This window comes from Triturus cristatus, chromosome 9 (assembly GCF_964204655.1).
Source record: "Triturus cristatus chromosome 9, aTriCri1.1, whole genome shotgun sequence".
In the NCBI taxonomy this organism is placed as follows: domain Eukaryota; kingdom Metazoa; phylum Chordata; class Amphibia; order Caudata; family Salamandridae; genus Triturus; species Triturus cristatus.
Window position 1 is genome coordinate 702,533,118 of NC_140592.1, and position 144,179 is coordinate 702,677,296.

At 45.6% G+C, this 144,179-nt stretch overlaps 1 protein-coding gene across 1 annotated transcript; it reads left to right on the top strand.

Annotated features, from left to right (window-relative positions):
• Positions 1-6,344: 6,344 nt before the first annotated feature.
• On the top strand, positions 6,345-54,861 carry LOC146798548 (cofilin-1-like). The gene is made up of 4 exons (XM_085625841.1): positions 6,345-6,525; positions 23,232-23,530; positions 52,026-52,102; positions 53,972-54,861. The coding sequence occupies exons 1-4, from the start codon at positions 6,523-6,525 to the stop codon at positions 54,082-54,084; spliced, it is 492 nt and encodes a 163-aa protein (XP_085481967.1). The 5' UTR covers positions 6,345-6,522; the 3' UTR covers positions 54,085-54,861.
• The last annotated feature ends 89,318 nt before the right edge of the window (positions 54,862-144,179 follow it).

Here is a 144,179-nt window from a genome sequence, read left to right on the forward strand (position 1 = left end):
ATATTGACATTAACAAACTTGGTAACAGTAACTTTATTGAAAGCATTTCAGAACATAACTTTACATTACTACAATACAATATAATGGCAACCAATCAACAAATTGTGCTTCTTGAACAATTTCTTCCTGTCCCTGGCAAACCCAAAGAAATATGGAAAACTTGGTTTCGTAGTTTTGAGAGTTATTTGGTTGCAATTGACGCTGATGATTATTCTGCAAAAAGAAAGTTGGCAATTTTGTATAGTCACTTAGGCAAAGGGGGACGTGAAATATTTGATAATCTTCCTCCTGGTATTCCTCCGCCTGGAGATGGAGATGGATGGAATGTTTTCACTGATGCAGTTCAAAGACTGAATAAAAAATTTCTAGAACAACCAAATGTTATGCTTGAACGATATAATTTCGTGAAAAGAAAACAAGAGCCAAATGAAACAGTGGAAGAGTTTATTTCTGCCCTCAGAAATGTAGTGGCGGAATGCAACTTTGGTGTTTATCTTGACATAGTCATCAGGGATCAATTTGTATACAAGTGTTTTCATAAAAAAATACAAGAAAGAATTTTAAGTTGCTGTGATCCAACATTATCAGAAGTAATATATATGGCTAAAAGCATTGAGCGATCTATTATTTCATCACAATGTATTTCACAAGAAACAGTTCCCTCACTAAACTTACAAAACAACTCACAGGTTAATGCTATTACTGCAAAAAACAAATTTGTGAAACCTTTTATAAAACCTTTTCAAAGGAGAGTACCTTCTTCATGCTATAGATGTGGTTCAAGAACACATCTTGGGAACAGTCCTATTTGCGAGGCCCTTGGAAAGAGATGCTCAAATTGTCAAAAGATTGGACATTTTTACACAGTTTGTAGGAGCAAGAGATTTGTTCAAGTCAGTGCTGTTTCTTCAACAGAACACCCAGACATAAATATTGCTTCTGTTGAATCGTCCCTGCAAAACTTGGATATTAATACTCTTGACGTTTCATCGCAGACTTTAAAAAAAAAGATAATACTTTCAATTGATACTGATGGAGAGTCATCCTTGACTAATCGTGCAAAAGAACCTACGTGTGAAGTTATAATTAATAACATTTCTTTCAGCATGATGGCGGACTCTGGTGCACCTGTAACCATCATTTCTTACGTTTTATTTGATTTTCATTGGCCATCTCATTCCATGCAATTACATCCTTTAGATATTGTTCCAAAGGGTTATGGTGGCAAAGACATTGATATGTTGGGTTACTTTATGGGGGATGTGTCATGTTTGGGAAGGTGCATTTGTACAAAAATCTATTTTGCAATCAAAGGAAAGTGTATTATAGGTTGGCAAGATCTTGCAAAAATGGGCCTCAAGCTAGTTCCGGGTTCTGATTGTCCAGTGCAAATTAATGATGTCTCCATTTCATTAATTTCTGAAAACTTACATGATCTAGTTAGTAATATTACCTCAGAATTTCCAGAAGTTTTCAGAGAATCAGTTGGTAAAATTAAGAACTACGAGCATTTAATCAAGCGTAAACCTGGTGCAATCACTGTCATGCACAAATTAAGAACAATACCGTTAAATGTTAAAGATTATCTTAAAAAATTGTTAGATAAAATGGTATCTGAAGGCATAATTGAAACAACCAATTCCTCACAATGGGTCAGTCCAATAGTCATCGTTAAAAAGAAGGATTCTAGCATTCGTTTGTGTGCTGACCTTCGCTCACTAAATCAAAATATAATCATTGACTGTCATCCACTTCCAAAAATTCAAGATTTACTCACTGGCATCTCCGGTTCAAAATTTTTCACTTTACTTGATTTACGGAGTGCATATCACCAAATCCCTTTGTCCCCATCATCATCTGAGCTTACTACATTTAGCACTCCTTTTGGAGCATATAAATATTTAAGACTTCCTTTTGGCTTGGCTTCTGCAGCCAGTGTTTTTCAGAAATTTATGGATGACCTACTTAGAGATATTCCATCTGTACAAGCGTACCAAGATGACGTTCTTATTTTTTCAAAAAATAAGATTGATCATATTCACACTTTGAAGGCAGTTTTGTCCCGTTTTAAGGAGGTTGGGGTAACTCTAGGAAAAGACGAATGTAGATTTTTTGCAACGAAAGTAGATTATTTAGGACATTCAGTTTCAGAAAATGGAATAAAACCAAAATTCTCACTTACTCAGGCAATATCAAATGTTCCAATTCCCTCTGATAAAGATTCTTTGAAATCTTTTTTAGGATTGACAGGATATTATTCAAGGTTTATCCAGGGTTACTCCCAGATTGTTCATCCTTTACGTGTACTTCTTTAAAAAAAATGAGAAATTTAATTGGTCAAATGAGGTTGAATATGCGTTTAACCTAGTTAAAAAAGTTATAATTGAGGCACCTGCATTGTCATCTTTTAATCCAGGATTAAAATGTACAATTTCTGTTGACGCCAGTCAACATGGATTGGGTGGAGTTCTTTGTCAATGGATAGGTTCAAAAGAGCACACCATCGGGTTTGCTTCCAGATCCCCAAGTAGTGCTGAAAAAAATTATAGCACTATTGAGAGAGAAGCTTTAGCCTGCTCATGGGCAGTTGAAAAATGTAAAACGTATATTTGGGGTTCACACTTCATTCTTCTTAGTGATCATAAATCCTTGTTGCACCTCCTCAATGGCAATGGCACTGGAAAAGCTTCAGCAAGGTTAGTCAGAATTCTGTCAAGATTACATGAATACAATTTCACCATACAACACATTTCTGGAGGACATAATTTGAGAGCAGATTGTCTTTCTAGACTACCTTTAAAAGAAAACCCATCTGATTCAAGATTTGATGACGTAGAATGTGTTGTTGCTTCAATTGAGGACTTAGTTCTGTCTCCTTTCAGTATTTCGCAATCGGATTGGGTCAAAGCCTATTGTGATGATTCCACACTCTCTGCTGTTAAGAATATGATTATATCAGGTTGGCCGAAAGAACGTTCCCTTCCTGCCCCCTTAAAATCATTTGCTCAAGTTTCTAATGATTTATCCATTGTCAATGATGTGATTTTTCGTGGGGATCAATGTGTCCCTCCAACCGTTTTTAAAAACAAACTTTTTCATGCAGCTCATGAAGGACATTTAGGCATAGGTGCCACTTCAAGAAAACTTAAAGAACACTTTTGGTGGCCAGGTCTAGATGGGGATATAACTAATTGATTTAACAATTGTAATACGTGCCTGGTTTCAGATAAACATTGGAAGACATCTCATCTTCCTTTACATTGTGTTCCTTTGCCTGAGGAGCCTTGGTCCAAAATTGCAATTGATTTTGCTGGTCCTTTTGTTGTTTTACCTCAGCATAGACAGTACATTATTGCACTCATTGATTATCATTCAAAATGGGTTGATTTTGATTTTTGTGAAACTCCAAATTCTCATGCTGTCATCAAATTTCTTAACAGAGTTTTTCTAGCAGAAGGTTCACCAAGAGAAATTGTTACGGATAATGGTTCACATTTCTGTTCTTCCTTAATGCAGGAATATTTTAATATACATGACATTAAACATCTTAGGGTTGCATTGTACTCCCCTTCCTCGAATGGTCTCATTGAAAGAATGAATAGATTCATCAAGGAAGGCATTCAGTCTGCGATTTCCACCAATGTTGATGTTGAAGACTTTCTAAGAAAGAAGATTTGGTCATACATTGTTACTCCTCATTCCACTACTAGCATATCTCCCTTTAGATTACTCAAAAAAAAGAAATCCAAATGGGAATATCTGTCCATCTTGGATAAAAAGTCTTTCTAGTAAAGATAATGATTGTTTAGCTTGTAATGATAAGCATATTCTTAAAAGAAATATCCTTGCACAACAGGAAGTTCAAAGGAGAAGCTTTGATTCTGTTGTTAAACCTGTCGTGCATACATTTCAAATTGGTGATTGGGTCATGATCAAAAATCCATGTAGAGTCACTAAAGGCGTTTCGAAATTTTCTCTACCTACACAAATTATAAAAGTTGCAAAGGGCTCAGTTTTTTGGGATAAAAAGGGGTGGTGGAATAAAAGAGCTATAGTTAAAATTTCCCCCGAACAAGCCAATAAAATTCGGATGACTAAACACTCTTTTGACATATCTTCTTGTTCTCATTTTTCCATTGGCTCACCTTCTGATAATTCTCACACAGAATCCTCTCAACCTGCTCCTAACAGCCCTTCTCAATGCACTTCTCAAGACTCAAATTCACAGATCAATTACACTTCTCCTACACCCACAACATCAGTATCAACCAGACCTTCTAGGAACTGTTCATTCCCTGTAAAATTTAAGGACTTTTATTTGTCTTAATTTTTCTTACTGTAACAGTCTGTTTTTCCTTTATTAAAAAAGGGAGATGATGTAGAGTATGTTAATGTGTCTTTAAACATTGTCCCTCTTTTATGTCACATATTTATTGCGCATATTGTATTCCATAGCGTGCGCTTCTTGAGGGCATGTTTACCTTCAAGGAGGGCTCGCGTCTTGCCTCTGCTGCGGTTAGAAGTACTAACTGATGAATGCCATTCAGCAGTTGGACGTCTTCCACAACAGACGTGCTCCAGTGATTTCCTTCGTCTTTAAGAGGAATAAATCTACTTTGATCTACATATATTTTTCTTGTGACTTTATTCAAATTTACTTTGATGTGCCCGGATTCCCTCTTCACACCCTCCCTGCGGTGTCCCCCTTAACCGGTTGGGCAACGCAGACAACAAACAAAGTCTGGAAGCTTCTCCCCCGAGGGGCGCAGAGAATTGGGCCAAAACCCGCAAACGGATTTAATGTTCTCCTAAAAAGTGGCTGTTTTAGTCCCGCGTGTTGGTCATCCTCTGCCGTCACCCCCTGGGGAGCACCAGTGAGACAGGCGGTCGGGAGTCAGCAGGGGGCGGTGACTCTGTCAGAGGCAACTCTGTTTCTGGACAAACCAGCTTGCGCTCTCCTCCCCCGCTGTTCCCCTCCTCTCTCTCTCAATTGCTCGCGCCTGTAAAACGAAGGCAGTGAGAAAAAAAAACGAGAAAGCTACCAGCAGAACCCCCAGGAGCTAGAGTCACAGATGCAGCTAATTACAATATCGAACTTTAGGAGAATGAAGTGCTGCCACGCCTCGCAGTTTTTCCACAAAAAGTTACTATTGCGCAGAGTCGGGTCATAGAAAGACACGAAGCCTGGAGAGAAGGACCCGGTGTAAACACACATCATGCCAGGTTTATTTATCCTAAATGGGCAAGTTCATGTTTTCAATCCCCCCCCCCCATCACAGCGATGGTATTTCCTTTCCCTCGCAACTGAACCCATCACGGAAGTACTGAACTCTGCGCCCTGACAGGATTCTGTCTGCCTGACACATGGCCCCATAAAGATAAGAAAAGCTTTTACCACAAACGTAGAGGATCCGAGCCAGTCCAACTGGGACGGCTCTAAAAGAGAAAAGTGTACGTCACTAGACGCTCTTTTCCAATGGCTGGCCACCGTTTAGCATAAACGGTGATGCCAGCCAATGGAAAAGAGGGTCGGGGCTTAAAGCCCACTAGAGAAATCTCCTCTAACTCATTAAATCTCGCCAGCGAGACTGCGCAGACATGCACAGTCTACGCCAGGCGAGACCTAAAAAATGGTGGAACATGAATATTGATTTATGAATAATTTTAATTTTGCTAATAAACCTTCAAGGATTGCAAATGTACTACTCTCTGTCGTCCCTTTTTCCATCTTCAGTCCTATTTCCTATGTATTGTTCTTTAAATGTGTCCATAATTTGTCCCATCATTACCTCTCCTCTCTCGTTCATTTCTACTGTCAACTGCCTTCCCCAGACCCGTCAACCGGTTCCTCCGCCCTCGCGTACACTGTCTAGTTTTAAATAATTTGCCCAGCTAACCTCTGGGTCACGCCCCCACCCACATTCCTTCTGAGTTTTTCTTCCTTTGCACATCTTTGGTCCCTATTTGAACGCTAGGCTTCTAGAAACGAGCTCCCCTCCAATAATTATTCAAGCATAGCTGAACTGTCCTTTTTTACCTTCATGCACATATATTTATATGAACCACTTGCATAGTTGTTATTGTTCTCGTAGTAGAGTTTTGTAAATACAATAACATGAAATGTATAAGAAGGAATAAAATCTTGTTGATATTAATTATTAATTAAATTTTAGTAAAACATGGGCAAACAATTGCTCCAAAATCTAATTAAAACTCAAAAGTATCCAGCATTTCAGCAGAAATAGCACGCGCCCTATATGGTTGAATCCTGAGAACTGGCGATGCCCTCCGTGGTTACGTTCCGCCGCTTTTCCACAAAGGCCAGCCTTCCCTGGAATGATGCCGCGGATCTCTGGATGCTAGTCACCCTCCTCTCTGCCGGGATTGGTGAAGCAGCTCCCAGCGTGCTTCGCGCCAGCCCCTCCTCACATTCTGAGAAAGCTGAAGGGGGTCTCACCATTACTGTCTTTACTCGCCGTCGGAGTGAAGCGGGGATCGTCGGTTTTACCTCCTTATCCAGCCATGGTAAGTGGGCACTGCAGCGGCTCGTGCATATTCCACCCGCGACAGTTGAATAAGAAGCCGCCCACCCTCCACAAACCAGCGCGTGAAGACCCCGCATGAGGATTTGTGTTGCCGGGTTAAACCCCTGCTAGTCGAAAAGACGGATTCGCTCTATCTAACCTTTTTGGCGCTTCGGAAATAGTGGCTTTTAACATATAATTATTGTTGGTAGGTAAGGTACCGTTATCCTAACGGTCCGACTAGCGTAGCTCCACCCCCTCCTCGCATACACCTGGCGCGAGCGGCCATTTGATGGTGGCTTGACTGAAGCGGACGTCGTGTGTTTTTTTTTTTTTTTTTGAATTCTCTGGATAAGTGTTAGACATTCTAGCAATAGTGTCGCGAGTGCAACATTCCCAAAGGCGCAGCCACACCCAGTCAATGACCGAGTTCGTCAACGATGGTTACGGAGGAAATCCAGATCGCAGTACGCGCGCGCGTCCGGCGTCACAGGCATTGTGTCGGACTGAGCCACCACCTTAAGTCCTGAAAGGGGTGTTTTGAATGCCGTGCACCCTTTTATCAGTCTATATTTTCGTCACAAGAGACGTTTTCACTTAAATAATGTCGTTTACTTGCACTCGTTCACCTGCTGCGTTCGTAACCTCTGTAGATAAATTGGTCATATTGTTAAGTCTACCGGGTTTGTTCTCGAAGGGCTGCGGGGGCCTTGATTCGAGTAGTGAACGGCGCGTCGGTTCTGCAGTAAGGGATGCCAGGGTCGCTACTGCACTGCAGAGGGGTGTCGACCAGCCCTGCAGCTGATGTGTGTTGAGGACTCGCCGGAGAATGGATTAAGTCATGTTGTCGATAATGTTGTGCAGTTTAATTGCTTATTAGCAAAGCTGCACACCAACTTGTTAAGTACAGTGCCGCAGGGAAGAGTCGGGATGCTTCCTAAACAAGAAAATAAGATTGTTGTGAAAGATCAGGCCTGTAAACTGTCGGTGATGGTTTCAAGTGGCGGCGGCGGCCACTCGGGACAGAGAGCCTTGTGAATATGTATGGACCAAGGGAAACCAGTTGTTTACGCACGCGCTACGCCTTAGAGGGGCTCTAACCCAGGGATGGAGAGGACAAAGAGAGTATGTCACCGAGTGGTAGACGCGGAATCGGGGAACAGGGTTCAGATACAGAGTGGCGTTCATCACAAATAGTGTAAGGCTGAATCTTCACCCCCCAGTACCTTTTCCAGGCCAACCCATGATGTAATTTAACGGTTGAGTTAGATGCTCTCATTAAAAGTCTATCCTCTTGGGAAAGATCACTCTGGAGAAAACCCTCTTCTTGCAAGGCATTGTACCCACACTCGAGGACGGGGAGGACCATCTCCCTCCGCACTGACTCGCTATGCGGGAAAGCCATGACTCGCGAGATCCTAAAGGTCAGAAATATGAAGAAAAAGCGCTCTAAAATGACAGCGTGTTTGTCGTGTGGTTGGCGTTGAAAGTACTACCGGATACATCCTTGTCGACTTTAATCGGGACCCAGTCGGTCCGCAATGAAAAAGATTCTGCGGGTGCTCTGCTGTTTTCTCAGTTTCGGGTCAAGGTACTGCAATACACCAAGTTCCCCATAGTCATCTTTAGTTTTGAATCCTTGTTATTGTCTTTGTTGAATTTAAGTAGTGAAAAGAAGAAACTTTTGACCGTAATTCCGTCTTAACATTAACCCAACTTACCCATCCTTCATAGCCCTGCTCCCTCCACCAGTCATTGATCACGGAGTCATTTTGAAGTGAACAGATGATACACTAGTGGTTATGGGTTACCATTTCACATCATAATCTTTATTGCTCTCTATATCTGACGTCGCGAACTCATAGAAAACCATGCGGAATGAATGAGCACCAGTTCTCTGGATCAGTTGAGAGATGGTGACCTAGATGGAGATGAATAGTATTTATATGCAAAATAAGTAACAGCCACGCAGTTATTGCGAAATAAACCTACCAGTTTCCAGATGCTAATATATTCTGATAATCTGATCCACGATGCTCGTGTGATGTTTCCTTTTAAGGATTTTTATTAGACTCAACCTGACTGTATTTCTCATCTCCTGTGCGAGTGGTTTGCAGTACCAAGTGTATTCGTGAAGGTTAGGAGCAGAAAACTAACATAATATTCAGTGTTCCCGTAAAACAATTCCTTTCTTCTTCTTTTTTTATATATATATTTTTTTTTATTCCCGTTTCTTTGGTATACGTGGTTTAATTGTCGGGTTTGTTGCATATTCCGTTACACCAACGTAGTCTTCCCCCCCCCCCCCCCCCCCGTAATGCATATGTAACTTGTGGCTCATTTACTCAGTTGTAACCCCATTTCACAAGCGATGCAAATGGGAGCAGCCCTGATTGCAGTGACTATATGATCGGCTTACCCATCTGTGTACATGGTAGGCTTTATGTAAAAACTCGCAGGCGCATGGAAAATGGGATGAAGATTACGGTTTTTTTTTTGTTTTTTTTTTAAATCTGCTGACGCTTGTCGTGGTAACCTTTACATCTCTGTGATTCTGAAGACCTGAACGGTTGCACCATCAGAGAGGCATCACCAACACTGGTCACGTTTTGTGACCAGAATTAGGAACGTAGTTCAGATTGATATGAAAGCACTTGATATTGAAAGCACTACGAGTCCATTCCCCATCAGCTATAGTCGGGCCACTAGAATTATGCAGCTGCAGCAATTTTTGCATAATTGACGCATTTTGCACACAATTCATTTGCCACATAATTTGTATGTTTTTAGCAAATACAATTTTGTTTCTAGCTCCAACAGTTCAAAAGTTGGAAAAATGCAGACATGTGTTGCTGTGCAGTGGAAGGCCCTTTGCAAAGGTTGACTGCCACCTTTCTGTAGCTTATTGCTATACTTGGCGTTAAACTCGTAATAATGAGGTACAACTAAGGCGTGTTAATCTTAAAAATGAGGTAATACTATGACAATGTGCTGCATAATTCGCCTTTTCTTGCAGCATAATTTGTGCAACCCTACCACATCATTTGACCCTCCCCTGCCGCATAATTCCTGTGGCCCTGGCTATAGTTGAGAAATAGACCTCCTTTTTTTGTTTTTAATAGTTAACTGGGTAAAACAAATCTCAGTATTTTATTTGGCATCTGAAAACTGCATGGCTGACTTGGAGGGCATTTTGTGAAACTGGAAAATGTTTCATCATCTGTCCAAACACCTAAATCGCTCCACTGTATCTCAAACTTACTGGAAATTAGTTTTACTGGCACCTTTTGTAAATCTTACTTTGACTTGAGTATTTATAGGGATATGTTCTTTGATTTAGTGATTTACAGTTTCGCGGTCATAATTGTGCTGCTTCAGTGTGGTACTTTCTGTTCCCTTTTTGTTTTGCTGGTGTAGGAGGCAGCAGTTTGTGTGCTGTGGCATAAGTTACAAGCAAACTTTCAGTCTTTGTGGTGTCCATTACCTGTATGCTGCAACCCATGACACGGCAGAGATGGTCTCTTGTAATTGCGGGATTCACCTGCAACAGGACAATCAATCCATTGCCTCTTGGAACTGAAATTACCTCCTTATCAGCTGAAATTGCCTCCTTATCAGTCCTCCTTGTCCCAGTCCAAACTGAGCATCTGCTCCCTTCACAGCACAATGTACTAAAATGCAGGCAGACCTGGCTTGGCAGTTCGGGCTGGACTGTTCCCATGAGGCACAGGGTCAAGACTGATTTGCATATGGCCAGGTCTAAACTGGTGTGGCATGGTGAGCAAAAGAATGATGGTTTTAACCCAGTTCTCTTGACTGGGGGTGAATGTTTTGATTTGTTCTACATTCCGTCCATCAATTGTGTCTTTTGCTCCCATAGCGAATCAGCAGAGCTATCCTGCCCAGTTACTGTCTGCAACTACATTTTGCAAAGCAGCACTTGTCACTATTCATGTTCATTTTAATGAAAGTGTTTGCGTTGTATGGAGTACCTGCTACATCATTTTCCCTTTTTAGGTGGAGCCTAGCGGCAGCGCGAGTATGCTTTAGGAAGCCTCACTTACTCATCTCCCATATTTTTCATTGGCAGGTGTCATTGTCCGTGGTAAATGCTGGCCTCCAATTCGATATGAGGCTTCTAGGTACCGCCCTGTCTCCATTTGTTGCTGTCCGTAAGGACCGGACCTTTTACTTAGCTCCTAACACTGCATGCTTTATCTAGTGGGTGAGCACTATTTATTTTATTGACAATGGCAGCTGTTGTATGTTCGTTTTGAGCGCATTATTTTTGCTTTAATACGAAGTGCGGCTTCAGGGTTGGTCCTTCCTTTAACTCACAATTGTGGCGCCTATAGCATTGTAAATGCTTGCATTCTCTCTCCAGCTGTGGTGCCCTTGAGCACAGTGCTCCGGCATCAAACAAAATCACTATCAAAAAGACACCTACGAACAAGAAGAGTGGTGGGTGCAAGTGAAGACGTTTCTTGCAGAAAGGTGGAGGGTGTGTGCAGACTTGTTTAAGGGGCCCCTGAGAGGCGGCACAACAGGGAGGGCAAACAAACCCTTTTGTACGGGCCTCCAAGTCTGCATGCATAATGAGTCATCTGCTGCCATTGTACGCCTAGGCCCCGCAGCTGGACAGCTGCTGGGGGCGCGCTCAGAACCAACCCTCGCTGTGGGCCGCTCACGGGTTGACCTCTCCCGCTTTCTGGGTTTTGACCCCTCTTGTTCGCCCTGGTCCCTGCAGGATCCTTGGCAGTGATTGTGGCCTCGGATTGCTCCGGCCTCCGAGGGGCGCGGGCCCCTCGCAGCTCGTGCGCCAGTGTCCTCAGTAGAACATGGTCTGGACCTGAGTAACAGCGATAAACTTGCATCACGCGCAGCGGCCTCCTGCTCATTTGGAAAGATGCGGATGTCGCCTCATTAGCACTTGGGACGGTACTTGTGTCATTTATTCCTCGCTGAGAGAAATGCCTTCTGTCGAATTCTTTGATTTCTGTCTCAGTACCTCATGCAACAACTAATTCCTTGGAGGGCAGCGCTTTGCAGTTATCTCCAGGTTCACAGAGTCCTGAAACCAACATGTGGTGCAAGATGAAACTTTTGATTCTTTGTAGCTCCAGCTCTTGCAAGAGAAGCTAGGAGGCAAAGGTGCAGTGGGCTCCTCAGGACACAGCACTGCAGCTTCCAGACACCTTGGTAATCTACCAGAACTGCACACTGACCTCGAGATGCTCCAACTGAGGACGACGCCCTAAGAGCTGACCACTGCTCCAGCGCAAAACATGCTATAGACGAGGGGGCTCTTAGCACTAAAAAAACAGACTGATTTCAAATTCCACAGGAACTCGCAAGCAGACCATGACACAAGTCTGGTAGGTGGGCACAACACTAAGGTTTGAGTTTATGGAAGAGACTAGTTCCGGCTGCTTCGGTCAGGGTCCCACTGAGTAATCTTCGAATAGCCTCTCCTGAAGATGTGGGTTCAAGAAACCCCCTTGAGAACTCTAAGTTTATGGTCTGGTGGGGCAATGCAACTCATTCAGATGGCATATTTCATGCACATTTTAAAACGTCTTTCTGCTTGGAGGGAAGCAATCGGAGCTTAGTATGAATCGGTGGCTAGTTGGGGCCCACCGGCACTCTTTTTGGGGACAAAGACTTATTTTTAATAATCAGGCTTTGACCCAGAACAAGAGAGAAAAACACTAAAGCAGGAGACTAGGAGCAAGAGAAATGAAGGAAAACTGATGAGAGAAAATGGGGATGAAAAAGAAGCTGGGATAATGAGATGGGCAAGAGTGTGTGGCGGTGGATGAATGAGAACTCAAGTGGAATCAAGATTAGACAGCCTTGGTATTCTGTAACCTCGATATTGGGGAGAGCTGGTGTCAGGCTTCTGAGGACTGGGTGATCCATTTCCACCCACCTTATATTGGCATCTTGGTAGTGAGGCAGACCTGAAATGAAGTTTAGATGTAAGAGTACAGGGATACGTTTTACCCGGGCCGGACTGGCCGTAGCGAGCACCGGGCATTTCCCCGGTGGGCCGCAGGCTGGGGGCTGATTTTGGGCCCCTGGGGGCCGTTTCTGTTACAGGGCGGTTTTTGCAGCATATCTGCAAAATCTGCCCCTGTAACAAAACCGGCCCTGGCAAACAGCTCGGCGGCTCCCAGGTGGGCCAGCCGAGCTCTTTGCCAGGGCCAGTTTTGGTTCCCAGTCCGGCCCTGCTTTTTACTACAGGAGCTGAACCTGGCACACAAATATTTTCATTGCTTCACGGGAGTGATTCTTTGTAAGTCGAGCCTAGCGCAGCGCGCATGCGCTGCTGTAGAAGATGACCTTTTGGATCAGTCTGCACTTTTCTAACACGTGTGTGTGTGTGGCGGCATCCACCTTAATTGAGCGGGCAGCTGTGCGCAGGTGCCATCTGTTTCTAATTAGCGTGGCTGCGCTTGTTTACATTTGCCTGTCTCGCGGCGCTTTCACTTTTGTGCCGTGCTTATTCCTGTAGTAGGCTACCAAGGTGACGTTTGCGTGCATATATTTCTAAAGAATTACTTGGGGAACCTTGCGCTGACCCGTTGTGTACCTGCAGTACTGGCCTCACCCTTTATCTTTACCAGGTCAATCTAATGAGCGCTATTTAGGTGTAGGAAAACTCCTATAGACGTGCCATTTTATGCTGAGAGGCGAGTAATTCTACAAGTGCTTGCCGAACTTTTTCCTCTTTATTTCCTACCCATCACCTGTATTTCTAAAAGAAAAAAGATCGTCTCTCCTCTAGATTTATTCACAGTAGTCCGTGTTGATGTTCCGGCACTTGCCCGCAATTTGTCTTTCAAACTCACGGAATGTGTCATCTACTCTGCTTCTGAGTAGGCCTGGGTGAAAATTTCATTCCGTTCGCGGAAATTGCGATAATTTGACATTTTCGCGTTCCGCGGAGAGCGCGAAAATGTCAATTTCCGCTTTCCGCAGCTTGGAGATAATTTGTTTCTTGCTCGCGCTGTAAAATAATACATTCTCGCGCGATCGCCTTACCTGAATACCTGCGTTCGCCGACAAGTTTTCTTGATCCGGTCGCGTTCTCCATGAGATGTTGTGTTGTTTTTAGCCATTTGCGCTGTCTCGCGACAGTTCGCGCCCGCAGTGACGTCATGCGTCGCGCGATCACGTCTTTCTTCTCGCGATCATGCACCGCGAGACAACTCAAAACAAGATGGCCGCGCCCGCGAGCAACCACATGGGTAAGTTGGCGACCCGCGAACATGCTGGAAAAAAACTTCCGCATCGCATCTTCGCGATATTTCCGCTTGTTTGCGATAATTTTAAACATTTTCGCGATAATTTGCGGAAGTTGATTTCGCAATTTCCGCCCACCCCTACTTCTGAGGGGGGGGCTTGTGTTCTATCCGTTTTTAGATCCAGACTTGGCTTACTTGGTATACTGTTCTGAATTCTCAAACCCACTTTAACAAATTTTGGTTATGCTTATTAATTCACTCCGAGTGGCCCCACATGCATCCAGCGAAACCAGCATATTAGTTAAACTGTAGTTTAAATGTGACTAAGTGCAAGCATTATCCAGGACTCGCCACTTGATCGTATATGTACCTCAAAAGCGTAAACAACGAGCGCTCCGATTAAGTTTTTTTTTTTTTTTTTAAATTATGAAGCATTAATCAGTGTGACAGTAGTCCGTTTCCATTTACTCCCAGTTAAAAGCAAGAGTTAACTGAATGCAGTGCTGCTTGCCTGTGGGAACAGTTGAGTCAGAGAACACTTATAATGATGATATCCCTGTCAAAGGGCAATGCAAAGTCAGGCAGCAGGGCAGGAACTGCCCATATGGACGCAGTTATGTCACAGGCCCTTGTGACTGGGTGTAAAGAACTAAATCGTTTCCGCCTAGTTTATCTTGAAAACCACATGAGGAGCTTTCATGTCTTGTCCTAAAAACAGATTAAAAAAAACATTCGGCAGCCCCAATTAAGTTCTACAAAATTAAGCCCCCCCCCCAATTCCGCCGGCAGGATGTCATGAAGGCCCCTGAGTCACCCGTATCTCCAATATTCAATGGCTTCGGGCTGAATGGGAGTCCCCTGAGGGGTTGCAGCCAACTTACTCTGCAAGGGCCTGCTTTATGCTTGCATAACTTTACCGCCTAAGCTAAAAATCTGTAGCTTCAGTCTGTGTATTTTGCATACTGGAGTGTGCTGATCTCATACTCGCTAGACATTGTACCTGGATTTTGCAGTACGCACATACAGAACTAAACACCTTCACTACAGCTTTAATGGAATAGAACCAAATCCCCTATCCAAACTCATCTCTGCATACCAATTTGTGCTATTCGGACCCTCTACATGCTCTTTATGCAGTCCTGTACACAATCTCCGCTTCCTGCAATCACTTTGTAACCTCCTTCTCTCCAAAAAGTGAACCTTGAGCATTCTTTCCAATTCTTGCTGCTTGCCATCTCCCATCCTTGTATCCCTCTTCCTTACCCTAACCACCATCACGTCACAAGTGCAAATGTTAATGTTAAGCACCCAGAATGTGCTGCATGGCTAAAAACGTATAAGGTCCCAAAGGTAAGACCTATTTGCTATGCCAATGCTTATTTTAAAGTATATTGCACCCTTCCTGGCCCACAGCCATAAAAACATTCTTTTCATTCCAAAGCCTAAATCTTTCTCCTTGTAAGAGGAAGCGTACGTTGAGTTACAATATAGGTCTGGATTGGAGTGTAAACAGGGCTGCGAGGAAATGCAGAGGGACTGATTGTCTGTTCTGACAACTATATATTTGCCCATCAAGTGTTGATGGAACTGTAGTGCTTTCCACTCCACCAACAGTTATCTCCAATTGTACTACCAAGTTTTCTCCACTTTGGATCAAGAACCCTTAACTTCCTCATCCTCCAGAGTTGCACCCCACCCCCAGATGCTGACATTTATTGTTATCAGAACTGAGCATCGATATTGAAAAGAAACTCGCCGTATTACGTTGTCCTTTAACAACCATCAACTTAGATCTTGTGATATCTGTGGTGTAACTGGAATCAACTGCGTAATTGAGGGGGTTTGGGGCCCAGTGATCCAAGAGATGATATACTGTCAGTTTGGGGTGGTATTGTGACAAGGGAACTACAGCTGTTGATGCCGACTTGACCCCTTGCACTTTAAACTACATCAGTGTATACACTTGGGTCTAGGGTAAGAGTAAAAAATTTGGATTGAAGTCAAGATCGTGATCCAAGGAAGGTATACCTCAGGTCCACTGGAATTGTGTGGTTGTGCGGCTGCAGCATGCTTTGCATAATTATAGATTTGCCACCTAATCCATAATCTGCTGCATAAACTACAGATTTTTACCCTAAAAAATGTTTCTAGCTCAAACGGTTCAATAGTTACTAAAACTGTAGGAAATATGGTTGCCACCCAGAGCAAGGCCCTTTCAAAAGGTTCACTGGTCGCCTGTCTGTTGCTCATTGCTATATGTGGGTGTTAAAATTAGGTGTAATCAATCCTCAAACAGTGTTAAATGTAAAAATGACAAAAGAATGAAGTACTATTACAATTGTGCTTCATTACACTGCATTATTTGCATTGTCTTGTGGGGTAATTTACTCAATCCTTCAGCATAATTTGGGCCTGTACAGCCGCATAATTCCAATGACCCTGGCACACGTATCACATCTGAATATCGAAAAGAGCTGATATCAGTTGAAATTTTTGTAGATCCAGGATGAATCCCAACTCCTATAGTATGCTGGTTGTCATCGCCACACAATCCTGCCCCTTTGTAAACAAGGAAGCACACAACAAAATTCCTCTTAATAGTAGAACAGCTGGTACCTTTGTGAAGACCCATGGTGATATTCAAAAACTGAGTAGCGGCACTTGAAACTGGAAGTACATGTCCTCTGCTGCAAATGCCATGAAAGATGGACTTTTGAAAGTATGCATTGTGCAAAATCCAATGTTGCCAAATTTCCTTTGGATGTGAAAGGTATGATTGTTTGCAGAGATGCCATCCCAAATGATTCCGCCAGAACAAGCATTGTTGAACCCTTTAAAGCTATCATATGCCTATTTGTTTTAAAAAACAAAAATGGGCATTGTCATTTACAATGCCAATAGCATAAACTTGTGTAAATGCAAGACCTATTGCATTGCAAATGCTTGTTTGTGTGACATTTTGCACACATGGGTGTCCTGCTCTAGTAGACCCATATGGAACACATGAAATGATTTTGTAGCGTAGCAGTTTTGCCCCAGTATTGTGTTCAGACCCCATTGTTTGGATGGAAAACGGTCAAACACTAGTAACTAATAACCAGTGGCTGACGTTTAATGTTTTGGTAGTCTCATGGATTACATGTGCCCTGAGTTAATAGCTGCTGGTAGTCTCAAGGTTTATCTGAACTGCGGGTACTTTGTTAGCAAGGACACATTGTGTTATCTTTGTCTCCTGTAAGCTTGGGCAATTGCTGATGGCTGGCATGGATCCCCACAAGAAGAGTGCTACCAAGAGGCACCATACGGAGGTGCCAAGTGTCCCAGAAGACATGAAGTAACAGCACTCATAAGCTCAAATTCCCACGGGAGGTTGTAGGGGGTGATTAGGTGTATCTTTAGCCTTTAAAGCAATGGAGGCACCAGCTTCTCCCTAGAGACCCTAGATGAGTTCCCAAAATTAAGATCTAGTGGAGGATGAAGTCGGCGAAGATTGGTCCAACTGGCAGAGTTGACAGTGCTGCAGCACTTAAGGGAACATTTAGGGTTCCTTGAGACTTCGCTCCAGGAGAATGATTATTTTTTTCTCCTTTCTCTCCAGTACAAGAGAAAAGAACCATGGCATTTACCTCCACATGCAGCTATAAGACAAGTAATGACAGACAAATGGAAGGAGGTGGATAATTCACCTTTTGTTTGTTCTGGTCATTAGATAATTTCTACCAGGGTTTGCGGAGAAGTTTTCATCACAGGCTAAGGTGGACTTGATGATGGGGCAAGTTTGTTCTTTCAGGATGTTGATATCAGAAAAGTCCTCACTGTCGGACCCTGTGGATAAGAAGATAGAATTGGCAGTGAAGAGGGCATATTCAACCTCTAATTTTGCAGTCTGGGCCTCCACATACGCCAATTATGCATTATAGGCATTACTAAAGGCCTTTTAGGAAATGTCAAAACGGATTGAAAATGGTCCATATTTTACATCCACCTTTTTAGGGCTCGCCTGGTGTTAGCAGCGCGCATGCGCTGTCTTCCCATGCGAGGGCTTTTTGGAATCAATACGGGTTCCATGTGCACGCGTATGGGCAGGAGATGTACACGCGTACGGGTTGCTGGGTTTAAGCACAGTGCGCGCATGGAACGCTTTCCTTCCCTCCCCCGTCCTTTGTGTTGCCGTCATGTCTGGGAACAAAGTCCCGCCCCTCTCGATCATCTCTACTCTCGTCATTTTTATCCTCTTACGCCTCTCGTTTTGGATGCTTTTGCCACATTCGCCAAGGAATTCTGCCAAAGAATGCAGAGGTTTCTCTCTCGTGTCTTGAGTTGGAGGCAGATTGAGGCGTTTTGGGTAAAATGGTTGATTATCAGGCGGGTGGGTGCCTCTGAAATAACAGGCGAGGTGAAGAAGTCACAAACTCGCGTGTCCATCGTTCTCCATCAGCACACACCGCTTGTAAGGATCTGGCCTATTGGGGAAAAAACCCAGTTTCCCCTTGGATGAGTACATCTTTACTTGGAAAGTTTGCTGTCCAGAATGTTCCACGGTTTACGGAATTTGCAGGGCTTGAAAAGCTAGCATTTTCATTTGTTGGCGTCATTTGTGCATTGTTGTCCAAGTTTGTTTTTCCCTCCGCTTTGTGCGAGTGAAGTGATTTTTCGTGTGAGATCTGGAAACGTGTGCACTTTCCCGAGGCAGGCTAGGTGGAACGGAAGGACAGAGGGTTAGGCCTGTCTTGGGAAAGCTCCAGAGAGGCTGCAGCACGCGCTGCAGAATAGAGAAGCCAGGGGTGACGTGCATATGGCTGCAGGGCCATGATACCCACACGTGCCAGTGCGACCAGCTCGTCTATCCCATGGGGCCTCCTTTGCCCTCCCCAATATATCAGTTAATATTATAAAACTGCTTGTGGCAGCGCATGCACGGCAGCGATTGCAGTGGTGCTAACCTAGATGGAATTTGCTCGGATCCTCCACAGTTAAGTCACTGTCATAACAAGCATTGAAAATGCAATGGGTCTTGCCTTTGATTACGTTAAAGCCATTTGCTTTAACGTAAGTTAAAATGGCTTTAACTTAATGAAAGGCGAGACCTATTGCATTTTTAATGCTTGTTGATGATGTAGCTGCATGTCTGGTTTCTGTCAGACGACTTTTGATTCAGTAGGGGCAGGGGGCAGAAGCCGCAAGGTCCCCTATAGCTGCAAGAAGGGAAATACAGATCGTCCTGGAAGGTGGACTCTGAGCTCAAAGCTCTTCGGTAGATAGTTGGCGACATGGGTTAAAAGAATCTGTAGAGGGTAGGAAATTGATGCCTGCAAAGCTTTCTGCGAGAGGGGAATTCTGCACCTTAAAATGGCATTTGGGTCATATTTCCAGCCTTAAGCTGTTAATTGGCCCTTTTGCTGGAGTGGATGGGCAGTCTCTCCATCAGTAAAGTTCTCGCGTACAGCCTGCAGAGACTTCAAATACGCCTCTGCTTGCCCCAAAATCATGACTGTTTGGCATCTCCAGTTAGTAGTGGGAGCAGGTTGATGCTTTTTCAGGGCTGTTAAAAGGCGTCCATTGCAGACCAATTGATTCTGGACAGTGTGCTGCAGGGTTATCTCATCCCTTTTCAGGGAGAGCCTGTTCCAAGTCCTCTCCTTTGGGCTGCCCTCTCTGAGCATCTTTACCAAGGTGTAAGCACTTTTGGTTGGGTTGATCCATGGGAAATGAATTCGATCTTCCCTTATTTGGAAAGCTGGTTCATTTTGCTCTTCTGTTTTTAAAGCTTGTCAGGAAGTGGAAGAGGTCTCCAGAATATTGGAAAATCATTGTTTTTTGATAAAGCTCAAGAAGTCCCATTTGTCACGGACTCTGGATCTTCAGTACATAGAGGTGCACTTCATTATGGATCAAATAAAGGTGTTATCGCCTCTGTCCGAAAGGCAAAAATTGGTGGTGGTGTGTTTTAAAAAAAAATTTTTTTACTAGTCTGACTGGGATTCTGCCGATCAGTATCCCAGTCACTATGCTTCCTCCCTAAATTGACAATGCAATGTACTGTTTTACATCCACAATTGGCTACAGGTGTACCCTTGTAAGTCCCTAGTATATTGTATTGCGGTACCCAGGGCATAGGTGGACCAGGGGTATCCCATGGGCTGTAGCATGTATTGTGCCACTCATGAGAGACCACTCAAACTGACTACAGGCCTACCATTGCAGCCTTTGTGAGTTGGTGCATGCACCTCTCACAACAGATATAGGTTTTAAGTGGAGTGACCTCAGATAGAAGGAAACAATTCACCCCATGGCAAGCCTTTCCGTCCTGAAAGCAGGGTGCTTGGTTAAAAGTGTGAGGGTGCCCCTGCATGAGCAGGACACCCCTACAAACCCCAAAGTTGATTCTCCAGGCTTTGTAAGTGTGGTCAGCTATTTTAATACATATAGTGGACATCAATCGTTACAAGATGTCTAACTATATAGTGGCTGCACCGAACCCGGTCATGTTTGGTATCAAACAAGTTGGAATCATATCCCAACACCGATTCCAGTGTTGGAAGTATGATCCCATGCACTTGGGAGCTCACTTGGGGTACCCCCCCCCCCCTCTACTTCTGGTTAAATCAGTTCAGGGTTTGACTAAAAGACTGGGGTGTAGGTACTTGCCAGTGCCACCAGACTGCTTTAAAGATACATTTGGTGCCCTTCTTGCATACTCCAGTTTAGGGGAGCCCTTGGCTCCTGCTCTGGCGTAACCCTGGAGTATACTACTCTCTGTCCAGCCCCTCCTTTGGGAGGGACCCATGAGCTGTTCCAACCCGTTCCCTAGGGTACTTACGAACTTACCTGTGCGTGGTTTATTAGATTTGTTGTGGGATAAGATTCAAGCCTGCAACCACGTCACTCTTCAACCGTCTGGACCCTCTGACTTCGCCTGCAACCGAGACTGCATCATGGAAGCCTCCTGCTGGTCTAGCTGTAATGCAAGTTTTCTTCGTCATCTGTGCTTCAGCCAGGATCTTCAAAAGACCTGTGGGCATCAAGAACAACCAAAGTAATCTCCCTTGGAGTGAAGGAGTCCATCCCCCTGCATCTGCAGGCACCGCAACGAAGCTGACCAGTCTGCTGCTCCTTGCGTCCCACGGACTCCGAAAGGTTCATCCACATAGGTGGTAGTTCTGCAACTCCCTCGAGGCCTGACCTGTCCTCTCTGCAACTTTGAGACCAGTAGCCTTCGTCTGAACCGCCGGGACTAAACCCCTGTGCACCTCGTCGACTTGCTGTTGCCAAGGCTTGTTGGCTCTGCACTCCAGAGATCTTCAGGCTACAAGAAGCTCCACTATTTACTGTCAAGTACAGCATCCTCTGGTCCGTAGGCCTTCTTTCTCGGTGAGCTGCTTGAGGTCCTCTAGTGAAAATGGCTCCTGTGCCTCCACCCTGTGGGTCCTCTTGAGGGCCGTCTTCTGCTCCAGTGGGCTCCCCTGCTTGCTCGGGGCCTGCTCTAGACTCCCCTGCTTGTGGCAAGTCCCTAGGCCCTTGTTGGTCACAACATTGATCCTTCTTCGCCAGTTTCAGCTGCCATGGTTGTTGGTGTTCCTGCCAGACACTGACACCCCCCCCCCCCCCCACCACCACCAACCAAGTTCTCGACTTCCAACGTGGGGCAGCTTGTGCATGGCTCCTAGTCTTCTTCAGCGTCACCAGGTCCTCACCATCAACACTTCTGAACCATCCAATATCGGTGAGCGTTGCCTTACTGTGCCTTCTGGTCACCTAATAGTGGCATAGACTCTGTCCTCTCTGCTTACAGGTTCTAAACATTGAGAATCCACCCTTGAATTCCACTGGACTCTTGCACAGTTTTCTCCAGCTGCATCTTTCCTGAAGTCTTCCATTGTGGTCTACGGCGGGTTCCGACGTCCCTTTGCACCTACCTGTGCTCTTGGCTTCCCTGGTGTAGGTATCCTGGTCTATCCACGAGCAGGGTGACTCCCCAATTTTCTGTTTTCCACTGGGTTTCTTCAGATTTCTCAGGGCCCACTGGGAAGGGTCCTTCTCCAAAACTGCAATTGCGACTTCCTGTTGACTTCTATTGGACACACAGCTGTGTTTCCACTCTGCTGACAGCCTCCGTGGGCTTCCTGAGTACTTAACTTGGGTCGTTTCTTATTCCCCCAGCTCCTCTGAGTCTCCTGGTCCAAGTCCTGTTTTCGGTCACATTTCACTTATTTAGTATATGGTTTTGTCTCCCCCTGGAGACCACTGTATTTTGTGCTAATCATACCTATCTGCAAGTGAAGTATTGTGTATTTGTGTTTATCTCTGGGGAAGAGATACCAATGTGTCAGTGAGTGTTGTGTAATAGACAAGTTTTCTTTGTCTAGAGGCTTGAAGAATGAATGACCTGTTCTTTCTGTGGCCCAAGGTGCTATTTTGTGACTTCCCTCAGCCGAAAGGGTGCTACAGAACGTGTAGGAGGACCAGACTGAAATGCTTCTGGTGATGCCATGTTGGTAATGTCGATTATGGTTTCCTCTCCAGTGTTTCAGGCACACAGGATGATTACATTGGGGCACTATCCTCGGAAGGTTACAATTGGAGTTTTAAGGAGGGCTGGTAACACTCAGTTTTTACATATAGAAAGTAGTTTAAGTAAGCCCTTTTAACATTTTATGAAAGTCTAGTGTAATCCATGCCCACTCAAGTCCAGGAGAGGTCAGTGAGATGGTTGGCTGCTTCCTTGGAGGCTTTGAAGTAGGCTTTGACTTCTGATATTTGCAATGATACCAGGTGGTCTATACCATACACTGTTAAGACACCATAGACTGCAGTTGAGGGTGGAGGGGATGCATCATCCTCTTTTTTGTTTTTTTGTTTTGCTGTTCTAGATGCAGATTTGTAATGAGGATTACGGGATTAAAATTCCTTATGAAAAGGATTTCAGAGGTAGATTTTTCTTAATCGGATGGGGTGAAGCCGAACAGCTAGATTTGTCATTGGCTCACTGGTAGGGTTGGGATGAGGAGATAATGAAGATTACCCATAAGTGACCAGGCCAGTAGTTTCCACCATTAAATGGGTGCACTTAAAAGCAATTTATATCCACGACATATCCTCTGAGGTGACATTTTTTTGTCTGCTTCTCATTTGAGGTGGTATACTCCTTTTTCCACCTCTTAAACTGTAAAGGTTGTGCTGTACAATTTTTTTGTTTTCTTGTAAGATTCTTCGGCCTCTACGTTTTAGAACAAGGAGGGCAACCTCTGTAGCAGACGTCCATGAAAGTCCATCTAAATGAAAATCACTTTACTGTGGTTCTGAAAATCTGGCTACCTTGGCCTACGATGGTCCCTCTTGCTTTAGATCACTTCCACATGACTTATGGTTTCTTTAAAAAATAAATAAAAATAGTCCAGGGAATAGTACGTCACTAACTTAACCTTAAATGTACCTTTTTTTTTTTCTTTCTTTTTTGCAGGCTTCCGGAGTAACTGTATCGGATGATGTCATCAAGGTGTTTAATGAAATGAAGGTGAGAAAATGTGCTTCACAAGAAGATATCAAGAAGAGAAAGAAGGCTGTTGTGTTTCGCCTGAGTGATGACAAAAAAAACATAATCATTGAAGAAGGAAAAGAGATCTTGGTTGGTGATGAGGTGGAAGATGTGTACAAGTGCTTTATCGAAATGCTTCCAAAAGACGATTGCCGCTATGCGCTTTACGATGCTACATATGAGACCAAGGAAACAAGGAAGGAGGACCTAGTCTTCCTCTTCTGGTAAGCCAATTTATTTGTTGAGCTACAGCTGCTGTGCGCAAAATAGTAGTGCACCCACTTGTACTAAATGTTGAGTAAAGAAATGGGCTATGAAAGGCAAATTCTGCAGCGCGTTCTGTGGCCTTGTTTTCTGTTGAAGCACCGATCAATGGGGATACCAATACAGGGTTCTTAACCCCTTCGGTGCTCATGACGGAATGGTTCCGTCATGACCCACGGTTGAGCTGTGCTCATGACGGAACCATTCCGTCATGACCCCGCCCGCGCAAGATTCCGCCAGCACAGCGGCGGAATCTGCGCAGCATCGAAGGGGTTAAAGAGGACACTAGATAAATATTAGTAGGAAAAGAACGAAATATTAGCTCAAGTACTAGTTATTAACTCTTACAGGGTAAAAGTGGATAAAACAAAAAGGCTTCAGAGAAACACTAGGGGGTACATACTTTGTGCAGTCTGCACATAGTCATTTTAAAAGTTGTCTTTTGTTTTAACCTCGTTACTCAGTTTTACTCTGTAGGGCTTCTTTAAGTACATCTTTTCAGTAAGAACCAATCCTCCTAATTAGACTTGTACCTTTCACGTTTATTGTGTACACTTTTCACTAGGGGGAGCACTTCAGGATTTATCAACACCGATCTTAAAATGCGATGCATTAGTCTTTTCTGAATCTTTCTAAACCCAGAGTGCCCACTTGAAGTAAATTGGCTCTGACCAGTGTCTGCGATGTAAACATGACTTTGCATACATTATATAAATGAAGCCCCCTCTCCCCCCCACACAAATAAGGAAACCTTCCACCCTGCTTTGCTCGCTGCTGCAGACAAAAATCCAGCCAAGTATTAATCCGTAGTCCGTTTCAAAACAACCACACAATTGAGGTGGCTCTTACCTATTAGAACATCAAAAGGTATATTCATCATGCTGAGGCCCTCCCAGAAAGACTGTTATAGAACATGCACTTAGTGGGGCTGCTGCAGCAAATGGAGGAGTCAGTCACCCTGCAAACATTACTAACACGTTCTGGATACCGGTTCCTTTTTATTTTAAATCCACTGAATAGCCTTTAAACCAGAGACCTATTTTTAATTCTTATTGATTGAAATCATCTGACTTCAACAACCAGTCCTCCTTCAAAGTTACGGGTGTTTGGAAGTTTCCCTTAATGGTGGCATTGGTATAAGAGAAGACATTAGAGGACCCTTTAAGTGTAGTTTATTTAAGCTTGTATTAATTGCACTGTGTGAGAAAGTGGTTGTTTAGAGAGGACATAAAGTCTGATCAGTGATCTTGTAGTTACGCAAAATGGATCTCAGCTAAACTAGGAAGTCACCAGGCACATACACCAATACAGAAGCAAATTTTCTTCTCCTGAAATGTTGGACATGTATGCGTCGGTGAACAAGGGTTACCACCATCCTTCCAGAAGCTAGCTGGACTTGCTCAATTCTGAAGTATTTAGGAGGCTTGACAGTACCCAGGACATGGTGGTAGGACTTTTTTGCCATGCATGTCTTAGCCACCATTTAGAAGTTTCTGGAGAAAGTTGCTCACAATAAAAATTAAAAAAAAATAAAAATTGTTCCCAGGGTGTTAGAAAATGGATATTCAAGATCCTGGGACAGGACCGACCAATGAGAGAAGCTTGCAGCATTGGGTTTATATAATTTAGAAGTGAGCAGATCTCTTCTTTGGCCACTCTTCATTGGCTCCTGATAAAAGAATGTATCCTGTTCAAATCTCTGCTTCATGCATAAAGCAGTTTCCACTCCCAGTCTTTTTCCACTACTACAGCTTTTTACGTAGTATTGTCCAGACTTCGAGATCTAGGGTCAAATTTCTTGAAGCTGCAAGGTTTAATCGGAAAACCTTTGGTGTGCATTATTTCTCTGTGGCCACAGCAACTATATAGAACCCTTTACAACTCTGTCTGCAACAGGAGCCAGATTGCTGTAGACATGGCAATGCATTATGAATATCTTGCTTTTTCACAGCAGCCCTTACTACCCCGCACCACCATCTGTTTGTGTTTTTTTTTTGGGGGGGGGGGGGGTTGCAGTAGGCTACCTCTTTGAGTTCTGTGGAGTTTTGTGTAAGATGTTTTCTGTATGAGACCGAATCCATGGACAGATCAGCTAATCTGAGCTTCAGAAACGCATAGGAAGGGTTTGACAATCCACACACAAGAATTGCAAAACGATCCAGAGGTGCTTTGTGCTTCTCTTCATTCTCGGCGAATGGTTATGAATGGCTCGATGTGCTTCATAAGTACAAAACCTAATCTAACTTCACTCTAACCTTGCTTTACCACAATTATACCACGCCTGGGCGTGATCTGGGTGTCCTACATTATTGTAGCAATTGAGATTTAAGGATGTAATAAGACTTTGGAGAGGGCTGTGGTATGCTTTAATGAGGGGAGTGGGTGGCCCCTCGTGGCACTTCAAATTTGAACAGAAGGAAGATGGGGAAGTGAGTCTGTATTGATTTGATGATGTAATGAAATCCAGTCCAGTGTGGTTCACTAAATTCTGGTTGTGGTCAGCCTTTGTAATAGGATAGGGAGATGCACTTTGACAAAGACTGATGCTTCCAGTAGGAGGGTGGGTGGCTACATTGTTGTCAATTGGTCTTGCGATCGTCCCAGATGGCGACTGCTGTTAATTTAGGGCCTCTGGGTGGATGAAATTCTATGTGGGTATTAGAAAGGCTTCTGGTTATAGGCTGATCTTCCTATGAATTTACCTTCAGTTGGTCTGTTGGAGAATGTTTTGCTGCTAAACAGAACTGCTGGGTGGAGGCCGGATTGTTTTTTCGATGGGTTTGATAAGTGATCTTGAGATTGTTATTGAACTTTTAGTGATTTCTTTGATGGGTTTAGGAAGTGGTCCCGAGATTGTTGTGGAACTTTTAGTTGACATAGGCGTGTACGGGTGTTTGTAGGGCCACTGGTCTTGTGGGTGTTTGGACTGACGGGGCAGAGTCTTCATCTCTTGATGTGGTTCGTGGGATGAAGTAGAGGGGCGCAGGCATGTGAGTGGCTGGGGAGATTTAAGGGCGGTGATAAGAGACATGCATAGAGATCAAGTGTCAAAGAAGGGGGTGAAGTGCGTATTCTGGAAGGTGTTGGGTAGCAAGAGAAATTGGAGGAAAAAGGTTTGTCAGTTTTATGTGGATGGTCGGTGGGTAAGAGGAGGTGGGGCAAAGGGAGTGGAGTACAGAATTAAGCTGGGCCGGAGGATGGTATTGGGGTATTACCGGAGCTGATGAGGTGATGAATGCAGTATTGGCAGAAGTGGGGTTGTGGATAGAGAGCAAGGGAAATGTTTTATTTGTAAACTTGAAAGCGTTTAAGTATATTTTGGAGAAATTAGTCACTTCGTCTGCAGAGGGATATCATTTAGCAGTAGGAAATCATCAGCTAATGCAATGTTTTTTTTAAGAATCAACAGGTGGAAGGTATTGTGTTCAAAATCCCTACATACCCCCTGAAGGAGTCTTTTTCAAATCTCAAAATGATTAGGTGTCAACCCACCAAAAGGCTCCAGTTTCCCAATTATGCGAGGACCGAGGCTTTGGCTTCACCCACATGTTCGGAGCCAGGAGAACATGTTTTGATTGTGCAGAAGTTGTGTGCTTCCACGAAAAAAACGCTTGCCCTCCATAGCTGTGATCATTTTGGTAATTTATCCAGATGGCTGAGCATGAACTTTTGGGGTCACACACATGACGATGATGCTATTTAAGTGGTGTTGATAACTAGATAATTTGTTGTTTTCCTGTGGCAGCAGCACAGATGGGAGGAAGGGCCGTCATTATCCTAAAAAGATGTTTAGGTCTAACATAAAGTCCTAACTGTCACCTGGAGTTTTAACCTACACCAATATTCTACTGTTCTTTGGTCCCACAAGATACAATTCTATTCCCCTGCAATTTACTTTTAATTCTTTAAATTGCGATACAACCAACATTCCTTTAAAGCTAGTCCTATTGGCATTGCCAATGCTTGTTGGGTCTGGCTTGACAGCACACATTATGCCTGGCGAAAGCTGATCAACCTAAAGAGCTTTCAAGAGTACTGCAGAGTACCACGTGTTGGTAGCCAGGAGCACTGTTTCTTTGGTTTAGGCAGAAGTTGATTGCTTCCACAGGAAAAAGTGCTTCCCTCGCCATATAGTTGTGATTTATTATGTTATGTTAAGTTTCCCATGCTAGCAGCGGAATAGCTGGCAGAGCTTGAACTTTCAGTGGCATACATGCATGACACTGCGAAGCTGTTGAAACTTTCTTAGGAAATTAAACCATTTACTGTATTTGTCTGGCAGCAGCACAGACCCCACCTCCAACCCCCGCCACTCATTCATTTTAGACTTAAGAATGCACTCCAGTTTTGGAAAGCCCTTGGCATGCGCAGGGCTAGGTCTGGCTTGTCAGTGCAAGTTGCATGATTTTATGTGGTCAGTGAAAATAGTTTTCAAAGTACTAATGAAAGGGGGGCTAGGTTCTCCAGGTTTGATTGTTGCAAATGTGTGTACTTCCGCTAAAAGGATTACTAGTATTGCCCTTTTTGGCTTGGGAAAAGCTTATACGATACATCTGAACTAAGTTAGATGTGTTGGAAAGCCAAATTGTGCCTGTAGGCCTTATCTTTTTATTATGAAATGTTATGATAAAGTGTTAGTCTGACATTATTGTGAAAAGTATGTTAAAGTAAGTATGCATTTAAGTTTGAATGTTTTATTACGCTGTCATAAAGCCTACAGATAGCTATTTTGTCACACTGAATAGCACAGAATACCGTAGTAGGCAAGTGGTTTCGTTGTTAGTTACCCCATGTGACAAACCTTGGATATAGGTTTGCTCTGAGAAAATACTTGTTAGTTCGTCTTAGGACAGATAGTATTTTGCTCAGCTAAATTTTGTATACCCTTTTTTTTAATTTTGACTTTGTGATGGATACCTTCTGGAAAAGCTTGTGTTACGAACGGTAGGCCCGTGTTGGTTATGATAACAAGCTATAGTCCCGATTGGTGCACCAGGAAACAGTATGTCCAATGCCATTGGTGTAGTCTGCTTATTATGAAACGTTATGAGAAAGGCAAGTGGTTTAGCTTATTATTTGTGAAACTCATTTGTTAAAACCAATACGCCTTTAACACTTTATCACATTGTGGCTGGCATTTTGTTAAATGTAGTATGCAATTTTGGCATTTGCCACCCACTCTTGACAAAGCCTGGGGGTTTTCACTGGTCTTTCTTATTGGGCCCTATTGATCGGGTGTGTATTTTGCAAGCTGTATTTTTCTGTAAATTTGTCATTTTATTACTGTATATATGATTTCTGCCAGTTCATGAGCACTTGAATAGGCCGGTGTTGAGTAAGGTGTAAAGACAATGGTAAAGTATTCATTGAAAAAAGTAATTGCCGATTTCATAGGTTTGACCTCTTTATTATGAAACCTTGGTGAAAGAGGTGTGGCGCAGCAGCTTGGGTGCCTGACGCCGGACCATGTGGTTCACAGTTCGATCGCCGGCGGCATGTTATCCCAGCACCATGTGATTCTGGGCAATAGCTCACTTAATCTTCCAGACGGCCCCCAGAGCCGGGACACCTCTCCAGAAGTAGCTGTGTGCTTTACAAATGCTGATATTTCATATTTCATTATGACAAAGCCATTAGGCCTCACCTATTGTGTCACTTGTTAAAGCAAAAACCAAAGGAAATGATGGACGGAGTGTTGAACATTGCAAGCACTCACCCCCAGTCAACTGATCTGGGTTTAATCCATCACCGTTCTTTAGCCCACTCTGCCACCCCAGTTCAGACATGGCCATATGCAAATCAGTCTGACCCTGTGCCTCATGGGAACAGTCCAGCCCGAATTGCCAAGCCATGTCTTCCCTGGACCGGAAACAAGCTTCCTAGACCGGTTTCTGGCATTTCAGCCGTCTTCAGCCAGGCTTGCTTGAATCCAGTGGCAAAGTGAGCAAGGGACTCACGTCTGAGCATACCCTGCCAACTTATGGCAAACAAAGCAAAAACCAAAGGAAATGATTGAGTGTTGAACATTGCCCGGTTGGCACTCTTCTACGGGAGATACAGTTTAAATCCCCATGCCAGAGAAAAGATCAGGAGAAAATTAAACTTGTTAGACTGGGGTCGTAGGAGTAACTGACTCAATTATGGTCCTTTGAGGTTGAAAAGCAAGATCCCTAAATTTAGTCAGCAGTTTGTACTAGCTTTCCCAAATATGGTCTACAAAATGTGAATGCTTTTTTCGTAATCAGTGTAACTTGTGAACACGTATAGTCTTATTTAGACCATCCTTGATAAATAAGTGGTAGAGAATGCTCACCTAAAAAGGGAACCAATGCTGAGATATGAAGGCGAAACCAAGGCGGCTCAGGACGAGAGCTCAGAGAGGCTATGACTGCCCTAGGCTGAAATCATGAGTTGAAACGATTCCCAACAATGTGGGGAGAAGGGGCCCTAAACTGAGTGGTCTCTGAGGGGATGACACCTCCTTGATTTGCTGTACCTCAGGGCCCTCTTTGGGTCGCTGTGTTTGACCTTAACCTGTGGTGGGAGACACAGGGAACCATAGGGCTCTACTAAGATCGTAGCTAGCTGCCACAGCCTATGTGCAAAAGGCCTCTCCCTCTAGCGAAGGATAACTGGTGAATTCCACTCCGATCTGGACCACTTTGCTGGGGAGTTTGAGCTGAATCGTGGTAAGGCCCAAAACAGATAGGGCCTCTTCCCTTAGGTTAGTCACACATGTCCCTGGTCAAAGGTACAGATCAAGATGAGCCCTCATTCTGGGAACATTATACATAGCCTCATATTACTTAACTTTGAAAATGTGTGTACACATTTATACTGGAACCACATTCCAAAGTGCAGGCCGAGCTTGCAACATTTACTTTGTGCTCATGCTAATAATAAAGGCTTTGCATTTATGAACTATAAATACAAGTTTGAACAGTATTAATACAAGGACATACCTGTTACCTTAACTGTAGACAATGCCCTTCCTTGATCCATAATGTGGTACTGTAAACTGGCAACCAAAGGGGTTGTGCTGCAGGGGTTGGGCCTACTTGTCCCAATCTTTATTTGGGGCCCAGCTCAGCTTTTTTGCAAAAATCATACCGAAGTATTTATATGAAGACACCACCTTCACCATCTAATTTCCCTGAGCCCACTTGAAATGCCCCCCCCCCCCCCAAAAGGGATTATTTTTGTTTTACTCGTACTCGCCTTAAACTTATTTGCCTCGCAGTAGCTGTTGGATTTATTACGATTCCTCTGTAGGCCAGTTTGGGTTGTCTGGCCAAGAATCACCAAGTTTCTGCATTAAAGCAGGCAAGGCACATGTCTACTCCCTATTTTCGGTGAGAATGACTGTAGTGGCCAGCATCCCTGGAAGGTCTGCAAGAAACTAGGAACACAGCGTGGGGGCCAAAACGCAACCCTGTCTTAACCCGTTACCTAGAGGTATTCTTTCTGAGAGCGACCCATCCATGTCAAGCTCCACCTGGGACCAATTTTGGGAGTAGAGTTCCTGCAAGACTGTTGATAAACATGGGGGGGTATACCCTGTTGTAGTTTAGACCAAAGCAAACTGCAATCTAGCAAATCAAAAGCCGAATTAAAATCGGTGGTATACTAAGGGCAGAAAACAATGGCTAGACAACTGTCAGTCGCAGACATGTGGGGTGACCCTCTAGGGATCAGGTGACAAAAGGTCCACGGTAGAGGTAGAAGTGGAGATTTATATACGCTCACAGGGGGGAGATGGTACAGCGCAGCCTTGAGGCCTGCCCCAGGACCCACAATCTGAGTAAGATCCCATGGTGATTCTTCTCTGCCAAGGGCCGGATGCGACTCCCCATCCTGGAGGAAACATATGACCTACTCAGCCTGAACAAGCTTTAGTCATAGACTGATGTAAAGGGACTGGCTGTTGCCTGGAGTGGGCAGCGGGGGGGGGGGGGGGGGGAGCTTTGGTTGATTATTTTTAAGTGTATATCTGTATCTCCAGGGGAGACTGCTCGGAAGTATACTTGACTACAACCCCAATCCGACACCGGAGAAGAAAGCTGCTTGCGTGATAAATTTTCTAATAAATTTCACTTTTCTTGTATTGTGTTCTTTCGTTAATAGTAAGGAAGTGGATGACTTACATTTCCGTGGTTGGCTAGTAAGCAGTTTTTTCTTGCCCTGATATTGGAGGGGGGCGGGGAGAGATGTTTAATTGTTGTGGTGTTTAAGAGCAGACGCGCACAGTGGACACTTGTTGGGAAAGGGAATGTGCTGTTTTGAGTTAGGCAAAAGGAGGCGCCATGTTAGGGACCAATCCAGTTGTGTGACCAGGGATGGAGGGGGGGACTCTTAAGATCCTAACCTAGAATGTGAATGGCGCAGGGAACAAAATCAAACGGGTGGCAGCATAGTATATTAGACGGGCAGCACCAGACAAAGACACTGGATAGGGAATTAGTTTAGATTCTTTGTTCTGGCCAATACGTTTCCCCTGGACATGCAGGTTTCTCCCAGGCGTCACACGGGGTTGCAAAATTAGCACAAAATGCTCCCCCCTAGTCGCCCCCACCTCCCTTCCTCATCACTAAAAGATGGTTGGACCTGAGTGGAACAGTAATAGCAGTCCAAGGGACACAGGGCTACGCAGTTATTAATGTGTCTGCACCTCTAGAAAGATGTACTGGAAGAAATGTTTGAGTACTCTTGAAGGCTGGAAGCACTCTACCTGTAGTAGGTGGAGACTTTAATGAAGTTATTGTTATTACAACAGACTTGACCAGGACTCCATTGGACAGGGAACCACAATATACACTGTTGGCTCAGTTCACTAGAGCATTGGGGGTAGTGGACGGAAACACCTCACAAACTATTCATCCTTTTTTGGGGCACACTGGACAGTCTCCAGTTAAGTACACATTTGCGCAGCAGGGGTGATCCTTCCACTTCTAGAAACAGAATATCGAGCATGTGGGGCACAGAGGGACCCCGAAACCATGAGTTATCTACACTTAGTAGAGAATGCAGAATCCGCTGACTCTCCACTTTTTGATTGGGAAGCTTATAAAGTAGTTTTCCACAACAAAATACAAACAGAACGGAAAAAAAGGGGAAGGCCTGCTAAGCTACCTTGGAAACGCATCATGGTTCTAGAGGGAGAGGCTATTTACACACGAAGTTAGACCGACCCAAAGCACTGTAAACTTCCCTGACAGAACTGCAGTGAAATCTAGAACACTGCCCATCACTGTTATTTTTTGACACAGATATTGGATGACATCTGCTATAAAACTGTGACTTCTTGCTTGGCTGAGCAGCAGTGAAGAGGCAAGGTGGGTAGGAGAAATAATCTCGCTCACAATAAAGGGTAACTGGGGCAGCCTCAGTAGTCCTGATTTGCCCTGTACTATCATTCCTTCCAAGAAGGCCAAATCCTACAGAAAGGAAGAAGAAACAAAGCACTACCTGGAGACCCTTGGCATCCCAATCCTAAGCAGGCTCAAGTTTAAGATGCTCTAAGAGGTCCTTACTGATGCTTCAAAGAAAATGCAGGGCGGGAAGACACCTGGACTCAAGTTTCAGTGAAATTTTATACAAGCGACTCTTGCCACTAGTAGGGCCCCATTGACTGAAGATGTTTGAGGAAGCCAGAGATCAGGGTACACTACCCCACACCAGCAACACACTCTGATCACTGTAATTCATAAAGAAGGTAAGCTGAGATGGCACTGTGGTTCCTACCACCTAGTTTCTTTATTGAATGTAGAAACTAAACTGCTGGCTGCTAAATTGGCACAAAGGCTGAAGAAAGTAATGCGCTGACTGGTCCACTGTGATCAGACTGGATTTATGCCTGATGGTCCACCTAGCAAATTCTCAGACTCCTCCACATCTAGATGTCGATCGTGAGATTCTTGGGTTCATCCTGGCTATTCTCTGCTGATGCTACAAAAAAACTCCATTTTATTTGAAACACACCAGCCATATCTCTTCCTGGTGGTGAAGCATTTTGGCTTCGGAACACATTTCTTTAGCTGGGTAGCCCTCCTTAATAGGCATCCCGCAGCGGTGGTCTGGGTCACTTGGGTAGCATCCATAACATCCACTCTAGTGAGCAGAACTAGGCAGGAGTATCCTTCCACTCCTTTCATGTTTGCTATCTGAATAGAGCACGTAGCATGTTGGATTAGAGCAAATAAGATTATTTTTGGCTTTGGAGATGGTGCTGATCAATGGAGAGAAAAGATCTCATTATGCAAGCAGTGACCTACTCTACATAGCTGATCCCAGGGAGAGACTAAGTACTAATCTGGCACTGTTTGAAGGTTTCAGAATTTTTGGGAAATATGGGGAATTGGTATTAATCATTGCTCCTTAAAATTGGTGATTGGGCACTGGATCTTAACATCTCTGACCCCCTTAGGGTGGTGTCCTATGGCTTTGAATTCTTTGGTGTTCTCCTCACATGTCACCAGGATGGTTTCCTGGAGGGGAGATTTGGAGATGCTCCTGGCTGATAAGCAGGCAGATTGCTTCAAATGGCGCAAATTACCACTAACACTCTGGTGAGAAGCCATATTTAGAATGCTTTATCTCCCAAAACTCCTTTGTGATGCAAAATACACCCTTCCTGTAACCCACGATTTTTTTGCTGATAAAGAAATTAGACTGCTGTTTAGGGATGGAGCTGCTTCCCCCTCAGGTACCTCTTTGAACCAGCTACAGATCACTATAGAACATGAGATGCACTTCCTCATTTACAAGACTAGCACTGGGCTTCCCAATTATGGGCAATAAATGCTTGGCTTAATACCTGACCAGTCCTGCAGTGAAGTTGGTTAGACCGTGCATGATTATACCCAATTGGGTGCGTTATAAGTATGGGGAGGTGGGAGAACAATACATACTGTAAGGATCCTAGGGCAACTTCATAAATATATTTCCATACAGACATGTATAGGAGAGGAAGACACAAAGTTAATGGATAAATACAAAAATAATTTTTATTGACTGTTTTAAATATTTTTCATTTCCATAAATGATGTGACGCAACCCCCCCCCCCCCCACACACACACACTTATGTCTATTCATTCATACTGTGAAAATATGTACACGTTTATAGAATCTTGAACATTCAAAAATGTATAGATTCACGGTGTTTTGAACAGATTAGGATGCATATTTATGACAAATGTCGATCAGACTTTTTACAAATGCAAACATCAATAACTTTCAGAACAATATATCTGTGTCATGAAACGACTGCAATTCCCAGGTGATTTCTACGTGTGTTTCGGCATCTAGATGCCTTCTTCAGGAAAAGCCACCTCAGATACAGGTATTTTCTAATGTTGTTCTAAGATGCTAATAGCCTTGTTCAGAGTAACGCCAGGCTAAGGATAGTCTATATTCGAAGTCCTGTGCGGACAACCTAATATTGTTCTATATTCGTAGTACTGAAGTAAATCCGCTCATGGCAGAAGCTTTCAAGGGAAAAAGGGTATATGTACAGGACCGTCTAATTGACAATAAGTTTGTTGTCGACGGCACTCCTTGGTCTGGGCGGTGTGTTCCAGATTAGACTCCTCAACCCATGTGGGTACAAAACCTCCACATGCAGCAAAGATAGTCTGGTGAAAAATAGGAGCACAAGCCTGGCCCATGCACAGGCGACCATAGCCGCATGGGACAGAGAAATGACCCATATTGAACGGAGGAGTAAAATCACACTAGATGCACCACTATGGAAAGGTGCTACATTGAAGAACGTGCAACAACTATGCGTTTACAATCCATGGGACTTGCTTTCTATCACCAGAGTAGGAGTTCTACAAGAGGGTGGATCCATTAAGTCCTCCGAGAAGCTCTGGGAGGGGGAGCTATCTTCCACACAATACTATAAATAAGTCCTACTTATGCATGCCCTCCAAACCATATCCATTTACTGGGAGGATGTACCGGTCTACGCTCCACTTGCAAGCCATATTCTGAAGGACAAGTTGTGAAAGGGTGCAGTCTTTTGAGATATCTATATAGCTATATAGATACATGGATATTAATTGCCTACTGGCAGTCACCAGTACCTAACTATAGTTAGGACGGGGTTTCTATCAAAAAGGCCATTTTCAAGTGCCTATATCCTAGCGCAGCTTGAGGAGTCTCCATGCAATTTTCCCCCAAAAATTTGCCAGGTACTTTAGATGGATTGTGGAATGTTTCGTGTAGTGGAAAAAGAGGGGGTGGGGGGGGGGGGGGGGTAAAAAAGGCTGCGTTTCCCATGTTAATTCCCATCGGACCTTTGAACACGCTGACAGCCCAAACCGCTAGATGGAATTACACTAAATTTGTCAGGGAGCTTGATGTTGGTACGCAGAGCTGGCTCTTTGTGATTTGGTGTGAAGCCGTTCGGTAGTTTGGGAGATAACTGGAAAACAAATTTGTATATCTGGGGATGCTTATTGCCAGTGGACCTACCCGCGGATTCACATGCACTGGCAAACCTCATTACCTGGCCCAACCTTCATGGAAGTGTTGCAGCCGTCATTTTGTTTGTCGGGGAAACTGTCCCTGGGGCTGAAAGTGTTTGCAACCTGAATGAAGGGGTCCGGTGAGCGGTTTCCTGACCCCATGAACATGTTATAAATGAGGGCTGAGCATGTGCCCTGGGGTCAAATGTTTTTTGGCCACTTGCAAAAACCACAGATCCCTCGTGGGGCTTGGCGTGGCCCCATGTAAATTGGGTTCAGATCCACAGATTTAGCGTGGCTGGGTGGGAAAAAAAATATATTTTACACTCGCTCTTACACCAATTCAGATACCCATACAGATACTATCACATCCACTTACATATCCATACAGACAGTTATAACCACGCAGAGACTGGAGAGATCTGATGCCAGCCGATCGTTCTAATGGTACTCCTTTCATCCCTTTCCCTCTGTACCTGGCCAGTAACAGGCATACGCTGATTAACAAGGAGGGCCGGGTGTAGTTGTGCCGACTTTGCTGTGGGTTGACCTACCTGTGACCTTGCGTGCCTGCGAAAGCCCCACATGGACTGGCATACACAGATGCCTAGTCTGGCTTCCACCAACCTTCACTTCCTGTTGTTCAGTCTAATTTTTTAGGTCTTGCTAGACTGATGAAACATCCACTTTGACTTGCGTATTCACAGAACACACAAGGGGGTCTGAGAAGTCACCAGAAGAGCTTGCTGAGAAATTATACCCCTGATAGACTAACCACGTAGCCTAAAAAGTCTTATAAATACCTATTCGGTCCCAAAAGCGAGACCTATTGGCTATGCCAATGCTTGTTCCATATATATCTATCCCTGTGTGAGCACTTTGACTGCATATGTGTTGAATGCATACATGCTTGATACATGTGGAAAAATACCACCTACCTATTGCCAGTGTCCTTCCCATATGTGGTCAGTCCAGGCAATGTGTAAATGGTACAAAAAGGACTTGCCTGTAAATCGCTGCAAGCAGTATTAGTCTTAAGTGGTAATGATGCTGTGAAGGGTGGACTTGCAGAAAGGGCTCCATGTCGAACTCTGATGGCGGGAACAGGAAAGGGGTAAGTATGCACCCCAAATCCTTCCTTTCCGCTGACCTGAAGACCGTCTTACAGCTGCGGTCGGCTCTTCAGAAAGCCAACTTGCAATACGGATGGCGATGACTCTTCTGTACCGCCCGATGGTAGCTGCTTTTCCCCACGGTTGTGTGCGGATGTCTGGGGCCGTCAGCGGTTCGACTGCGGTCTTTGCAAAGGCACTCTGACAATCTCAAGCAGCGGTCAGACCGCAACTGCGGGTACATTGGTTCATGGATGCCAAACCTGCAATCCGGCCCTAAATAGACAAATTTCAATGCCCCAACTAATGCAAAAGAAACCCAAAATCTATCACTATAAAATTAGCATCTGCTATATCCACCACAATATCCACAAGCTGAAAAGACATAAAGTAAACATCTAACAAAAAAATGCATACATATTTATTTAAAATTAAAATAAACCTAATTTAAATATTTAGCCATCCAATTTCTAAATATGTAAGATAAAACACAAATATATATGAACAGATTTACTACAGTACAATATTTGAAAACAATTAAAATTGGATACATATATTTATGAATATAGCCTAAAACGTTTTGTAAATGTATACCAATTTTTTAAATGAATACGTTTGCATTACAAATGTCAATTTTGTTTTTTTGCGATTTATAAAGTAATCCATACAATATTTGCATAATTTATAACAATTCTGTGTTCAATTTTAGTATTTTATTTTTCGATTTACAACATTCAAGAACAATAGTATTCATTTTTGAAAAATTTCCATTTTTTTATATTCTTTTTTAGAAACTAGTATTTCTCATCAAATACCACAACAGTATCTATCGTTTAAAAAAAAATATACTTTAATTTATCAATTGAATTTTTTTATTAATTATTTTTATAAAATAAAACTTCTAAAACTATTTACTTTAATTCCCAAAAATATCCTCAACCATATCTAATACATTTTAAAATACTCCCCACCCATATTCTCTACAAACACAATAGCCCACTCCTATTTTTTTTACTTTTTCTATTTTTTTTCAAAAATCATTAAAATATGTACATTAATACATTTAACATATATCCATCCTTGTCTATAACCCCAACATCCACTCCTAAAATATATAATTTTACTAAACAAAAATAAATTCTTATTTAAAAAACGATTACTATAGCTAAACATAAACAAATGGAATATATTCCACTATTACTTACAAATTATATAAACAATATTCACATTGATATTTAATACATGGATATTAAAGACCACACCTAAAATCAATTCTTTTGACTGATATTGAACACGATATTTGTCACGATGTTCTTGACGCGAGATTTGTTACACAACATTTATTACACTGTTTATTTTTCGGATTTTTTTGTCCGAACACCAATGCAAGGACCACAAAACAAACTACAGGACAGAGCACAGTACAATTCTAACATCCTCCTCAAACCTACTGGACATCGGCTTGACCTATGCATCACTAAAGGTACACCTGGCAGTCCTAGTTGCATTTCCCAGAGAACAAACAGTGAACAGGTTCTTCACACTTCTTGTAGTGAGCAGAATCTTGGAAGGATCAAAGAGTAGCGCCACCAAGGTAGCATCAACTCTGTGGAACCTGAACACAGTACTCGCACAACTATTGACAGAATCATTTGTGATTGCACAAGATCTGAGTTTTTAACCTAAAGACCATTCCTAATAGGGGTCTCGCCACTCAGCAGAGCCAGCTACAAGTGCTCACGATCCAGGAACCAGATCTTCAAATAAACAAGGAAGTTGTGCTACGAACAAACAGTTTGTAGTGGAAACTATCACAACATGCTACACAAAGGCAGGAAAATCATTAGCCACATGCCTTAAGGCATATTCAACCAGGAATAAGTGCACTACTCTAGCGTTCCTAGCAAATGTACCCATTTGGCCACATTTTTATGGCTGTATGCTTGGTCATCCTCACACCTTTATGAAACTACTGTGTGAACCTCAAGGTAAACAAAGAAGCACAGATGGGACCTAGTGCTACAAAATCTATTTTACTGGCTTGTTCACTCTTCCCATCCCTCCCAAGGACCAAACAACGCTACTTAGTCAGATGCACAGCATGTGCATCCAGAAAAGGATTCATCATGCAAATTAAAATGGTTACTTACCATTTGGATCAGTTTTTCAGCCTGAGATTTTCTGTATTCACATGCGACCCACCCGCCTCCACGAAAATTGGGGTAAAGCTAACCAGCGAGGAGAGCAAAACTTCAAACAAGCATTATCAAAGCCAATAGGTTAATAACTATTGGATTTGCCATTGTTTTAGCCATGTTGTACACCAGTGTGGCTGCTGTTGAGCATGGCTATGAGTTAGTGGGGTAAACTAGAGTAGTGTCATAAAGTGGAGAGTTATGAGTGTAGGGGTGTAGAGTAGAGTGGCATGGAATGTTGTGGAGTGTCGTGGAGGGAGTAGTGTTGCAGAGTTTAGTAGTTTTGAGTGGACTACAATGGTATAGTAGTGTGGAGTAGCAGAGTATTGTGGAAAGGTGTAGAACATAATGGAGTGGCGTAGAGGGTGTTGTGTACATTGGAGTAGAGTGATGTAGAGCTGAGTAGATTGTCGTGGAATGGCAGAGTAGTGTGTTGAGTAGTGGCTTAGTGTCCGGTTGGAGTTGCACTTAGTGGAGTAGTGTGTCTTAGAATAGAGTGCAATAAAGTGGCATAGAGGTAGTTGCATAGAACGTCAGTGAGTGGAGCAGTGTCATAGTGTGGAGTAGAGTGGGCTAGAGTGGAGTGGCATAAAGTACAGTGGTGCAGAGTAGATTGATGTACAGTGTGCATTGGTTATGAGTAAAGTGCTGTAGAGTGCAGTGCCGTGGAAGTATAGTGACCCAGAGTGTAATAGAGGAGCACGGTGCTGAGCAGATTGTTTCAGATTAGAAGGAAATGTTGAGTGTGTCTAGTGGCGTGTAGTGTATAGTAGAGTGGAGCAATGTAAAGTGGACTATGCAGTGTGTGATGGCACATTGCCATTACAGACGCCTTCAAGTGAAATGACTACATTTTTACAGATATACAGTTTTACTGATAAGTATACAGCGCACAAATGATATGTAGAAGTGATACCAAATTTTGTTTTGATCGTATTAAAAAAATATTCTTCCACCACACAGTTGCCAAAAAATTGCTTCCTTTGCCCTTTCCATATTCTAAAATATCTGCACAGTTCACACAGACATTTACGTTTTTGTTGTGTGCTAGAAAAAAAAATATTATGCCGCACACCCCGAGTAGCCAGCATGATTGGTCACATAAATCCACTCCATTTGATGTCCGGGAAAGAAATGTACACACCAAGCTCCCTGGAAGACGGAGCCTGACATTTGACCTCTGCCTTTGAATTCACAGCAAATGTGACCAAGTAAGAACTAGATATAAAGGCTTGTTTACAGAAATGCAGTACTGGTGGAAGAATAAAGTAAATGGGGTTTGGTCACGGAAAGGGACGACTAACTCGACTTGGACATCCTAAAACAAATTAAGCTAGCAAATGGAAAGCAAGCAGATGTGAGTTACTAATCATAAAGCCAGTGGTGAGCAATAGGCAGAATGCTTTCCCTGGTAACCTTTCCGAATGTCCCAAGATGGCAAACCAGATCGCTGCGCTGACTGGTAGGCTTTGACCTTACAAGGAAAACTCTAAAGGGAACCGACGTCGGGAGAAAAGATTCTGAAGATGGTGACCATGCACAGTAATATCTAGGGCGCTGTGTGACAGGGGATAGACTCAACAACCAAATGGTGCTTGACGCCCACACCCAAGAAATGGAGGAACATAACACGTAATTCTGAACCAACAGCTACATGGCGGAGTAGATGCACAGCATGTGAATCCAGAAAACTCTTCAGGCTGCAAAACTAGTCCTACAGGTGAAAACAGTTTTATTTTCCCGCAAGGTGTACCTAGATCATTTATCCCCTTGTCTGTGTGCATGTTTGTTAAAATCCTTTTTATTTATTTTTTAAAGATGAATAATTTTTTTCATCGTAGAAATGGTATTTCATTAGAACCATTACTGAGAAACCAGATACCATATTTCTAAAGTTATCCAGCTTTAGCCTCGCAGCTTGTTTTTAGCGACGCATAACAATATATGGAAACAGACATGTATTCATAAAGACTTGCTGTTTCATGTAGCACTATGTTCATTGATAAAGTAAAATTACCAGTGTAGAGTTAGAGTAACTATACCAGAGCTGGCAAATCGTTGATTCAGAGTTGTCCATCCAATAAAAAGTCTAGCCATTTGAACAAAATTGTAAAGTGTAAACCAAAAGCTTTCAACTTCCTATTAGGTTTAGCACTTTTTGCACCCATCCTTATCTCAGGTCGTATGTCTGTGTATAAGTTTGCCTCTCGCATTAGGAAGCGTAGCCACTCAGACGTGAACCACTATCGGTGCCGACCCTGGCAGCAAATTTGAAATGGAAGGTAGATCTAGTTCAAGGTAGAGAACTAGTTGCCAGGAAGCTAGGCCACATGGTGTGGTATTAAATAGCTGCTCTTTGGTTCATGGGTGTGTACGGTGAGGGGTGTTAGAAAGCAGTGGATTGCGCTGGAGGGCCACAAATAGGACTCCTAGTTGAAGCCCTCTCACCCATTCTCCTCCCATCCCCAACTCGTCATGGAGTACCAGAGAAGAACAAGCATTCCAAAAACCATTAAGCTTGTCTTGAATGTGATAATGGCTACAAACTGAATGGCAAGATTTTAGTTTGCTCGTATATTGAAGTCTAATGTATGCTAGTTATTTTGTGTATACTTTACAAAAAATATTAATGTTTATTTAAAAAGCAAAGTTGTACATTAGAATACCTTTAGCACACCTCCTCCTTTGCCCTCCTCAAGACCTGTCCTGTAATGTTCAAATTACAAAACTGCGTCATTCAAAAGGGAGGGGTTGAGCAGTAAAAAGTTTAGCTAGATCAGGTGTCTCCAGCCTTTTCTATATTGAACTGCTTTTGCTCAAGGGAAATCATCCTGAGCTACCAACAAATTTTAGCACTGTAGTAGTGACCAAATCCATTAACATGACACTAATGATTGACCAAACATTTCAGCTAGGAATACCAGCAGAACCTTTAGGAAAATAATTATAGGTACGAAATGCCTCCACATGGATAAAGAAATAACAGCCAAACAAGCATGTGCCCTCTGGCAAAAAGTCTTGACGAATAAAAAAAAAATGCACATTTCCTTAACCAGTATCTATTTGGGCAAACCTATTCAGTATAGCGAAATACAGCTTCTGAAAGACGCAACTTTTCTTCAAAATATCTTTTAATATTTAGTAAATGCAATACTCAAACATCAGGTTGTTCTTTGTGCCAATAACTCCAATGTACAATTGGCTTACATGGACAGATTCTGTTCCAATGGCCATGCATTATAATCGCATGTCATGGATGATCACAGTGCCAAAGAAGCTCCTGTTAAGAATAATACCCACCATTATTCAAAGGCCACCGTTGTGCCGAGGCTGGATACCGTAATTGCTGCGATGCCCACAATGTAAGTTATGGCAGCTATTCTGCCAAGGGTGGCCACCAGTATGTCCTGGATGGCCAAAGTTAGTTTAGCCATGCTCCTAATCTCAGTGATGGCTACCAGACCAGTATGTTGCAATTAGGCCACAAATGCTCCAAATATATAATGGATACAATTTTAAATCCTTATTTATCGCTTTTAAATGCCTCATCAATAGGGGGCCGCCTCAGCTGACCATTTCTTAAACCTTACTTTACAGCCCTTTAATCGGCCTCATCGGGGAAACCTCACTGTTCCCAGAATCACTACGGTAAGATGGGGCGGCAAGAGCTTTACAGCCACAACTGCACGCCTGTGGAATTCCTTGCCTATCTCACTGAAAAAAAGAAAATAATCTCTTTAAATTCAGGAAAGGCCTCAAAACCTGGTTGTTTTCTAATTCTTACCTTATCTGCACTGAATGCACTGCAATTAGCGCCTAGACACCCCAGGGTATTTGTCGCGCTCTAAAAATTTCTCATCTAAAGTTTTTCCATCATTATCCGTATTATATCAGGAATAGACACCATCATTTCAGAGATGAAATGTGTGTAATCGAGAGCAGTATAATCTTTTGGTGGTATGAACCGCTTCCAGGGTGCAACACTGTTTACCAAGGAGAGGCTATTTCAGACATTCACACACAAATGTCAACACCTAAATACACATGCAAAGATGCATACACACTAAAATAAATACACACATGGATGCACAAACTCATTCATCTGAAAGGGAGGCTGCAAGTTGTGTGATCTCTGGATCCAGCCTCCCCACCTCTCCTGGGCTTATGTATCATCGTTCTTTAGTGACCCCACTTTGACTACTGCTGGGAGTTTTCTTTCTTAGGTCACTGTTCACACCCAGTGTGACTGGAGCTGGGCATACTAAATGACTAATATCCTCGTGACTTTGCTAGATTGAGTGTGGACAGGAGATCACTTTGCAGGTCCAGTGAGCTGACCATGTGCATTTCTGGGTTAGCATAAGTCTCTGATATTGGTTTGCCTGGCTGCTGCTCTACAGTGATGTTTTCTTTAATGTACACAGGTCCTCTGAATGATTTACTTGCTGAGTTTCACTTCTGAGCGCTACTGCTAGGATGCAGGATGCTGGTGGGCACCCAATAGCTCCTGAGCTCCATGTGGGAGATGGAGATACCACTGAGCTAAACTCAGAGCCATGAAAATAAGGTATCAAATAGCTGTCACATTTGCATGTTTTTTGCTGGAATTATGCTCAATGAAGAAATTACTGGACAGTTCCCCTACTGCGTGTGCACACACTCCAAGATCCATTAACACCCGATGTGACGGCGAGCAAGTGGAATCTGCTGCCGCAGTAGCAGTAAAAACCTTTGCTGGCATTTTTTAGCACCGATCTCAAACCTTTGGATGGCAATCTTCTAGTTGGCCCATCCAAGTGTGCAAAAAAAATGTCAAGCATTAGGGTGGGTATCATTGGGCCAGGCTTCCATTAGTCCTGATAAACGCCTTATGCCTGTCGGAATAGGAAATGAACAAATTACCTTTCTGTATTTGATCCATGTATAAGACTTTGTGTATGTGATGCAGTAGACATCTTAGATATAAAACCATACCAAATGCATTACAGTAGAAGTGGAACCACATGCTGAGCGCATCAAACGGCCATCGGAAAGACTCTCCACCCCATCCCCCTCCCGAAAAGCCTAGCGCCAATATTCAGACCAACTTCTGCGAATACTGCAGACTTTGTAGGTTCTCATTCATAAAGTTTGTCAACTCATGAATTATGGTTGAAACTGTTCTTTGGGATAGGTCTGCTACATAAGTTACAGATTTTTAAGTCCCTGCCAAACCTATATGTCCCTCCTGATTATGAAATCAGTACAGGGTATTTGACCGCATCTCCTTTCCAATTTTCTGCTGGTATCCTATAGATGAAACGCAACTTTTAAGGTAAGATTTCAATAAGTGAACTCTTATGGACTCTTCCGTAACTGGCATATTTACTGTAGAGGTCATTTGGCTCTCCCAGTTAAAAGGGCAACAAGCGGGCTTACTCTCAACTAAAGACAGTGTAGTCTACTCTCATCCAATGAACGCTACAAAATAGGATTCAAATGTATTTCTGTAAAAACGGTAATTTGTATTTTTCTTTCCTGGTATAGAGGGTCCCTTACCTCCTTTGCCTGCAAAGCCGGTCAATGATCAGTAAAGGGAGGGGCACATTGAGGTTTTTCCAGGCCCACAAGAGATTGTCTAAATAATGGCACTTGGCATTATACAGTTCCAGCTCTTGAACTGCATTAGTAGGCCTGTTTCTTCTTGGTGCCATGGTTATTATCTTTGTGTTCAGCCAGCATCAGGCAGGCGAATTTAAACCTGTTTTGGGTTGTTATGGTTTGGACTGAAAAAACATAAATTAAAAAAAAAAAATTGTTTCCCAGACTATTTTCATGACTATTGGCTGTTAAAATATAGGGGATGCATACTTTTAAACCTAAAAAAAACCAGCTCACGCTACAGCAGAAAGACTTTCTGTCACCCCATTTAAAGTGCGTCCATCTCGGCATCCAATGGGCTATGGATAGGTTTGGACCAGGCGTGTGGGTTTGAATAAAAGTCGGAGAAAAGTGAAAATAAATATAAAATGTGGAATACAAGGAGTACATTGATTAATTACTATGAACGAATATATTATTGCCAATGAGGCATAATTAGCTGTGCGTTTGCTTTGGTGGGGGGGGGGGGGAGATGATGCCCCATTCTAGTTGATTACTCTAGTGCGATTTGGGCATGGCACTAAAAGCAATCTGCACACATTCTTTGAAAAGACTGGATAAGTTTTATAAGGCAAGAAATACGAGGTGTGCATCCTGTCTCTATAATATGGATAAGTTTGCCCATGTCCTGTCTCCGCCTGTGGCACACTAGGTCTTCACACATCCAGCAGCTAACTTGAAAGGCTGAACACAACTAGGTGGATTGAGGAAGGGAGCTGAAGGTTTGGTGGCACAGGGTGGAAAGGGGATTCTAGTGCTCAGAGCCTTTTTATCCCACTGTCTCTGTGGCCATGATACATTCTCTTTCCAGTGGACTTGAAACTTACAGTGAAGACTGAGGAGCAAGGAAAACTACCCATTTAGCAGATTACTGGTAATGGTTTGGCTAACCAAATACTTAAATAACTTGCTGTATACGAAGCTAATCTATGCCGTTTGTGTTTTCTCAAACCCATCAGACTGAGTCTTGTCATGAACGCTGACATTTTAATGTGATGTGCTTTTTAAGAATAAACCTATGTCTCTCAACCAAAAATAGTAATTTGTGTTTTGTGCCAGTACAACAAAAGGTCCCTATGACGTCTGGCACTAGGATGGCCAAAAATGAGTGCTCTTGATAGTTAATTAAACATTAAAGCATTGATGCCCCTTTTTGTGCTTTTGAGAATGTATGATGATTTATATGAAGATGGTGTGGTAGATTATAGGTTGAAATATTTGTCTGAATTTATGAATTGTAAACTGCTGAACGAATTCAATGTATATTGGATAGAATATTCTGCTATTGTCTTGCAGAACAAGTCTATTTACATGTTGTACTTTTGTGCAATTAAGGTCGCTCGACACAGAAGATCGGGGCTTTTTATAGAGGTTGGAAGATAATCTTGAGTGTTTATGGAGATGTTGCTGACTGTAGGTTCTGAATCCCAAGATGCAGAAGACACCGGTAAAGTTTGGAGGTAGAGGGGTACGCAGAGGGTGGTAACTAGTAATCTGCTTTAATTATTCAAAGAATGTCTTTTGTGCGTAACTATGCAGTCACGTTGGTTTTCTGGGGGAAAGATGACGTGGTGGAATGTCGAAATTGATAGTAATACTGGCAATTGATTTGTGGACTTCTAGAAGCTGGTCACAAGTCTGGAGGGAGTCTTTAAATTTTAAACTGTATCTGTCTTTTGAACGAGGAGGGGACAAGTGTGGAATCCTAAATACGCTGTTTTTTGGAAACAGTAAATTTCAAATGGACGCTTCATCAATTATTGCCTTTATGAATCCACCTGATTGCCCAGAAGGTGCAAAGACCATCCTCTGTCTAAAGTAACTGAAAGAACAGCAACTCTACCACGCTGTCTGATGACAAACCCATGTCACTAGCACTTTTGTATGTACACCTGATCGACTGGTTTGTTATCTTTAGCACTTCAACATAATCATCAGATGACCCAAGAGGATGTACCCTACATCAGCAGGAGGTGTCCCAAATTCAGAGGTTTACCAAAAGTACCTGTTCATAGCAGCCCCAGCCACATGACTGAATGGTAAATGAACCTTCTTGTACTGCAACTTGCCCTTCTGAGAAGAACAGATCAGTCTACTTTTTAGGTCTCGCCTAGCGACGCAGCGCATGCGCTGCTCGCCTTGGCGATCTATTGTCGACTAAGTTGCTGAAGGGGGACAGGAGTTGTGCAAGCTCACGGCATTTATTCTCTGGCGATCTCAGCGTGCGCCCGGACAGCCGATGTGCACGCTCACGGCGTCTGCATTGGTCTCTTGTGGGATGTGAAGTGTGCGCACTCTCTGCGACCTCGGACCCAGGCCTGTTTGTTGCGGCGGACGTCCTTGCGCCAAGGTGCGGCCTGAACTGTCTTTCGACTGACATGTATTCACCATGCACCAGCACAACGAAGCCGCACTAATGGCAGGCTGCGTGCCCCCGGCGCTGCTCATCTTGAAAGGTGGTTCTTTCGCCCTGCTGCGCAGGTTCTTCAGGCTGACTTTTGAGGAAGAGGATCTCTGGTGAGCTGTCTGCACGCTGCTTGCTTTGCACGATATCTAATATGCATTTATTTGGGCAAGCAATGATTAAAAATTGAAGTGTTTTTGTGTAGTCGTTAGCAGTATACAGTGCATAGGCGTGCCGTGAGCGATGGCTTGGAGTGTCCTCCCCCTGCACCTCAGGGCTGCCCCATCGCTCCAGCAATTTAGAAGCGATCTTAAGACCTGGCTGTCGGAGTGTTCCAAACCTTCACGCAGCATCAGATCGCTCCAGCGCTTCGAGAGACCCACTAGTGATTTGCTGCGCTTTATACATGTTTTGATTAATTGATGCCTCTTAACTACTGGACTGCAGGTGACAGTTGGAAAAGGTTATTTTATCGTTTGCGGGTGTTACTTGCTATTGTACAAATGTGCTTTGTAGTGTCTTAATCGACGTGTGCCAATGGACACAAAATGGTTTATTTTTACGGGGTCGGTTTTCGTTGCTTCCGTTTCGTTGGTGGCAGTCTGTTGTGCGATCACATCTTTGAGGGAGGGAGTGGCACGTGATTTTACATTACTATGATGCAGCATGTGTTTAATGAACACGTGTCCTTCTACATGTGTGCGGTTTCTATCCAAGGTGCCAACCTCAGTCAATCAGTGTGGGTTTACTGCGTGTTGTTGTCAAGTCATTACAACTCAAAGGTGTCTGCTCAGTCTAGGTAGGAATGTGAAACGACCTGTCTTACTTTTTTTATTTTTTTATTTTTTTGTTTAAAGTGAAGTTCTTGGGTTGAAGCATAGTTCCAGGAAAGCTGGTTAAGCTGAGACAGGCAAACTGCTAGATAGGGGCTCATGCATGTAGCCTCTTCTTGACCTCCATCTGAAGTAGGCAGTTTACTTCTTTCACCCATAGTCCATTTGCTCTGGGCATGTGACAGGAGGCACTGGGCATTGCTGTCAAACGTCTTGTAACTACTGAAATGAGGCAGTGAATGTTTAGTGACTGGTATTCAGAGCTTTCTGAAATAAAGTGCTAGTTCGAAAAGTTCACATTTAATCTTCATTGTGTTATGTTTTGTATGACCATGTCAGTGTATGTTGAGATTAAACCTGTACATGTAACTGTTCCAAGTTTCAGACATTCCCCACCTTGAGTACATTACTGATTAGTAACTGAATTAAAGGTACGATTTTGGCGAGCACTAGGAAATCCTGGTGCATTAGCGGAACTTCAGAATAGATGGTTGACGCATCCAGTCCCAACTCACGGCTGTCAGCAGAGGGCGATTTGCAATATGTAGCAGAACATGAGAGGAACTAACCTATCAGAAAAGCAAACTTAGTCCGTACCATCAGTCATGCTCATTATTGGTACAGATGCAGTAAAAGTGGCATTCTTGTAACTGGTTCTAGAGCATCCTTAGATGTGTCTGGATTGATCTAAAGCACTCCTTAATATCTGTGGTTAGAGAGGATACCAATTTATGTTTGTCCTGGGAGATAAATTCCAACTTGTTAGTGATATCTTTATAAATGAGAAACCATTCACATTTAAAACGAGCACTAGTAAACCCAATATGTCTGGCTCTGCTACCACCTTTTTGGCTGTCAGTGCTTGGTTTGTGTAGCACTTCAGTTTTCGGGGGAGCTGTCAGGCATTCACCAATACAAAAAATGTAAAAGCCAAAATATATTTAGTTAAAAAAATCACACATTTCTATAGTAGTACCTGGCACTGAAGGGACCCACTGTGTGTGTGTGTGTGTGTGTGTGTGTGTGTGTGTGTGTGTGAGAATGTGCTCCTTGTGAAAGAGCAGAATGCAGACACCCACAGTGAAGTTGGTCCATGGGTACTCACAAACTTTTTTTCAGGGGCAAAGATGCCTTGTCTGTAGAAGCCAGTACAGTTTGTAGAAATTCTGTGTAGAATGGTTTTTTTGAGCAGGAAAAGTTGTGTGTGGTAAGTTTTAACATGTACTCTAGGGTCGTATTCTTAAACTGTGTTTCGTGCACTCAATTTGATTAGCACTAGATGCCATGAAGTAACGCGGCGCACCAACTTCCTGTGCACTTCATGGGCCGCGGCACACATAGGTTCTATTTACATAGTTGCCGCGCTTTGTTTTATCACAGTGCACGCTAGTTCTTTACTGCTTCCTAATTGATTAATCCCTGCAGTTTTTCTTCTCCATAATACTGCACACATCGTGTTTTGTCAAAATAACGTGGCTTGTGAGCATCTACCCTAGGTTTTATCAATTGGTGCGTTCTGTTTACTTTGATCTATTCCTATCCCACATCTTCCTCTCCCTACATTCCTCTTCCACTCTCTCCCATCATCTTGCTCCCTATTTATCTGTCCACTCTTTAAATACAAATTAACATTCCGGTTAAAAAAAAAAAGCATTTGCAATGCAATAGGTCTTGCATTACTAAAAGTTAGAGCTATTAGTGTATTATTATTTGCAACGCCAAAAGCTCAAACTTTTACTAATGCGAGACCTATTGCATTGCAAATGCTTGTTCTGCATGTTTTGTAGACTTAATCCATTGAAAGCGTCATATAATCATAGGTCATTGTTCAGAGCCTGTGTCTGTAAATTCACTGGGCAAGTGTCCTGTGTTGCATTTGTTGTTTGTGCCGGCAAGCATTCTCTTTCCCTGTGCTAATGAGACTTTACTTAAAGAACAGTTACTAGTTTTAAGGACCTTGTCCGATGTGGACTAGAGATTATGGAGCTGCCCACTGATCATGTTCCTGCCTCTGGAAGAATGACGGAGTGGGAGCCTTCCTCTATAATGTTACAAGGAATAGGCCCTTTCACTTCTACTTTTGGACTAGGATGCATTAAAGTCATGTGTTCTAACAATGTTGCACACTTTGCACATAGGTGTAAGTGTGCCTGGCATACTTGAAACTATTTCAGTTTTGAGGGCACCCTCTTTAAACATGTAGTTTTTGCAACCCTGCCTCCCACAAACTGGAAAGGTGAGATTGTAAAAATAATGTTGTATTTGCCTCGCATGTTTTGAAAACGTTGAACAAAACTTAGTTTGCTCATTCTTGTGCTGCTCTTGTTAAAATGATATCCATCAATTTGTTGGTTGTAAACCGGCCGAGCAGGGCAACATATGAAAGTGATTGATATGTGCAAGTCGCCATTGCGATCCTAAATGAAGTTGGAATTGCAGCTGGGCATAATCTCCGTGAGACATTTAAGGGCTCTTAATTTGTTTATGGAAGGTGTGATGGTGGGCCACTTTTTTTTTCTTTTTTTCATAGAACTGCCTGGGTCATATCAAGAATAACATTATTCGGTTCCAGAGACACAAGTTTGACAGACTTCAGTTTTAAAATGTCATAGAATGTTTGTAAAACAATAGTTACAATTAATAAAAGATAAAATTGATTTAAAAAAACTGGCAGTTAAACACAGTCCATAATACAAATGACCTAGCACAGCAAGATATATCATTCATTATAAACTTCCAAAGTTACAAAAATTGTTCATTAAAGATTACAACGTTATAGGTCAACTGCCTGGGTCATTTCATCTGGAAGGTACTCAACACTGACAATGATTTGACTATATTTAGAATGGTTTATTCCTCAATGAAAGTGGCCTTTGAGTCCATAAGTCCATGTAGGTTTCAAAATGTTAGGAGGGGGTGTAGGGACTAATCCGGCTACACTTAATTGTTAAAACCGGCATTCATCAGATGATCAGGATTTGAGAAATCTACCACTGCAAGCAAAGGGAGTTGTTCCAATTTTAATATCTACATTTCCTAATAGAAACTTCGTACACTCCAGCAGGCTACATAGCTTTATGGACACAATTTAGCACGTGAAGCTGAACAAGAGGCCTATTTGTGATTTCCTACTAATCTGCCCGAAAGTATGTAATGTTAGAGATTTGTACTAGGGCTTAAATGGTTTGTGAATGGTGTAGCAAAATTTAGCTTTGAGGACGATTTCAATAACTGTTGAAGTGGGGGCAGGACCCACGTTTATCAAATCGAATGAACCTGTTTAGGTATTGTGGGTGCACATGCGGATAAGTGTCATAAGGGACACTTTGATTTTTTTGGGGGGGATTTGTTTTTTTTTGTCGGTTTGATAGACTCCAGTTTGTTACTCAAGTTTATCAACTTGTGATGTGAATGACTATTTTTAACTTGTATCTGAAAGCTGTCGTGTATTGTAGCATTTACCATGTTAAATTTTAAGGTTTTTTTTAAACCAGGCACAAGACGGATCTTTCACATTACTTCTAGAATTGTTTAGCCGAGCGTTTAAAAAGAGAGGTGCCCATTTACTTGCATACCGCTGCCCTCTGATATTAGAAACAGATGATGTCCATCTTGTTTCCTACATCTAGCAGTGTTCATTCCTCTGCTGATGATTTTCAAACCTCTCCCAGCTGCACACTTAAAATTGTAAAATGTAGCAAACCATTTAACTCTCCTTGTAGCCCCTAAATTTGATGCTGCTTTGTACTACCTGATTAATTACAGTGGGTCCTTCTTAAGCATTATATGTTTCTTCTTTTCAGGGCTCCCGACTGCGCACCATTAAAAAGTAAAATGATTTATGCTAGCTCCAAGGATGCAATTAAGAAGAAATTTACAGGTGAGGAACAGCTACAGCCTACTGGAATTTAGAGGGTGATGAAGAAAAGAAGCTCGGAAAAGCTATTTTTATGGGGCATAGTATACCAGGGTGCTGTATGCTCTACAGATAGTTGCTGTCAACTAGCATGCTATTTATGGATGAATGACAGACTGTTAAAGTTAAACGGCATACAATGTTTTTATATTTATTTATACTGGGGCGCTATTTCATGGAGTAAACCTTACAGCCCCCTAAGTAGAAAGTTAATGCATGTTACTGAATAAGGCAGCAGAACAAGATATGAATGCAAATACAAGGAAGTGTAAGATCTTAAGCACATCATATCCATTTCTGACACTCAGTACTAACCTATCTGTTGATGAACCTCAGCACCTGGCTAGCTTTACACTTAAGTTTCTCTACATTTTCTGTCCCCTATGTTGTCGGATAAAATTGAAGGTTTTTGTCAGCCATTTTATTCTCAAAATAGTATACAGCTAGGATCTTATGCACCCAAAAACCTCCTTGGCGCAGGACAGGCATCCACCAACATTCCCAAGGATATAATCGTCATTAATCCTACATCTTCCCAAATGCAATTTGGGGTCCAACTGAACAATACATCCTGTCCTGGCTGAAAGTTTATGAAAGACTATCCTTTTACTTGGTTAAATAACTTTGTCTGCTGATGTGGCCACATCTCAGTGGAGGATAGATTTGTCTACGACTGAGCTACTTTTCTTTGGTGTAAATTAGAAAATAAAGTAAACTGTGGTGCTGGAGTTTATTCTTGGTGCTCTATTTCCTTGAACGTAGTTAGCAACCAAATTTGTCCGGCTATATTTGGGCATGCCGCCATTGTCCATTTTTCTGCCTACTCAACTAATCAGTCCTCCAACCCCTGGATTTACTGTATCATATACTTATAATATTTTTATGAGACCAAGGCATAAAAATAATTGTAAATATCCTCATCAATGTCTTCTAGCCTCAATACCCCTTGAAACTATCTCTTAACTGCAGGTAGTGTGATAAAAGCTGTCCGGTATATGCTGAATTTCAAACGACTTAAGGTTATTAGTTGTGAGTGGAAATGGGCTGCGATGCTTTAAACGAAGACCTACAATGCACTTGTTAATTCAGAAAACTAGAACGTGTAGCTAGACCCATTTACAAGGGTTGTTTGAAAAATCTTAGCTTATTTTTTCTATTTTTATTTTTTTTGTAAGATGACAGGAATGTCAGATTTAGAGGAGATAATTTTCATTTAACTGACTCAAATGTTCTAATTTTTACGAAGAGTGCGGCCTCTCCCTATAGTTGCCATGTTCCTGATGCACCATGGCTCAAACATTTGATACTTCTAAGGACTGATCTTAGCCAGCAAATAATGAGAATCCACTTGACTGAATATAGCATGCTAGCCTGCTGAAATTGAATTGATGTCTCTGCAATGTGGCTCAGGTCAATAATGCGGGAAATAGCATACGTTGGGGGTAGCCTGAGGCAGAAGAACTATGTCCTTGGAATATACTCTTTGAGGGCAGTGTTCCATATTAAGCCAGGAGGAACAGAAAGACCAACATTGGCATGTTGGAGCAGATGACCTATGCCAGCTAATAGCCACACTGTATTTTTACTGCGTTTTATGAATCTTATACTTGGATTCCTAATTAAGCATGATTATCCTTACCCATGGGCAGTATTTTTTTCTTTATTTCTGAAGGTTTATCTGGTTTTCAGAAAGGTAAGGGGCTGAGCTGGAATCTATTAACAAGGAAGAGAAAAATGGCTTATCTTTCAACCCAGGGTGCTAATTTAGGTTAATGTAATTTCAGTGGGATTATGTGTAGCCTCCGTTTTATTTGTGAACTTTGTATTTTGCAGGTATCAAACATGAATTTCAGGCGAACCACTTGGAAGACATCCAGGATCGCTGCAATATGGCCACCAAGCTAGGAGGAACTACGGTGATCAGCCTGGAGGGCAAACCAGTATGAAGCTGCAGTCTCTGTGCCAGTTGCTGAATGAGTTTCCACCTTTGTCTTGTGCTAACTTATTTTATTTGGGATGGGGCACGGAGTTCAGGAAGAGGGTTCAGCATCTTGTGCTCAAATTAAGTCTTGTCCCCCATGTGTTACTCGCCTTTTTGACATTAATTGCTTAATGTCAAAATTCGGTTGCATCACCCCAAAGCCTGCCAAGCTTCATTTTGAAAGGGATTGCTGTCCAAACCATTTGCCAAATTGATGCAACTGTTGGTGTTGATGTACGTATTACTCCCATGCCATTGTGTAGAAGTCCCGGCAGACTGCGCTGTCAAGAGGCTCATCCTAAATATTCCTGGTTTTATTTATTCGGTTCAGCACATTTCCACGGTTTATTGGACCATGTGTATTTTTTGTATTTAACCAATCCGAAAGGATAACATTTTTTCATTTTTTTCTTCTTTGGAACATTTTGGACCAACTGCTTAGCCAGCCATTTGAAAAGGGGGCTACATGGACATGCATTAGAACCACCCTAAAGGAACTTTGTATTTGATTTCTCAGATAAATTAATTTTTGAGTAGACCAATCCAGCATTTCTTCCATTCCAGCCCGATAACCAAATTCAGTAAGACCAAACAAGGCTTGCATGGTGGCAAACGTCAGCTCTGGTTTTGATGTTCTTCTCTGAACCTCATCCTAAAGTACCCACCATCACTGGATGTTTGCAGATATCCCCTCAAATGGAGAAGCACTTTCCATCACCTGTTGTCAGTACAAAAAGAAAAATCAGCGCTTAATTAAAAAAAAAAAATAATAATAATTTGTTTATTGTCTTACAGAATGGTGCATTCTGGGAGGTGGAGGGGGATGCCAGGTTTTTGGATTTCGCATTTGTAAAGCAGAGTTTACTTGGATGGCTTCAAATGTTGATATCCTTGTATGAGTTTTGGTGCTAGCCAACGGTAGGTAGTGTGCCTGATTGGTAATGGATGGTTCCTGTGTGGAAGCTTTGCATATGCCTACTTAACCCTTTCGATGCTTGTGACGGAGCGGTTCCGTCATGCGTGTCGGTCGCGCTGTGCGCATGACGGAACTGCTCTGTCACGGCCCCGCCCGTGCATGAACCCTTTAGCACAGCGTTGTACGCCGCGCCGAAGGGGTTAAGGGATGCTTAAGTTTAGTTAATGCAAAATTTGTGACAATGGGACTCCTACAGCACTGAAGAGTGTGGTTGATAAAGTTGCTTTATTAATGGATTGGATCGGTTCGTAGATTTGAACTTTGTCATTCATGCTCCTTGAATTTGGGCTTGACGTAGCTTTTTTTTTTTTTTTAAACCACCTTTTGTAACCGGTGCATGCCGGATTATCAGTAGTAGCATGCCATGTTTCATACAGATAGAGAAAAGAGTCATGCCTTTACTTTTTGCGAAACAAACATTTGTTTTCGAGCGAACACATGTGTAATGATGCCAGTTTTCAAAACATTGTGCTTGTCTTTGTAGTGGAAACAATTTGTTTACTTACCCTAGAAAAGTGAGAAATTTGAATACTTGGGCCCTGTATAGCTTCTACATTCCCAATCCCTGCAGATGAATGAAGGCTGCCTTTGTGTTGTTGTTTTTTTGCTCTGGAACATAGATTTATACGGAGAACTTGGTCCAGAGTGGAGTTAATCTATTGGTTGTGTTATTTTGGGTAAAACAGACACTGTCTCTCCCTCAAATGGCTGTGCTCCTCAATAGTCTTGATCGTCTTCTGAGATGGGCCGCCAGAAGGATGGTATGAGGTTGGGAGGAAAATGTGGCGCTGACCATGAGAGGATTCCAAGCTTGGCAATGGGAGACCGGAGAATCAAGACTAAATACCCTTTCCCCACGTCTGAGACTTGATTTAGTGGTTTCTTATCGGATAGACAGCTAGCTGCAGATTACTTAACCTAAAACATTCCCTAGGTGTCTGACTCTATCTGGAAAATCTTGAGCAGTACCACAGCAAGTTGGTAAGTGGCGCTGAACGGCAGTGTCGTAGGCTTCCTCTGCACCAAATATGACTTGCGGAGTGCCAATATAGGTGCTACCCCAGCACGCTAACTTAAAGTTCTTTTCTTCCCCAACAGCGCAGAACCTAAGGAGCTACTTCAGTCACTTTTTGTCCACTTTTCGACACTGTCTACTTTTTGAGCATTTTTGCACCCAGTGTACCTTAAGGGCGTAGCCTAAGAAACCAATGGGTTTTTAACAATTTGTGGCCTGTCATAGGTAAATCTCTGAGATGGACCCCCATCTGGTTGGCCTGGGGGGCATGGAGCTGGGCCATCGCTCCATGAGCTGCTTGATTGCCGTACCCATGAATCCCAAAGCTATTCAAGAGGGGGAGACCAAGCTTCTGGTGGGCTGACATCAGATGACTCGACGATCCAGGGCTTGTGTGGAAGGACCCTAGTCCTCTGAGTCATTGCAGTTGGTCATAGTCCAATAAGTGCCTCAAACCAAAGAAGTTGAAGCATTCGCAGAATTCACCGCACTGTTCCAATCATCAGGCATAGCTCCTTCATTTCCCCTGTGAAAAGCTTGGGTCTGCTCCATGCCTCTCTGAATTTGCTGGAGCAGTGTCCCCTCCCAACCCAAAACCCAGTTTAGTTTTAGGAGGCCATGCCCATATTTGACCAGCCTGACCCCTTCTGGAGTGCTTACAGGCCTCACAGGTCAGATTCCTTGACTGGGTTTCTAACAGCAGTTTTGGGAGGATCGGTTTCATCTGTGCCATTCTGGACATGTGCAATTCCACGTCTATCCTCTAGAGAGTAGAGTACAGGATATTTGGGTTATGATCCAGATTTTTCGATCTCCTTCTTTGATTGGGGAGGGGGGGGGGGGGGGGCAACTTGGAGAATGCTGGGTCTGATGGCATTCTCCAGGTGAAGCAAGCTTGATGGCTTTTGCGGGCTGTGCAGTGGCATCTGAAGTTCCAGTGGGCGCAGCATCAGGGGAATCTCTTCAACCTGGCCCAGATTTTAAGGCGACAGAAAAATCTGCAGTGGTGGCTAACTGACTGTGATTGGGGTGGCAAGGCAAGCAAAGATGCAATGCTCAAGATAGGTGCTGCCGCAATGGTGTCCGGCAGAACCGGTCAATCAAATGACCAGATGCTTAAGGTGTCGGAACGCAGTCCTGGAGGATAGTTGGTCCAGTGCGGCTAGTCGGTCCAGTGCGGCTAGTCATGCGGAAATCAACGCCAGCAAAGAGCGGTATCCATCTGGGTTGCAGAGCTGAAGGAGGGAGCAGCTGCTGTGAGTGGCTCTCCTGCAGCACCGGTGGATAAAATCTAAAGGTTGCGGAATGGCAGGGCAGGAGCAGAAACATGGGTTGGGAGCATTGGACCAACAATCCTCCCGGACCCGATCTGCTCATGCTGTGATCGCGCAGCGTAGATGCATTAAGCAATTGGTTGTTTGAATCACCGGTTCCTCTGGATGATAGAACAGACGCCCTCGCGGCAGCAGCACCTATCTGGGACATTGCATCTTTGCTTGCCTTGCTCCCAATCTGCTTGTTTTTCTCTCTGAGGCATGTATTCTAAGTCCTGATGTGGTCCCCAGATCCTAATGAGGGATCGAAACGTCGTCGCCATGAAGTATAACTGTTGCAAACATTCTTTATTTTGATAAGGATAGCATTACCTTATTTAAAAAAAATGCGACTGACTGTTAAATATTTGTGGAGCTAGTCTGTAAATGTTTGTTTTGTAATCTAATTGTTCTTGGTCCTGTTTGTTTCCCACGCCTCATGTTTATTTCATTCAAAAGGTTCACTGCAATTCTTGATCAGCTGCAGGGAACACTGGTGTGGCTGCTGCATATACATGTGGTGTCATTGCAAGAAGTGACCAGGTGTGCCTATAAAGGCAATGTCCATTATTCCTCCGGCATTGGATATTTCATGGATTCACATACTTTAATCATTCCCCATCTGCATAAGTGTACATATAAATGCAATATGCATTGGACCTGCCATTGATTTTCTGTACTCTATCCACCCCGAGCTCTTCACAGCCTCTACATGTTAGATTTTTCTACTGCACATACAGCTGAGACAGGGAATCCTTTGAGCTCTGTTCTTATTACTGAATATTTTTTCAGTGTTTTTGATGGCCGCTTCTACCCAGGCATGTACTCTTGTGATCAGAAAATTGAACTCTAAGATTATCTATGGACATTAAGGCTGATGCCTTTCAAAAACAAATCCCTCTTATATCAGTGGTGGGGGTAAAGAGGATATTTGTGTCTTGATCTCAAAATGAATTTTTTGGTCTTCACAGATTTGGGTATGTGGTTAAGTATTGCACCATTCCTAAAACTTTAAACACTAAACTGCATGACGGAGATGGACATCTTCATGCCATGAAAGAACATCTCACAAATGATAATGAATGCATATATAAAATATTTGCAACAATTTCATCCGCATATCAACTTATCATATGACAATACGATCCAACGATTATTATATTCAGCGTGTACAACAAGCCAGAAAACATTTTTTGGAGAACTTGTCAAGTGGAACTGACACCATTTTGCTCAGGTGATTCCGCCATGAGCCTACTTATTGGAGACCTTCGCTCTCTATTTCTATGCCCACAGCAAGTATCTAGATACTGCCAACACAATCAGTTCACTTGTATTATTTTTCATGATTATCAGTGTGTTCCTCTAGTTGTTAATCCCCAGCACCTTACATAATGAGTCCATTTTTTTTTTTAGGTCTATTATATTTAACGCAGAAAGACAAAGTGCTCTTCTGTCTCTTTTTGTAATGGGCAGTTTGGACAGTCACTTGTATCTTGGCCGACCATTCCCCATTTGGCTCTGACGGTACTCTGAGCCAAAATACCAATTCTGAATTTTGCATAGATGTTTTCCCCGGGGCGGGTAAATTCTGTCCAAATACTGCTCATAATTAAGGGAACACTTATGGTTAAGGAATTTACCAGTAATACTACCCTCAGCCTGTTCATTCCAAATCTTTGTTAGTACAGAATTCCAAAAACCGAACTATGTCCTGCATGTCACCCTTCCTGGACACCTGTGGGGATGCCCATAACCCTTCCATGTCAGTAATTATGAGCGTGTGTTTGACATATCTAAGCCATGGTGTGCTTATTTGAGTATACAGTAAAATCAGTTCTACCAAGGCATCCCTATAAGGATTCAGCTCCTCCGTGGTCTAGAGGCGTGCCCAATATAGTAAAGGTTTGATGGATGTGCTCGAGAGCCATATCAAATATAAGTAGTATGTGTCGGATGCTTGGGGGTAAACTGAGCAGGGACCTGATTCATTTATCATTTATTTATTTCCTTGACAATTGTTATATCCCCATAATTCTGTGCCGTATGTCTCTGCCGCCATTGTTGTTGCTTTTTACACCTTGAAGGTGGGGGAAATAGGACCCCCTGAAGAGGTCTTTCCAATGTCTGAGGCCCTTTGATGGAGGATGGTTTTACTTTTCTGTTTGTGGGGCCCAGGACAGATTATCGTCATTCTTACCCCTGGGTAATCAAGCTGCTTCACCTGCTCTAGGGCAACATCCCCTACACCCATTTTTCCTCAAAGATTTATGCAGATTTAATTCCATACATTTGTATGGATTGATTTCAAGTTGCCTTGTGCAAAAGACTGCAAAAGAGTCCAATTCTTCTTGCAAACCAATCGGGATTCTTTATGTAAAGAGGGTATCTTCTGCAAACATCAAGATTGGGACAGGGAAGCCAACAAGTGTTTAGTGCAACGCAAACATGAAATACCAAATATCTACTGCACCATTATTGTAAAGACTGAACATAGTGGAAGCCAGCACACATCCCTGTCTAATGCCACGCTTTATCAGTATCGAAGTCCTAAGGTCTTCCCCCTGGTTCATCCTCACTTTGGCATCTGTCAGTGTGTGCAAGTCTCAGCGTCTGGAACAGGTCATGTGGCAGCTCATAAGATTCAAGGACCCTCCACAGCTCCTCCCTTTTGGACTAGGTCAAATGCCGCCCTTAAGTCAATAAAGGTGACATAGAGATGGTCCCATCTCAGGGTAATATATTTCCAGCACAGTATTTAGAAGCAAAGTACTTGATCAAGAGTGCTGACCCCTTTCCTGAACTCTGCTTGGGAGTCAGCAAGAATGTGGTGTTCAGATAACCATGTTTGAAGCCGGACAAAAATGTGTCTACTAACTATCTGTTCGAGGCATATGAGCTGCAGATGACACACTGTGCATAGATCGCCATCTGGTGTTGGGCCCGGATGTTTGCAGTTGTTTTTCCTCTTGGAAAGTCTTTGGAAGTCACGAGGTGTGTGACTCCTCCTCTGGATCGTATTGCGCATGGGCTTCGGCTCCATCCTCAGATTGTTTTTTTTCCCGCCATCGGGCTCGGATGTGATCTTCGCGCTCCGGTTCCGAACAGTTTCCAGTTCTCCAATCGACGCGCAATCCTCACCCCAATTTGCGGTATTGTTTTCGATCACGATCTCCACACTCTGCGTGGCTTTCACGGATCAAGACCTTCGATTCCAGTCGACGACTGCCTTCGGGCCTACCCAAGCTCCGGTCCTGTCAAATGGAAAGGACTCCCTTCCAAGAAGTTCCCTCGATGTGGGTCCAAATTCCCCCACACCGACCTTCACGAAGTATGTAACCTCTGCCCCTCCCCGGAACACGAGGCTCGAGACTGTCCGGTGTGCAAGTTCTTCCGGTCCAAGAAAACCATTCGAGACCGAAGGGCACGAAGAACTATGGCACACTCTTCGGCGATTCCAGGCCTCTTCGGGGAAGGCATCGACGCTCCAGAGGAACAACACACCGACTGCCTTATCCGCGCCTCCGAAGCAGACGATTTAGATGTGGAGGACATCACTCCGGCACAGAGGGTCGTGAGTACCGAAGCCCCCCACCCCCAACACCCTCGACGGCACCAAAAAAGGCTTTGATCACGCCTTCGCCTCCAGGCCTAGGCAAGACCAAAGACATTGCGTCCCACACCGCACCTTCGGGACCGGTAAAGAAGCCTATTCAGCCTTCCAGCGGCCCTGGCTCGAGCCAGCCCCCTGTCGGTGCCGAGAAACAATCCTCCCCACTGATGCCCAAAAAGAAAATGGCCTCCTCCTTGGCACAGAGCTCCATACCGAAACACTGTGCACTGAAAACCAGCTCCTCGGTACCGACACCATCCCCGGAACCGAGCAAAAGACACAAGGCCACCGACACCGATCGCTCGAAGCCGAAAACCATCTCGGCACAGAGTAAACAGACAGCCTTTTCCAAGCCGCATAGTTCCAAACGGCGGACTAGCGCAGACTCTAAACCAAGAAAACAGACGGCCCGATGCCTTTGGCGCCGACGGACAAACCACCCTCTAAGAACTTTTTACACCTGATCCACTGCAAAAGACATGGATCAAGGACCCCAAAACCGGACATTTGTTGCTCAGCATCAAAGACAGCTGGACAAGCCTGCCCCAGCTCCACCTCCAAAGAGGAAGGACTCTGCTACCTCCCCTTTCAGAATGCCTTCACCACCTCCTCCACCCCCTCCACCTGCCTCTCCTCCACCTCCTCCATTTCCCCCCCCCCCCCCCCCCCCCCCGCCTCATCATTCCCCCACACCCTCTACGGATGATTGTCTATGATGACATAGGGGACATACCCCATGACCTACCTACAGGGGATCCCACTCCCACAGGCTCCCCAGACCCATGGGACGACTATAATATCCCTGACATTCCTAATGTCCCGCAAGATGATCTCTAACGTTCGAGACCATCCCCACCAGAAGACTCATTAGGCTTCAACCACTTACTCCAAAGGGCTGCACACTATCACGGGGTGGATCTCCATACCGACTCTGTGGAGGAGGACTTCCCTCTCGATACTTTTGATACCACGCATAGGGCCACCTCCATACTGCCCATGCTCAAAGGAGTTATCAAACACGCGCCGGAGGTCTTTAAAGACCCAGTCAGAGCCAGGGTCATTAACCCGCGCATTGACACAAAATATAAAGCAGTCTCTACAGGTTCGAGGCATGTGGGCTGCTGAATTCATATCTGTGCATAGATCGCCGCCTAGTGTTGGGTCCGGATGTTTGCACGTTGTTGTCCTGGAAGAGTCTTCGAAGTATCCTTGGATAGGTGACTCCTCCCCTGGACTACAGTGCGCATGGGCATCCTCTCCATCCTCAGATTGTTTTTTTCCGCCATTGGGTTCGGATGTGCTATCTTAGCTCAAGTTAGGAAAATATTTTTTCGAGGCCAAAAGGCCTTTAGTTCGCGTCGGTACTGTTTATCGATCGGGTTTCGATAGAATTTGTTAGTTTACTAACTTTCAGCACCGACTGCTTTCGCATTTACCTGTCCATCGACGACTTCGACGATGGAATCCAGGACGCCGTTCAAAAGGTGTCCGGTATGCAATGCGAAGTACCCACACATCGACGTCCATCCGGTGTGCAACAAATGCCTTTCGCCGGACCACGACGAATCAACATGCATGGCCTGTGCCCGGTTCCGCTCGAAGAAGACTCTGCGGAATCGACGAGCGGCGAGACTCGAGGCGCAGCACGCGGCACCGGCCCCGACAGACATCTTCGGCGAGGCCGAGGACGTCGAGGAATTGGAAGTCTTGCCCTCCAGTCCCGTTTCCGAACACGAACCCGGATCGGACGAGGAAGACGAGTCACTCTTCCACAGAGGTGAAGACGACACCGAGGTAGGAGACGACGAGGAGGCCTTCGGGGCCGAAGAAAGTAGCTCCAATGATGAACAAGGCCTACCTGTTCAAACCGTTCAAACACCAGTGCCACAGCCTATGGCTCCGGTCGAGGGATCGCCTTCGGGCCTTACCCGAGACCCATCCCGCAGTTCTTCGGCCCCGCCCTCGGGCCCGGCCTCGGACGTTCAGCGGCAGCCATTACTACATAAACAGGCTGGTTTCCCTATCACAAAACCGAAACCGAAAGCTGCTCAGGTTCCACCGAAACCGAAACTGAAAGTAGCGCTGGTCGGATCGAGGCCTTCGACGCCAGCGCACCGCATCGGCACCGACCGCACCAAGAGGGACTTCGGTGCCGAACTTGAGGCGGGCGACGTTGGAGTCGACAAACGGAAAAAAGCCATCGGCACCGACAAACCTGCTCGGCTACCGGCACCGACGACACCAAGGGCCGTACCGCCTGCTGTGTCTCACATCGCTCCCTCGACGACACCTAAGCCTCAGGTATCGAAGACTTCGACGGTGATCTCTTCACCCCGACTCGATGACCCTCCGGCACCGAAAAAATCTACGGCCGCCTCTACGAGCCTGGCCGGTGCCAAAGCCTCGAAGGCGCCCCAAGTACGACCTGGTGTGACGCAAGGCAGCAAAACCACACCTGTCCTCCAGGACACGTCGGGCTCCGGTTCGGTCGGAGCTCCCGCAACCTCTTCGGTGCCGACCAACATTACCTTCGGCTTGCCTCCGTCAACAATCCCAAAAATGTTCCAACTCAGGACACGGGTCACCCAACCTACGGTCACACCTGCTGAGACGTCTCCAGCACGTATCATCGACGCCGGCACTGGCAGAATGATTCTCCAGGACCGAAGGATAACTTCGGAGCCGCCATTGGACCCTTTCAGGATCCCACTAAAAAGGAAGTTGCCTGCAGAATCGGAACCTCTCCTTTATGAACCCTTCCATTCATCCTACCAGGATCCACACCGGTTCTCCCCCACACGCTCCGATACAGGCGCATTGGAGGACTACATGGCTGACCAAGTCCCCTACCATGTAGACACGGACCCTGATGACCAGCAGGACCCTGATCAAACTTGGGGCGACCCTGCAGACCCCAGTGCACCTCTCGATGCACAGGATCCACAACTCTATGGGGCAAAGACATCTCCTACGGAGGATACTGCAGCGTTCAATGCTCTTATCGAACGTGCTGCCAATAACCATGGGGTGCAGCTTCACTCTGATACCATCGAAGATGACTTTCTAATGGACACCTTTGCATCCTCAGAAAGACATGTAAAGACTCTGCCAATGTTGAAGGGGGTCCTCAAACCAGCCAAGGACATTTTCAAAGAACCCACCAGGGCACGAGTGATAAACCCCAGGATTGATAAAAAATACAGATCAGCACCTGGGGATCCTACTTACATCAGAGGACAATTACCACTCGACTCCATCGTCGTAGCGAATGCACGCAAGAGGGCACGCTCGCAAACAACAGGTGACGCTCCTCCCCCGGACAAAGAGTCCAAGGTGTTAGAAACCTCTGGCAAGCGAGTTGCCGCCCAAGCTGCCAACATATGGCGCATAGCCAACACTCAGGCGCTCCTTGCTCGCTATGATAGAGCGCACTATGACACACTTGAGCAAATATTCCAACATCTCCCTGACCAGTTCAAGGAAGGCGCAGAAATGCTCATCAGAGAAGGACAGCTACTAACGAACGCTTCCATCAAATGCGCACTAGATGTTGCAGACACGGCTGCCAGAGCCATAAACACAAGCGTCATGTTGCGACGACATGCCTGGCTACGGATCTCAGGATTCAAGCCTGAGGTACAAAACAATATATTGAACCAGCCTGTCAACCCTGACTATTTATTCGGGCCAGAGGTTGACACCACCCTCGAAAAGATAAAAAAGGATACGGACACTGCAAAGTCCATGGGCGCACTACAAACTCAGTCCTTTCGGAGCGGCTCCTTTCGTCGCCCCGGAAACAAGGGAGCAGGTAGAGGACAGGGGTCACAACAAACATATAACAAAGGCAATACACAGACCACCTATGATAAAAACACCCGAGGTGGATATCGTGGCTCCAGCACAAAGGGCAGAGGACGCGGCTACGGCAACACCAGGTCCTCCCCCAAGAACAAGCAGTGACGCCCTCTCCCTTCCTCCCGACCACATAACGCCTGTCGGGGGAAGGCTACAAAGGTTCCTGTCCACGTGGAATTCCATCACCACGGACAGGTGGGTCAAAGATATTATAAAATACGGTTACTGTCTGGAGTTAACCTCCACTCCACCCACAATACCACCAAGAAGCCGTCCTATGTCCTCAGAGCACTTAACGCTCTTACAGCAAGAAGTGCAAAGTATGCTTCTAAAAGGCGCTATAGAGGTCGTACCCATCCACGAGCAGGGTGCGGGAGTGTACTCCCTCTACTTCTTAATTCCAAAAAAGGACGGGTCGCTCAGACCTATATTGGACCTGAGACCCCTGAACCAGTACATTCTTTCAGAGCACTTTCATATGCTCACTCTACAGCAAGTCCTTCCGCTTCTCAAGCAGGGAGACTTCCTAGCCACACTGGACCTCAAGGATGCGTACTTTCACATACCCATCCACCCCTCACACAAAAAATACCTCAGGTTCACTGTTCAGGGGCAGCACTATCAGTTCAAAGTCCTTCCCTTCGGCGTGACAACAGCGCCCAGGGTTTTCACGAAGTGCCTCGCTACGGTGGCAGCACATCTACGGAGGCAGCATATACACGTCTACCCCTACCTAGACGACTGGCTCGTTCAAGCGAGGTCAGCCCAGCAATGTGCAAGCCACATGTCCCGCACCATTCACCTTCTTCACAGTCTGGGATTCTCACTGAATTATCCAAAGTCCCATCTCCAGCCCGCACACGTACAACAGTACCTAGGTGCGACTATAGACACTCGGGCGGCCACAGCTCAGCCAAATTTAGTGAGGATCGACAGCATACAACTGCTGATCTCCAAATTCAAACCCAATCACTCACTTCCAGCGCGAGTGTTCATGCAGTTGATAGGCATGATGGCCTCCTGCATCTTCATAGTCCCGCACGCGAGATTACATATGCGCCCACTTCAGGAGTGCCTAGCACGTCAGTGGAATCAGGCTCAAGGACAGTTAAAGGACCTAGTGTTGGTGAGCGGTCGGGCATACAACTCTCTGCATTGGTGGAATCCACAAAACCTTTGCAAGGGCCGACCGTTCCAAGAGCCTGTCCCACAAATAGTACTGACAGCGGACGCGTCTCTCCAGGGATGGGGAGCTCATGTACTCCACTACACAGTGCAAGGACTATGGACAACACAACAAAAGAAGTTGCACATCAACCTTCTGGAATTGATGGCAATCTTCCTAGCCATGAAGGCGTTCAAAGTACATCTATGCAACAAGGTCGTGTTGATCCGGACGGACAACATGACCGCAATGTACTACATACAGAAACAGGGAGGCACACACTCTCCACAGTTGTCTCATCTGGCTCAGAGCATGTGGAAGTGGGCCATTCAAAGGAACATGTTCCTCATGGCGGAACACCTCCCTGGCAAGGACAACCAGATGGCGGATCTGCTCAGCAGACACAGCCACCAAATGCACGAGTGGGAGTTACACCCATCAGTACTCCAACCGTACTTTCAGCAGTGGGGTCATCCGGAGATAGACCTATTCGCGACAAGCGAAAACGCAAAATGCCCAAGCTTCGCCGCCAGATTCCCACATCCGCAGTCGCAGGGCAATGCGATATGGATGAACTGGTCCGGCAAATTTGCGTACGCTTTTCCCCCAGCACCGTTGATACCGCTGGTGGCTCGCAAACTCCGACAACACTCCCTGACACTCGTCCTAGTTGCTCCCACGTGGGCACGCCAGCCGTGGTACACCACCTTCCTCGAACTTTCCGTGGTGCCGCATCAAAGGCTGCGGATCAAACCCGCGCATTTGACGCAGAACCATGGAGAGGTTCAGCACCCAGATCCGCAACAGCTGAATCTGGCGATCTGGCTCCTGAAGTCCTAGAGTTTGGCTATCTCAACCTGCCACCTGACTGTATGGACATCATCAAGGAGGCCAGGAGACCCACTACCAGAGCTTGCTATGCAGCCAAATGGAAAAGGTTCGTCATTTATTGCGGACATAATGACATCAACCCGCTGGACGCATCCATCCAAAACATCATCTGTTATCTCTTACACCTATATCGATGCAATCTGGCGTACACCTCTATACGTGTCCATTTGACCGCAATATCAGCCTATCTGCAAACCAGGCAGCACCTCTCTCTATTCAGAGTGCCTGCCATCAAAGCATTCTTGGAGGGGCTCAAACGAGTCATTCCACCTAGTCACCCACCGGCTCCAATGTGGAACCTCAACTTGGTCCTCACACGCCTGATGGGTCCACCCTTTGAACCTCTACACTCATGCGAGATTCAATTCCTTACCTGGAAAGTGGCCTTCCTAGTAGCGGTCACTTCCCTCAGAAGAGTTAGTGAACTCCAGGCACTAACCGTTCAAGAGCCATTTATTCAGGTTCACGCTAACAGGGTCGTACTACGTACCAACCCCAAGTTCATGCCCAAGGTAATATCACAGTTCCACATGAACCAGACTATTGAACTGCCCGTTTTCTTCCAAAACCCACAAACTGTTGCAGAAAGGGCACTACATACACTAGATGTACGGAGGGCCCTCATGTACTACATCGACAGGACTAAACCATTCAGGAAGACAAAACAACTGTTCGTTGCCTTTGCCCCACACCACAAAGGTAACGCCATCTCCAAAGCAGGGATAGCCAGATGGATAGTTAAGTGTATTCAAATCTGTTATCAAAAGGCAAAACGCACATTAACTATTCCACCACGAGCCCACTCAACACGTAAGTTGGGGGCTTCCATGGCCTTCCTAGGAAATATTCCCCTGCATGATATATGCAGAGCAGCCACATGGTCCACTACACACACATTTACAAAACACTATTGCGTAGATGTGCAGTCAAAACAGCAGGCAGCTGTAGGACAGGCTGTTCTCAAAACACTTTTTCAGACCGCTGCAGCTGGCACGGGTAGCCGCCGCTAATAGAGGGCACTGCTATGTATTCTATGCACAGATATGAATTCAGCAGCCCACATGCCTCGAACTGAATATGCTACTTACCAGTATGCATCTGTTCTTGGCATGTAGGGCTGCTGACATTCATATCGCCCTCCCTCCTCCCCGGCGCCTGTCGCAGCTGCAGCTCTCAGAATTACTGCAAGCATGGTCATCACTTTCTGTATCTACTCCATCACTGCCACAATGGCGAAAAACAATCTGAGGATGGAGAGGATGCCCATGCGCACTGTAGTCCAGGGGAGGAGTCACCTATCCAAGGATACTTCGAAGACTCTTCCAGGACAACAACGTGCAAACATCCGGACCCAACACTAGGCGGCGATCTATGCACAGATATGAATGTCAGCAGCCCTACATGCCAAGAACAGATGCATACTGGTAAGTAGCATATTCAATCCCGCCTATATCAGAGGGCCAGCACCACTAGATTCCCTGGTAGTGTCCACAGCACGAAAGAGGGCAAACTCCCAAGCATCAGGCGAAGCACCACCACCTGACAGTCAAAACTCTTGGACGCATCGGGCAATCGCACTGCATCCCAAGCTGCCAACATATGGCGCATTGCTAATACACAAGCGCTACTGGCAAGATACGACAGGGCCTATTATGACGAACTAGAAGCCATAATGCAACACCTCCCTGACGGCAAATGAGTTAATTCAGGAGGGCAAAACCATAACCAATACCTCCATCTGCTGTGCCCTGGATTTCCTGACCACTTTAGACCTAAAAGACGCCTATTTCTACATTCCTGTGCACAACGCTCGCAGGAAGTTCCTCAGATTTGTAGTGGTTGGCCAACACTACCAATTCAAAGTACTCCCATTTGGAGTCACAACAGCACTGAGTATTCACAAAGTGCCTAGCAGTAGTGGCAGCACACCTGCGGAGACAACACATCCATGTTTTCCCATACCTAGACGACTGGCTAATAAAAGCCAGCTCATACAACCAGTGTGTACAACACACGCACGCCACTATCCAGCTACTTCACGAACTGGGCTTCAAAGTAAATCACGCAAAGTCCCATCTACAACCATCCCACGCCAAAACAATATCTCGGTGTCACCATAGACACCTCGAGTGCTAGCCTACCCCAGTCCTGCCAGGATAACAAGCATTCAGGCTCTACGCGCCAAATTTCTGTCACAACACTCTTCCAGCTCGAGTGTTCGTGCAACTAATAGGAATGATGGCCTCTTGCATATTCATAGTACCTCACGCAAGACTCCAGATGCGTCCTCTCCAAGAGTGCTTAGCACGCCAATGGAACCAGGCCCAACTGACAGATCTGGTGTTGGTAGACGGTCGTACCCATCGCTCTCTGCAGTGGTGGACCACCAAAAACCTTTCCAAAGGGCGACCGTTCCTGGACCTGGTTCCTCAGATAGTACTAACGGCGGATGCATCGCTCTCTGGCTGGGGAGCTCACCTACTACATCACACCAACTACATCACACCATGCAGGGCAGGTGGACACCGCAACAAAAACTACTCCACATTAACCATCTGAAGTTACTAGCCATATTTTTTGTCCTAAAGTCTTTTCAAACGTAAAACCTCAGGCAAGGCTGTCCTAGTCCTCACAGACAACATGACAGCCATTTACTATATACAAAAGCAAGGAGGCACACAGTCTCCGCAGCTCTCTCAGCTAGCACAGAGCATTTGGAGATGGGCCATACCCCGAAAAATCTTTTTCCTAGCCCAACATGTCCCAGGAGTCCAAAACACTTTAGCAGATCTCCTGAGCAGACAAACTCAACAGATCCACGAGTGGCAACTCCATCCACAAGTTCTTCACCCGTACTTTCAAATGTGGGGCCATCCACAGATGGACCTCTTCGCACCCCAAGAAAATGCCAAATGCCCAAGCTGCGCCGCCAGGTATCCAGACCCATTGTCCAAAGGCAATGCGATATGGATGAACTGGTCAGGCAAATTTGTGTACGCTTTTCCGCCTCTCCCACTCATTCCATAAATGGTGCGCAAACTACAACAACATTCCCTCACGCCAATCCTAGTAGCTCCGACTTGGGCCAGACAACTGTGGTACACCACACTGCTGGAACTATCAGTAGTACCGCACCAAAAGCTACACCTCTCTCCACACCTCTTAACCCAGAACCATGGAGAGATGACACTCGTACCCAGCTCAGCTCAACCAAGGCCTCACAAGAATAATTCGCCCCCAGAGTGCCACCCTCACCTGTGTGGAACCTCAACATCGTTCTCACCAGACTAATGGGGCCTCCCTTTGAACCTCTACACAAATGTGAACTTCAATTCCTAACATGGAAAACTGCTTTTCTAGTAGCCATCCCTTCCCTCAGAAGAGTCTGAGAGATACAAGCACTCACTATTCAAGAACCTTTTCTGTAAATGCACCATAATAAGGTTGTTCTACGTACTAATCCAAAATTCCTCCCTAAAGTCATTTCTCCCTTTCACCTAAACCAATCTGTGGAACTACCCGTATTCTTGTCACAACCACAGACCGTTGCAGAAAGAGCTCTCCACACACTAGATTTAAAACGACCCTTACTCTACTACATCGAGAGAACACAACCTTTTCGTAAAACCAAACAACTGTTCGTTTCCTTCTCACCACCACATAAAGGCAACCCCATCTCCAAATCTGGGATAGCTAGGTGGATTGTCAAATGCATCCAGATTTGCTACTACAAAGCAAAACTAACGCCATCTGTCCCCACCCCTCCAAAGCCCACTCTACACGTAAGATGGGGGGCTTCCATGGCATTCTTGGGGAACATCCCCTTGGATGATATCTGCAAAGCAGCTACATGGTCAACACTGCACACTTTCACTAAACACTATTGTGTAGATGTGCAAAATAGGCAACTAGCTAGTGTGGGCCAGGCTGTACTCAAAACATTGTTTCAAACCACTGCCACAGATACTGGTGGTCGCTGCTAAGGATGGATACTGCTATATAATCTATGCACAGTGTGTAATCTGCAGCTCATATGCCTCGAACGGCAAATGCTACTTACCAGTATGCATCTGTTCTTGGCATGTAGAGCTGCAGATCTACACACGCCTCCCCGGCTACCTTTATCTGTTCCAGTTTATCTTATTTAGATACAACACACATGGGCATCTTCACTGTTTCTTACTACGCTGCATTTCCCTGCTGGCGAAAAACAATCTGAGGATGGAGTCGAAGCCCATGTGCAATACGATCCAAAGAAGAGTCACATACCTTGTGACTTCCAAAGACTTTCCAAGAGGGAAAACTACAAACATCCGGGCCCAACACCAAATGGCGATCTATGCAAAGTGTGTAAATCTGCAGCTCTACATGCCAAGAACAGAAACATACTGGTAAGCAGCATTTGCCTTTTTTGATGTATACCAATTAAACTTGTTTGTCTAGAGTTGACAGGTGAGTCTCTGCTGCCTTTCTTGAAAAGTGGCACTATCACAGTGCTGCGCCCAGTTGGAGGTGGGGGGGATGGGCCCATCTCCCCTCGTGACTGCATTACTTAAAGTATTAAGATAGGGGGCCCAAACCTCATGGTGCAATAAATACATGTCCCCGGGAATGTCATTTAAGGCAGGAGCCTTTTCTGTTTTCAATAATTTAGATCCTGCAATGTTTCCTCAATACATAATGTTAAAGTACCATTCTCAGATCTTGTGTGTCTTGAGCAGTTTCCATCTCGGAGCTTAATGATTGCTGCTTTTGGTCACTTGCCCATTCCTTGTAAATCTCTTGATGTACCCATGCCTCTGGCTGGATTGCAAGCACTAGAGAGCTCTCTGTGGCTGGTGAATAGATCAAAGACAGTGCTTAACGCTTGGTGATCACAATCGGATCTTTCGACAACTGTCATGTCCTGTATGTGTTCCTCTTTTAAAGGTAGGTAGGGGTAGGGGGATCGGACTTTGCATTCCCATTCACTAGCCTGAAACCCAGAATCACAGCCAGCTCCTCTAGTTGGAGCGCCACCCTGGTAGTTGTCTTCCCGATACCCTGAACATCACAAGACTTAGTCATTTCTCCCAATCCCTGATGATTCATCAGTACAACATTAATATTGTGAAACCTGTGTGTTGCAGTACCTAGCCATGATAACATGGACACCCTTATTTGTATCCGTGCGTCTAAATGCTACACAGTTAATGATTGAGTATTTGTAGGGACTGATCTAAGATACATATTCACAATTGCTAGATTACCTGTACCTGTATGGTGCTCTTTTTAAATCTCTACAACCAGAGCATCCATACTCTTTAATGGAAAAACCCTGGCAACTGGGAATAAGTCCAGTTTCAGGCAGATTATCGAACTGCAGAGGCTCCCCCTATATGTGATGGCCCTCTGAATGTAAGGAATCCAGGTCTCAATTCTGGTTCCACAGCCCAGGTGTCTTGTAAGAGCATTATGTTGGTCTGGGCTATAAAATTGCACCATTCTAAATCGCTAAGATTTGCTCGTTCCACAAGAGGATTTTAATAGTGACCGCTTCTATGACTCCGTTCCCCAACACATTTGCTGGAGTGCTACTTCTGAGGCACTTCTGAATCCACATTTCCCTACAGTCCTCCTTGCTCTATACTTCGTCCCACTAGCTCCTCCCTCAGGGAATGACATACACATAGTCTAAAGGCCTTTCACGAAAACGTGCCTTCCCACGCAGCTGGCCTGACTGGAGCCCAACCACCCAGTTGACCCCTGACAAGTCTTTTGTAGATTCATGTTTTTGTTGTGGAGGAGTATTTAAATGTGCCTTTCTGTTTTGTGCCACTCTGGTTTGTTGTAAACCCAGCTGGAGTATTTAGCTCCACCCTTAGTGATACTTGCGGAGGCCTAAACCTGCATTCAAGGGCAACAAGTCCCTGTACTAGGTTGTGGAAGACTAACTTCAACCCAGCAGCCAGGATTACAGGAGACCACACTAGGTCTCAGCGGGTCTCCCTCTTGTTGAAAGTGTGACTACAGATGGAACCCCTCCCGGACCTTGAACCTCTGCTTAACACCAATATCTAGTGTTTTTAAAGTGGGTCCATAAGTATACCAACACCACTTAGCACCACTACACACCTTAGCGCGTGTGTGTTAGTCACCTTTCACGTTGCATTATTTTTGCCACTCACGCACTCCTCACCCGTTCCTGACGAAAGCCCATTCATTTTTCATCAAAGGCTGAAACATGTAGACCACTTATTCAGACAACTAAGAGTATAATCACTCTCGAAGTTGTACAATTTAATTTTAACCGTATCTTGGGCCACCACACATAAACACACCAGGCAAGGATACCCAGAGATTTTTTTATTTCTCACTACACCACTTCACACAAGTACACCACACCAGCTCTGCTGTAATCTGGTGTTGCAGCACAACCGGGGGGCATTCGGCCACTAGGTTGGGACCCCAATGATGAAGCATGACCCCCAAGCAGGGTGGTGTGTGAGGGGTCTTTTAACAAAACCTAATTGTTCCCCAACATTGTTTATCATAACAGTGAGTCCTGACAACTTTCTTCATAGTGGGTTCGGCCACATTGTTTTAATACAATCCAACTGGGAATCGGAGCTACTAATACAGGTACCATACCTTATATTGATCTACACTCGCAGGTTTTTCTCATCCAATGTGTGGTTTTATTAGTAAGCGAGTCGTGTGTTTCTCGCTTGGGGACAGTAATTTAGTATATTTCATGTTTGCCCTTTGTATTGGGGGGGGGGGGGGGGCTCCCTTCAGCTGCAGGGCTATTTCTCCGAGGGATTGTTTGTTTTTGTATCCTCATTCTGTGTGTTAGAACAAGTTAATAGTTAATTCTCTACTACACCTGGCTTACAAAAGAGATGGGATGTTCTACGAAGAGCATCACTTCCCTGGGCGCTCTTCTGGGCCTTTCCGTGACGGTCATGCGGTGGGGGATTTCCAATTACATTTTGGGAATTGGTAGTATCCTTCATAAGGGAGTTTGTGTTTGCTACTAATGTTGCAAGATTAGTTAGCTTTTTATATAGATGCGTCTAGCCTAATCATGAATTCCCATAGGCTCTTAATTTCCCTTCTAACTGGTCCAACTTCGGATTCATTATAACTTCTTCTTTGGCGTGATCCTGTGCATGCCCCTGAGAACTAATATCTTAAGTTTTTCTTCAGGTCGCCCCAGCACGGCATAACAATTTGAGCGCTCTATTCCAATTGAAACAGGGAAACCATTTTTCTGATATTGCTATAATTTTCATACATATAGTGCAGATAGTAACCTGACAACATTGCAGGTGTATGTCATAGATGAATTCAAGTGTCAGTGAAATCCAAAATCAATTGCCATACATGCAGGCATTACCAAATTTGTCAGAATAGGTGAGAAAAAGGCAGTACAAAAAAAAAGACGCAACATAAGTCACGTAACATACGTCAAGTAAACATACCTGCAAATAAGAATCAAATGTGTTACTATGTAGTGAAAGTGACTTTTCAGATGCTCAACAAAATGCGAGTTGTTCTGCACCCACCTAACAATAAAAGAGGAAGTGGACTAAGGCCTAACTCATCGGAGGAGCAGTCAAATGGGAGATGATCGGAAATGAAATTTTACAACCAGAGGGGCATGTTGGGTGTGGGCCTTGGGCAAAATAAAACGTTTGGGCAGGCAAGTATGTAGCAGTGGAGTCTTCAGCAGGGGTCCTCTTGGTGAAGGAAGGGAGGCACGGAAGTCTGCAAGTATGGCGGCCCAGTTGACAGCTAATGGGTATTTACGTAACCCCAGTGCATCCTCCCTTTGTAGGGCAACACTCTGCTTGAGCCCAGATGAGCACTGAATGTTCCCAGGCTATGTGTATGAGATGAGTTGCTTAGCCAATCAATTACCCAGATCTAAAAACCTTTCTGCAGCCCGGTAATTTTCAATAGTGCTACAGCTCAAGATACAAGCCTCCCAAGTACGTAGTTCTGGGCGCTCAGTGCACCTTGCCAAATGGGTGGTGACCTTGTGCCAATAGAATTGCTGGGATGGGCCAATACTAGAGCATGTGTAGGAATTCAGCGTCTGTTTGCATCTGGGACCAGCTGCATCAGCGCGCAAAAAATATTGGTTGAACTTTTGTGGGTTGAAATACACCCTGTAGAACATAATTGTGGATTGACGGAAGTGAACATTTCACGGAATCCGGACAGGACTTTTGAGAGCTATGCCCTATTCCTTATCGGTGCACAGGCGACCCAAGTGTGTTTCCAAGTGAAGGTGCAAGGGGAAGTAGTAAAAAATGCTGTATGCATTCGTAAAGATTCAGAGAACCAGTGGGTCATAAGTGTAACTGCGCCCATGATGTGCAAGTATTGTATTGTATAGTAAGGTGTCTGGGGCATCCCTGTTGTATATCACCCCAGCTGTTCCCCCCCCCCCCCCCCCCCCCCCTTCCCTTCCCCATACCCTAATTGGTGAGTTATAGAGGAATAATTGACCTGCAGGCAAGCCCTCCTCTGTCAGGTGGGGGTAAGGAAATGATCTTGTAGATATAGAGTGTGTTGATCACAGCGGCATGCCAGATGGTCCGTTCTGCTTGTGATCAGTTCTCTGCGTGAAGTGCCAAGTAAGGGAAGCGCTGGCTCATATGGGTGGACTACTCTGGAGAAGAAAAGACTCCGCTGGTAACCGCGATAAGCAACTCGTAATAGTGTGGTGCAGGTGCCTGGGTTGCGGTACAGGGTTGGAATAGGTGAATGAGAGCTGGAAGGTCCTAGGCTGAGGAGGCAGTTGCTGTATCAGTGAGGTATAGACCAGCCATCCAATGGGCCACCCAGTGTAATTGGGAGGCCAAGTAATATTGCTTAAAGTTGGGGACCGCTATCCCTCCCCTGTCTGAGGGCAAATAAAGTTTTTGTAGTGCTACACAACTGTGTGTGTTGTGCCATATTGACTATCACAACAGTCTCCCGTAGATTGAAGAAGGGTTTCCAAACATATGTGGTAAGATTAGTGAAATAATTGAGAATTCGAGGTACCACAATTTTTATATGTGCGATGCGGCCTGCCTCCTCGAAAGCAGGAGGGATTGATGTGACTCCTTCGGGGCACACACCGATCATTGCGCTCATGAGATTCGCATCCTGAAGATCAGTGGGCGAGTGTTCGATACGTATGCCCAAATAGCAGAAGATATCAGGTTGAAATGGTACACAAACTCCACTAAGTGTGGAATGTTGGTTTGTTATAAGGTCGAATGGAAAAAGACTGGATTTGGTCCAGTGGACTCTTGGACCTGATAAAGTTGCAAATCTGTTAGGAATGGAGGCTGCTATCTCCGGTATTGTTGTATCATCTTTAAAATATGTCGTCTGCATATAGCAACACTGAACATACGCCATCTCCCAAAGGGATTACCCAGATCTGGCGCAGGGTGTTAGTGCCAATGTTGAGATGGCTGAGAGGAGAAAGGTGACAGCCTTGACACGTGCCTCTGGTGATTGATATGGGTTTGGAGATAAGGACACTGTTTTTTTTACATGAGCTAGTGGGAGTGTATAGAGTAATTTACCAAACAAATGAAGCGATGCCCTAGGCCATAGCGTTGTAAGACATCCAAAAGAAAAGGCCACTCTGGAGTCAAAGGCCTTCGCGGCCAGTGGTCCGGGGCATACTGCATCACCCTTAAGAATTTACATAAGTTTTAAGGAAGTATTTTGGGCCCGAACAAACTTGTTTTGGTCCTGGTTTTCCAAAGTCTGCACCAGACAACCAGCTAGGACCTTGCCTAGAATCTTGTAATCTGTATTTAAAAGAGCCAAAGGACAGTAGGGTCCCTGTCCAGTTTCATGAGAGAAATAAGTAACGCTTCAAATAATGAAGGTGGTAAGCAAGCGGCTTGGACAGCATCGTCCTAAAGTAGACCAGAGGCTAGGAGAAGTGCATATGGCTTGCAAAATTCAGCTGGTAGCCTATCTGGGCCTGTTGTCTTGCCAGTGGCAACAGAGTGAATGGCCTTTCTGGATCTCCAAGACTGAGAGGGACATCTGAATCCGCCTTCTGCTCAAGGGTCACCTGGGGGACAACAATGGCAGCAAAGAAAGTGTCTATAGCCGCTCTGTCTGGAGTGTCTTTTGACTGGTACGGTGGAGAGTAGTAGTTCAGCTTGTATGTCACTTTGTGTACAAGGAGTATCCCCTCTGACCATTCGTAATTCTAAGATTGAGTGTCTGGGTTGCTCTTGTCGGATAAGCCAAGCTAACAAGGACCCTAATTTCTCATTTGTTCTGCCAGACTGAGCCACGTAATTAAAACATTGATGTCTCTCAAAGGGCAATGTGCTCCCGTTAGACTGAGCCACGTAATTAAAACATTGATGTCTCTCAAAGGGCAATGTGCTCCCGTTGTGAGCATTTTAAGTGGGTCTGATGCGCGGGGTTTTGCATGACAAATGTCTTGTGCCCTTGCATGTCTTGCTCGATGTTTTTTAAAAATCTTTGTCAAGCTGACGGCAAATATTCCGAATGGTACCAATGCACTGACCTCTTAGTGTCACATTAAAGGCGTCCCACTCAATCAGGTGGGACGATGCAGTGTCACAGTTGGTCTTGAAATACTCTGTGATGGCTGTAGCTAGAAAAGTGAGGAGGAGGGTAATCTGTTGCACTTGCCCCATGGAGACAGGTGCCAGAGCCCGTTTGCATGCATAGTGTAAATGTTGAGGGTTATGGTTTGAATGTAAATGCCCTAAATTGTGTGGGAGAATGGCAGGGGGAACCAACAATACGGTCAATACGAACATGTAAATTGTGAGGACAGGAGTAAAAGGTGTAAACTCTGGTATTGGTGTGCCGCGCTTGCCAAATGTCAACCAGTTGCCACTGCCTGAGCCATGTCTCCAAGTGTTGAGCATTTGTTGTAGCAGGTGTATTTGGGAGAAGGGGGAATGAGCAATCTGAATCCGACTGCAATGTATTAGTGGAGAATTAGTATAGTGAAATATAAAAGTAATGTGGGTGGTGGATGTTAGTCAGTTTGGAGTGAGAAGGATAGCGGAGGGATAGATGCAGGAAAAAGGTTTGCATTTATATAGCACTTGCTAACCCTGATCAGGTGTTGAAGTGCTTTTTCGGCGAGTAGCACACTACTCCGGAACCCATAAAGGATTAGTGGTGATTTAGTATAGTGAAATATTAAATTAATTTGAGTGGTGTACATGTTAGTCTTTTATTTGGATTGAAAAGGATAGTGGAGGGATAGAGGGAATGATTTAGAATATTTTTGTTTTTGAGCTCCTAGCAGTAGGAGACTTGGGATGAGTAAAGGGGAGGTGGAGGGGTTTAGAAAGGCTTGTTTTGGGGGAACGGATTAGTAAAAGATGTATGAGATGATGCAAGGAGGTTTAGAGTAGGGGAGAGTCTTAAAAGGGTAGTAGTGGTATGGGGTTTGGGATGGATGAGAGAGTGGAGGTAGAGGATATATTGATAGAGGTATAGGGTGAGAAATAGGATAGTGCATTAGAAAAAGTAGTAGAAAGGTTTGCGATGAGTCAGAGTGGAGGTAGAGGATATATTGAGAGCGATAGAGTAGTTCTTGGATATGCTGAATTAGAAGGAAAGTAAATGGAAGGTATATAAATAGATGCATAAAGGAAGGTAGTACATGTAGATTAAAGATGCATTAAATAAACTCTGGCTTTTGTACTTAAAATTAATTTTAATTACATGATCTTCAATAGTGAGGAATTGTAGAGAAATAGTTATAAAAAAACATTTTACATTATGCAGTCACTTGTTAAATATATGTACATATCTATAGTACAAATAAAATCTTTATATACAGAAGGATATGCTGTATATTTCTGTTTACGCAAGGTGCTTATGTGGGGGAAGTGCCAATTCTTGAGTAGTTTTCTGAAGATAAGGTGGTTTCTGTGGATCTTATTTCTGATGGATACATCTGCCAGTGGATTCCTCGCCTTGTGAATATCCCCTGCGCCAGCAACATTCGGAAACTTTTGTAGCAGTCCACGCCGATTAGGTCAAAGACTAAGTCACAGAGATACAGCTCCGCTCGCGACTCCGCTGATGTCACCGGATCCATAAGAAGACCTTGTCGGCGTGATGACGTCAGTTCCCTTTTTTCCGCATCGTCGACACTAACGGTTTTCGGGACTCTCAGTAGCTGTGTTTGATATTTTGTTTTCTGCTGGTATCGCGCTCTCCTTGTCTGCAACTGAAGATGTCGACGAAGTTGGTTTTAAGCCTTGCAGGGAGTGCGGTAAGCACATGTCAATAACGGATCCGCGTGAAGACTGCGTGTGGTGCCTTTCATCGGACCACGATGTTGAAGGATGTTCTTGCTGTCGCAAGATGAGCTCAAAGGCTCTGAAGGAGAGGGAAGCCAAGTTATTCATCGCCAGGATGAAAAAGGAGAAAAGAGGCCGGAGAAGGTAGAGGTCTGCGTCGAAGTCTACTTCGGGACATGCTTCTGAGTCCAAGAAGAGGCATGGATCTCCACATCGCTCGGACAGGGATGCGGCTCCGAGGTCTACCTCGCCGTCTCAACACCGCAAGGACTTTGTATCTCCCTCGCCTGTTCCTGATTCTCCTGTTGGCCTGTCATCGCCTGTGGCTTCACCGGAGCATGCGCCGGCTCCGGCACCGGCTTCATCTCTGACGCCGGCTCCGTCTCCAGTTCTGATTGAAGAGCTTCCAGCTCCAGGCAAGCCTTCGGCTCCACAGATTCCGCAGTCTGCGCCGGTCGGCCCGAGTCCGGTGATGCCTGAGCCATATCCATCATTTCCAGGCCCAGGTCAAGATCCGACGAATTATCCTAATGCTATGTATGGGGTCTTCTCCAGAGCCTTGTACCCCTCTGGTGCACCTTCGGGTCCTATGGTTCCCCAAGCTTATCCTCAGGCTCCCTTCATGCCATTTTTTCTGGCGACGCCATCTTGGCATCTACCGGCGCCGAGGACATTGACACCGCTTCCTTCACCGGCGCCGACTCAACCTCGTTCGACTCCGGCTCCGTCTGATTCGGTCACGGCGCTGCCGACTCCTGCTTTGAGGATCAGATCTAGGAGGGAGGCCCAAAGGGTACTGGAGGAACAGAGGTACCTGATGGAGAAAGTGGAATAAGGTGAGCTGATGGAGTCGGATGATCTGTTTGAAGAATTGAAGCGGGCTAGTGGCCTGGATTTGTCGCTTGAATGGGAGATTACTCCTCCCGCTGATGCTCCTTCAAAGGATGTGGCTCCCTACTACTCTGTTATTAAGAAGACGGCTGAACTTCTAGATCTGCAGTTGCCATCTGCAGAGTTTAAACTCAACATCCTGACAGAGGTTCTACACACTCCTTCCTCTGCATCGGAGCCTTTGCTCCCTTTTAAGGACGCCATTATAGAGCCTGTAATGGCGGTATGGCGTAAGCCCTTCTCTGCTCCTATAGTTTCTAAGGTTATTGCTAGAAGGTATAGGGCAGCTCCAGGGGACCCAGACTTTTTAACATCTCCTCCTTCTCCGGAGAGTCTGGTGGTTCAGGCTGCCTGTTCCAGAAAATCGACAGGTGCTTTTCCCCAAGTTCCGAGTCACAGGGATGCGAAGAAGTTAGACCAGTCGGCTAAGAAAGTCTTCTCTTCTGCCAGTATGGCTTTAAAATCGACGAATGCCACCTGTCTTTTGGGCCGATATATCCTTGCTCTTATGGATTCAGCAAAGCAATTGGCCCCAAAACTGTCGGAAGAAGATAGACTGAACTTTAATGAGGTTCTGGCGGATACCCAAGCGACTGCACGTCAGGTAATCCAAAGTGGCTTTGATACATCTGATTTGGTCGCAAGGATTATGGGTTCTTCTGCTGCCACGAGGAGTGCGTGGCTCATTCTTCCGAGTTCTCTCCTGATGTGCAGGCGATGCTCCTGGACTTGCATTTTGATGGCTCTGGCTTTTTTGGCAAAAAAGCGGATGCTGCGCTTGAAAGATTTAAGGAGAGTAAGGCCACGGCTAAATCTTTGGGCCTTCAAACACAGCCTAGGGGTTCGTTCAGGAGATACAGGGGCTTTGGAAGGTCATCCTTCGTTCATACAGACAGGCCCAGCAACAGCAGCAGAACACTCTGTATAAGAGCTGCAGAGTCAGAGGTCTTACTCTAGGTCGACAGCTCTCCTCCTCCTCCTTCTCAGCCCCTCCCACCACTGCAAAGCAGCCTTGATCCACTATTCTGGATCATGCTGGTCCTGTGGGGGGCCGGCTTACCCATTTTCTACAAGATTGGGAATCGGTTACTACAGATCTTTGGGTTCCAGATCTTGTAGAAAATGGGTACGCCCTTCCCTTTCGGGAATTCCCTCCAAACTACCCTCCTTGCCAGGGTGCTTGCTCGGAGGACCACCTTCTCCTGCAGGAGGAAGTCCTGACATTACTAAAGAAAGGTGTGATAGAGGTGGTTCCAGAGCAGGAGAGGGGTCAGGGATGCTACTCCCGGTATTTCCTGATTCTGAAAAAGGACGGCAGATTGCGTCCAATCTTGGACCTCAGGATCTTGAATCTTTTTCTGAAGCAAGAGATGTTCAAGATGCTTACCCTTGCGCAGGTTCTTCAAGCGCTGCATCAGGAGGAGTGGATGGTGTCGATCGACTTGCAGGATGCGTATTTCCGCATTCCCATTCTGAAGTCGCACAGGAAGTATCTCCGGTTTACGGTAGGGTCGCAACATTATCAGTTTGCGGTCCTTCCGTTTGGTCTTACTACTGCACCTCGTCTTCACGAAGGTGATGGCAGTGGTGGCAGCCCATCTCAGGATGGGGATTTTAGTTTTCCCCTATCTGGACGACTGGCTGATCAAAGCGGAGTCGCCAGAGAAGGTGCTTCATCATCTGCAGGTTACAACTCAACTGTTGAACAAATTGGGTTTTTCGATTAAACGTGCCCAAATCTCACCTGGTGCCCTCTCAGTGCAACCTGTTCATAGGGGCTGTACTGGATACTACTGTGTGTCGGGCATTCCCACCGCCGCAAAGGATTCTCGACAGACAGGAAATGATTCCCTTGTTGTACAATGGAGCGGTCGTTCCAGTCCATAAGGTCCTTCGTCTGCTCGCTCTGTTCGCTTCCTGCATTCTGTTGGTCAACCATGCACGCTGGCACATGAGGGCACTCCATTGGTGCCTCCGCAGGCAGTGGTATCAGCACAAGGGAGATCTCAGGGAGTCTGTGAGGTCTGTCTTGGTGGAGTGTGGAGGGCAATCTGTCTCAAGGAAAGCCTTTTCATCTACCTCCATCGGTGGCCACAGTGATAACGGATGCATCCACTTTAGGGTGGGGTGCTCATCTGGGGGATCTGGAGATCAAGAGTCTTTGGTCTCCGGAGGAAAGGTTGCTTCACATCAACCTTCTGGAATTACGGGCGATACGTTTGGCGCTCAAGGCCTTCCTCCCTCCGCGGTCAGTCGGTTCAAGTCCTGATGGACAACACTACCACAATGTGGTATGTCAACAAGCAGGGAGGAGTGGGGTTGCTTTGTCTCTGCAGAGAGGCTCTGCGTCTCTGGTCCTGGGCTCAGGATCATCAGATTTGTCTGATGGCAAATCATTTGGCCGGGGTTCTGAACGTTCGTACAGACAGTCTCATTCGGTAGCTCTCTGCCGACCACGAATGGAGGCTTCATCCAGAGGTGGTTCGTCACGTTTTCCGGATGTGGGAAACTCCTCGGGTGGACCTCTTTGCCACTCACGAGAACGCTCACTGCCCGTCTTTCTGCAGTCTCCAGTATCCGATGCAGGGAGCATTGGGGGGTGCGTTTCAGTTGAGTTGGGGCCCTCCTCTCCTTTACGCGTTTCCTCCCATACCCTTGATTCCTCGAGTTCTGAGGAACATTCGCCAAGACCGGGCTCAAGTCATATTGGTCGCTCCGGATTGGCCAAGAAGGGTGTGGTACACAGATCTTCTCCACCTCTCCTCGTGCCCTCTGCTCAGTCTTCCTCTCAGGGCAGACCTCTCGCAGTCGGAAGGGCAGGTTCTACACACCCCCCCCCACCTCCAGAGCTTACACCTTCATGCCTGGAGATTGAACGGGGCAACCTGAATTCTTTTTCTCTCCCGCCCAGATGTGGTAGATGTAATTTTGTCTGCCAGACGTCATTCCACCAAATCGATCTATTCCTATAGGTGGTCTAAATTTGTGCTCTGGTGTGGGGAGAAATCTATTGACCTTTTGAGGGCTTGTTTATCTGACATTCTTCAGTTTTCCCTTGCTCAGCAAGGTTTTGCTGTAGCCACTGTAAAGGGATATCTTTCGGCCTTGTTGGCTTTCCTTTGTTTGCCGGATCAACCATCCTTGTTCTAATCGCCTATTGTTTTAAGATTTCTAAAGTGCCTTACAAACAAGTTTCCTCCTCCTCCTTTTATTGTGCATCAATGGGACTTCAATCTTGTCTTAACTTACCTGATGGGTTCTTCCTTCGAGCCTTTACACAAGTGTCCCTTGAGACTGTTGTCTTTCAAAACTTTTTTTTCTCATTTCGATCACCTCCGCAAGGAGGATAAGTGAGCTTCAAGCTCGGAGTTCAAAACCCCCGTTCTTGACCATTCACGCTGAAAGAATGGTACTCAGGACCAGGGCTGCTTTTCTGCCAAAGGTGGTAACTCCTTTCCATCTGGGGCAATCCATTACCCTCCCTACCTTCTATTTCCCCCTCACCCTTCCAAGGAGGAGGAGAGACTTCATCGCTTGGACCCTAAGAGGGCGGTGAGCTTCTACCTTGATAGGACTAGACTTTCGAGTGGACGACCAGCTCTTCGTGGGCTTTGTTGGCTGCAGGAAAGGCGGAGCGGTGCACAAGCGCACCCTTTCCAGATGGATTGTCTTGTGCATCAAGATATGTTACTCTTTGGCCTGTAAGGAACCTCCAGAGGGTTGAAGGGCTCATTCTACTAGAGCTAAGTCTTCCACGTCTGCTTTGGCTAGAGGTGTTCCTGTGGAGGACATTTGTAGGGCGGCAACTTGGTCCTCCCTTCACACTTTTGCAAAGCATTACTGCTTGGATTCCGAGGTGAGGAGGGACGGACATTTTGCTTGTTCCGTCCTTCAGGACTTTTTGGTATAGAAGGGTGGACACCCTCCTCCGGGAGTGGGACTGCTGTGGGAATCTTTTCACAAGGTGAGGAATCCACTGGCAGATGTAGCCATCAGAAGAACCAGTTACTTACCTTCGGTCACGCTTTCTCTGGTGGATACAGTATCTGCCTGTGGATTCCTCACTGACCCACCTGCCTCCCCGTTGTCCACCCTTGTATACCTACAATTCTAATAATCGTGTTTCAAAATTTATTTGTTATTGGTAAAGGCAGTGTGTGGTTTCTTTTGCCTTCCTATTTATTCTCCACACTGTGTGTGTTGCTGCAGTCCGTCTGTGTGCCTCGAAGGCACGGAAAAAAGTGCGGAACTGATGTCATCACCCCGATAGGGTCTTCTTATGGATCTGGTGATGTCAGCGGAGTCGTGAGCGGAGCCATGTCTCTGTGACGTCGTCTTCGACCTCATCGCCGTGGACTGCTACAAAAGTTTCCGAATGTTGCTGGTGCAGGGGATATTCACAAGGTGAGGAATCCACAGGCAGATACTGTATCCACCAGAAAAAGCGTTACCGAAGGTAAGTAACCTGTTTGTTTGGGGGTAAAGAGTTCCATAGTTTGGCTGCTTGAATAGAGCAGGATTTGCCACCCATATTTTTTTTTTTTCTTGGGATTTGAGGCGAAGGTCCACTCTAGAGCGGAGGTTCCTATGTTGAATGTGTTTGGTGATTTTATTCCTGAAGAGCGGTCCTGTTCCATGTAACGCTTTATGTGTGATACAAACCAGCTTGAACGTGGATCTTCTGGCAACTGATAATCAATGAAGGGCTTTCAAGGCAGGGAAGATCTGGTCTTGCGGTTTAAAATGTAAGAGTAGTATGGTAGCAGAGTTCTGAATCCGTTGTAGTCTTTTGATGGTTGTTAGAGGTGATCTGTGGTAGAGGCTATTGGCGTAATCAAGTTTGGACAGAACAAGGGAGATGCTTGCCTTGACCTTGTGTGGAAATCCCAAATGGGGGAAGATTTGTTGCAGTTTTTATTGTAACAAAGCTTGATCTTGCTAGTTTGTCCATGTGGGCATTCATTGATAGCTTGGAGTCCATGGTCATTCTGAGGTTTCTTACGTCCTTTGATACTTTAGGGGGTGTTCCCAGATCATCGGGCCACGTGGCAAGTGGGTCATAATTTTTCCAATCGCAACATGCGAGTATTTACGTTTTGGAAGATTTCAATTTGAGATGGCTCCATGCCATCCTTTGATCCATGGCTCTGAGACAACTGAACATTGAGTTTCCAATGTCTTTGGGGCATTCCAGTTGAAGGAGTATTTGTGTCATCTGCTTAGTTATAGCATGTGAGGTGAACTTGATCAGTGCTGTTAATGACTTCATGTAGATGTTGAAAAATATGAGCGAGATGATAGAGCCTTGAGGGACCCTTGCATTTGTGAAGTACAGTTCGGACTATAAAGGTGCGGTATGGATGACACTAGTTCTGTTGCGAATGTAGGATGTGATCCAGTCTAGAGCTGTCCCCTCTGTCTGCTTTGTAGTGTCTTTGTATCAGTGTCATTGTCAACCGCTTCAAAGGCAGCTGAGAGGTCCAAGAGAAGTAATGCAGCTACCCCGTTGCTGTGAACTGTGTTCTTCAGATCATCCCAGATGGCAAGGACAGATTCTGAGCCTCTTCCTGGATGGAATCCAGTTTGGATGTCTGAAGTGCCAGGCGTGGAATTATAGGGGGGTGGGAGAGTTCTGCATGGCGAAGCCTCACTCAACCAAATAGACAGGAAAAAATAGCTGGTGCAATGTACGTGTCGGCCGGGTGCAGACAAAGAAATCTAATAATAAGGAAAAGAAACGGTATCAAGGAAACAAACATTCAACCATAAAATACCATTAACGCAGAACAGCAACAGGCTTCTGTCCAAACCAGTTAACTTCACGTACATTCAACAACGGATCAACCAGGTAGGTTAGATCAATATGGGAGATGCAGGCAATCTCATAAGAATCATTGGTGTGGTGTCTGCAGTGCAAGGCACTTCAACACGAGTCTGGAGCTGTGAACGGCAGCGGAAGGCCAGTTCATCCTGAACGACTCAGCGCAGCACCACAGGGAGTAGCATAATATAAGTGGTAAGTTGAAATGGTCTGCCATTTGCGGTGTATTCTCTGGCAGTGTCCACACACGGCCAGGTTGCGACCAAGCTGTCTTGCTGGAGGACCCCTCTGAGTCTTTATCAGCATCCCATTGGGTTGCACTGTCTGATATTGGCTACCTTCTGCAGCGTAGGGCGTCTTTCTTGTATTAACTTTTCCAGGTCAGGGGTAGACCTGATGCTTGGAGGGTGCTCTTCCTACGACTGCGATCACTGCGGGGGAGCCACAGTGCTTTATCTCCAAATATGGGAGGGGTGCTGTGATGAAGGTCTTCGTGTTTCAGTCCAGTCCCATGCCTCCTTAGGATCCGTGAAAAAGTGTGATTTACGGTCAAGCAAGACCCTGAGTTTGGCCGGGAAGATAAGAGGTTATTGCGAACACAGATTGCGCAGGCAGCGTGTAACTGAGAGGAATGAGCTTCTCTGAGGCTGTACTGCCAATTTGTAGTCTGGAAAGAGCATTACTCAAGCATTGTCCACAGTGAGGTCAGTAGGTTTATGAGGTTCTCTGAATATAAGGTCCCACCCAGTATTGCTGCCCCTTTAAGACTAACTGCCTGGGGTTTGCTCCCAGGAGAAGCTTCTGAGCAGGCACACGTGCCATTTTAACAGAGAAGAATGGAAGAGTGTCATTTGAGGGACCAGTTACCAGATCCACTGTTTGATGTAAGTTACTGTGTCGGACCCTCATAATTTTCCAGAACACCCACCACTCTGATGGTTAGTCTTCCGTGGCCTTCAGTGTTGTCAGCTCTCTTTTCGGATCGCAAGGTAGCAAGTGATTGTGCTGTTACACCTACCCTGTCCACCAGCTTCTGGTGATCAGCATAGAGAAGTGAAAGGTCAGCTGCCAGTGTCAATCATGCTTTCGAGGGAGATTCTCGATTGTTCAATGGTTGCCAGAGCCGGTTCCAGTTTGACCTTCTATGATGATGTGGATGGAGGGGGATCTGTTGAATCCGATATTGATCCAGAGACCATGTATTGGTGTGGAGGGGTGCCTGTGGTGCTGGAACGCATGCAACTCCTGTTGGCTTGCCAGGGTGAAGTGCTTGAGGTGTCAGAGGGTGTTGGAAGTGAGCCTGCTTCCCTGTGTCATGTGGTTCCAGGTTGCACAGCAGCACGAGCAGCTCACTAATTAGTTCCAAAAATAAGAGCAGGAGTACCAGGTTATTGGAAAGTCAGAGCGATGGTGAGGGCATGGATGTGATCTGGGCCCACTTGCACATCCAAGGATGTGCAGCCCCACACTGAAGTAATTTTATGAGTTTGGCACTTCCTCAAGTAAGGGTCTAGGACAGCAAAGCACCACAGCTCAGGACAGGTGGGATTTGTGTCTGGTTCTGTATAAAAGGGCCACTCCAGATATGAGTCCATGTTGTTTGGTATGACATGCAGTGAGTCTGGCCAGGACGGCAGCACCAGGTTACTTCTATGGGACGTGTCAGTCCCGTTCTGTCGGTCTTCTACGTGACCTGGGTGAACGACACAATGCTCAAAGGCTAGCGGCTGTGTAGTTTATATATGCAGGAGTGTTGGCAATATCATAACGTTTGGTTGAAGGGATAGCATAAGCACTCGCAGGTGTTAAAATCCAGCAGGCCTATCTTTATGGTGGTGTAGGCAAGAGGACTGTGTGAGTATGCAGGTGGCGCTGTGACTCGGGCTCCTGGCGACCAGATTAGGTTGGCCCTGTATGAAGCCAGACTGGTTTGACAGGATTAGATGCGTCAACAATGTACGTTTTTCATTTGCTAGTGGCTTGGCTAGTATTCTATTACCATGTTGATTAGAGACAGTGATCTATAGGACTCTCATTTGGTTGTTTGTCCAATTCAAGTAGAATGTTTATTGATGTGTCACTCTGTGGAGGGTAGGTATCCCTTCGCTTTCCTTAACTCTTTATATATTGCCATCATATATAGGGCAGTGGTTAATTTGTAAACCAATAAGTGCTGGGGCCCTCGTCAGAAGGCAGCTTGCTCCAGCACTTTTCTCCTGTTAGCTCCGCCTAAAACAGAACCAACTACTAACTGAAAGTTGGGAGAGGATGTGATGTAATGGCCAGAGCTGCCGACTTTGTAGCCGTGGAACCAGGTTTGAATCTCGGTGTTGGTCAACATCCTGTGAATCTGGGACAAATCACTTTCCCCTTAAATGAATGTGTCCTTCACTGGTGCTCATGAAACGCGCTGGTGTTGATTAAGTGTCGGTGCTGAACATACAAAACCTACTGCTCATATTAAGCACTGATGGGGGGAGGTACAGCCCATCTGCAACCTCTGTGGACAGTAAGTTGTTCGCTCCCCGGAGCACAGGCGTACTATTTATAAAAAGTTTAACCTCTTTGACTGATTGTGATTCAGTTAGTGGCTGGCTGTGCGCATCCCTTCTCCGCTTCTAATTTCGTAATATCAAACTGGCATAAACTCCCCACTGATTATCAGGCAGATAGGATTGATATAATTTTGTGTAAACGTTTGGTAATTCCTGCAATATTGATATCTACCTTTAGTTCTCTTGGATCTTTTTCTGTTGTGGAGATACCCCCATCACTCCATGGTATTTTTATTATGTTTTCTGGCATTTTCGCTGGCCATTCTGCCTCCTGATATGATCTGTCCACTTCATATTTATCCACTAACTTTACCTCCTCAGTAGATTCCTCTTTGTATTCTAGCAGAGTAGTTGGTACATAGGAGACCCTGGAGACTGCATGCATGTAACGTTCATGTTACAGTTGGAAGAGTCTTGTGCTTATGGCTTTTAGTACTCCTGACTACTTCTCTATACATACCCCTAGAATTACCACTTTGAATACCTTCCATTTTTAGGTCTCTGCTAGCGAAGGCTGCGCTTGCGCAGTCTCTCTCGCGAGATTTAATGTTTTAGAAGTGGGGCTTTAACCCGCCCCTCTTCTCTCTGGCCTCTTAAATGCTGGTCAGCCATTGGAGAAGAGCTTTGTCGCCCCAAAGAAGCGCCGTCGTTTTCGGATTCGGGGGCGTGTTTTTTACTTTCTTTCTCTCCTCTGGAATGTAAACATTCCAGCCAATGGCAAGAGGAGAGAAAGAAAAACACGCCCCGAATCCGAAAACGCCGCTGCGTATCTCCGAGGCATTTCTGCTTGACCTCGGAGAAAGGCGGCGGATTCAGACAGTCAGCCGATTCCAAAGCCAGGGAAGCAGGGGGACAATCCACAGCTGCCAACTATAGTAGGTGTGTGTTTGGAAGAGATACTAGGGCCCTGTCAGTCTACCCCTATGGGTGGACTATTGGACCAGCTAGCGATAAGGTAGGGCTTCATCCGATGGGGGCCGGGCTGCCGATAATCTGTTATGCTGTAGTCTCTGGGTCAATCGACTTGGCGTTCACCCTGTTGGTGCACTGGGACCCGGAGGCAGCCTTCGATGTGGCGGGTTCAGTGCTCAGATAGCGCGCAGCACAGAGGGTCCAGAACAGTCAGCCCGCTGGCTGCAGGCACGGGTAGTGGAAGCTCAGGGTCAAGGGAAGCTCGAATATCAAAACTCCACGCCGCTCTGCAGCGGCAGTCAACTCACCACCTAGGTGAAGGGTACATCGTGGTCCGTCTCTTGGGCCAGCGTCTCTCGGCAACTCGAACAGTCGGCAAATTTTGACTTCCTCGAGGTCCCATGTCCGCGACTGCCTCAGGCAAGGGCCGCCATCGCCCCCACACGTCTCGGGCCCAGGATATGCTGGAAGGCCTTTCACGATGCATCTGCTCAGGATCGCGGCCTCCCACGTGTGGTGCCAGGCCGCCACCAGCGAGGCCCCCACAGTGCAGCTGCGCTGAGAGGGAAGGCTGGAGGGCTGCCCCAGGCCGATTGACGTCTCCTCCGCCGGACCAGGTCCTGCTCTGTCTACTGCAGGTAGTGCCACTGCCGGGCACCCTGGGCCGCTGGCACCACCCCAGTCCATCAGTGCAGGAGCCCTCAGCCCATCCGAGACAGCGCAGGCCGCTCATTCAGTGCGTCGGGCCTGGGGCGTACGCAGCTCGCCTCCACATCTTTCCGCAGATCTCGTGACTCTGATGAAGTCTATCGGAGTTGTGCCGCTCCAACCAAGGCACTTCGATCTGTATGCTCGGTGGGGAGAGAGATTAGTGTTGATTTGCTTCACAGGTATTTGCAGGATTATCGGGTTCTGACGCGGAGCTCCGCTAAATTGTGGCCGCCATGTTCGGCGGTTAGCCACGCCCCCCCCCTTGGTGGTCATGCACCATATCAGGAGACTTTTGGAAAGAGGTGCTGAGTAAATTCCAACAAATAGTAGGCTTCCTCAAATTGGATACACCAGATGTAGTCTTACTTGGTCTGCTAGACAAGAAGGTGACACATATGACTAGAGAGCAGAGGATACTTATGGTCACCTATGCACAACAGCAAAACAATTGCTAGCCTCTGTTTGGAAACAGACAAAACACTCCACAGTGCTGAGATGGTACACTAATCTCTGTATGGTGAGAAGTTTGGAAAGTATAATGTATGACTAATCTCAACATAAAATGTTTTAAACAATTTAGCATCCTCTAATTGGAAATCTCACATGTATTGAATATATTACAATTAGACACAGCAACTGTTGGCTTTGGATCGCAATTATTAACCAGCATTATGTAATCAGAAAATTTGAAGATGGGGCGAGGGTTCCACTTGCATTCAATTGTTGGACTAGGCAGAAAAACGGACAGATGGGACGGTGAGGGATGGGCGAGCAAATAATAAATGAGTTAAGATACATGAGCATATGATGAACCATGCATGCACTGTGTTTGCAATACTTTGATATTGCCTTATCTCAATAAAAATAGCTTTCAAACAACAAAATAACATAAACCAGAGCCAGCGCTTACTTTGTAAAAGAATGAGTACCGCAGCCGACACTGCTCAGAAGCCCAAGGTTGGTGCAATTAAACAACGTTACGCCAAATAAAAAGTCTGGTAGTCTTAAATGCACCTCATGTCTCTTTAATTCACTACCATACACTCACTGTCCCACTAATCTCTTTCTTGCAGGTCCCTGCATTCTCTCTTTATAGCAGTATTTCCATCTTTCTCTTCCTTCGTCCTTACAATTTTTGTGATTTTCCCTCTCTTGCTCCCAGGAACCGTCTGATGTGGAAAAATAAGTGTCAGGCCCCAAAAATAAGTGCTGTGGCCCCCACCAGCAAACACCGGCTCAAATTAAGCACTGCCCTGAGATGTACAATGGAGAAGTGTGTGAAGTATGTTGTGCCATCGGTACCGATGCCAGTAGTCAAGCGGAATATTACAGACACATATAGTGTAAGATGTTCTACTCCACAGTCTCCGTTTACTCAAGAAATATGATGTCAAAAACTAGATTTACTGTTAGACGTCATAACGCCTAAGCCTCAACAGAAGAGGTAAAAGGGACCGAAAATAAATGTGGCAATATATAAGCAACTAGTATCTTCAAACTAAACTGTCAATTGAGATTCCGTTTTTAAAGAATGTGGGCTCTGCGGCTGATGGAATGCAGTAGAAATAAAGTAGCAATCATTAGATAGAGCCACAATCATGAGACTCAGGGTGTGACACAAATGTTAAAGGCTCAACGGGAGATGCAGTCTGTAGAGCCAATGATGACAGCCCATACATCTCCTGGAAATAATGAAGCGGTGGTAGAAGAAGTTCTGCATAAAATCTCTAGCTTGGAAAAAGTAGATGCCATCTTGCTTGAATCTGTCTTCAGTGTCAAGAGCAACGGGAAGGGCATTTAAAGTGGAACCTTAATCACATAACAGCAGAAGCCGATTCCAGAATTAATTTATTAGGTCTCGGCTAGCGAAGGCTGCGCTTGCGCAGTCTCGCTCGCGAGATGTAACGTTTTAGAAGTGGGGCTTTAACCCAGCCACCCGAAATTCTGTTCGCGAGACATCCTCCTAACTAGTGAAGGCACAGGGAAGCTGACCCAAATTTTAAGGCATCTATAACCTTGATAACCGTGCTTTTTATTCCTCAATATTCTAGAAGTGCCCGGAAGTGTCCTTTTTTCTTTTTCTTTTTGCAGGGTTTCTGCTTATGCACAGAACTATGCACAGGAAACCAGTGAATTGTGGTGTACCAAAAACTCACTTCAGAACCCCTTATCCGACCAGCATCAGTGTCCCATTCGTTATCCGAGGATTATCTCGGCGGTCCCAATGTATAGACAACCCAGAACAAGCGACTTAGGGTATTCTCAGGAATGGTGGGAATCAGAAATACCTGTTCGTAATTATTCTCATATCAGTCCACAACAGAATAAACAGAGACACTGTAAAGTTTAAAGAGTTTATTTTATGAACCTCGTGTCCTAAGATGCAGTACTTTGGCTAACATAAGCAGACAAATGATTAAAATCAAAACCATCAGCATAGTTACAATACCATAGAAAATGAAAGGAGTAATCATACTAAAATGACAGTGGATCTCAGCCACCTTCCTTTCGCTAGCAAACTAATATTATTATTATTAGACTAGTAAAAGGTCTCTAGGCTTGAATGGGGAACCCCATACCGTAAATATCAGCTCAGTGAGATCACATCACAGGATCAGCTAGGCTCTGCTCCTGGGAAAGCTCTTCTTCCGAATGTAATGAAAAACATGTAACACTGCAATATTAAAAGCACCCGACTTTCATCCACATGCACCGTCTAGCGACCCAGACTGTTTCTTTACACGATGTGCAGACCAAGGTCGCTGCTCACTGTTTGGGATGTGAACAACAGACAGTTCTCATGTGAAGCAAAGTCGAGCAAGCATTTCTCAATTAATAACATGTAACTACAGTGTCGTGTGCAAAAGCGGCAAGATGGCTTTCTAACATCTAACGCGGTTGTGCTAACTTAGCATTGTACATATATAGATAACGATCTTCACTACACCCCCCCTTGATCGGACCACTAACCAGTAGGGGCGCACTTGCAAGAACGCAGAGTTCAAGTTTGATAGAACGGAACCAAGGGCATGAACTGGAAGTCCATATAAGGGAAGTGAAAAAGTTCGAAGAGAAAAAATAAAAAGAATTGAAAAAAACCATTTAACGGATAAAAAAAAACATCATTGAAGGACGTATGACGAAATGAAAGTGGAAAAAAAAGTCAATCCATCAATGTATAAGCACAATAAGTTGCAACAGCTTCCAAGAGGAAATCATTGGAACGTTCCGCAAAATTATCTGCCATCCAGTTCAGCACGGGAAAGGAACATACATGCTCCTCGACCAACGGAGCCTCCAGCACCATTCGAGGACAACTGGCGTGCTCTTCAAGATAACTTCTCGCTAAGAATTCAGTTGCAGCCGTTCCGATGTCCCAATTTCCAAGGACTCCATGTGCTGCTCCACAGGCCATAATCCCGACGCCAGAACAGTCCAACTCATGAGCCACTAAGGGGCTCATCAGCCGATCATAATCTGGGCAGGAGACACCGAGTTCGACAGACACAAATCCAGAGCCCATTGGAATGGACAATCTAGGCAATGAAAGACGGGCTGTACACAAGTAAAGTAGGGAAACCGGAAGGACAGTTCATATGCTATGCTTAAGGTCGCCAGTGGTAAAGTGCCATAGTATTCAACCATCCGGTTACGAAGATGTAACAGCCGGGACCTGCTGTCGTGAGACGCAAGTTGTGCATCCATGGCGTAGTGCGCAGATCAACAAAAGTACCCCAGCTACGAGGGCGAGAGGCAAAGGGAGACCTGCGAAGACGCTGGAAAAAATAGAATGAAAAAGTGCCGGGATCACACCAAAAATAGTTTGAAAGGAGGTCACGAGGCCGGAGCCCACAATTTTTAAAAACTGAGCCAGGCCACTTGTTGACGAGGCATTAAAGATAGTCTGAATCAGGGTCCCAAAATGAAGTGGGAGATCAGTATTCAAAAGCGCTTGCACCTCAGTGCGCGTGTTTGCTACGTGAAGGATAAATGTTTCCCGGGATGAAGTCAACGCAACTTCTTTTTGAGACAATAGAGCCCGTATTCTGCTCATCTTATTGAACTCTGCTTTCAAGGTTGGAATGGAAGGCCAGATGGATACATCGAGCCGTCCATGCGGGGGTGGGAAAAGGACGTTATTACAGCAAACCACTCTGTGATAGTCACTATGTAGGGAATTCCCACTAACATCCCACAGCAAGCTTCATTATTTAATAGCAAATAACTACCCTTAGCAAGCAGCGTAAAAGACGGTGTTATAACTGGCACAGGGATCCCTTTCAGGATGCAAGCTAAATTAGGAGCGTGCACATCACATGCACCATGCAATTGAATGTGCCTACACACTACAGAGTGATCCGGAGTGGAAGTGCACGCTTCACCTTTTAAGTATACCTCTTTTCCATCTCTCACACATCTATACGTGAATGGGAGTGACCAAACTTCGTGCAGGAAGGCAGTACCAAGTTGTTCATATCTGCCAAGGGCATAATGTTTCATGCACAAACTGAACTTAAACAGGGGGAACAGTAATGTTATCAACCCGTGAATAAGCCACACAGCGGAGTTTAATTCAGCAACGTAGAAAGGTAAAGGTTCTAACTTTTCAATGTGCAGTAATGAGTATGTAGCGTCTTTCATGGACATGAACTGTTGTTTAGCAGTTAAATTAAAAGGAAGGAACAAAGATGAAGTATTCATGTAATCCCAAGGGACTTTCCCAGCCTTTAACGTTTGCAACGTCCATGCAAACTGCATAATAGAACGCAATTGATTTTGACCATGATACAATACAGACAAATCATCCTGCACAATGTCTACCACAAATGAAACAATATTATCTAAGGTATACATTCTGGAAGACAGGGTGTTAATGCTATTATCTATTACAGCCAATACTTTCTCCATATTGGCTTGGTCAATAGCTTGTAATCTGGATGCAGCCTCAATCTGTGAAAGCTTCCACACTTCGTTGTAAACAGCATATACCCATCTTTTGGACCTGCCAACCGCAGGACTCTTAACAAAATCATTCAAATCTATTTTGTCGTTTAATTGTGCCAAATGAAGTTTAACAGATGCTAAGGTGGAATGTTGCAGCCAGGATTGGCATAACTTCCCTACTGAGTAGGTAGTTACAGTGTGAGAAGACTCAAAACAGGGGTCTACACGAACTTGTGTATACCCCGGCGCTAAATCCAGAAACCGATGTTGACAGGAATCCAAACTCGTTTGCCACACCAACCACCCTTCCGGATTCAATTAAGAAATATTGAAGGATGTGTTGGAAATGTATGACTGCAACGTAGCAAGGGATAGATGCGTATGATTACCCCAATTGGGATAAGCACCCAGACCCGGAATGGAGGGATAATTTAATTTTGTAGAAGTAGCCAATCCAAAACAGGTAGTCTGAAAAATTGACGAATTTAAAAATAACGTGATTCGGGATAAGACAGGCATGATGCAAAGCTTCTGTTCCCTGTACCTGCCACGGTTTAGAACCCCAAACCGATTTAAGATCGATAGTAGCTTTCCACAGATCATATCCTCCAATTGCCAACTCGTCCATAAAGGACTTGGAATACAACAATTTGGTGTGTGTCAGTCTAACTTTAGAAGCAGACTCAGGCGCAACCTTAAAATAAAAGGAGGCCGGATTTGACACACTGAAATCAGAAAAATATGTGAATTTGTCCACTAACGTGGTGGAGCTGCCCAGCCTAGGGGCGGGACAGTGTTCCCATTGTGTATAATTTACAAAATTCCTAAACGTATTTGCTTTGTGTAGGAAGTGTGTGCCATAATGTTGATAGCAGAATTGCTCATCATAATTAGCAGTATCTAAATACAAATCTTCAGCATCAAATGCAGCATATTTCAAATCAGAAAACAGTGCTTCTATTGCTTGCACATCCCAATCATCTGAGTGGATGTTCTGCTTAACTACATCACCCATAGAAACACGAAATACATCTGGCACATTGATTACTTCAGTGGGGCCATGAATTTGAAAGTTTACAGCATCCCAAGCGATCCCATCACGTACAGGCCAGGCAGTAATGTTCACAAAAGTCTGGTCCCTTTTCATGATATGTGATGAGGAGTGGGGGGGGCAAAGTTCCATCAATTAGTCGAATTGTAGATCTTTCTTTCAGGTAGTGTCCATTGATAAGTCTAAAAAAACACCACCACAAAGCCAATGGACATAAACAAAAAAATACATATGAGCACCAGCCAAATGTAAGTGCAAGGGGGAATCAAAAAATGTCTTCTGAACCAGGCCACAAAAATCGAAACTTTGGACGGGGCAATGGAAGTCATTGAATTAGAGTCAAAAGAGTATCGTGACTGGGTAACTGTGGTGGATTGTAAAACAGGCAATGGAACATCTGCAGGATAAGCATACTCAACATCTTCAGGTAGACCACCAGGTGTCAGTTGGAATAAAGGACCAGTAACTGTATGCATCTCGACGGCAACATCAGGCACGGTGTTAGGAGCTTGGGCCACAACAGAATTTCTCAGCATCGAAGGGCAAGAAACTGCCGGTGTCATACTAAGAAGAATCGGCCACTCGCTGTAGCTTGACATTGTCAATAGAGATGTACCTGTTATCCTTTCGACCAGGAAGTGGAGGTAAAATGACTGTTCGTGTACCCTGTACTCCAAGCACTGGAACTGGTGCACGATAAGAGGGGCCAAACTCCTCCTTGTTCTCCACCTTCTCACGGACCAGATCACCAACTTGAGGTAGCCAGCCAACTACCGGAACCTGAAGCGCAGCATCAGATGAGGAGGGTACGTGTTCCTTTGCTAGACTGTCTCTGGCTTCTTGAAGATTCTGCAATACAGCACAGTGATCATCTACGTCAAAGGGTGCGGCTGACGCCACCATGTCTAGACCATCAAGGTCCGGGACAAACATTTGTATGCCAAAGAGCATCATGTATGGGGTCCGCCCACCCAGAGACCTTCTAGGGAGATTATTAAGTGCACGTTGCACGTCATACAAGTGGGCTAGCTAGTTCCGGCCAGTACCTAAAACCCTGGCTGTCAAAGATTGCTTTAAGTCACGGTTCATTCGCTCCACTACACTATTACCCTCAGGTCGGTATGGAGACGAAAATTTTACTTGGACCCCCAAATTTCTCATGGCATCTTTGTACGCCTTAGAGGTGAACGCAGGGCCCTGATCAGAATGAAAGGTACCACATGCAAAACTTCCAACAAAGACACGCAAATCCTTTATGACAGTACGGGCATCAGCACTCCTTTGTGGCCACACCCACAGGAAACGTGTGCACGAATCTACTGCAACCAAGATGTATTTGTACGCAGTATCAAAGGTAAATGGACCGCAATGATCTAAATAAACACAACCCAGTGGTTTATTAGATATGTACAACTGAGTTTGTGGTGGGCGCGCCGCAGTTGAAGGTTTTATCTGCTGGCAAATGTCACAATTAAGAACATAAGCTCGGGCTTGTTTATATAAACCGCACCACCAGTAACGTTGTTGCAACAGAGGTACAGTAGCTGCAACGCCGGCATGCGCGGACGCCATGCCCTCGTGAGCTGCTAATATCAAAGATGGTCTGCAGTCCGCGTTGGGAATCAATCTGTCACCAACGTCATTAATCCTCACTAATGGGACGTTATCAGGACTTAAGCGATAATGGTAACAAGAAGGAAAACCTCTCTGAAATTTCGTTCCCTTCTCTGTAGCAGCAATAGCTGCCAAGATGTCATCATCAACCTTACTTTTGGATCTTGTAACTGCTGCTACTAAGTATGTTGCCACTGCTGTTTTTGCTGCCTCGTCAGTCAGGCTGTTGCCGACAGCATGGACACCAACTCGTTGGTGACCAAGAGTGTGAATAACATTCACGAGAGGCAGATGTTCTTTAAGTTCTGCCACTCGAACCGAAAGCGTTTTATGCTTAATCGTGCTACCTTTGGAATCATGGTAATCATTCTGAGACCAAAAATGTAGATTGTTGTTGTATGATTGAACACAATAAAATGAGTCACTCACTATAAGGGTAGTGACTCGGGGATCAGCAAACTCTAGCCCTAGCACCAGAGCACGAAGCTCCGCCACCTGCGAGGTACAATCTCCCAATGACTGCGTATGCACGACATCGGATTGGAAATCACCATTCACGAAAGTACCAACCACAATTGCGCAGGCCGCTGAATAGGCGTGCTTTGATCCAGTTGCCGGTTGCGCAGAACCGTCAGTGTATATGACACAATGGTAATCCTCGAGCGGGCGCAAAGACAGAGGAGCTGGATGAACGAATTCATACTGCAAAAACTCCTGAGTCTGAAGTGCCGCGTCAAAGATATATGTGACGTCAGGCGATGTCAAGGAAGTGGCCCATTGTATCCACCTTGGATGCAAAGCCTTAGAATTTGGTACACTCGCTTTCGTCACCGCCTCAAGGGCAGGATATGGTGTAACCACCAACATGCGCTTCCCTTGCGATAGCGCTCGTTCTTTCAGAATCGCCATCTGTACTGCCGTCAGAACTTTCTCGACAGCGGAAAATCGCAGTTCAGCCGAAGTGTACAAGTGTGATTTGTAGGCAATGGGGACGGTGTCGCCCTCATTGAACGTTAAGTATGTGAAACCCACTGCGCCTGGCACAATTCTTATGACCAGGTTAGTGTGGTTATCACGCGTCAGTAAGTATTTTGAAACAAGAAGATCAGCTTGCAATGACTGCAATATAGCTGAATGCTCTGGCAGCCAACATGATTTGGAAAAAGTAGGTTGTATCAAGGCATAAATCGGCTTGATACGCTGGGCATAATCTGGAATGTAAGTTCGACTGAAATTCAGAAAACCCAGCAGAGATTGTAATTTCTTCAGTGTCGTGGGAGCACGTAGGCATGCGCATTTCTCTAGGAAGTGCGGAGCCAATCCTCGACCTTCATTGTCGAGTTCGTACCCCAAGAACAACACTGTATAGTCCGCAATGTGAGACTTCGCAAAGTTGAATTTGTGACCGAAGTCTGCAAACAAAACAATAATGCGATCAACGCGACTGAGATGCGGTTCCAACTCGTCATCTGTGATATAAATATCATCCACATACGAGTACGCATCAGGGTCTATGCTCTCTAACAGAGAGACCACGCGAGCGGCGAAGACACCAGGGCTGTTTTTATAGCCCATCGGCAATCTTTTGAAATGTTTTTGTTTGCCACCTGAGGTAAACGCCGTCCACTCACTACTAAGAGAGGACAGGTTATGGCTATAAAAGCCATTGGAGATGTCAAGTGTGGTTTTAAACCTTTTTCTCACGAGACTATCGACGAGAGCCGAACTGTGGGTATTTTGTACTGCGCATGTCCGGCAATGAGAGTTTAAATGCCGGTAATCCAAAACTAGGCGGTACGACCCGTCAGGCTTCGTCACAGTGAATAAACAGACTCGTCCTGCTTGTCTTTGCCGTCAGTCTGGCAGGGTTGCTCACGACCTTGGGCACCCCTTCCTGTCCCACGGTCTCCGCCACCGGATTGTGAAGCCGATGTTTCCTGTGAAGAACGAGGAGAGAGTTGTTCAGAAACCTGAAATCTATCAGGTGACTTAATACGAGATCGATCGCGCAGATCATATGTGCGTTCACTGGACGACTGCACGGGCGAGGCAGGACGAGACCCCTGTTTCTGTTGCTCTCCAACTTTGTTTAGGAAAATTGGGGCGTTCGTCTTTAGTAGACGAGCTCACCTTAGTTTGCTGTACTATATCAGGAATGATTACAGTTGGTTTTACACCCAAAGCACTACGGCCCACGGTCCTGTATGCTTTCGCAATTATTTTAGCGAACTCCTTGGGCTTGTCGAGTTCATCCACACGGTCCAGCATATTAGCTACTTGGAACTGCATGGCATCTCCTTTGAGGTTGCCCATTACCATGGAACACACCACATCGAAGCTGTCGACAAGCCTCATTCCCAATTCAATAGCAGCCTCCGCACCATGATTGTCTTAAACCTTTTTTATGACGGAGGGTAGCACAGACATAGACGGAGTGCCATAGCACTTCGAATGGGTTGCGGCAAAGACCTTGCCCCAGTTAGGCAATCGGCCATATCTGGGACTAGGTCTATCGGCAAACTAATGGTGAGAATCCTGTGTTTCTCCACAGGAGTGGTATGCGGAAAAACCCGCCTCCAGTTGGTCAAACTTTTCAGCAAGCCAGTATGGAAATTCATCCTTACTCTGGGGGCGCTTGCCGACTACCGAATTAACCATAACGGGACTAATAACCACCGCGTGGTGGTCCGTTGGTTGTCCCGCAACAGCAGGTGTTCCCACCTGCACGTTGCGCGACACGTACTGCACTAAAGACCTATGGACTGTAATCAGGGCTGTGTGCAGTACTCGCAACTCAGCCACCGCCACTGTGAGATAGCGGGGATGAGGCGTAAAGCCGGCCAGCACGGGCCATCTGGCCCCTGCAATGGACAACGGGCCCATTCTCGCCGGTGCAACCGCATGGGGAAGGGCGCCATTAAAGCAAATGGTATGCTGCCAGGCAGATATTGGAATTTCTTGTGTCCTATACGGGGTATAGACCGCAGGCAGCTGTGTGGGAGTAAAGGTATGAAACGTATCATCGTCATCCACTGCCGGAAAAGTCACCCATGAGTAAAACAACTCATGCGGGTATGACGCATCAGCGCTCACCACAAAAATAACAGCCATCCCATCATCTGGCACCCCATACGTCGTCAAATGACGGCGTAGAGGTGTACGACTATGCGCGGCTATGTCAACCGCCATGAGGACACACTAAAGAGTATCAACGATATCAACAGTAGCACTGGGATTCAGTAAAAATAACCTTTTTAATGATCAAGCTTGAAGGAACCTATTAGTCGAAACACAGGTAGGTTAAACCGTCACTCCCGTCAACCGGAAACCAGAGTGAGGGAGTTGTGGACTAATAAAAGCACTACTAGGGCGTTTCAAATCAATAGACCAAACGTTAGGTGCGCCATGTTGCAGGGATTCTGCTTATGCACAGAACTATGCACAGGAAACCAGGACCTCAGTGAATTGTGGTGTACCAAAAACTCACCTCAGAACCCCTTATCCGACCAGCATCAGTGACCCATTCGTTATCCGAGGATTATCTCGGCGGTCCCAATGTATAGACAACCCAGAACAAGCGACTTAGGGTATTCTCAGGAATGGTGGGAATCAGAAATACCTGTTCGTAATTATTCTCATATCAGTCCACAACAGAATAAACAGAGACACGGTAAAGTTTAAAGAGTTTATTTTATAAACCTCGTGTCCTAAGATGCAGTACTTTGGCTAACATAAGCAGACAAATGATTACAATCAAAACCATCAGCATAGTTACAATACCATAGAATATGAAAGGAGTAATCATACTAAAATGACAGTGGATCTCAGCCACCTTCCTTTCGCTAGCAAACTAATATTATTATTATTAGACTAGTAAAATGTCTCTAGGCTTGAATGGGGAACCCCATACCATAAAGATCAGCTCAGTGAGATCACATCACAGGATCAGCTAGGCTCTGCTCCTGGGAAAGCTCTTCTTCCGAATGTAATGAAAAACATGTAACACTGCAATATTAAAAGCACCCGACTTTCAGCCATTTGCAGCTGCGTGCGTGTTATGGCTAAATAGTGGGCCGATCAACCTGAACCCAACAACATGCACCGTCTAGCGACCCAGACTGTTTCTTTACACGATGTGCAGACCAAGGTCGCTGCTCACTGTTTGGGATGTGAACAACAGACAGTTCTCATGTGAAGCAAAGTCGAGCAAGCATTTCTCAATTAATAACATGTAACTACAGTGTCGTGTGCAAAAGCGGCAAGATGGCTTTCTAGCGGTTGTGCTAACTTAGCATTGTACATATATAGATAGCGATCTTCACTACATCTTCAGACGTGTCTACCCCCGAACGCACTCCCTGCCATCAAATGTGCTTATTGTATTGTCGACTGTTTTTCCTCCCTGTATACAAGCTTTATCAGAATTTCTTTTTTTTTTCTGCTCTGTAAGTTACTTGGTGTCCAATTTGAAAAATGTCACCCGGTGCCCAAGGGTCGGTTTAGAAGACCGAAGTCCGAGGCTGCGTGGTCCTGAATCTACTGCATGCCTCTTTAATCCGGGGCTACTGCTTTTCTCTAAATTTGCAGCCTATTGATAACAAGTGCTACGTGATTGTAAAGCGCAGTTTTTCCCATGGTTTAGGTGTAGTTCGCTATAAACACTGAAGACGCGGGGACCGCCGTGCACTGCCCCCCCCCCACCTAAATTAAAATGGGCTCCTTACAAGAGGAGGGGGTCCTTGTCCAACTAAGAGCAAGGCGTGGACCCACCCCCAAACTCCAGGGGGTCATCTTGTGCGGCTACACCCAACGCCATCACCCCAAACCGCGGAGGGGAGGGTGTTGTACACCGTCACCTTCTCAACCGGATCTCGGTTCCCCACTAAGCTGTAATGAGGGGTGGGGGAGGCACCCATGACCAAATGCAGCTCTGCCACTAGAGGCTTATTATTATTATTATTATTATTAAGCATTTATATATCACGTAGTACCCTTGGGCATCCCAACGCTTACGGGTTCCATTGATGGGCCCTGCAGAAGGGGAAACCTGTTTGACAGTATGTTTTGTGTCTGTGTTCGGGAACGGCATATAAAGCACGCAATGACCTTGCCCCGAGAAGTTTGCCGTGAATCGTCTGCCCCTGCTCTCGTGCTGTACCACCCCCTCTCCGTCTGCCTCTAAGATGGCACGGCCGGGATCGGAAGCCGTGGCTCTGTGCGCGATGAAGGAGTTGATTTGCCCGCGGCGGGGAGGAGGGCGAGGCACCTGGAAAATATTAAGAGCAGCAGCGTGTGACCTCCCGTGTGGCTGGCTGCCATGGCCGGCTCATCCCCGGCAGCAGCTCCTACGAGGGTGGAGGAGGCGGGGGCACCCACCCCCTTTCACCGTACTATGATTAAAGCAGGATGCGCGCGTGTGTGGCGTACACACCAACCACTCATTTTAAAAGTCTGATCAGTTTTGCGCATCGGATTTTTTGTCTCGCTCTGCCTCTGTGACTTGTAGACTGAACCTCGGGCAGGGCCGTCAGTGTGACAACTAGCCAGCAAGACTGGGGTACTTCTGGGCTCACAGGCCGGTGTTGCCTGGTGTAGGCGACAAAGGCACAGACACTGCCGGGAGGGACCCTGACCTGGTTGTTTTAAGGCGGGTCTCACTCTCAATGGGGACGCCATTGCTGTGCCGTGTGTTTCTGTCCGTGCTGCTAAGAAAATGTCAGTAGCAGCAGAGCCCAACGTGAGAAACAGCCATACACTAACAACGCCACTTCTTGTCCAGCATCAAACTGGTTTACCTGTCACTCAGAATCGACTTTATTCAGCTACAAATAGCCACAAAAGCTTACAGGATATGTGCAAAAGAACAATAACATCAAAATACACAGCCCACTGTAGAAATTAAAACACAGGAATAAAATGTACAAAACATTGTTATATCATATCAGATAAAACAACAGCGTTCAAAAGTGTGCTAGACCCGCATGCTGCATAGTTGAGCGACCTTAGCGTGATTCATCAATACAATCATTCTAAAAGCATAGACCTCCTAGTGGGTTCTGGAGCTTGGAGAAACACAACTACACAGCCACAAGTTTCATCATCTGACAGAAGTTTGTAAAAAAAAAAACAATAGCCCTGCGAACAGGATCGTAACTTTCTAAGCCTCCTAAAAGGCACAAGGAATTGTTTGGTATACAATTTATAAATGCTGCAGAAACAGACAAGAAATTGTTTGGTATACAACTTATATAAGCCACAGAAACGCACAAGAAATTGTTTGGTATACAATTTATTTTAGCTGCAGAAAAAACAGAAAGTGCAACATAATTTGTTTAAACAGATTACATGGGCATATTATCAAGCTTGTGCTGGTATCCAAGCCAGGAGCATCGGAAATATTTCATTGTGCCAGCCCTAAACATTAGATATCGTTCCCAGCTCCTACTTGTGTTCCACAAATAATTTGTGGGGGCCTACCCTGGGTTAAGGTACAAATACATGATAACACTTTGTTTCCCAAGGAGCTGCCTGTCACTCATAGAGGCAGTGAGTTGAACAGCTGACGCCATCAGAACTGTCAGTGTCTCTCACAACAGACTTGTGCACAATGTTTCAGTTGTTTTCGCGTGGCCTTTATTACCTGGGAGGATCACTAAGTGTATTTTTCTAAAACTGTATACTTATGATTGATGTTTAATGTTCTTCCTAGAGAGAGATCTTAGTTTTGTCTAGTGGAAGTTTTGACTCCTGGAAAAGTAGCACATAGGGTTAATGTGCCTGCAGCAAAGAACATGTACCATGCAGATCACAAAGTGCACATAATGTAAATAGGTCAGTGGGCTACTGCGTGTGTGTGTAGGTGGCTCTATTTGTGTGGGTTGCTCTATGTGAGTGGCTCTGTGGGTGGCTCTGTGTGTGTGGGTGGCTTTGTGTGTGTGGGTGCAAATGCAATAGGTCTCGCATTTGAGAGTGATTAAGCTATTGATATTGTAAATAACATTGCCGTTTCTTTAAATGTTTTAAAAACAAAGAAATAAACAAAAATAATGTCATGAGCAATGCCAATAGCTCTAACTTTAACAATGCCGAGACCGTTGCATTGTAAATGCTTGTTTTTGTTTGATGTGTTTATTAAAGGTTTTTTTCTGTTTTGTATACATGAATACAAAATAGTACAGTGTCAGGGAAAGCACCATACAGAACCAATAGGTAGTCATAAAATCCAGATAATTAAAGAACAATATAGCTACTTGGTCACATTGTTGAGCATAAACAGTATAGGTAATAACATTTAGTATGTTCCGGTAACTATAGCATTTTCCTCCCATATTCCAATAATCTGAACTGCATTTCGGTGCACCGTAACTGCAACTTGTACAGCATGCAACAGTTTTCATAATCACGGTCATATGGCTTCACTCCACCATATTACATAGATCAGTGTATAAATTCAAACATTTATATGAAACACCAAACGTGGGAATAAAACATATCGGGGAAGGGGGAAAAAAAGGGAAGCAAGAGCCACAGAAAGGGAGGAAGGTGAATCAAGGTCCCACAGCGACCGAGAGCAGGGTCTCTACAGCTACTCTAAAAGTTCATCATCAGACTGCTGATAATAAATATCGTTCAGTGAAATGAGAAGACGTTACAGTCAATATAGCAACACTCCCTTTGGGACATGGGTCTACTAAAGCCAGTCTCGCTGGCCATCGGAAGGGGGACATCTAACGGAGCCTCAAGCACTAGCAGCCCTTGCAGTGCACACAGCATAGTATTCCATTAAGTGGAGATGGGAAATTTGAGCAAGCCCAGCGTATCTTCCCGTATCAGGGAGACTGCTTCAGCCTTCACCCAGTTCAGCATGGAGAGGAACCAGGCTTTCATTGGAGGGGACTCCTCGGACTTCCAATTCCAAGTAATCAAACGCTTAGCCGCAATAAAGCCCAGATCAAGAAACTTGGTGGATGCTTTGGTTTTTTTTTCGTTCTGGCAAACACACCAGTGATGCATGACTCCCATGTCCTCGGCACCTCTCTATCGGTGCAGGTGCTTAATGCATCTAGGACCCCCCCCAGTAAATCTGCTGAGCGGGGCAGGACCGTAGCGTGTGTCAAATATCTGCACCTACCATCTTGCAGCGCGGACAGCACTCCTCTTGACTGTTAAAATTCCGATTGATTTTATCCGGGGAGAGATATGCCCTATGGACAAAATAAAATTGAATGAAAAATTTCCTAGCTAACGTAACGGAAAGTTTCAATTCTATTAAGGACTCGGAGGCGAGGATTATGCTCTATCTTTCTTTAATTCAATAGCAGCACTTCAAAGTTAAACAAAACCACCGTTCCCATGAACCATAGGGAACATAGTACAAAACAATAGAGTGTGTCCGTGGGTAGATAGTCTATCATCCATGCACCAATCACAGGGCTCCTGGGGGTATGTAGTCCTCTGTCCTTATCTATTCCTCCTCTTTCGATGCTGTAGGCCAGCCAGTCCCAGATCCTCATGAATCTTGTTTGCCAGAATCGCCTGTAGAAGCAAAGGACAGCGTAAGCGAGAACTTTGGCTAAGGTTTAGCCCTGCAAGGAAAGAATGTCGGCACATTTAACAGGTACAAGCAAAATACAAATCCAGAAGAAGACCTGTTACTTACCCCAGTACGAGGGTGGGAAGGTATCTCCAGCACCGATACCCTGGGTGGGATAATCCTCGCCTCCGAGTCCTTAATAGAATTGAAACTTTCCGTTACGTTAGCTAGGAAATTTTTCATTCTATGGCAGGACCGGAGGCGAGGATTATGCTCGTTTAAAGCTTGCTCACCACCAAATGTGCCATATTCAGCACTGGTTTGAAATAAAACCGTTTAAAGGTGGAGTCCGAAGACCAATCTGCCGCATTGAGAATGTCTTCTAGACGAGCTCCCAGGGTAAACGCTTTAGAAGCCATGGCCCCTCTAGTAGAATGGGCCCCAAAAAGACGGAGGTCAATGCCTGCTTCTTGCATTACCCAACGAACCCAACGGGCTATCGTGGGGGAGGAGACTGCCCTGTGCGGTTTCCTCAGTGCGATAAGCAACTGACGCTCTCCGGGAGGACGGTAGTCTTCCGACATTTCTTCGTAAGCCTTGAGGCAGGATACGACGCACAGTTTCGGAGAGTCCGGAAAAGCCGGATAGGAAATGGAGGTGGTACCGCATTTCGTTCGCCTTCGGATAGTGAAAGTAACCCCAAAGGGGGTAAAAATCCTTCCTGAGACATCCAAGGCCCGAACATCCGACACACGTCGACAAGATACGAGGCAAAGAAGCATAGCCAATTTGGCTGAAAGCTCCTTCCGAGATAAGTAACGGTTCGGTTGCCAAGACAAGAAAAGATTCAGGACCTGGTTCACGTCCCACAGCTGGGAATAACGAGGCTCCGGAGGCACTGAAAGACGGATGCCCCGGAGAAGGCGACAAACCTAAGGGTGCTCTCCCACCGGGGAGCCGTCCACTAAGGAGTGTCCGGCCGAAATGGCCGAACGAAAGGTATTGATGGTCCTATAAGCCAGCCCGTCTTCAGCTAAAGCGGCTAAGAAATTTACGATTGAGGTCACATCAGCCGCCACGGGATCGAGATTCCGTCGCACACACCAACGCACCCAACGTCTCCAAGTGGATCGATAGCGTTTGACCGTACCATCGGCCCAAGCCCTGGACATGAGCTTCTCAGCTGTTCCCGAAAGGCCCGGGATCGCCCATCGTCCCCGGTAATCCGCCAGGCCATCAGGGCAAGGGAGCCCTTCGCTATGAGCGGGTGAGGAAGTCCGTCGGGATCGAGGAGAAGAGTCGGGAAGCGGGGTAGTAGGATTGGAAAATCCCAGGAAAGTTCCAGAAGAACTGGAAACCAAACCTGAGATCTCCAAATCGGGGAAATCAGCACAATGTCCGCCCCCTGGCGACGCACCTGCGCTGAAACTCTCGTTAGCATGGCAAACGGGGGGAAGGCATAACCCGTCTCCTGACTCCAATCCTGGAGAAATGCGTCCGTGCTTGTCGCCAGAGGATCCGGGCGCCAACTGAAGAAGCGGGGCAGTTGATGATCCAACCGGGATGCGAAAAGATCCACCGAAAACGGGCCCCAGAAGCTCTGGAGGTCCGCAAACACCCCCGGATGAAGTTTCCACAGACTCACGTCTTGAACATGCCGAGAGTGGAAATCCGCCACTTGGTTGCTGTGGCCCGGAAGGTATTCCGCTGTGACAGAAACGTGATGGTCGAGGCAGTACTGCCAAAAATTCGCCGCCAGGTCGGATAGCGCTCGAGAGCGGGTACCCCCCAGGTGGTTGATGTAACGCACCGCGGATACGTTGTCCATCCTGAGAAGGACGCAAGAACGGACTGAGTCCTTGGTCCAGCATTTGATCGCAAAGGACCCTGCCAACAGTTCTAGGCAATTGATGTGAAGCCGCTGCTCTTGCGGAGACCACACACCTCCGGTAGCATACTCGCCACATCGTGCGCCCCATCCGGACCTGCTGGCGTCGGATTCGATGACGATATCGGGCGCGGAACCAAAGATCGCTCGCCCATTCCAGGCTTCCATATTGGCAAGCCACCATTGCAATTCCTCCCTGGCCTCGTCCGAAAGGAGGACTTTCCGGGAGTACGAGAGGCCCCTGCGAAGGTGCCGTGCTTTCAGGCGCTGTAGAGCCCTGTAGTGCAATGGGCCCGGAAAAATCGCTTGGATGGAAGCTGAGAGAAGACCGACTATGCGGGCCAGTTGGCGGAGAGAGAGGCGCGACTGAGCGAGGGACCTTCTGATTTCGTGACGTATTTTGGTCATTTTGCGAGAGGGCAAGCTGAGGGTGGCTGCCACCGAGTCGATCACGAATCCTAGGAACGTCACTTGTTGGGCCGGAAGTAGGACGGATTTCGCTTCGTTGATAATGAAGCCCAAACTCTGAAGAAGATTCACCGCCAACTGAAGGTGTTCCGATAAAACCCGAGGACATTGAGCCATAATCAAAATGTCGTCCAGATAGACGATCATGCGCAAACCGGACGCCCTCAAACGTTCGATCGCGGGCCACAGAACCTTGGTGAAACACCAAGGGGCGGAGGACAGACCGAACGGGAGGGTGGTGAACTCGTACACCGTGTCCCGCCACTGGAATTGCAAAAACCTCCTGTGAGGAGGGTGAATCGGAATCGCTAGGTAAGCGTCCTTGAGGTCCAGACGCGCCATCCAATCGCCGGGCCGGAGGAGATCGCGCAAAAGATGAATGCCCTCCATCTTGAAGTGGCGGTAAACCAGCCACTCGTTGAACTCCCGCAGATTGATAACTGGGCGCTGAGTCCCGTCGGCCTTGTCGACCAGGAAAATATTGCTGAGGAAGCCTCTGGAGTGAGGCTGCGCCTCGACGATAGCGTGTTTGTCCAATAAGGCGGAGACCTCTAGGTCGACCAACGCCATGTCGGCGGCCGAAAAAGAAAGAGGGCGAGGGGGAGCCGACTGGAAAGGTTCCCCATGGAATTCTATGTGGAACCCTCGGACCGTTTGCAGGACCCACGCGTCCCCCGTGACAGAAGTCCAGGCCTGGAAAAAATGCGCCAGACGGCCCCCCACTCTTAGAAGGGAAGAAGGGAGAACACTCACCGGATGAGTTGGAGGCTCCACCGCCTCGACCGCCTCTGCCTTTTCCTCTGCGACCTCTTGTCGGGTAGAAGTTTCCGAATCTGGCTTGATCCTGGTAGTTGCCATTACCGGAGCCTTGCCCTCTGCCTTGATTAGGACGGCCGGACGAGCGGCCCCTGCCTCGTCCGGCCCCCCGGAAAACACGGGGACGGAAAACTTTCCTAATTGTGGAATGGGCTCTGTCTAGTGAGGTGAAGGTATTGACAAATTTCCCCAATTCCTTAATAAAGGGTTCTCCGAAAAGGCCTCCCTGGGCCACGGAGCCCGCCTCAGAGTCAGCGAGGTCGCCAAGCTTGGGGTCCACCTTGATGAGTAAGCTACGGCGTCTCTCCGTAGAGAGCGCGCAGTTAGCGTTCCCTAGGAACACCACAACGCGCTGAGCCCAAGCAGAGAGGGTGTCTGGAGAAATGAGAGAACCTGATACTTTGGCGTCTTCGGCCATATCAAGAATTTTGGTGGCAGGCCCAAGAACATCAAGGAGTTTATCCTGGCAAGCTCGCCAGGACCTGTCAATACCCCTCTTAGGGTCCTTGACAAATTTTTGCAAGAAAGTCGCCATGCGAGGGTCAATCTCAGGTGTAGCAGCAACCTTGCCCTCCAGAGAAGGGCGGGGGCATTCCGCCCTAAGACAGCTCCTGGCTGTGGCCTCTAACGGCCGACGGATTCTGCTGGCGACATACTGGGCGACCTTTTCTGAAGGCGCCCAGTCCGAGGAGCGGGGATGCAAAATATCATCCGGGTCTAGCATATCGGCGCAAAGATTTTGCGCCTCGGTAGCCGGTTCTGGACGGGACGGCCGCCAGGGCCGGGATGGGCCAGCCTCGTCGTCAGCAGTGTCTGCGACCTCTCCCGAAGGTGCGGGAGTTGCCGGTGTGGGGTTACTCGCTAGGAACGCCTGCTTAAGGCGAGCGAAAGCGTCCACATCCACTCCAGCCTCTTTAGGCCGTTTGGCAGGAGGAGGCTGGGTATCCCCAAGAGTACCATCGGGGACGGAGGAGGGCAGAGGAATATTCTGCGCCCTAGCTAACGCCTGCTCTATCCTACGGGAAAGGCGATCCTCCAATGGCCCCATGGCCTGCTCAACCGCCCTGTGGATAGATTCATCCACCGTGTCATAATAGTCCTCCTCCCATTGCAGGTCAGCTAAGGGATCCTCCTCCCACTGACCGTCCTGCTGAAAAGGCTCCTCGTCGTAAGACTCCATGGCTGAGAGCGTCAAGCAGGTAAGTGGGGCAAAGAGGGTAACCTCAAATGTAGGGGCTGGGTGTCAGCCTCAATAAGGTGCGGGCAGCGCTCGCGTTTAAGAAGGGAACAAGCCCTGGGACCCACAGCCCTGGTGCGATATAAACTTAGGGCACCCTGCCAATAATATGGGTCCAAATACAGGCTCTGCAGAGCGTTATTATGAAGAGGAAATAATACAGACCCCCCCCTAAGGCGATTGAAATCGCCAAGAGACTTGCTGCCAAATGGCAGTTTAATAGTTACTGCCTAATGGCAGATACAGACTCGTTAAACGAGCGTTCCACAGGCTCTGGGGGGAGCGTTTGGTTTAACACTGCCTCAAGGCAGGAAACTGACCACACAGGTGTAAGGCAGGGCAGGCTCGTCGGTGGAACGTCTCTGTCAGGAGAAAAACGCGCGAGGAATGCGCAGAAAGCCAGACGTTTCCACCGATGAGGCGCGCGCCAGGCGCCCTCTAGCGGTAGGAGGGCACCGCGAGCCTGAGCACCCAACAATCAGCCGTTAGGGAGGAACAACGCTCCCACGGCCGTGCGAGCGAGGGAAACCGACTAGCGGCTCCCTCGCACAGCTGCTGAAAGGGAAACAAACAATCCAATACTATCGATGAAATCTACACAATAAACGAAGTTGTGTGGAAAACGCACTACAAATGAACGCGTCAGTCAAATCAGCCGATCTTTTTACAAGTAAACTATTTTACATAAACAAACAACGCGCGTGAAGCGCGAGTGAAGTCAATTGTCACCATTAAACTCGATATTTCCCACACTCAAACAAGGAAAGGGAAACAACACTTATCTCAGGCTGCCAGCATTAAAGAAAGAGGAGGAATAGATAAGGACAGAGGACTACATACCCCCAGGAGCCCTGTGATTGGTGCATGGATGATAGACTATCTACCCACGGACACACTCTATTGTTTTGTACTATGTTCCCTATGGTTCATGGGAACGGTGGTTTTGTTTAACTTTGAAGTGCTGCTATTGAATTAAAGAAAGATAGAGCATAATCCTCGCCTCCGGTCCTGCCATAGAATTAACTTGATTATAAACAACAATTGTCCCTAGTCATATGAGGAATAGGGTTAGTAATAAATAAGGACCCGAATCAGTACTTATCAAGAGAGAGACTTATCCAGCCGGACAGAGGTCATGAATTTTACTAATGTACAAAAATAAGCAAAATTTAAGAAGGTAGATAAAGTGGGACACAAGCCTGCGTCCAGTACACACATTAGGTCATAGAAGCAAAGAGGTTCAGGCATAAATACATAGTTTGCTTATAGGAATCATCAATACTTGAGAAAACAAACATTTATAAGCAACACCCTTATGTGTCAAAATCATGTTTTTTAACATTTCGGGTATTTATAAGTGTCGACGGCGTTTCGATCCTACTAGACAATTGCAAGGATCATCATCAGGACAAGGAACAGTAATGCCTGTACGATAAACCTGAATAACCTTAAAGAAAGAAGGAGGGAGAGAGAGAAGGTATTTAAAACAATGAGGACTTATTAGACATGACTGACTTATGGACAACAGAAGAACGGGAATTCACTAGTTGTAACATGTGCTCATAATAATACTAAGGTGGCAAGGCAATACAACATTGCTTCAGTAGTAAGGTGAGGCGATACTGAGTGAAAAAGACAATTGAATTTCGGTGAAAATTTGCAGGTTGTTGGAAGCCGATAGTCTAAAGGAATTGAATTAAGGAGGTATAAAGGTAAAAGGTAAAAAGTAAGAAGTAAAGCGAGAAGGACAACACGAGCCATGGTTACCGTGTAGTCAAGATTAAATAATTTAAATAATTAACAACCGTACAGTCACGATATATAGAGAGAATATATAGAGAGAATAAGCAGGCAGGTGTACAGTCACAAATCTGCCACGGTGTGTGCGTAAAATTACATGCTATACACGTCAACGATACCGAGTGGCATTGTGTAATTACGGTGCTCGTGGTTGCCAGAGAACGAGGTAAGCGGTGAGATGAATTAAAAGCTAAACAGTATAGTTACGATAAGAGAAAATATAGAGAGAGTAGGCAGGTAGGTGTGCAGTCACTAATCTGCCACGGTGTGTGCGTTCAAATGCATGCTGTACACGTTACGATAACGAGTGGCATTTTGTAATTACGGTGCTCGTGGTGGCCAAAAACCGAGGTAAAACAGGGTAGAAAAACTCACCGCAGCCGCGGTAGATTCAGAACCGATTGCTGGAAGGGAGGGGAACGGCATTAGTGAGGGAAGTGGGGGTGAGAGGAAACGGGGCAAAAGGAAAGTTACTTACTATAGTTAAAAACGGCGGGACGTAGCCGGGGGCTAAGTCTTGTGATTAGTTGTTCAACTTGGCTCAGGTAACCAAGGATCAATGGACCTGGAATGAGGTTCCTACGGAGCAGGAAGGGGGAGGAGGGAGTTAGCGAAACATAGAGGGTAGTGAGGAAGGTGTCAACCTAGTGTGAGCTGACGGGACACTTACCGAAGAGGTATGCTTAATGGAAAACCGACAAAATGCCACTCGTTATCGTAACGTGTACAGCATGCATTTGAACGCACACACCGTGGCAGATTAGTGACTGCACACCTACCTGCCTACTCTCTCTATATTTTCTCTTATCGTAACTATACTGTTTAGCTTTTAATTCATCTCACCGCTTACCTCGTTCTCTGGCAACCACGAGCACCGTAATTACACAATGCCACTCGGTATCGTTGACGTGTATAGCATGTAATTTTACGCACACACCGTGGCAGATTTGTGACTGTACACCTGCCTGCTTATTCTCTCTATATATTCTCTCTATATATCGTGACTGTACGGTTGTTAATTATTTAAATTATTTAATCTTGACTACACGGTAACCATGGCTCGTGTTGTCCTTCTCGCTTTACTTCTTACTTTTTACCTTTTACCTTTATACCTCCTTAATTCAATTCCTTTAGACTATCGGCTTCCAACAACCTGCAAATTTTCACCGAAATTCAATTGTCTTTTTCACTCAGTATCGCCTCACCTTACTACTGAAGCAATGTTGTATTGCCTTGCCACCTTAGTATTATTATGAGCACATGTTACAACTAGTGAATTCCCGTTCTTCTGTTGTCCATAAGTCAGTCATGTCTAATAAGTCCTCATTGTTTTAAATACCTTCTCTCTCTCCCTCCTTCTTTCTTTAAGGTTATTCAGGTTTATCGTACAGGCATTACTGTTCCTTGTCCTGATGATGATCCTTGCAATTGTCTAGTAGGATCGAAACGCCGTCGACACTTATAAATACCCGAAATGTTAAAAAACATGATTTTGACACATAAGGGTGTTGCTTATAAATGTTTGTTTTCTCAAGTATTGATGATTCCTATAAGCAAACTATGTATTTATGCCTGAACCTCTTTGCTTCTATGACCTAATGTGTGTACTGGACGCAGGCTTGTGTCCCACTTTATCTACCTTCTTAAATTTTGCTTATTTTTGTACATTAGTAAAATTCATGACCTCTGTCCGGCTGGATAAGTCTCTCTCTTGATAAGTACTGATTCGGGTCCTTATTTATTACTAACCCTATTCCTCATATGACTAGGGACAATTGTTGTTTATAATCACTTAACTCCCAAGGTCCCTAGTTGACCTTTTTGGGTGCTCTTGTTGTTACTAAATATAGAATTAACTTGAAACAAGTGTTTCTGGGGGCTTGTTTAGGGTTTTCCCATTCCTTTTCCGAGTAAGGCCTCCCCCGGTCTGCCTCCCATTTAACTCGCAGTGGCGTTAAATCTGCCAAGGTATGTCCCCTGATTGTCTGCGAACCATTTCTCCAAGAGGCATCCTGTGCCCATAACGTGCACATATTGCACTTGGAGGTTCGTCGGGGGTTCCTGCGTTGCGTCTCCCCACCAATGTCTCATTGCGGCCGTCCATGAGGCATGATTCAGAAACTGGTCGGGGGGCACATCATCTTCGTTCGTGATAGCGAGAAACTACTGTAGGGTTCCTTCTTCATATGTCTCCTAGGGTGGTTACACCAGCGTCCACCCATGAGGCAAGGTCTATTTATTTATTTATTTTATTTATTTTAAAAGTTTTATATAGCGCTGGCTAGACCCGGAGGTATCAGAGCGCTTTACATAAGGTTCCACAGATATTATAAAATTACTTCAGTTACACGTTACATCAGTTACTAGAAAAACATTTCAAGAGTGTAGAAGACTAAATAAATGGAGTTTAGAAGGGTAAGGGGTGGGGTGTAAAGGGGTAGGAGTTAGATAGAATGGAGAGACGAAGGAGGGTCTGCCCACAGTCTGGCTGGGTAGGTGACGAACGAGGGGGGAAGTCCACAGTCCTTCTCCTCTTTAGCTATCAGGTAGCTCCACCGAGCATCAGACAAACAGCTAGGTCTCAGCAGGAAAACAGTAAAAGAGCAAAAGCAGCGTCTGGGAAGAAACAAGACAAATGTCAGAAGTCCGGCTGGGTAGGTGATGGCCATGGCGGTGTGCCGGAGACAATCTCCCCTATAGCTGTCGGTGCAGCTCCACCGGGAATCAGCCATGTATGCGTTTCGGGTTCCACCATAATAGAGAGAGGAACAGGAGGTGATCCAAAGTCAAGACTCGAGAGGGGTAGGGGGTAGGGAGAAAGGGGAGGAGGGAAGTAAGGTCAGGAGAGAAATCGGTCCTGGTGTTACTGGGGAGAGCCTTCAGCTACGTTCTCCAGCTGGCCAATGGGACAAAGATGGTGAGAGGAGAGGTGAGAAGTCCACAACCCATCTCCTCTTTAGCTAAACAGGTAGCTCCACGGGGCATCGGTCAGCTAGCTAGGTCTCAATGATCAGGAGGAAGATCCAATAATTTATGTCATGATGGGAGAGCCAGGTGGGGGAGGATGGTGAGGGAGCACCCCTAGCCTCGCTGGTGTGCACTCGATGAGCCAGTCCATGGAGTCCGGAGTTGGTGAAGGGGCTTCCCTATTAGCTGCAGTCTGGTGGAGCGAGAAGGGGTGGGTGGAGAAAGGGCTTCAAGAGTGGGGAATAGTAGGTAGAAGCCTAGTTGTTTAGACCATTTGTGTGGTGACCATGTCGAGGTCAGGCACCCGGGTATTCTGGGATCCCTAAACCGCTGTTTCCTGGTGATTGGGGCTCGCACGGCCGCCATGTTGGAGTCAGGTATCCTCCTCGAGTGTATTCTCACCAGGACACTACACCGGAGGGGAATCTCCTGGGAGACTGTCGCATGTAGTGTGGCCCAGGCAGTGGGGGTTCGTGCCCTGCAAACTTCTGGCGTGCCCCCGTTTCCAGCAGGTACCTTTCTAGCAGCCAGACTCCATTGTTGTGGCCACAAAAGAGGTAACTCTTCAAGCCTGCTGCAGTAGGGGAATATTGAAGTGCCATGGGGGGGGGGAGGGGGTAGCAGCCGCTTACTCCCCCGAGCTCAAGGCGGCCAAATTACTCACGCAAGTTTATCTGAAGTGCCCGCTGTCATCGGGGCTCAGTCGCTCGTTCCGCCGGTATGTTCAGGCGATTTGCGTTATCCACTCCTCCGGAGGACACCATGAACTCCTTTCCCGCATCCCAGAGGAGGCCGCCATTTTGCTGCAGCCGAGTAGGAGCGGTCCGTGATATCCGGGTGAGCTCCGGCAACGCTGCCGGAACCTCGGTCTCGTCGCGCAGCTACTTTACCATATGTATATGCTTCGCGGTGTACCAGTGCCTGGTTCTGTCCTACAAGGTCCGTCCGTCTATATTCTGAACATGTCCCCGCCTGGGCGACATTCCCGTTATGGGTACACCGGTTGCGTATGGTATTATACTTCTAGTGAAATGCAGTGCCCTGCAAAAGCATTTCTGTGTTATCAATATCAGCAAGGGAATAGGTTTATTCAGTTTATTACAGGGATGAAATAAATAAAGAATCCTCTCTAGGGAGTACGGAGGATCCTGTTCCGCCGAGTCTGACAAATTGAGCTCCCCCACCCATTTTGCCATCCACAAGATTTGAGACGCCAGGTAGTAATGCTCAAAGTTGGGCAGGGCCAGCCCCCCCCCTTTGCTCAGGAAGATTTAGCTTTGTCAATGCCACCCGGCATCGCAAGTTATTCCAGATAAAATCATGTGCAATCTTCTCCAAAGATAGGAAAAAAGACACGGTTGGTGGAGCTGTAAGGTAACGAAGTAATAAAGAAGACGTGGTAACCATTACCATTTTCATTACCTCCACCTTGCTTATGACTGAAAGGGAAAGCTTCTTCCAGAATTCAATTTGAGACTTGAGTGCGGTAACCTTCCTTGTGATATTTCCATCCATAAGTTCTTGTGTGTTATGGTAGATACGATCACCCAAGTATCTGAACGCCACCGGTTGCCACTGCACAGCCGTCCCATTTACTATCTAGCCCGGATCCACTGTAGTAGAATTAAACTGGTATAGACAAGATTTACCCCAATGGACCCCTAGCCCAGACAATGATGCAAAATATTTCAACGTGGCGGGATGACCTGCTGAATTGCCAGGATATCTCGTACATACAACAAGATGTCGTCTGCATAAAGCGAAACGGCATGTATGCCATCCCCAAGGGGTATCTCCCAGTCTGATGCTTAGGCGCGTAGTGCCATCGATAAAGGTTTGATTACCAAAGCGAAGATCAGGGGGAAAGGGGGCACCCGTGACTAGTCCCCCCGTCCAATCAAAATATGTTCGGAGAAAAGAGATCCCAGCTGCAATTGAAGTGTAAGGGCCCGTACAACAGTCCAATAAGGCTTAATATATATAGGGTCCAAATCCATAACGATGGAGCACTGCAAACAGGAAAGACCACTCGACCGTGTTGAAGGCCTTCTCCAGGTCCAGCACGACACAACCGGCAGTTGGCCAGTCCGCATTAGTACAGCTCGTCACCCTTAGCAATCCCCGAATGTTAAGCGATTTGAATACCTTCCATACTGTGTGGGAGCCATCTATAGATTTCTTATTTGTTGTAAACTAGTCACTGACACTTTACATTTTACTTTGAATAATGCATTGTAGAGTGCTGCAGGGGGTAAACAACATGCCATGCTCATGAGTATGGGAGCTGAGAGATTGACACCAGGTTTGACCGGGGCATTATCAGATATGGTCCTGGTCAGGTATTAGTTTGTATGTGTCTGCGTGCATACAATTCTTGTACCACAAGTCGATTCTTGATGACCTGTTATGGACTGAAGATTAATAGAAGTATTCATGTGTGGCCGTTTCTCCCTCCAAATAGTTAGTCCTTGGTAGTGCTGAACCAGGTGCTGAAAGCCATAACTACAGAGGAGAGTCTACTGTGTTTCATGTTAATTTGATTCAGTTTGGGATCGAAGGTGAGATTGAAATGCCCCTCCCGTCCTCCATTGTAATATATACGGGGGTGTCACGGCTAAAACAGATCTCTTCTGAAACAAGTTTCTTCCATAGAAGAAACTACATATTTCTTTTCTTAAATATATACATATTTGTGTATGTGTGTGTTTATATATATATATATATATATTACCTACTGGCGGTCGCCAGTAGGTAGTTATAGTTAGGACCACGTTTCCATAGGAAAACCTCAACATTCTATTTTGAATAACTTTGGCGCCGGTCGACGAATCCTCGCGAATTTCTCAAAATAGGTGGGGCGCTACGCTCCGCTCCTACCCTGAAAGTCTCGGGGGGATCCGTCAAGCGGGGGCTGAGATAAAAGGGGGGTCCCAAAACGCGTTTTTCCCATGCATTTTTCCATAGGACCTTTAGAACGAGCTACAGCCCGAACGGCTGAACAGAATTACTCAAAATTTGGCAGAGAGGTAGTCCCTAGGTCAAGGAAGTGCCTTTTGTAGGTTTGGTGTAAATCTGTTCAGTAGATTCTGAGAAAATAGCCTTTAAATCAATATATATATCTGAGCCCGCTTACGGTACGCTTACCGTACGCTTACGGTAAGCGTACGGCGGCGTGCGCGAGCGCGATTCTGATTGGCTGTTAGATCTTAGTAAACATTCGAATCGGCCGAAACCAGGAAGCGGCGGCCGCCATTTTGTGTATTTCACTCTGAAAAAAAAGAGTGAAAACAAGGAAAGGGGGCAATGAGGAGAGTTACAGACCCCCTAACATTTGTAAGGGGGTCAAAGAAGGACAGAAAAGTACAAAAAAAACATTTATTAATTTAAAAAAAAATCACGGGGTACGCGTACAGTAAGCTTACGGTAAGCGTACGGTAAAAAATAAAAAATAAATAAATAAATGAAAAGCAGATTTAAGAGTTTAGAAATTAGGGAGCTCTAAAAAGAGCTGTTGTGTTTATGAAGTCATTTTTTTAGTGGTACCTACAAGTAAGTACCGATGCAGAGTCTAAGGTTCAAGAGGAAGACTCTGTTCCCTTCATCATTGAAGTGCACACCATCTCCTCTATAAATGTCTTGCATGTCATAACGCAAGTTGTTGTGGTAAATGGCACCCATACCATAGTCACGGAGGAAAGCAGAAACAGATTTGTTGACGTGCTTTCTTGCTTTGTCAATCTGTGGACAGAAATGATTGGACCAGTTCCATTTTTGCCTTTGGCATATGTTGGAAAACACAAAGGCAGTTTTAGGGAAAAGTGTAAACAGTTGTGCAAAGGTGTCCTTCATAAGCATTTCCAGACCTACCCCAGTCAAAGTGCCTAGGTCATTGCCACCACAGTGCACTATTATGAGGTCAGGGTGTTGGATTTGAATGAAGGATTTCACCAATGGCATCAATTGGTGCCACTTTAACCCTCTCTGACCAATCCATTTAATGTCTACATTTGGCAAAGCAAGGTCTCTCACCATATCTGTTTTCTCTGCAAACTTTTCACTCCAGAAGACATAGCTGTGCCCTACAATCCACACTGTGAACATCTTCAAAGGAGAACTGGATGCACTCAGGAGGTGTCTTTCAGTAGAATGGCAATATGAAAAGAAAGACAGTTTGGAAATGGAGGCATACATATTTTTTTAAAACAAAAAGAACTGATTGGCTGTTTCATACCATTCTAGAATAAAAACTAGGCTGTATGTGAAAATTAATAGAAGCATGTTTTGTATTGGTACAAAAAAATGTGTAACCAAAGAACAGTACTATGGATTTGCTGTAAGGTTTGAAAAGTCAAGCACTCTTGCTCTGTGGAATTGAAACATTGTGTGTCGAACTTCTGACCTAACTGCACACAGCAGTGTTCCATGAGCTGTTGCTATGGTAGCAGGCAGAAGTCAAGTTGGGGGAAGGGTACTAGGCAGAAGTCAAGTTGGGGGAAGGGTACTTTTGGAAAAGGGTTGGTTTTCAACCAATAGAAATGTGTGATTACATTTGAAAAAAAGGGGGAAGCACTGAGATTTGAAACTTACATGTATATGTGTGGAAAAATAGAGGGAAAGTTTGCCATTATCTGGTTCTGCTGAGAGGAGAGAGGTGAACACAACAGAGATCCTGGCTCTGATAATCTGCTGTTTGAGTGTCACATTTCTTTCACAACTAACTAATTTTAAAGGTGAGTTTGGAGTTTGAGAGGGGATGTATGTGGTAACTTAAGAAATGAATAATAGAAATGGGAATTGTTTTTGTTGTAGTTACACATGGTGGTTTCATAATGTGACAGTGTGTAAAAGTGATTTACACTTGCCCCGAAAAAAAAAAGAGCAGTAAGTGTGCTTTCAAATTGGCAAAGAAATTTCGTTTTGGGACTAATGTGAAAACATGACTCTGTGTGCATAGAAGAATTATAGGCAGAGATTTATTGTGTCTTGCTCTGGTGATTTCACAGTTGCATTAGATGGAAAGGGGGAGCGAATTTTTTGGGGAAGAAGCAGAGGCTTAGCACACACCCATGTGCTTGCCATGTATAGTCATGCACAGTATTTAGAAGCCAGTGGGGTTTTCAGGTTTAAGTCTGTAATGCAAATACATTCAGCATCACTAAGGCTGGTTGCCCTTGGTGGAGTGTAGGCAGTCACAGAGAATGCACATGGTGGTGGTCTGAAAAAAAAACAGCTTGAAAAAAATGTAAATATGTATACTGTATTATAAATTGTTAAAAAAATATTAATACTTTTTTCTTTTTTTTCAGATCGATATAGAAAATTTTCGAAAACTACAACCATTTTTAAAACTATTTTTTAAAAAAACAAATGAATAAATATTTTTTTGAGTGAGTATGGTAAGTCAATAATAATAATTGTAGTCTCTCAAGGACCTTGTAATGTGATAATTGATTTTTAGTGTTTTTTTTAAAAAATAAAAAAAAGGTACGCGCACCGTACGCGTACGGTAAAAAAAAAAAAAAAAGGTTTTAAAAAACATATGTAAAAAAAAGATGAAAGATAAGGTTGGCTCTTAAAAGAACCGTTGTGTTCATGCAGGGACAGAGGAAAGGAAGCATGGGAAAATCATTCAAAGCTACAAATGTGCTGATCTATTTTGTTGTTCACTAGGGAAACACTGGTCTCCCTATGACAAATTAGACCTTTACAAAATGTGCAATGAATATCAACCTTCCGAAATCGAAGGTTCATTTCCAGAGGGCCAGCAAAAGGAGATTCTCCCCCCACAGATGAAGGGCTCACCTGACCTGCAGAAGAAGGAGTCAGCCCTGCAGATGATGGTCCAGGCTGAGCTGCTGTGGATGTACTGGCTCGTCTTTCTGAAGAGTTACCTCCAAAAAGATGACCATGTGTCCTTCTGTGTACATCCTGGAGGTGTCTCTTCATGGTGTGATTCCCAAAGGAATACTTCCTGTTAGGATTACCTCTAGAAAGTACACGCTTACACAGCTTGCAAGTAACTAAGGGTGCATTCACCTTTTGCTGGCCTTCTGGAAAAGTAAAATAATCCCAAACATAAGAAGGCTTTTGTTTCCTCGATCTCTGCCTCAAGACAGTGCTGCTGGTGCTAGCCTCACTCTCAGAAGAGCTCTGCTGTTCTGCCATCGTATCCCAAAGACAAACCAGCTCCTTCTCCCAAGGGATCACAAGCAGAAATGAGGGGAATGGGTGTGGTGTAGGAGAGTTATAGAACTGAAAGTAGTTTCAACCAATCAAAAGTTGTGTTTCAAGATCACATGACCTACCGTACGCTTACGGTGCGCTTACGGCAAAAAGTACGCGTGCGCGTAAAAAAGACACGCGCTTGCGCGCATGCGCATAACAGTCACTCCCCGGCACTTCCGCGTAACGTGCGCGTGTGGCGTAAGCGCGCACGCGTCCCACGCGCAGTACGCGCGGCTACGCAAAGTGCGTAACTATACGCAAGCAGCGTAGATAGATTACGGACGTTGCGTAAACCGTACGCTTACCGTAAGCTTACGGTACGCGTACTATAAAAAAAAAAAAAAAAAAAAATCTGGTAATAAATTTTACATGTTTATTTTAAAAAATATATTAAAAAAAAATATTTAAGGATTTTAAAAATTTAAGCATAGTCTTTATAAAATGAAAGAAAATTAAATTAAAAATATGTTTGAAAAAAATGAAGAATAAAAAAAAAAATTAGCATTTAAAAAACCTTGCAAATTCACTGAAAAAACCATGGGTTACACACACGTTATAGTTAGGAATTAGCATTTTAAAAACCTTGCAAATTCACTGAAAAAACCATGGGTTTCACACACGTTATAGTTAGGAATTAGCATTTAAAAAACCTTAGAAATTCACTGAAAAAACCATAGGTTTCACACACGTTATAGTTAGGAATTAGCATTTAAAAAACCTTAGAAATTCAGTGAAAAAACCATAGGTTTCACACATGTTATAGTTAGCTGGACATTTTACTCGTAAAAAACCAATGAAATTGCCCCGTTATAGTTAGTTCAGCTAACTATAACTCACGCGCCCGCAATGCACTGCTGATGACGTCACATATTACATCACTCATGACATGGTCAGTGACATCACTCATGACATCACTGATGACATCTCAAATGACATCACTGATGACATCACTGATGACATCATCCTTGTGATAGAGTGGCAGACCTCCTCTCACCTTAATATAAGCTTTGATACACACATTCAAAAATAGAGACTAAAATTTTCAAAACAATGGACATACCAATACCAGTTACAACAACCTCTTCAGTAATTCTAAGATCCACATACACATCCACTCATTCACCAACAGTCCTATACAGTCACTCATACATGTACTCAGTCATCATATGTACTCATACACCTATACATCCTGTTACATAATGCCACTCATCCATAGAGTTACTCACACACATAGTCACTCATGCTAATAAAGAATCAAACATACATTCACCTGCATATACAGTTATACACACACCACCACACTTACTTCTACGGAAACTTACACATACTTAGTCTTTTAAACAATCACTTATAGAAACACATACTTATTCATACAGGAACTCTTTCAATCTCTCCCTCTCACATATACTCACATATATACACCAATAGTCACATATACTAGTTTAAAACATATGTAGTTACTCCTGAAGACACTATTGGGACAGTCATTCACTCACTAACACACCCATACACACACTCATCCACCCATACAGTCCTGCACACATGCTGTCTTCAACACATACAAACAGTGAGTCACTCATTCATGCACCTATGCACTACGTAATACCCCCCACCGAACCATACAGACACTCAGACTGATACTCAAAAAAACAACTACTAACCTATATAGACACCCATGTAGCTACTCACCAACCCATGCAGCCACTTATACACAAAGTGAGAGATACACTTAATCAGTCAGTTACACAATCAATTTTTTAAAAACAAATCATCCATTTAGACACTTATATACCCATTTATTCTTCCATCGACCTTGAGATATACATATATAAAACATATTTAATTTTCAGAAAAACACACATTCACTGGATGATGTCATCAGTGATGTCATCAGTGATGTCATTTGAGATGTCATCAGTGATGTCATGAGTGATGTCACTGACCATGTCATGAGTGATGTAATATGTGACGTCATCAGCAGTGCATTGCGGGCGCGTGAGTTATAGTTAGCTGAACTAACTATAACGGGGCAATTTCATTGGTTTTTTACGAGTAAAATGTCCAGCTAACTATAACATGTGTGAAACCTATGGTTTTTTCACTGAATTTCTAAGGTTTTTTAAATGCTAATTCCTAACTATAACGTGTGTGAAACCTATGGTTTTTTCAGTGAATTTCTAAGGTTTTTTAAATGCTAATTCCTAACTATAACGTGTGTGAAACCCATGGTTTTTTCAGTGAATATATATATATATATATATATATATATATATATATATATATATATATATATATGAAGCCAAAGTCCTGAACTCCCCAGTAAAGCAAAGGGAGCTGCAAACAGGTAAGGACCTCTTCACCACGCACAATGCTGACGTCCAACGGTAAAAACAGCAAACGAATCCAAATAATTCAATTCTGACTCTTTATTTCATTGTCAGACAAGTGTCCGCCTCAGACGCGTTTCGATCGCCTCCGCGATCTTGATCACCTGACGCGCTGGTGCCGGACCATACAATTTAAAATAGGGTTCACCCAATCACATTGCTCAGTGTTGAAAAACATAATAGAAATACTACACCTTAGAGAGTGTATACTTAAAGAGATGCCGAAAATCAATCGGAAACAAAAGTAGCCGGGCTGGTAGAAGAAAATTGATACATAAAATGCAACAAACCAGCAAAACAATTCATGGTAAATGAAATAAGCGGCTAGTGCCTCTGAATGCTAGAATGCTAATTATCAAGTCTTAACCACGGCTCGTATGTTTGGGAAGACACGGCAACATAACTTCAATTGATATGTATATATATATTCACTGAATAAAACAGGTTACAGCGTCATTCTAGTTAAGCTCAGATTTTATACACACAAATCCAAAGAAATTCAGCAGTTATAGTTACCTGAGCTAACTATAACTTATGCCCTTGCAATGCACTGCTTATGACGTCAAATATGACATTACTCATGATGTGGTCAGTGACTTCACTGATGACATTATCAAGTGAGTGTAGTGTTTCGTAAAGGTTTCTGAAACTTAGATATAGACTAAGTTACTGCATAAGTTAAATTACTCCAGTATTGGAACTTTCATAGATTCACATGCTTGAATCGTTCTCCGTCGTCGAGATGGGAGTCCCTATTACCATCCAATAGTAATACAATGTGAAAGATAGAGCAAGAAGGCCCTAGGCCCTTAAATTGTGCAATCTTTCATAGTCCTTTTTAAAAAGAGACCAAACTTATACCACCACCAATAAGACTGCAATGACCTTTAGAATACTCCTGGAAGAAGCTGCAGTCCCTCAGATTTTCTATCTCATGTCCTGCTAGTCCCCACTGAGCTCTTGTCACTATTTGAATACTTTATAAGATTATAATATCATTTTTCTACTACTGTAAAGGTTGTCACCTTCTGTTCTCAAAGTTTTTTTTTCTTCTCAGAGGACCTTCATCATGACTGACAGTGAGAAGAAAAACCTCTTCAGACCTTGTAAGACTTGCGGCAAAAAAAAGGTTACCCTCTGAGTATACCCATCAGGACTGCATTTATTGCCTCTACCCAGATCATTCTGTAAGGTATGTCGTACCTTTTTTACGAAAACATTAAAGGACAGAGAAGGAAGGCTGCTTAACTGGCTTCAAAAGCTGAAAACTAGGAAAGAGCCAGTTTCAGACCCTGATAGAGGACTCTTCTTAGTTATCTAGGAGATTCCACAAGAGATAAATTGCCTCATTCCAGATCCTTCTCTGATCATCCTAAAAAAGCCTAAAAAAAAAAACCCACTTACGGGTCTTTCTAAGGCCGAATCCCTTCTAAGTCTCCTCTCAGATCCAAGTCTCATTCTTCAGTAGAGGGCAGAAAAGAACCTTCTACCTCCTCTAAAAGGTCTAAAAAAGAAACTTCTGAGCCGCGTATACCCCCTCCCATAATTTCTCATGCGTTCAAAGAGCCTTCCTCCGTTCCACCTACCGATAAATCGTTGACGAGCACCCCACTGTCACCCAAAGCGTCAATCCCCAAGACTTGTACGGCGGCATCATTGACAACGTTGTTAGTCACAATCACTTCGCAGTCCACTTCCGCCTTCTTGATGGTGACATTGTCGTGACTGTCAACTCTCAAGATTGCTCCTTCCTAGTCATCGACAATGCTGAGGAAGTTTCTGCATACGCTGTTCGCAGTGCTGCTTACCACGATGCCCTTCACGACTGCTCTGCCGATGACAGGTTACCTCATCCATGACCCCGTCGACAATCGAAAAAGGGCTAAAACAACAAAGTCAAAATTGTTGATCTCTGAACACACTTATCCCAGTAAGGTATTAAACTTCTAGTAAGACGCAGTGCCCTGCGAAAGCATTTCTGTGCTATCGATATCAGCAAGGGAAGAGGTTCATTCAGTTTATTACAGGGATGAAATAAATAAAGAATCCTGTCTAGGGAGTAAGGAGGATCCTGTTCCGCCGAGTCAGACAAATTATGCTCCCCCACCCATTTCGCCATCCACAAGATTTGAGACGCCAGGTAGTAATGCTCAACAAAAGTCACAATTGTTGACCTCTGAACACACTTATCCAAGTAAGGTAACACCCCTATTACCAACTGATCTTCTGGGAGAGGAGAAGGACTTGGTGAATGGTGTACCCTATGGGATTGCACACAGTTCCTCCCAGTTGAATGTGAAATGTCAGGAGGAGGAGGAATATTATGAGTAGTATCAGCTACAAAATTATGCCTCTCATGAGTACCCATTTCAGGGGGACATGGTTTGGGTGCTGAGTTCTCTGGCCTCCAGCTTGCATTTATGCTGTTGGATTATAGGAAAAGATTTCCACCCACTGCAGCGATAGTACCTCAACCACCTACACCTGCCAGATCCCCATCGTCTCAATCATCCACTACACTTCAAAGACCTACATCTTTGTCTCTCCCAGTACACCATGCACAGCCCTGCCTCACGACCCAGATACATCAGAGGAGGAACATAAGAAAGTTGAACTCAGCGTAACCCATATGGAACGGGATGACTATTTAATCCCTACTGCATCATCATCTTCTCCCACGACAGTCGACTCCCCTCCTGATGATATTGGAGGTTTTCACAATTAACTTGAAAGGGCAGCTAAAACATTTGCGCTCCCCATGCCATGCTAGCAGATGGACTGTTTTTTATATGACTTTAAAGAGCCATTTCGGGAAAGTGTGCGCTCCAAGCCACTACATTTGGGGGTAAGGTCTGAAAATAATTAAAAACTCCTGCTACAATTACAGCAGCTCTTCTGCGCCTTGATAAATAAGTATAAAGTCCCATAGGATGATCCCGTCTGTTTAACTGGTCATTCAAGCCAGATTTAGGAATTACCTAAACAGCTCGGAGGCAATCTAAAAAACCTTTCACCCAGATTTCTGCACCTCCAGACGAGGGCAGACGTTTAGACAATTTTGGGAAAGTATTGTCATCTATGTCACGACTGACAGGCTGCCAATTCTCTAGCCGGGTTGGGCAGATACCATCGGCAGCTATGGACTGACATCACCCCATAAATGGATCGGCTTCCAGAAGAGGCCAAGCAAGTAGCAAAAAAGATCTTATGAGAGGGAGAGAGGACATCAGCAGAAATTATTAATGGTGCCATGGATAAACCCACCTCAATTCATCAACTTGCAGGTTCAGCTGTGCTCAGGAGACCATGCCCTCTAAAAGCTACTTATTTCACCCATAGGTTCAAAATAAGATTTTAGATCTCCCATTGAATGGACAAGCTTTGTTTGGCAAACATGTCAATGAAGCCTTGCAGGTGATAAAAACTGACACTATAAAGTAAAATTGCTATGAACAGTCCAGTTCAGGAAGTCGTTCTTTTGTGGAGCCAAAGGACGTGGCATACCTTCATGTAGGGTAGGCTATCGACAATACCGGTATCCCTACGACACGTCTACCTCCCAACTGTTTCGTCCGCAATACATCCAAAGATAACTTCCTTAAGCAGTGTACAACAGACCTGGGACCAGATGGAGGGCACCCCATCAGGGAAAGGATGCCACTTGTCGCCATTGACCGGTCTCAAGCTCTGGCTACCCTATCCCATCACCATTCAGATTAGGGGGCAGAATATCCATATCCATTCATCGTTGACAGGAGGTAACAGTGGACCAGTGGGTCCTAAACCTTGTTCGATTTGGCCACACTCTAGCATTTGTCCAAAATCCACTTCTCAACCCACCACACCCATCCGTTCCCCAACATCTACGGCAACTCGAATTAGAGGTCAAGACCATGATTCAAAAAGTAGCTATTGAGAAGGTCCCTCTTTCGCATCCAGGAAAAGGATTCTGTTCCCATTTCTTTCTAATTCACAAAAACTGGAAGGAATGGAGGCCAATTCTCAACCTCAGAGATCTCAACATCTATCTCAAGAATCAATCATTCTGCATGATAACACTACAAGATATTCTCCTGCGTCTAAACCATGGGATTATGTCATCCTGCAGGATGTGTACTTTCTTATCCCCATCCATCCTTCCTACAGGAAATTCCTAAGGTTCTTGGTAGCCAGCAGCCACTACCATATCCGGGTTCTACCCTTTGGTCTAAAATCAGCCTCCAGGATATTCACAAACTGGAACCTGTAGCGGCATTTTAAAAAAAACAAAAGCACCAGGTGTTCCCCTACTTGGACGACTGAGTCATCAAGGCAAATTCCTCTCAAGCAGCACAGGCATCTACAAGTGCTTGCATAGCACTATTCAACGAGCTAGGTCTCACTCTGAATTGGTGAAAGTCGACTCCACAGCTTTCAAGGACTACAACCTTTTTGGAGGTAAACCTGGATACCATATCTAACATAGCCTGTCCCACTTCAGAAAGGCAAATACGACTGATTACATTGGCGAGAGTCTTTCAGAAAAAAGGGTCTCTTTCAGTGCACCATTTTTGGGATGTCACCATGCATTCCGCTAGTTCCAATATCCAGGCTACGGATACGGCCCCTCCAGGAGGAGCTCAGCCTTCAATGGGTTCAAGCCATAGTAGGTTTCGACGATATCATCACAGTCACTCTGGTCATGATCACATCTCTAACTTGGTGGACTCAGCAGAAACACATCTTAATTGGTCTCTACTTCCTTCCTTCCACAGCCATCTCCGTTGGTCATTACCGCCAATGCCTCTTTGGACAGATGGAGAACATACCTTCAAGACCTACAGGTCAGTGGCAAGTGGCAGAAGCCTCATCGGAGTTTGCACATCAATCTCCTCTAGCTAAAGGCAGTTCATCTGACCTTGTGAGCTTTCCTCCCCAACATTGACAACTCAGAAGTTCTCATCAGAACAGACAATACAACCACAATGCACTACCTAAAAAAACAGGGATTACGAAGTCTCTTCTCTCTCAAGAGTCACAAGACATTTGGATTTGGGCCCTTGCACATGAAGTGCATCTACGAGAACATGTTCCAGGGAAGCAAGATAGCGGGCACTCTCAGCAGACTGAGATCAGCCTGTCCTGAGTGGGAGTTAGATCAGAAGATGGTCGACCGCATATTCTCTCAGTGGGGAACACCCAATCTCGACCTCTTTGTCAGTCCACAGAACACCAAATGCCAATTCTATGCAAGCTGACATCACCGTCCGGGATCATAGGGGAATGCATTTTCGATGGCATGGTGCAGAATCTTTGCTTACTCCTTTCCGCCCATTCCCCTAATTCCGAGAGTACTCACAAAGATGAAAGTCGAGCGCTGCAAACTGATACTAATAGCCCCAACGTGGCCTCACCAGCACTGGTTCACAGAGCCCCTACTGCGGTCTGAGAAACCTCACATTCCATTGACAGTCTCCCCACATCTCCTGACCATGAACGAGCGTCAGGTCTTGTACCCCGATTCCTGAATCTCTTCATTTGCCAGCATGACTTCTGAAAACAAGTTCGCCCATCTGAACATCCTTCAGTAGTACAGGGGCATACTTGCCAGAGCTTTCAGCACTAACAACTTACTCTTACAAGGGGAAGAGGTTTTGTTTATGGGTCCAGCAGGAACAGATTCATCCACTGTCCTCGCCAGAACAGATATTACCCTATCGATTGCACTTGGCAAGTTCAGGTTTAGCGCATGCCTCCATCAGTTCATCTGGCGGCCATTTCTTGTTTTGGACCTCACACAGCACACCCTTCTTTCAGTCCTTCAGAATAATCAGAGTTCCTCAGGGGGCTATTGAGGGTTTTCCCTCGTTTCAGACCTCCCCCCTCCTTTGTGGCATCTGAACAGTCCTCACACAACTCATGAAGCAGCTATTTGAGCCCATTCACAGATCCGCTTTAAAGTTCCTATCCTGGAAAGTGGTACTCCCGGTGGCTCCCACCTCGGCCACACGGGTCAGTGAGATCCAAGCTCTGACAATTCAGGAACCTTTCGTGCAGATTAGAGAGAATAGGATAATTCTATGTACAAATCCGGGATTTATACCTAAAGAATCTTCGGACTTCCATCTCAATGAGCCACTAATTCTGAAGACCTTCTGTAGTAAAGTAGGATCTGCTTCTTATGGTTACCCCCACGTTTTGCTAAATATGATACTGTTTTTTGACTGGGATCCTGCTAATCAGGACCCCAGTCTATCTGCTTTCTCCTTAAACTGTTATGCTATGTACTTAAGTACACTCCAGATTGGATCCTAGGATACCCTTGTCAGTTCCTAGTATATGGGACCCATGTACCAAGGGCATAGGTACCCCAGAGGCCTCCCATGGGCTGAAGCATGTATTATGCCACCCATGAGAGGTCATGCAGAATGGAACTACAGGCCCGCCATTGCAGCCTGTGTGAGATGGTGCATGCACCACTTACTTTAGATATAGGTTCCCTATATCTAAAGGGTAACTGCACTCAAAACCGATAAGTCACCCCTATAGCAGGCCTTACCAATCCTGAAGGCAGAGTGCTTGGTTCTATGTGAGAGGGTGTCCTACCACGAGCTGGACACCCCTGCAGCCTACGGAGTTCATTCTCCCCGGTTGTCAATGATACAGCCATATACGACATATACAGTGGCATTATGCGACTGCGTACTAACGAACTCTAAAGTGGGTGAATCAAACCCTATTGTGTTTGGTATCAAATATTGTGGAATCATACCTCCACATTGGTAACTGGTGAGGGGGGTATGATTCCACCCCTCAGAAGTGAGCTTCTTTGGGTCCCTGGTGTTCCCGGTACCAGTTTGCTAGTCCGGGGCAGCCCACAAGGGTTACTGCCGACCAGAGACACATTTCTGTCCTCCTGCTACTGAACCAAGCTCGAGCAGGGGAAGACAGATCAATAGGCATCCTGTCACAGGGAAGTGTGACCACCTCCCAGACAGGATTTAGTGTATGAGGGCTGGGTGGGTGCGCTTGCCAGCACCCGAAAGTCTTCATGAGGGGCCCATTTGGTGTCCCTGTGCATAGCCCAGTTCAAACCAGCCCTGGGGGCCGTTGGCTCCTGCTCTGGCATGAAACTGGCCAAAGGACATGGGAGTAACCTCTCCACTATCCAGACCCTCCCCGCAGAGGGTCTCCTGAATCTGTCCAACCTTCTCCCGTGGACACAAAAGGGCTTACCTGGCTGTAGGACCCTAGATTCGATGTGGATGAGATTCTGAACCAGAAACCACTGAACTTCGACCGTCTGGATACTCTGAACTTCGTTTGGGCCCAACTTCATCTCCCTCTCAGTCCAAAGCATCATCTGGGCCCGTGCCCCATACAGGCTCCGTGCAGGACCTGTGGAGCCTCAAGGACCATCAAAGATATCTCCCTTGGAGAGAAGGAGTCACTCCCCTGCATCCGCAGGCACCACATCACGACTGACCTGACTGCTGCTTCTGAGCTCCTACGGACTCCGAAGGCTCCAGCAACACAGGAGGTGGCTTCCTATGTCCCTCGAGGTCCAAGCTGCCCTCTTGCCAAGTTTGAGGACAGAATCCCTTGTGGGGGCTGCAATACCCATACCCCTGTGTACTGTGTTCATTTGCAAGTGCATATGCTTGTTAGCATTTCCCGAGCAATTGCATTGGGCTCCGAGTAGCCCCAACCTCTGGCATCATTTCCTACGAAGAACTCCGGCCTCCTCGCACAGAGTGCTCCGTGGGCTGCTGGTTAGTGAAATCGCTCAATGTCCTATCAGGACTCCTGTGCCTCCAGCCTGTGAGTCTACTTGAGGGTTAATTTTGCTTTTCTTGAGCTCCCCTGGTTGTTCCAGGCCTGCCCTGACCTCTTGCTTTGGTGTGTCTCCTGGACCTTGCTGGTCCGAACCATAACCTTCTGCGTGGGTTGCCGTTGCCAAGGCTTGTTGGTGCTCCCACCGAACACCGACCCCTCAGCACTCGACATCCTTTGTGGGACAGCTTGTATCCAGCTCCTGGTCGTCCTCGACGTCTCCTGGTACCCGTGGCTGCAGAGTCAAGAACCCTCTCAACGCACCTGAAGCATCCAACATTGGTGGGCATCTGTCTACCGAGCCCCTGGTCACTCCTGAGTGACCCAGACTCTGTCCCCTCTGCTTTCAGGTACTCTTCCATCAGAATCCCCCTTTGGTTTCCAACTGACACTTTTCTTCCTTCCAGCAGTGGCTCTTCTTCGAAGTCCTCCATTGCGATCAAAGGTGGTTTCCGATGCCACTTCAGGCCTATACACCCCGCTTCCCTGGGATAGGTAACTGATACTACGGTATCCACTGGTGGGGTGGCTCTCCATCTTCCTAACCTCCCCTGGGTTTCTTCGAAGTCTACCAAGAAGGGTCCTTAAACTTTAAAACTTCAACTGCGACTTCCCCATTGAATTGTACAGAGCACGTGATCGTGTTCCCATTCTGCACCCGTCCTCCGTGGGGGTCCCTAGTTACTCACCTTGGGTGGTTCCATGGGGCCCCAGTGATTCTACGCCCTCCAGACATCATCTTGAGTCGAGTCGTGGTTCTTATACCGCTATTGTAGTATATGGTTTGGTCCCCCCTGGGGTACACTGTGTATTTGGGCTATTTACTATTGTTTCTGTGCTTCAGTATTATGTGCTTTGTGAGTATCCTCGTAGAGAGGGTAGTGTTGTACTAGAGAGTGGTATATTAATAAATACATATTTTTAGAACTACTGTGTGGTTCTCCTTTCATTTAACCAATACTATAAGGTTGCATTCTGGTATAACAAGCTGCTTAACATTCCTTCAAGACTAAGCCTGAAGGCTGCGCTCCACAGCTACCACTTGGAAAGCTTTCTAAGGTTATCTTTGACCTCTTAAATCACCATAAGGGTTGTTTGGACTTGTGCAAGGTGGCCACTTTAATTAGTGGACATCATATACCAGGCCAACTTCTCACACCTTCTTTCCAAACCCTTCAACACCAGCGGAAAGGCTTCTTCATTCTTTGGATATTAAGAGGTGCATCAAGTTCTACCTCGACAGGACCAAGTCCTTCCGTAAGCCTAACAAGTTTTTTGTAGCTCACAGTTATACCAAGAAAGGGTCAGCCCCTTGCCATACAAAGCATTGCTAGATAGATATACGCTGCGATTCGTTTTGCCACCAAGCTCCAGGAAAGCCGTTGCAAACTTTGGTCTATGCTCACTCTGCCAGAACTGTCGACCTCAACAGATCTGTTTGCAGGTGTGCCAATCCAGGACATTTGCAGAGCAGCTCCCTGGAAGAATATGTATAACTTTACTCAAAATTATTGTCTCAATGCCACTCCTCAAGGGGAGGTAGCAGTGGGCCAAGAGGTCTTAAGACCTCTTTTCCGGTAAAGGTGAGCTCTCTCTGTCTTCCCACCATCCTTTCACTAGTTCTGCACATTGTTTGAAATAAATAGTTTTTCTTTCTTAAGACTTTGTCTTCCTATGCTTAACAGGTTCTTCTAACATATGTACACAGTTGTGTTTTGGTTTAAGCTGTCTAGATATTTGCTGACATATATTCTCAGTAGTCATTTGAGTTATCAATCAATCAATCAATCATAGCATTTATAAAGTGCACTACATATCCGTGAGGGTCTCAAGGCGCTAAGGGGGGGGGGGGGCGGGCAAGGGGAGGCTGCTACTGTTCGAAGAGCCAGGTCTTGAGGACTCTCCTGAAGGTTAGGTCGTCTTCGGTCTGCCGCAGACGGATGGGAAGGGTGTTCCATGTCTTAGCGGCGAGGTGGGAGAATGATCTGCCGCCGGCGGTCACTCTTCAGATGCGGAGGATGGTGGCGAGGGCGCGAGGTGCAGAGTGGTGCTGACGGGTAGGGGTGTAGAGGCTGAGTCGGCTGTTGAGGTACGCTGGTCCGGTGTTGTGGAGTGCCTTGTGTGCGTGGGTGAGGAGTTGGAAGGTTATCCTCTTGTTGATGGGCAGCCAGTGCAGGTCTCTCAGGTGGGGTGTGATGTGGCTGCGGCGAGGGATGTCTAGGATCAGGCGTGCGGAGGCGTTCTGGATGCATTGGAGCCGTTTCAGGAGTTTGGCCGGGGCTCCTGCGTAAAGTGTGTTGCTGTAGTCCAGTCTCCTGCTGACGAGGGCCTGGGTGACCGTCCTTCTGGTTTTGGTGGGGGTCCACTTGAAGATTACGCGGAGGGTGTTGAAGCAGGAGGAGGAGACGGCGTTAACCTGCTTCATCATGGTCATGGTGAGGGTGGAGTCGAGGATGACCCCTAGGCTGCGTGCGTGGTCGGTGGGTGTAGGGGGGTGCTCCTAGTGCGGTCAGCCACCAGGAATCGTCCCAGGCTGAGGGGGTGGATCTGAGGATGAGGACCTCCGTCTTGTCTGAGTTCAGCTTCAGGCGACTGTTTCTCATCCAGTTGGCGACCCTTCGTGGAGGTTGGTTTTGGCGGTGTGGGGGTCTTTGGTGAGGGAGAGGATCCGCTGGGTGTCTTCGGTGTAGGAGATGATGTTGAGGTCATGTAGCCGTGCGACATGGGCTAGCGGTGCCATGTAGACGTTGAACAACGTTGGGCTTAGGGATGAGCCTTGGGGTACGCCACAGATGATCTCGGTGGCTTCGGAGCGGAAGGGGGGGGGAGGCGGATGCTCTGTGTTCTGCCAGAGAGGAAGGATGTGGTCCAATCCAGGTCCTGGATTCCGGCATCGTGGAGGCATGTTAGTAGTGTGTGGTGGCAAACCGTGTCGAAGGCGGCTGACAGGTCTAGGAGGATGAGGGCCGCGGTTTCTCCGTTGTCAAGCAGGGTCCTGATGTCGTCGGTGGCGGTGATGAGGGCAGTTTCGGTGCTGTGGTTGCTGCGGAATCCGGACTGGGACGGGTCCAGGATGCTGTTCTCCTCGAGGAAGCTGGTCAGTTGTTTGTTGACGGCCTTTTCAATGACCTTCACCGGGAACGGGAGCAGGGAGATGGGTCGGAAGTTCTTGAGGTCCTTTGGGTCCGCTTTGGGTTTCTTGAGTAGGGCGTTGATCTCTGCGTGCTTCCAGCTCTCCGGGAAGGTCGCTGTCTTGAAGGAGATGTTGATGATTTTCCGGAGATGGGGCGCGATGGTGCTCCTGGCTTTTTTGAAGATGTGTGGTGTGGGCAGAGGTCTTCCGGGGATCCGGAGTGGATGGTGTTCATGATCTTGATGGTGTCGTCGTCGTCGATGTTGGTCCAGGCGAGCAGGCGGTCGGTGCGGGTGGTGGTCGTGGGGGCGGGGGTCTCAGCGGTTGCCGGGATGGTGACAGGGTTGAAGCTGTTGTGGATGTCTGCGATCTTGCGACGGAAGAAGGTGGCCAGCGAGTCGCATAGGTCTTGTGCGGTGGGATGTCGTTGGTGTTGGAGCTGGGGTTGGAGAGTTCCTTCCCGATGTTGAAGAGCTCTTTGCTGTTGTGTGCGTTGTTGTCTAGGCGTTTTTTGAAGGAGGTCCTTTTGGCGGATCTGATGAGGTGGTGGTGTCTGCGTGTGCCGTTCTTGTCGGCTGTGTAGCTTTCTGGTGTTCGTTCATGGATCCAGTTTTTTTTTTTTTAGTTTTCGGCAGGTTCGCTTGGAGGTCTTCGGTGAACCAGTTGGCTCTCTTGCTGGTGTGGGTGTTGGGGGGCTTCTTGAGCAGGGCGAGGGTGCGGTCGTCGATCCATTGTCTGAGGCTGCGGTGTCGGGGTCGGTCGGGTCTGCTGGTGGGCTCTGGGCGAGGGCGGTGGTTAGCTGGTCCTCAGTGATCTTGCTCCAGTGGCGGCGAGGCATCCGCTGCGTCTGGTGGTGTGTGGTGGGTTTCCAGAAGGTGAAGTGGATGCAGCGGTGGTCGTTCCAGTGGAGTTCGGTGGTGCGGTTGAACAAAACGTGGGAGCTTGCTGAGTAGATGGGTCAAGCGTGTGGCTGGCGGAGTGAGTGGGCGTTGTGACGAGTTGTCTGAGTCTGAGGTTGTCGATCAGGGTGGAAGAGTTTGAGTTGTTGTTGTTCTCGAGGTGTAAGTTCAGGTCCCCGAGGAGGATGTAGTCCGTGGAGGTGAGGGCGTGTGTGCTGATGAAGTCGGCGATGGAGCCGCTGAACTGCGGTCGGGGTCCGGGGGGGTCTGTAGATGAGGGTACCTCTGAGGGTTGTGTTCGGGTTGGTGTAGATCTGGAAGTGCAGGTGTTCAGCGGTGCTGAGGGTGTCGTCGGTGTCTGTGGAGATTTTGAGTGTTTCTGTGGACGATGGCAATTCTCCGCCTACTCCGTTGGTGCGGTCCTTGCGGGTGATCTTGTAACCCTCCGGGATGGCTATGGTGATGTCGGGTGCCGAGGAGGGGTTCAGCCAGGTGTCTGTCAGGAAGGCAACGTCTGGGGCGTTGGCGTCGAGTATGTCCCAGTGTTCGGCAACGTGTTTGCGGGCGGAGCGGGTGTTGAGCAGGATGCATCTGAGGAAGTTGGGTTCTTCGGTAGGAGTGTTGGCGGGCCATATGCTGGTGAAGCTGCAGTTACGGCAGGAGCAGGGTCCTTGGGTGCGCTTTGGGGCAACCAGGCAGCAGGTGCGTGATCGTCCGGCATTGAGTGCGTGGAGGGTGCTGGGGTCGCAGCAGAGGCGGGCATCGTGGCGTTCGCGGGGGCCAGGGGTTCTGGCCCTGGGCACGGTCCAGGCACGGACGGGTGCAGACGGGCTTGCCTTAGGCGCGTCCGCTGCGCGGCCTCCATATAAGGGGCGGTGGGAGGGAGGAGCAGCTGGGAGGCGGGAGCGGGATGGCGAGCGAGTAAGGGGGCGGGGCCGCAGGGAAGCAGCGGCGGGACAGAGGGAAGAGCGGGATACTGGCGGGATCAAGGGGGGGGTCAGCTACAACAAGGAGCAAGTGAAAAGCACTAGAAGGGGCACAGAAGAAAAAAGTGGGCAACGATGGCAATGGCAAACGGGGCACAGAAGAAAAAGTGGGCAACAGTGGCAATGACAATGGCAAAGGGGCACAGAAGAAAAAGTGGGCAACAAATTACAAGTTTACAGAGACAACAGGCACAGGATACACTGGAAGAGCGGCAAACTTACGGCAGCAGCGGGGGAGAGGCATGGACACAGCGGAGGTGCTGGGCGGCGAGGGGAGCGGCCTGACCTGCAAGCAGGGTCAATGGTCGCTCTCCCTGTCGCTGCGCAGCCTCCATATAAGGGGAGGTGGGAGGAAGGAGCAGCTGGGAGGCGGAGCAGGGTGGCCGGCGAAGGTGCGGGGCCGCAGGGAAGCAGCGGCAGAAACGGAGGGAAGATCGGGATACTGGCGGGAACAAGGGGGAGGTCAGCTACAACACAGAGCAAGTAAAAAGCACTAGAAGGGGCACATAAGAAAAACGTGGGTGACAATGGCAAGGGGGCACAGAAGAAAAAGTGGGCAACAGTGGCATTGGCAAAGGGGCACAGAAGAAAAAGTGGGCAACAAATTACAAGTTTACAGAGACAACAGGCACAGGATACTCTGGAGGAGCGGTGAACTTACGACAGCAGCAGGGGAGAGGCACGGACACAGCGGAGGTGCTGTCGGCGAGGGGAGCGGCCTGACCTGCAAGCAGGGTCAAGGGTCGGTGTCACTGTCGCTGCGCGGCCTCCATATAAGTGGAGGGGAGGGGAGGAGGGAGGGAGGAGCAGCTGGGAAGTGGGAGCGGGGTGGCGAGCGAGGGGGCGAGGCCGCAGGGAAGCAGCGGCGGGAACGGAGTGAAGAGCAGGATACTGGCGGTAACAAGGAGGGGTCAGCTACAACACTGAGCAAGTAAAAAGCACTAGAAGGGGCACAGAAGAAAAAGTGGGCAACAAATTACAAGTTTACAGAGACAACAGGCACAGGATACACTGGAGGAGCAGCGAACTTACGGCAGCAGCGGGGGAGAGGCATGGACACAGTGGAGGTGCTGTGCGGCGAGGGGAGCAGCCTGACCTGCAAGCAGGGTCAAGGGTCGCTCTCACTGTCGCTGCGCGGCCTCCATATAAAGGGAGGTGGGAGGGAGGAGCAGCTGGGAGGTGGGAGCGGGGTGGCGAGCGAGGGGGCAGGGAAGAGCGGGATACTGGCGGGAACAAGGGGAGTTCAGCTACAACACAGAGCAAGTAAAAAGCACTAGAAGGGGCACAGAAGAAAAAAGTGGGCGGCAATGGCAAAGGGGCACAGAAGAAAAAGTGGGCAACGATGGCAATGACAATGGCAAAGGGGCACAGAAGAAAAAGTGGGCAACAAATTACAAGTTTACAGAGACAACAGGCACAGGATACACTGGAGGAGCAGCTAACTTACGGCAGCAGCGGGGGAGAGGCACGGACACAGCGGAGGTGCTGTGCAGCGAGGGGAGCGGCCTGACCTGCAAGCAGGATCAAGAGTCGCTCTCGCAGTCGCTGCGCAGCCTCCATATAATGGGAGGTGGGAGGGAGGAGCAGCTGGGAGGCGGGAGCTGGGTGGTGAGGGGGCGGGGCCGCAGGGAAGCAGCGGTGGGAACGGAGGGAAGAGCAGGATACTGGCGGAAACAAGGGGAGGTCAGCTACAACACAGAGCAAGTAAAAAGCACTAGAAGGGGCACCGAAGAAAAAAGTGGGCGACAATTGCAAAGGGGCACAGAAGAAAAAGTGGGCAACAGCGGCAATGGCAAAGGGGCACAGAAGAAAAAGTGGGCAACAAATTACAAGTTTATAGAGACAACAGGCACAGGATACACTGGAGGAGCGGCGAACTTACGGCAGCAGCGGGGGAGCGACACGGACACAGCAGAGGTGCTGTGCGGCGAGGGGAGTGGCCTGACCTTTCAATGTGCCTCACTACTGCTTTATACTCTGAATCAAGCATGTGAATCTATGAATGTTCCAATACTGGAGTAAGGGAATAAGTTACTTACCTGTAACTGTAGTTTTCCGGTAATGGAATCTTTCATTGATTCACATGCGACTCACCCTCTTCCCCTGAGATGCTCACCTTTCATCTTCCTCTGGTTCTCGTGCTAGGGAAAATCAGAGTGACTGGAGCTTCTCTCACGAGTGCTCTAAAGTGCATTGCAGCCTGATTGGCTGAGGTATAAGTTTGGTCTCTTTTAAAAGATTTCTTTAATTGATAGATTGCAAAATTGAAGGCCCTCATGCCTTCTTGCTCTATCTTGAACATTGTATTACTATTAAATGGTACCGGGGACTCCCAGCTCAACGACTGGTATGATTCAAGCATGTGAATCTATGAAAGATTTCAATTCTGGAGAACTGCAGTTACAGGTAATGTACTTTCTTACTATTCTATCTGTACTATTAATTAGTGATACCATTTCTAACATATGTCATCTGATCTATAATCCTGTTAAAGCAGGTTTACTATTCATCAGTAAACTAGCCTCTACACTGACACAACTGCTGTTGTATGTGTATGGTAGAGATTTGCAACAGTCTAAGCTGTTAATATAAACTTCACTCCACAGTGATGGCTGAGTATAGTTCTGTTTTACGACATACTGACCAGTTTCCTTAGACCTCTCCTTTGTGATAAATACCTGTAGTGGTAGATTACAATAAATTTGTTGGAAAGGCGTTCTCCGGGGGCTTCGGAATACGTTCCGGACCACCCTTTGACTCACCTCTCCCAGAGTTAGGCCGAGCAAGGGTGGGGAGGCCCTTCCTGGAAGGGTCTCGTTCCTAGGATCGCACACGCTGAGCTTGCACTCTCGGACAGAGGGACACCACACAGTAGTTCTTCGTAAGACAGTACTTTATCGTTAGCTTTTAGGGACCTTTATGATCCGAAATGCAGGTATTGAAGCAGCGCCACAAGCGGCGACGATTTCGTGATGGGGGTATGGGGGTAGCGGGACTGTCTCTGAGTTCAGTGTCTCTGCGGAGTATCCTTCGCACAGCTCTCAATCCTCGAGCTGGGGGATGTTGTTTCTCTCTGCAATTTCTGCCGATTCTTCTAGAGGAGAGTGCCGCGAGTCACTCAGCAGGCACAGGTGGTTTCGGAGTCGGGGAGCCGCGACGGCGTCAGCAGGGCTCAGATGGTTCAGAGTTCGGGGAGCCGCGACAGCGTCAGCAGGGCTCAGATGGTTCAGAGTTCGGGGAGCCGCGACAGCGTCAGCAGGGCTCAGATGGTTCAGAGTTCGGGGAGCCGCGACAGCGTCAGCAGGGCTCAGATGATTCAGAGTTCGGGTAGCGTTCTTCCGTTCAGGGATCGATCGAGCCGCGACCAGGTCAGCAGGGCTCTCGTAGGTTCAGGTCTTCTCTGCCTCCCGTCCCTTCAGCACCCCTTGTTATACTCCCCCTCCTCTTTGAAGTCCGGAGTCCTCGCTGAGAGGGGTCTTGGTGCCTGGGGCCGGGGTGTCGGGATTTCCTGTCGCTCGGCCCTTTGATCTGTTCAGGTGGGTCTGGGAGGGACCAAAAACAAGTAGAGAGTTTCCCAGGTTTAACCAGAAGGGACCGGGTACGTAACAACGTTTAAAAACTGTCAAATTTCCCTCATGGATTTGCTCACAAGTCTCCAACTACAAGTTACAGATCAATGTATATTGAACCAAAGATAAGGAGTCCATAAGACGAAACACAACGATAAAGTATATTGTTTTTTTATTTGATTTGAAAATTGTTCTGTATCTCAAATTTATATTACAATCATTTATCCACAATTATCAGAATGCAGTAGGGTAAATCTTCTACAAAAAACAACAATCATGTATGAAAAATAACTCTCAATGACAGATAAAATCATTAATTGCACATAATTAAAGCAAAAACATTTTATAAAAACATTCAATATAGAGATTGGTAATGCATTGCACACATTTAAAATTAATATAAAGACACAAATATGGTTTTGTCCTCTTGTCGACGCGTTTTGGTGTAAGATATGATTTGTAACACCTTCTTCAGGACCAATGAATTAAAAGCAGCTCTCTCTATCAAGTTAAAACAATCTATAAAAAGAGAATGTATATAATTACAATACATACATATACTTATGGTGTTCAACCCTATCTTTGGTTCGATACACTTGACTATGGATGACTATTAGTCTCGATAGAATTTTAGGAAAAATTCTAGAATAGTACAGGGTCTGTTGATAATGAACGGTGTAGAAAACTGCACCAGAGATTATCCCAGCCTCACAATTCTAAGACCTATATACGGCCTATCTTGTTATTGCCCATCAATATGTTAAATCACTCAGGTATGGTATTATCAGTTTTGATGAAGGGCCTGCAAATCATTACATTATGTTATGGGTATATTTTAAATCACTAAATCCTCCCCCACAGCAATTAATTTCTAAATTAGATCGTTATTTAATTCTGTTATTGCTGGAAATGGGGCAAAATGATTTATAGGCATATACTCACATGCAGATAGGACCATTTAGAAGTAGTCCTTAAATGACCAGAATAGCGTGTTGGCTCAGTACATCACACTCCAATCTAGTTTAAAGAATATACATATATATTTATGTCATGAAACATCTCCTTCAATTATGTCTCTTTTGTTTTTGAGTTGTTGGTTATATACTTACAAAAATTTTTTGACTCTGGATCGTAGTCTTTAATTAATTAAGGCGGCGCGACTAACTTGATCCACCGTATTTCAATCTAGTATCAAGTAACATTGAAATTATTACTTAGTTGTCTCTATTTCTCCATTAGTTACAGAGTTATTTATTCTGAGAGAAATGTTATGTCAACCAGTGAATGAGTGCTACTCACCCTAATAGAGCGGATGTCTTTTCTTATAGCCGCTTGTTAGAGTTACAGGTAGATTATCATGTTCAGGTTCAATTAATTCTGTATAGACACAAATTCAATATGACCTAATTAATATCAAAAAGTAGATAGTGTACTCTGATCACTACTAATTCTATTGCATATTAATTTGCTTACCTAAAATTTCAACAACGGTCTATTCATTGATATCTTTTCTCTGTATGCGCAGAATGACCGATTATTCCGCTGAGCACCAAGGTGTCTGTAGATCTAACCTTCGTGTTTCTTTTTTGCGGAAACGATTTCTAAAAGTTGAAAGGAAAGACCGCTCTAAGTGATGTAATGCTGGAAATTGTAACTAATGGAGCCATTGTAGATATCATTGCAATTTAGGGTATACGCCATATGCGTTGTCGGATGGTTACACTTTGTATATCAAACTAACTTAAAGAGCGCCGTGCTCACTTGTGGAAAGTACAAGGTGCCCCGACTAACATTATTTGTGCGCTGGGCGTCATACCGCGCTGTTATGAAATACGTTGTACCTGTCAGTAAATAGAGAGTATTAACCCCTTATTATAATAAATTTGGTGGTGTCGTCTCTGATGGTTATATATCACAGCCACCAAGCCGCACGACATTTGAATGAGCGCCATGCTCACTCATAAGGAAAGCTTGATGCCCCGACTAATATTCTTCGAGCGCTATGCGTTATAACGTGACGCTGTGTCATGACTAGTTCCTATTAGAAAACAGACTATTTTTACCCCCTGTTTTTTACACTATATCTGATAGTACCACGGGTTCTTACCTTTCAAGGAGCGTAGCGTCACCTAATATCGGTATCTCTGGTCTGGCTCACCTACTGAGATTCTGTTGTCCTTCCTTTTTATACGTATTTACGTTTCCGGCAATAGCTTAATTACGTATGTACGTATACTGCGGCCATTTTGGTAGTTTTGACGTCCGCTATGTCTGCATTACTTAATTTGCATATTTTCGTGCCGCACAGGTTCTGTTTTTTATATATAATAAATAACTTCAAGGCCAACTTTATAGAACCTAAAACGCTGCGGCCGTATCAACTGTCGTATATTCACATGTGTCCATGCCGTGCAGCCATCTCGCTAGTTTCTAGTACTATTTTTTTCGATAGAGACTCAAAAAACTTTATTGAATCTCAGCCGCCACGTCGAATTTACAGAGAACCTTAAAATGAATATTGATTTTTATAGAATGGGGTTATATCTATATTAATTTATATTAATTTATTCTATTTGCATACAATCTAAGGGGATGCTTTGATGATAGCTACATGTTCTACATTCCCATTGATCGCAATAAGATGTTTTACGTACTGCTAACATTAGCATTCGTGATTGCGATTACTGGAAATTAGTGGGGCTCATTGATCGAATTTCCATATAACTAAAGTAAGTTTAAAGGTGAGTATGTGGTACCATATAGGTATACAGGGATATAGGACTAAGGGATCAGAATGACAGGCCCTCTAAAAACAAAGACAACAATTAATGTTGTAAATAATGTAAATCAGTTTACCTAACAATTCTTTCCCACTCTTCTCTATTATTGAGGCCCTGGTAGTAGGTCTTGAATTTAGACATGAAAAATTGTTCTCTTTGTTTTCGTCTTTTGTCCATGTCGCCGCCTCTCGCTGAAATTTTTATTTTTTCAAGAATGAACCATTTGAGATCATCTTCCTTATGTTTCATTTCTCGCCAATGATCAACCAGAGGGGCATTCTTTTTGCCATTTTTCAAGGCCGACCTATGCTCTGTAAGGCGAGAACGCATCTCCCTACTTGTCTCACCTACATATCCCTTTTGACAGGGACAAATTAGAAGGTATACCACATTTTTTGTTCGGCAATTGACCATTTCATTAATCCAATGAGTTGTGTTATTCAGCACTATCTTTTGTTCTTTTACAATGGTTTTACAATGTGTACATGAACTGCACGGGAAATTGCCTTTCAGCTTCATTCCATCATGGATACTGGTTTGTATACTCATTTTCGGTTCACTGAAGGTTCTTACTAGTTCATTCCGAATCGTTTTATTCCTTCTATAGGAAAAAATAGGTTTCTTGAGTGGACATTGGCCTGGTTTATTCAGTAGATACCAATTTTTGTTTATCAAATTTTTAAGTTTATTGCTCAAGCCATTAAAATTAGTCACCATGACAATTTCTTGTAGGGCTTTTTGGGGCCTATCATTGGGTTCAAAGATGCTGTCCCTATTATAGTATTTAGCTCTTTTGTGCGCTTCTTTGATGAGTCGTTTGGGATATCCTCGATTTAGGAGTTTTTGTTGCAAAGCCAGCGCGTGAAATTCGAAATCTTTGTTTTCACTGCAATTTCGTCTAATCCTTAAAAACTGACTGAACGGAATG

Coding starts and splice junctions, on each gene's coding strand:
- LOC146798548 (XM_085625841.1), top strand. Junction 23,531..52,025: donor GACCTAGTCTTCCTCTTCTG/GTAAGCCAATTT, acceptor TCTTCTTTTCAG/GGCTCCCGACTGCGCACCAT. Junction 52,103..53,971: donor AATTAAGAAGAAATTTACAG/GTGAGGAACAGC, acceptor TGTATTTTGCAG/GTATCAAACATGAATTTCAG.